Source organism: Camarhynchus parvulus, chromosome 1 (assembly GCF_901933205.1).
Source record: "Camarhynchus parvulus chromosome 1, STF_HiC, whole genome shotgun sequence".
Lineage (NCBI taxonomy): Eukaryota > Metazoa > Chordata > Aves > Passeriformes > Thraupidae > Camarhynchus > Camarhynchus parvulus.
In genome coordinates, this window is record NC_044571.1 from 86,521,838 (window position 1) to 86,646,174 (window position 124,337).

Genomic DNA, 124,337 nt, shown 5'->3' on the forward strand with positions numbered 1-124,337 from the left:
TTGCCTGTTCCTACTCTTCAGTTGTGACAGAAAAATTACTCACAGGATCAGGTAGTACACCAGATCAGGGTTAAAAATGAGGGAGGTTTTTTTGCATGGAGTTTGGTTGCAGATCAACTATTGAGTTAATTGAATTGAAAAGGGAGCTCAGAGATGGGACTTGGGGAGGAGAGAGATTTAAATCACTATGGTGACCAAATGCAAAGTATGTAACCACAACATGCACAGTGTTTCCCTCTTTTTCATGCACTGAAATCTCCACCAACTGTCAAGTCACTGCCTTCTTTCCAGGTTCCACATACTTTATTTCACCTGCTTCCAAACTAAGGGGTATTAAGCCAGTTTTCACATAGAAACATAGGGCAAAGGAATAGGGTGTTTCCAACACAGCAGGGAAGGGGAGAGCTGGAGCAATGAAGTTTTCCCTATGCAGGCAGAAAACTCATTTTGCAGAGTCAGAGCATACTAGGAGGAAACCTGCTTTGAGGCATCTGTAGAAAGAAAGGAAAGAAAATTAAAAGTGCCTGATGAATTTTTAGGGAGGTGTCTGCGGACTAAGAGACTCTTATGGTATGAGTTGCAATATCTTTTTATCATTGACATAGGCATTTCCAGTTGTACTTAGGATGTTGTGAGGACTGCATGGAAATAAAATAAAATAAAAAACCATCATTTTAACTTTACAGGGGTATACTCAAGCCTCAATGAGATTAATACCTGGGCTAGAAGCTGTGCCCACAACCAGTAAGTAGATCCCAATTCAACCTGCAGTCCAAGAAGGCTCTACATCAGGATTAAATGCAGAGCAGAGGTGGGATGCTTTGCCTGCTTACCACCAGTCCTCTGCCCTGTCCCAGCTGGAAGCGTGTTAGCACTAACCTGAACTGCAGGGGAAAGCATATTCTCTTGCCGAGCGTTCATCTGTAGAAACAAGAGGGACAGGGTGGTGAGCTGCAGGACTGCATGGCACAGTAGTGCCAAACTTCTTTCTCAGTAGCACAACCAACCCACTGCCTTAATTTTTCACTCCTCAGACTGTGAATGCAGGAACAAAGAAATGTCTCTAGTGGGTCAGGCCAGCAATCTGTCCCCAAAACATGTATCCCACACAGCTGTAAAAGATCACCTTGTGCACTGTGATGCCTTCTAATGCAAGGACATTTTTTGCAAATAAAAAACCTTTCCACAGCATGTCCTGATAGCCTGGCTTATTTAGTGATAATTAGTATTTTCATGTCAGATAACACTCTTTAAATTGTATGTACTAAGCACCAAAAATTCTTGTACAGGATGAAATAGCAAAGGGAGAGCATATTAGGTGTCAATATTTAGCTCTGTAATAGCTGGATTAAAAAGTGTCCTTTTCTTGCCACCGTGGAAAGGGGAACAAGAATGGAATTTAGTATATGACACATAGTGCTGTTTTTGAAATCTCCAGTGGCAATTTTTCCATTTTGTTCTCAAATTTTTTTTTTTAATAATTCTTAATGTTCCATCTGCTGTTTTGTCTCATACTGAGCACAGAATAATCAGAAATATTCAAAATGTAATCAAAATCTCTCTTCTCTGTGCTAATAATTCATTTAGAGCTTTAAAGGGTAACAAATTATTTTCCTATTTTCCTCTGAGGCATGGCAGGACACAATGGATGGTAGGATTATCACACTTTACATGAAATGCATACAACTAAATTCTGCCTTCTAGTGGATCAGAGTAGCACTACGTAATACTGATTTTCAATAAGTGCCTAAGTATTCCCAAGAGAGCTTAAAATTGTGAGAGAGCTCATGACAAATTGTGAGAGAAGTCTTCTAGATTGAAGCTAGATAAAAAAAACACAGTCATGGAACACATAACACCTCACATCATAATCCTAGTGCCAGGCAGCCTTGTCTCAAGAACTTTTCTAAGCCACTGGCTACCTGAATATTGAAGTTTTGTACAGAGGAAACCCAAGTTTGAAGTTGCAGGAGGACATGCACTGGAATAAGGGGGTTAAAGGGAATTAGGGTCACAGCCATAATTATGTCTGAGCGGGGGGTACAATAGTTACTTTACACCAATATCAGTGAAATCTCACCTGGCTTATAGTAGTCATAGACGTGCACTGTTGCAGCTTTCAGATTCTGCACTTCAACATCTTGTTCCACTGAGATGTTAAGCTTCAGGGAACTCTCACCCAGCTGGAGAGAAGAATGGAAGTGAGCAGAAATGCACTGATCATCTCAAAATCACCTACATACTAACTTTACTCCTTCTGCATCAGAGGGTTTTCTCTACCTTTCCAGGTTCTTCCACCCTCTTCCTTTTCTGTGAAAAGTTTAGCCTGCTTGACCAGCCTAGACATTTGTATTTCTAATCTGTAAAAGTCCCCGTGCAAAGTACTTCAGTTGCTGCTACATGAATGGGCAGTTCCCTGTGGTCTTCCTCTTACCTCCTCCAAGTAGATTGTGACTTTGTCTGGTTTTATCTCCGTCTTTTTCACGAGGAGTATCTTCTCCAGCTGTATAAGAAGGCAAGAGGTAAGCTTGGTTAACATCAGCTTATTGGCCTTCCCTGTTTCACAGCAGGTTTGGAATTTGTTAGTGAACCACTGTTGACAGAAGCACTTAGCCTAGCCTGAGGACTAGTCAGGTTTGCCTTCCTTGGCAGTGAGATTTCTGGGAGCACATCAAGCCTTAAAAATTAGTTTTCAGTTTTGGTACAAGTGTCCTTGGACCATGTTCCTACTGTCATCACTTGTAGCAAAGGGAAAACTGGTTAGTACGAGGCTATGTCAGATCTCTCTAGCTATTGTGTGGAACACTGGGGCATGTCATTGAACAACACTATGGGATTCAACACCACTTTATGGAATATCCCTAAAAATGGCACTGGTAAGTGCAAAGGGGCCCAATGCACTCCAGATGATTCTAACTAGGTGCTTTTTCATCTTCTCTATGACCTCTTCCTGTGTATGCAATCTTCACTATGTGTCACAGACATTTCTTTTATGAAAAATCCTCTCTTAGGATTTTCCTGCTGAAGCTGAGAAGTTCAGCAACCAGACATAAACAATAGGTTATCTGCTTCTGTGGAATGCAGCAGGTCAGTTCTGGATTGGCCCAGATTGAGTGTTTGGAGGTAATGGCCAATCCGGAACTGAGCTCTTTCGGACACAGTCCGAGAGAGCAAGGTTTGTTATTCATTCTTTACTTTCTATTCTTAGGTAGCTAGCAGCTTCTGGAAACTCCTCTTCTTTTTCATTTTAGTATAGTTATAATAGATGTATATATCATAACTTAATAAATCAAGCCTTCTGATCATGGAGCCCATCTCGTCTCTTCCTTCACCCCGAAAACCTTGTGACCACCGTCAACAACTGGTGAACCCCGAGTGCTTCTGAGGACATTTATCACTTCGTGAGACCCCAGAGGAGCAGAAGTGGATTCTAGGCCAGGAGCTGAAGAACCGAAGATCCAGATTTGGACAGAGTTCACAGCCAAGGCTGACCACAAAGCAAACCTTTGGAAAGACTCCAGGAAGATGCCTGAAGAGCCCTTCAGCCTCGAGCAGCAGCTGGCCAGAGCGTGCTGGACTCTCTCGGAAGGTACTGTAGGCTTTTCCCTTCCTGAAAATGCTGCCCTGTACACATGGTGGCTGGAAAACTGGACGAATTTTCCCACTGAGGCACAAGTCCATTTTTCTCCCTCAGAGGAGAGCCTTATTTCCCTCTGGGGCAGATGGGTTGAAGAGGACAATATTCCTATGGAGAAGAGACAATTATATGGGTTTTTTCGATGGGCAAAATTCTTTGGATTTTTTACTAATGTTCTATATGCATTGGATTCGTACGTATGGGAATGCATGGAATTTATTTTCCAGATTGTTTGGGACCGGAGCTGCCGTTGCCCTCGCAGCTACCAGGTCTTTCAGGCACTTTTTCCGGTTTTAAAACGAAGAGCAGCTGCCTTTCCCTGGATCGCTGAAGCGAGGGGGCAAGCACCATTCCCCCCGATTCCCGGGGCAAGACCCTTCAGAGAGGGACGAACGGCTGCTTCCCAGCCCCCCCCATCCCAGCGGGGGTGTGAAATTTCGCCCGGCGCTGAAGTTTTTTTTCCTCCGTCTTCGAAGCATGCTCAGATGGGGCCACCTTCTCCCTCCCCCCGCCGCTCTCGGAGGGGGTTTGAGTGGGCGGCAGCGCCGGCCATGGCTCTGCCCGCGGCGGCCCCGCCCCCCGCGGCCCCGGCGTTGCTTGGTGACGACGGAGACGCGGCGGCTTCCGTCCCGCCGGGGGACGGGCTCCCGCCGCCCCCAGAGTCTCCAGCGGTCACGCTTTTGCCCGCAGTGCCGAGGTCGGAGGTTGCACCTGAGAAGAGCGACCCGCCGCCCCCTCCGGCCCCTCCCGGGCCGGCCCCACCACCTTCTGCGGCTGAACCAGACCCCCCAGCAGCCCCGCCGCCTCCCGCCGACCCGGTTCCAGTCCAGGGTGATGCCGAGTGCGGCGATGGGCCCGCGGGACCGCCTTCAGAGCTGCCCGCCTCAGAGGTTCTGGCACCTTCGGAGGCCCCGTCCCCTGCACCCAGCGTGGCTCCCACCCCGAGTTTTTCGGGCTGTCCCAGGGCTGTCCCTGCGGGAGGAGCTGGGACAAGGGAAGAGGGCTTCAGCCTCCCTTTCCGTGGAGGAACTGTTGCTCGTCAGCTGAATGCTGGTGTAGCCAAGATCCCTGCCTTCAAAATTAGCGTTTTTGGGGGGTTTGGGGTCCTTCCTTGGAAATTGTCATCTCTGCCGCCCCTCGTGCGCCCCAGTGGCGAGGGGGCGGTGGGTCCCAAGGGGTCTGCCTTTGGTCTGCATCCCAAAGGGGGTGTTTGGTCGGGTTTTTCCCCTTGGGGGGCGCAGTTCTCTCTGCCACCCCTCGCTCGCTCCAGTGGCGAGCTGGGGGTGGATCTCAAAAGTTCTGCCTCCGGTCCCCAGTCCAGAGAGGATGGGGGTGATGCGAGGGGGCAGATGAGAACAACACCCTCTGCATCTGCATGGCAGGAGCAGGGGGGACAACGGAAACGTTTGGTCACCCGTGTTGCCACTCCATTGGCAGTGTGGTGCCGGGTTGTGAGAACACAGAGCCCGCCCGGCAGGCTGGGCCTGGGCCATTGGGCTCGGGTCCCTGGGCCAGGGCCGCCTCACGGCATCAGGTTGGATTTGGGGGCTTTGTTTTCCCCTTCAGGTCCTGGGCCACCGTTTTGTGGGCCAGGTCTGGGGCTCCTGATTCTCCCACATGGGCCGGGCCCCCAAGGGGCCCCTCTGCTACTTGCTGCTGCTGGTTTTTTGGGTTTTTTTTTTAATTTAAATTAAATAAAAGAGAGTTGAAATAGCTGGCAGCAGCTCAAAAAGCATCGAAGGGCAAAAATTAGCTTCAGCCCAAGTTGTTCAATAAGGGGCTGTGTCTAAGACATTTCAGAAACTTTTTTAAAAATTGTTTGAAACTGTTTTCTGCAGCAATCCTGTTTTCAGGACCAAAAGAGACTTTCACAGATGGCAAAGAAGAACATCAGGCCATGGACTTTTCCTGAAACTCAGCTGTTGGGACTTGGACTTTGTTTTGCATTGTTTTTGCATTTTCTTATATTGTAAGGTTGTTTTAGTGATATAATAGAATTTTATGTTTTATAGGTGAAGAAATTCCCTGTTCATCCCACAGAAGCACTTGATTGAGTTTGATTGGCAACAGATAACCTGTCAGGTGTTTGTTCTTTTCTCTGCATGACTCAGCAGAGAAAATTACAAACTTTTTTTTTTTTTAATTTAATTAAATAAAAAAGAGTCAGATGTCACAGACATTTCTTTTATGAAAAATCCTCTCTTAGGATTTTCCTGCTGAAGCTGAGAAGTTCAGCAACCAGACATAAACAATAGGTTATCTGCTTCTGTGGAATGCAGCAGGTCAGTTCTGGATTGGCCCAGATTGAGTGTTTGGAGGTAATGGCCAATCCGGAACTGAGCTCTCTCGGACACAGTCCGAGAGAGCAAGGTTTGTTATTCATTCTTTACTTTCTATTGTTAGGTAGCTAGCAGCTTCTGGAAACTCCTCTTCTTTTTCATTTTAGTATAGTTATAATAGATGTATATATCATAACTTAATAAATCAAGCCTTCTGATCATGGAGCCCATCTCGTCTCTTCCTTCACCCTGAAACCCTTGTGACCACCGTCAACAACTATGAACATGAAAACTGCACAACCACTTGTGCAAGTGGAAAGTTGCCTTGTGAAACAGCCTGTTATATCTGCACTTGTAATTACTGTTCTATGACACTTCTTAAATGTTTGGATACTTCTCACTGAGCTACATCTGGAAAATAGATTTTGATATCCTCAAGGAAAGCCAAAGGAAGTCTTACCTCCTTCACAGAGCTCTGAACAGGAATGAACCCTGACAGCATCTCCACCTCCACCAGGGCCATGTTACTCGTCCCACGGTCCCCTACATATCTGAAGGAGGTCAGGAGAGAAGCAGGTTAGTTGTGGAAGGCAGCACAGCATTTCTAGGAGATACAAATGGACATTTCCAAACTTTGCCCTTCTCTACAGTGATATGAAAGCTCAGCCGTATGTCTAACCGGTGGGACAAAGGGACAAAAATTGGTCCCCATCTACTCACTCAATATGGACAGTGATTGTGCAGCAAATGCATTATGGTTAATGTGGAAATAATATGGCTTCCTGTTGCCCTCTTCAACAGGTGGAAATGACCTTTGCTGTTACAGGCTGAGAGCGGAAATGTTGCTATTGTTCTCTTTCAGTAAGGACGGTAACGTATGGAGCATATGGATCAAGACTCTCACTCTAGACATATGCAGGGAAGTGAAATATGGATAGGGAATGGAGTTTCTGCTGTCTAGTTCCAGCAGTGCTTCACACTACAGGGGGATGCATCTCAGGGCTGGTTCAGCCCAGGATGCCAACATGGGAGCTTAGGTGCTGGTGCTCTGGGGACTGCTGAGCTGCCTGAGATGGTTGCTGTGGTCATGCAAGACGCTACCAGTGCACTGCCATGCTTCTCCGGGCCTTAATTCTTAGTTAACAATCTCCTTGGGATCTATAGAGAAGAAGAAGGTCATTCTGCGTCTGTGATTCTACAGACAGGAGGTTTTCATGGGGTTCTAGTCATACAAATGGGTTCATACATTTTTCCACTGAAGAAAGAGGATCTCATACCTGACAGACACATGTATGTCAGACTCTTTCCGGACACCATCACATTGTCTTGGTACTGTTTCCACATCAAGAAGAAAGACCTCTTCTGTTTTTGGTGGTGGGATGTTATAGTACCAAGTAGTCTGTTGGGGGAGAAAACAGCTCTGTGATGTGCCCCAGAGTTTCCCTGAGTGAAGCACTACCTGTGCATCCAGCTTTAATGGATTGGTAGACAGTGGCTAACACAGTTGGACTCAGATGCACTTTCTGTTCAGAGATGTGCTGTTTAGCACATTGCATCAGATACACCTCTCAAATGCAACCCAAAACTTGGAGACTGAGATATCTGTGATTCAAGACCTCATTCAGTCTCATAAAAAAAAACCTATCTGTTAAGGGTCAAGGAAGCACATTAGCTAAAACTGCCCCACAAGGAGAAAGAAGTGTTAACTGTTAACTCTTGACATGCTAATAGTCAGTAGCTCTTGGTCTCAAGGGGAAACTACTGGTAGAACAATTACAATCCCTTAAGAAAGAAGAACTAAAAATTGGAAGAAGACAGCTCAGCAGGCAGGAGGATCACAGTCATCCAAAGAGCAGCATAGGCCAATCTTCCTCCACCTGCCTGGTGATCTGACTGCCTCCCCAGCCTGTGCTCATCAGGTGTCTTGTGCTCATTGCCTGTATGCAAGTGTAGTATGGTTCTAGTTACCTCCTACATGCATTAACAATTAATAATTGGTGGGTCCCCTTGACTAGACACTGCTTGCAGATTCTCTGTGAACATCATAAGATTCTCTGTGGGCATCATCTGAACAGAAGTGACCCAGCAGAAAAGGTTTTCACAGGGAGTGAAAGCCTTTTGAAGTTTTCCTTTTTGAGTTCTTTGCTGGATGAATGGCTCACAAGTGAACAACTGTCAAAACTGCCAGAAAAATAAGATGTATCCTCCTGATGGACCAGTTGTGTCGGTGTACTGGAATAAGAAGACTGTGGTACCACATCACTCCTCATCTCTGCATATGACAAATACCCAAAGAATTTTGTGTCAGCAGTGTCCAGCTCCTGAAGCAGCGACACCAACAACACACATTCAAAATCAAAGCATCTACTCTTCTGTGTCTCATTACTCCTGACTTCAGATCTACTGGTTTCTTAATAATGACATGCCTCTGTAGGATAGGACAGCAAAGCTGAGACATTTCTGAGGAGATACCAGAGATGGTTACATGAAACCCTGTCAACAAAGTACACCTGAGTACCTTCAAGTTTGACATGATTCTGCCTAGAAGGCAAAATCCTACTCAGAACTCGAGGCTATAGTACCTGCTTAAGGCCAAACCTCCCTTCAGTAGTCAGAGGCAAAGCCTGAGAGCTCTGTTCCTCACGCGTACGCACCTGCACATAAACGCAGCCACTGCCCGTCGCTTGCACTGTGTAGCTCCCCGTGTCTGCAGGGAGAGATGCCTGATGCAGGACCAACTTGTTGTTCCTGTGCACGTGGAACTCCAGTGGAGAAGCCCCCTTTCCCTTCACTTCCACCTTGACATCTCTCATCTCCTGAGGAATCAGGGCTGCATACTGAGCGAGGGCCTGCAGGCTGACAACCGTGTCCTGGAGGGAGAGTCAGAGTCACTTTGCTGCAGGACAAGACCCAGCACAGCAGTTCAGGGACTGCAGAGAGAACTACAGTCCTCATGGCCCTGATTCACACTCTGACACAAGCAGGCTCTATCCCACTAAGTGCATAGATAGGGCCTATGCCACAGGAGCAGGATGATTTCTGTTACCTGGAACAGGCAGTTTGTGAGCTCTGGGCTTAGCAGTGCCAGAGATCCTGGGTAATCCCAATTACACTACAGAGAGAAGAGTGTCCCCATGGCACTCCCTTTCCCAAACAGGGCTCATATACGTTTGTCTGCAAAGGATGGGTCTAGAGTGACATGCATGTGAGAGATGTGCACATCACTCCAGGCACAACAACTTTTTCCCCCATGATTTTCCCTGGTTTGTTACCTGTGTGGAAGCAAATCCTCCGAAGGCATTTCTTTGTGCACTGAGCCAGTGCACAAGCTTGCTCACTGAGGCTTCATTGAATGACGAGTCTGGTTTGGAGACATGGGCCAGGACGATGTAGGCTACTGTCTCAATCATGGAAGAAGACCTTTCATCAGCAGATTGAGATGTCAGTAGCTGTGCTGATGGGGAAAGAAATATGTGGAAGAGAAGAACTGTAGATCCCTATATATTCAAAGTTATGTCTCCAAGCTCCATCATTTTTGCTGTTTCTGCATTTGCCTAGCATAGAATAACAGGATCTCCTGTGCTGAAAAGCTCTAGCACTCATCTTTCCAATCACTTGTGCCTATTGTACAAGATCTGCCCAGTCTGTGAGGGAGAATTGCTGTCAGGCTACTGGAGGAGAAAGACTACCCAACTTACTTTGCTGGCATCCTCACTATGCAGTGCATAGTGAAGGGCAATTTAAGCAAGAACTGGGCTCCCACTTCAGGTTCCAGCTCACAAGCACTGAATACATCTGAGTCCAGTGGAATATTTTGCTGCAGTCATAGTAGGAGACTAACCAAATTCAGTTAATAATTTAACTTAATTGTGCCAGGCTTAATTATGTAGGAATATTCTGCAATGGTACAAGCGTGAAAACCTGAAATGCTTTTAAATTCAAAGTCAGTTTTCAGAAAAAACCTTCACTTGCTTGCATAATACCAGCCTCAAGACTTCAGAATTTAGCTAAAGTCCTCTATGGAGGACCTTCATTATGTTTATCACAGTGGAAGGTATTTTCCTTCTTCCATGTGCATTATCACAGAGGCAGCTCTGAACAAGTACTGCACTGAATGTGTGCAATTCTACTCCTTCCTGTTCCAGCTGGCAGCTTGAGTGGCTATGCAGTGAGCACCACTCATCACTGGTAGCTGGTCAGGCTGAGAAACTCTCTCTCCCTTTGTTTTTTTAATATGTTACTTTTCAGCCCTCAGTGTAGTTCACCACACTGCCAGACAAGGAAATGTGGGGAAGAACTTACTTAAACCAACTTAGGTAATATTATCAAGTATTTAACCATAGGCTTAGGTGCTTTGAACACCTACCCCAGCATCCTCACTCAGGACAGCAGTCTATTTTTTTCCCCAAGCTAATGAGACAAAAGGAAGAACCAAGCTCAGCAGCACAGCAGTAAAGGCCCACCCACCCAGGGCCCTGAGCTGAGTAGAGCAGCAATGGGAAAGCAGTCAAAAGGTTTGAATTTTTCAAGTAAATGTCCTGACCAGCAGCTGAACAGACATGGTGAAACAAGTTTGCTCAGCAAGGTCTCTTGTACTATGTATGAATTGCTGAAGAATGACAGGAGCACCATGACACAAATAAGCATTTTAACTGCACAAATTTAGCATGGATAACCTCTGCTGCTTTTGATTGGAAATTGTTTCCTGGGTCTGAGAAAACTAGAGATTGTCATAGCTTGAATAAATTATGATTTTCTGACACAAAAGTGTATTTGTGAATAGCTAAATCTCCCAGAATACTGCAATTAAATGCTACAGATATCAGGCCTTGAACACAGTCATGATCTCTAGGACCCCAAAGCAACAACCTACCAGTTTCCTTCTGTACCATATCCAGGAGCTGCTTTCTCATCTCCATGTCCTTACTCAGTGTGAAGACATAAGCCATCAAAGCCTTGACATAAAGGCTTGTCTCATCAAGCATTACATTCTTGAGGCAATGTAAGGCATTTTCCAACATGGTGTCCTGAAAAAGGAATCCAAACCAAGTGAATTTCCTCTGACCAAACACCATGTTGTTGTGAACATCTATCCCAGACACATCCTTGATGTACTTTAGTGCTAGCATCTCTCCCAGGACTGTGAGGTGTGAGGTAGAGTGGTCAAAGCATCACTGACTGTGGGTTAAAAGCAAAGGTGTGCTGGACTTACTATTGGGATAGGGGATGGCTAATACACAGGAGAATCCAGCTGTAGGAAGTGTCTGATAACATGCTGGCTCAGAATTGTCAGAGACTCTGCTGTGGGTGTCTGATCCTGAAGGGTATGATGAACTGTACCATTAAGCCTGCAATATCAGTTCTTTTTTTCTAGAACAGTCTGCACTTGTCTGGAGGGGAGGGGGGACAGTGCATACCTGAAAAGTAGTCTTTTTTTTCTCCTTCAGCCCTGTTGATAAGTTTAACAAAAACCCTCCCTGCAAACCCTTTGTTATTTTCAGACACAATTTTTTCTCTTGAGATGAGCTGGGAAAAGCAATTGCTCTGCTTTGCTGCAAATCAGGCCATTTATATTAAGAACTCCTCACCAAGATAAAATTTTCCTGTTATTGTGTAGCAAGGTGGGAATGACAGAACCTTTCACCAGCTCACGCTGGGTAGAGCCTGAAGCCCCGAACCAGGGGAAGAATGAATGGTGGAGCATGCTCCCAAGCCCTGCAGGAGTTCAGGTGTGACTTACATTCCTCTCCAGATGGAGCTCCACCAGTGCAGCAGCAATATAGGCTGTTAGTGAGATTGTGTCATCCACACCGCCCTGCAAGCACACAGACAGTCATCAGGAAAGGACAAACCCAACCACTGCTTGCCTGTCCTTGCATAGCCCCAAAAACTGCATCTGAGAGAGCACAGCAATGTGCTTCTGGGCATTCCTGGCCAGGAAAGCCCTCCAGGCTCACTTGCTGAATATCTGCTTGCTGCAAGTTTGCTGTTGAGGGCAGTCTCAGCCATGTTGTTCAAACAGCCTAGACATCCCTTCTCATAGAAAGGCATGAAACAAACTGTAAAGCAATTTATCTCATTAAATATGTTACCACTGTACACTTGAATAAAGTTTTTATGATGCAGGATTTGCATCATAAAGAAGAATTTACGCAAGTTTACATATAAGTCATCTGGCTTTGAGAAACTACAGGTTAATATGTGTTTAACAGGCTTTCAGGAGCTGCTTTTCATCTCAGAGGGCATTCATTCTTGGGGAAGTTCTGCTTACATCCTCAGATATGAGACAAGAATACATCTAAAATGAGAGGGGGAAATTGGGCTAAGATGCTAAGAAGTGTCATTCACACTGACTAGAAGAAAATTTGTAAGTGTGAGGCAGGTGGAGATGCAGAACCTATTCCAAAAAGTCTGTTCAGATAGAAAGCTCAAGGTGGGAGGATGAACAGTCTACAGACGAGTATGAACAGTCTACATGTACACTCTGGTTTTATTTTGTACTGTATTCAAATTTTAGGAAAGAAATGTGTAACCCTTTGCTTTATGACTGTAGCAGCCTGTTTTCTTTCAGAAATTTGGCTTGTATTTAACATTGGCAATTTTGACCAGTGTGGATTATTTGTACCTTTACAAAGGCGATGAACCCAAGTATTGCCATACTGCACACGCACTGCTCAGTACCTAAGCTCTGGGGCATGTTCACCAAGAGTTTGGTGCATTTCCAGCTACACTGCAGGCATCATTTGGGGGATGACAAGCTTTAGGAGGAGCCATATTTTTAGGGCAGTGGAGGGACAACTGTGTCTTCAGACAGTCCTGTATTAGAGCACATGGAGTATTGTGCACTGTAAGGTATGAGAAGAGGGAGAATCCAGCCAGGGTATTCTAGACAAGCACTAAAATAGAAAAATATTTCTCATTTCCCTGTGCCCTTGAAGTGCCTTGGCACAATTAGCTGTGTTATCTTTTGGCTAGAGTGAAAATTAAGAAAGCCTAGCAGAGTCTAAAACCTCACACAGAGGAAATGGCTGCTGGTTTAGGCCACATTTTTCATTCAGCTCTGGGAAGATGCCTTAGCTGTGCTAGGTCATGCCTTAGCTGTGCTAGGTCATGGGGACATTGCTTTGTGCTACTGCTTGTCAGGACCCAGGACATCCCTCTGGCTGTCCTGAACAGCCAAGACCCCTGCCAGGGGGCTCAGAGACCCTGGCACAGAGCCCAAAACGCCTGTGGTTTTGATTATGACCCATGGAGCAAGTTACCAACCTTAGATGAAGATCTGCAAGCCATGACAAATTAAGTAGAATGATAGTGAATTTATCAAAAGGTGAAAAAGTCGATTTTGGGGTTTTTAGAATGGGGATTCAGGGGGGCAAGATGGAGGAATCTGGGCATGTCCAGCCCTTCTCCTTCTTCTTCTTGGCCTCCATCTTCTGCTGTGATGTTGGCACTTTTAGATTGGTTTAGAGTAGAAGCTCACTGTCTAACACAGGTGATAGGTATTGGAAAGTAATTGTAAATATTGTACACGTAGTTTTTAGTATAAAGACATAACACCACCCTAGGGGCAGGCAGTGTGCCTCTGTCTGTCCTGCTGAGGGGACCTCGGCAGGGCAGGAGAAAGAATTTTATAGCTAAGATACAATAAACAACCTTGAGACCAAGAAATTAAGAGCTCTGACTCCTTCTTCGAGAGCCAGGCTGGGAAAAGAGACTTTCTAACTTTTCTTGGGGTCACTCTGACAAGCTAAAGATCCCAACAACAGCTCACAGTGGAAAAGGCTGAGGAAGCAACCTCGTGCCTCACCATGAGTTCCTCCTGCTCCCACTCCCATGTCTGGCAGCCATACCTTCAGGTCATTGTTGAAGAGCTTCCCAACGCTCTGGAAGCAGCCACTGGGCAGCTGGTGCTTCTGCAGCCAGCGCAGAGCGCTGTGCACGTGGTCCTTGTCGATGTAAATGTGGGAGCTGGCCTGCCCAAAGGACCTGGCTACAAAAGCTGTCAGCCTGTGAGCAGAGCACAGAGAAATCCCATGTCACAGCCAGGAGATGAAGCAGCAAGGACAACGGGTTTAGCGTGACAGTAGCAGTTCTGGTCACTCACCACGTGTTGCCCTGCTCATCACCTTTCCCAAAGGCACTGTAGGAGCCATCGTCGTGTTTGTAGAGCAGCTGACGCTGGTAGCCTGTGACAACGGGACATGGCTGATTGTGAGCACCTGTAGCACCTCAAACTGTATCCCAGCCATGGGAAGATGGCTCCACAGCAAGAGGCTTCACTAGTCTTACAGTCAGAGCTGCTGAGACAAGGACACCAGCCCCAGCTCCCCCTGCACCCCACAGCATCAGCGTGACAAGAAGCAGTTGCACAGCCCTGCTGAAGTGGCCAGGAGGCTGCTCTCCATTACTGGAGCTGTTTGGAGCCAGTGCTTTGGGTTCCTGCCCTGCTGTTTGGCAGAAGGGGCGACATGCTCAGCCACCTCATAGCTCCCCATGTGCCAGGGAGCCCTCAGGGGCTTTGCTGTGAACAAAAAGGGTGGTAGGAGTGAGGAGGAAGGCTTTTCCTAGAGGGGACACAAATTAAACACTAATTACTTTTCAGCACTCCTCCTAGCCCTGCTGGGACTCAACAAAACACTTTTTTTATGGGATGTACAGGAAGCAACAAAGCCATGCCTTTGAACTTTGAGGGCAGAATGCTGTCTGCATCTGTTTGGTCTACCTCCACCCTCCTCATGGCCTGAGTGTTTACCCTTTGTCTTTCCTCTCTGCCACCACCATTCTCTTGGATAGACCCCACTCTCCTGAATACATGTACACGATCTCAGTACGTGCTTGCAGTACCAGAGAAAAAGGGGGAAAGAAAAGGAGTAAAATCCTGTCCAGACAAGGAGACTGGCAGGCTGAAATATGAGGCACATTACAACGTGAGACACGAACATAGGCACTATATTAAATTCAGATTATACTGGAGAGAATTTACATGACCCCAAAATATATTTTCTAAAACACGGGGAAACATTAAGCTACTGAACTCCTATTTACTCCCAAAGGCTACTCTTTATTCCATGTAATAGCAGCTGATGCTGTCTTTTCACAAAGTGCTTCTGTGAGCCTTGGACTGGTAAGGGAACGAACAGGCATCACATAATGATGGAAATCACTAATTACCTACACCTTTCTCAAAAAAGCAGACTTAGTACCTCAATTGCCAGCAGAGACAAGTTGTGCTTTCTTCAGAAACTTTTCTTTCCATGAGCTATTTCCCTTTTCTCTGTGATACCTTCCTTTGTCACAGCTCTGGCAGTCACTCCCACTCTTGCCCTTCAGCTCCCCACCAGATCTATGCCCCACACTCTTGATTTGTAGCAGCTTCATTTTGCAGCAGAAGGAAGAAGGACAATGCTTACCTATTGTCAGAAATGTCAGTGCTATATCCCTAATTTCTGGGTCCAGTTGTTTAGTCTTGTTCAGGTACTGGAGAATGAAGATGTTTGGTGCAAACAGGACCATGTTCTGTTCACCACAGCCAAAGGGCACATTTAGCAGCTGGTCTAAATTTTGGAGTGCTGGACCCATGATGTCACCTTACATTTGAGAGGAGAGACATGAGAAAGGAAAAGCACAGACACTGAGCAGTGTGAAGCAAAAGGACTGCTGCCTTCCCTAGGCTCTACTGGGATCCTAGAAAAGAGCCAGTCCCTGCCTGAACAGACATGATTGAGATTTCTGATGACCCTCCCTACATTAGGCCAGCACAGAAAGGAAAGCCATCATGGTTCTGGGAGGAGGAAAGGAAGCTTGAGGGAGTCTGAAGAAGGGTAAAGAGAGCTGTCATTCCTGAGTGGGTATCAAGATGGGAAAGGAATTGCAAAGACAAAGTTGGTGGAAATATGCAAGGATTGTTTTGTTTCACTTAAATATTGGAAAATATTACTTGATCGATATTTCTGAGGCCAATGTCACACCCCTTACAAATTATCTCATTAGGAGCTGGGTCAATGCATCAATAAGGCCAAAGATTTATGCAAGTTTTTTCACTGCAGACCCAAGAGCAGGAAAAGCCTTTCTCACCAATCACAGAGAACGTGACTCGGGCAGATCCCTCCAGCACTTCTGCGGGCAGAGTCAGGGAGAACTCTTCAGAGATGGTGTTATCTGAGGAAGGCAGAACCAGACATTTATCCCATGGAAGAAGCCATTCATACAAGTGAAACATCCAGGAGGTGAAGGAGACCCAGGTGAAGCATAATGTGACATCGAGTCACAGGAGACAAGACTTGCAAACACATGCCTCAACACAGAAAATTTTGCCAGGTAAAAGATTGAAAGGACAAATTATAGTGGTTGTTCTCCCAGGCAGGATGGTGCCACCAGTGCTTGCTCTCTGATTAATTCCCTCCCACCTCTGGGTATTTGCAGTAACCCTGTCCTTTCCATCCTGGTCTCATGATCAATGGCAGTCAGGAATTTTTGTCCCCTACCTGCAGGACAGAGAAAGGCATTTTGGGTCTTCTCTTGTAGGACACCTCCTGGCTGCAAATGGAGAAAGAGTAGTTCAGATAGGGAGGACAGGAAAGGAAGTCACCCTGCCTCAGCAAGTTGGTTTGATGTCCAAGAAGGGGCTAAACTTCCTGTTATCATCTTGCTGACTGCCCCAGGGGACAAACCCTGTCGCCAGGGGTTCTCCACCCTGAGATGTGACCAACCTTCACAAGCAGAGATTTTATCACTGCGTCTCTCCCTCCTTGCAAAGGTGTCACAGCAATCTTGTTAGCACACAGACTGTGTGACTCTTCTGCCACGCTGCTCACAGTGACGTTCACTCTGCCTGCAGGGAGCACAGGGACATGTTGCTGAGCACTTCCAGTAGGCAGCTGTATGTACAAGCATTAGATCCAGACATGCAGACGTGAGCAAATTCCACCCCTCCTCCCACAAGCTGCCACGCATCCCTCTGCTCAGCCTCACCCAGCTTGGTCGCTGTCACATTCCACACAAAGGTTTTTGCTTCGTTGGCACAGAGGCAGCTGGTGAACTGGCAGCCTGGACAGGCATCCACCTTCAGTTCTGGGGTCTCTGTGAGGGTGGTGTGGACCTGAGCATGGTTGGATGTACAGGCACACATTGGGTTAGTGTTAGTAACAGTCACTGCACCAAGCAGCAAATACCTGGGTGATAAAGTGTGAGGTTATGCTTTATGGCCCAGATACCATCATCAAGGGCTCCTGAGGAGCTCAGAGCTTGTCTTTGGGCTCAAGATTTTGTTCTGACAGAGGCCATGTGATTGGGGAAACTTGCTTGGAGGGACTCACCTGGATACAGTCCTTGAGGTAGTTGAAGACAGTGGCTTTTAGCTTGAAAGTCTCTCCTTGGATCACAGAGTATGGCAGTGATACATCCACAAAGAACGGCTGGAAGACCCTAAGAGAGGTCATAGGCGAGAAACCAAAGCCAATATCGGCAACGCAGAAGGTGTTGGCATTCCATTCTGTGATGGTGTCAGGTACAGCAACTTGGAGAGATGCTTGTCCGTCATCCCTGCAGCAGGAAGCAGAAGAGGAGGACATGCTTACAAGCAGTCAGAAAACTCCAGGAGTGTCCCTGGGGAAGGATGGCAGAGGCTGTTACCTACCCGACAGACACCAAATCCCAAATCCAGGTCTCTGGGAAAAGCGTCCGTGGTTTTGGTTTCTCCTTGTCGTCAGAGTGAGGTTTAGAATCAGCATGGGTAACTTGGCTGTCTGGTAGGGAGCAAGTGATACCACAGAAAACAGCATATATAATTACAGGTGAAACTAGCTCTTCATTCACAGGCAATCTAACACAAACCATAAATGTTTTGTGACACAGAATGTGAGTGGACAGGGCTGGTGTTTCAATGAGAATCTGACACAGTGTGGGTATATGTGGGGAACAGAGCTTTAGGGAGACATAGCTGGAGAGTTTAGCCCAAGGCTCAGTCTGACGGATCCAAATTTGGTCTGGATCCAGCAGGAGACACACGCTGAAATGGAGTCACACTCCTTTAAATAATCTGTGAAAGTGCTGGTAGAAAGCACACTACATTCTGTATGAAAAACAGTGAACACAGGGGCACCAAGAAAGCATGGGGATTTGAGCTTCTACCTGTGATTTGTAAATCAGGTCCATTGAAAGGGACACAAGCTTTGTTGCTGTTATACACAAACAAGAAACACAGCAGGATGGGGCTCAGTTGTCTCAGCTGCAGGCTGAGAACTGGGAGAGGTAAGACCCTTCACTCAAGAAGTTGGACATGTCTGTTCCTTACCAAGAATAGAGTGTTTTCTTAGAGATATCTTTTTATGAAATTCTGGAAGCACACAGGAAACAGGTTTCTTGATTCTAGTGTTGGTAAATATTTTCATGCGCAGTTTCTGGGAAAATAGTAGAGACAGTAAATCACTGATAAAGAAAAGGGAACAAGGAATGTTGAAATTATCTCATGATCATGGGTATCAAATGGGGGCTGGTGGCCAGTGGTGAAACATTTTTAAATGCTGCTTCTTTATATGCATAACCTTGTGGCTCAGACTCTTGACCAGTGCATGAGGAATGGAAACCAGTTTCTGAGGAATACTGGAAGCAACTATTTCTTCTCATACAAGCAGATTTCAACTAGATGTGCACTTCATATGCCCAACCCTAGCAATGACACACAGTCTAAGGAATAATCATCTAGGAGACAGCACAATAACATGCCTTTTGAAGGGAATCAGGTTCTGTATTTGTGTGGTAAAGTTCTCTCAAATTAAGAAACCCATGCAATTCAGACATTTTGGGTTGTTTTCAGTGTGTTGTTACCCTCTTCTCCTATTTTGAGGTGCTTCAACTCATATATTTTCCATATATTTCATTAAAGAGCATTCTGCCAGAAGCAGCACTCAGCACTTCTTGCATTTCAGTTAGCAGACATGTTAACACTTCTCTGGCTATCATGCTTGTTAGCATATCAGTTTATTTCGTTGTTTGTCTTGACAGTTAGCTATAAAGCCAAACTGTGAAAGACTAACTTTTATTTAAACTGCTTGAGGATAAGTAAGGAGATGCTCAATGAAACACAGAGTAAAGCAGTATGTAAATACAATAATAGCCAAGTGGTGATTGGTCAGAATATGGTGAGGTGCTCAGGTGTTACTGCTGTATTCTTGCCGTCCCCCCCCCCACTTTGTAGTTATGGGAGCCTGAAGTAAGTTTGTTCATTTTTACATTATCTTCTTCTTATCAGGTGGTTTGTACTGTACTTACTCAGCTTTCCCCATAGTCCCCAAATGAGTATGGCTACAGTGGGCAACAAGGAACAGATGACTTCTTGTAGGCATTCATGACAGCATATTGGAACTCACTAGGGGAAAGTTGGGAAAGTTTAGAGGAGGTGTAGGCACTCACCTTAAACAGGTTATAGACATCAGCCTCACTTTGGTACCATGGTGCACCCATCCTAGCCTTTTTGTGGGGTCTGGGCTGCTGGGGCAGGCAAGGGTATGCCTCAAAGTCTTCCAGGCGGTAAGGCAAGCCTCGTCCTCCAAACATGAAGGTGTTACTGAAGATTTTATAGTACAACTGCAATGGAAAAACACAGGTCTTCAAACAGAGCTGGCCAACAACCACGTGTATGGGTCAAACTTTTGGGTTGTAGCCTTCTATTCCATATTGAAGAGGTCTGCAGTTGAGGAAGTTGGCACTGACCCAGCTTACACTAAAGGACATAATATAAAGGACATATATAGGATAATATATACTAAAGGACATAATTCCAAGCAGTGGATGTAGACAAGCAGCTTTTAGGCTGCAAGACAGTTCAAGCCTTTCAACACTAGGGTGCAAAATTAGGATAAAAATGCTTCTGTTTAAATACAAGGCATTGGCACATCTGATCTACATATTTAAAGATTATTACTTTAAATACCTGTCAGCAGATGATGCAAGTGCTCTGCACTAGGACAGCATGCCTATGAAATGGACCACCAGATCACACTGTGGGCCCTATCAACTGGTGTAGTGTATCCCCCTGGATTTGGTGAGGCTTCTTTGTAACACACTGTACACTGCTATAATTTAACTTACTACTTTGCATGAGGCATGTACCTGTTTTATCTCTGGTACACATTGTGGATTTATGTTAGAATTTTCAGGTTTTGCAGTATTTTTACTCCAAGTTTTAAATTAATTCCTGGGAAACACGCAGCTGCTTTAAGGTAGGTGCCTCCAACCCCTCTGATTCTCGGAATCCACCTGGGTGCTGACAAAATACTGACCCCTTTTCACCAGCCACTGTGTGCTCTGGGTGCTCTCATCTAGCTACTGTTTTCTAAAGAACTGCTCCAAAATACTGAGCTGTTGCATGGTTTTAACTCAGCAGTGGTTGGGGCAGAGGGACAGGAGGACCCTGCCAGGGCAAAATTCCATTTTAAAGGCTTAACCTCACAGTTTGGTGGAAGATGGTAGAGCAGAGATGTGGATGTGAGGGAGGCTGCTAAGCACTCTCCCTCCAAGCAGAAAGCACCAGCATCTCCTTGAAGTGGCTCTCCCTGCCTCCCCCTGCAGTGCCAGGTAGCATCCACCACCCTTCAGGCAGAGGCTCACAGCACAGAGCTGAGGACGAGAAACACGATCACCCCATAACTGCTCAGGAGAGGCCGAAGAAGGGGCATGGCAGGGCAGCCACCCAACACTGCAGCTGTCCTGGGACGTCCTGTGGGCTTCCTGCCAGCCATGCATGGAGGCAGAAGGCAGGCAGACGTTAGGAAGTTGGACAGGGCAGGCTGCACTCACACTGTGTTCTGTTGGGATTTTGTTCCTATTCATGAGGACGCTCTTGTCGACAGCTCGCACAGAGCACAAGGACCCTGGAGCAGCCATGAGGTTCAGTCTGACTTGTGAGCCTGGGACCTCCTCCTCGTGTGAGAATTCCAGTGCCACCTGCAAAAGAAGACAAGGTCTGGGGGCTTAGCCTTGGAGAGTGAGACCCTCTGACTCTTATATGTCAGGATTGCAGAGGGAAAGACTTTGTATAAGGTAGGGAAGGGGGATGAAGTGCTGAATCAAGCCATCCTGGAAATTCATTGGGAAGGTTAAAGGGGCTGCAGTGCACAGAGCCCTAGCCAGAATTCCTCTACTACCACACATCCACCACCCTCTGATCCAGAACTACCACAGGGAGCTAAGCAGACAAGTTTCTCTTCTGTGTTAGGGAGCGTATGAGAGACAGTGTGTTGCAAAGTCACTAACAGGGAATGGGGGGAAAAAAGAGTTCAAGGGAACCTGGTTTACTCCTTGAGCAAAGCTTGCCAGTTGGTGTTGTGGAGAGCAGAACCAGGAATTCAGGGAGAAGGAGGTTATCTGTCTTGTTTCCCACCTAAAATACTTGGGCATCTGGTTTTGCATATATCCAGCTTATACCATTTGGATGAGGATAAAACAGGACCAGGAACTACAGCAGATCAGAGCACATCAGCAATGCTATCACACTCCTTGTGTGATTTCTGCTCACCTGATGGCTAAAGCACAATGCTACTACAAACTCCTCCATATCAGCCACCACCTCTCCGTCTGAGAAGATCGCATACACCAGAAGCTTGATGCCAGGCAGGAAGTCATTGCCAATAGGCAGAGTCAATGAGAAGGAGCCCTGCAGATCTGCACTAGACAGCAGCGAGGAAGAGAGGGACAACATCCAAACAAATCAACTCACTGGAGTGGGACACGCATTAAGAATCAAAAGAGGGACTTAATAATCTCTGCCTTGCAGATAAGAACACCTCACACAGACAATGTCACAAATTAGCAATAAACCAAGCATACCCGCCATTTATTTGACTCATGTCTTCTTCAAAGGTACAAGTTAGCAGCAAATTCATAAGATTGGATGTTATATCAATTAGACAAGACAGAAGGAGCAGTTGCCTAGAAAGACCCTGAATTGAGAGGAGATTGTGTTGGTCTTAGGAGAAGGATCACCATTAAGAACTCAGTTCAATATTTCCCACCTGTGGATAAGAATAACACCTGCAGACAGAGTCACTGGAGAGTGGTCAGTTTTCTGGAGTGTGTTACAAGACACTTCTCATGTTTTTACTCACTCTCATGCTGGGTAATTGGCACCTTCTTCTTTCTGCTGAAAAGGATCTTGCCTTTTGCTATCACCTGAAGAAAAAGAGAAGCACCACTCAAGAGTCTGAATTACAAGAGCAGGAGGAGAGTGTGAAAAGAACACAGGAAGAGAGAATGGCATCTGACAAATGTTTCCCCAGAAGTTCCTCTGGCAGGACATGATTTCCATTTCCATCTCTGCAGCAGAGATGCTGATGGTATAACTGCGTAGGACTTGAGAGGTGTTAGTTAGGCTATGAGAAGGTGGGGCTGCTTGCAAAGCCAGGTACTTCTGAAGCTATGGGCTATGAAGCTCTGCTCTTAAGACCCTGTGAACTCTGATCTTTGCATTACTAGTATCCAGTACTTTCTGATTGTACGAGTGAGTCCAGTCCAGTAACCAAGACAGTCATAACCTCTCAGCTAGGCTTTAGTCACACCTTTGCTTTGACTCACTTTCTTGAAAGTGGACTTCATGAAAACTCTATTGCATACCTCTGCTGTGCATCAAGGCCCTGTGCAAGGGCCTCTCAAGGTTTTCCCTGCAAAGATACAGGCGAGGGAATGTCAGCTGCCCCAGAGATTGCCTCTTAGTTCTCAGACAGATTGCCCCAGACACATATAGACATCCGGGGCTCCCCTTCTGGGCAGAGTTCGGGCTAGCCAGCCAATTCCATCCATGTGGACATTAGAGAAAGTAGGGCAAATGGCAGGCATCTATCACCCAAGCTTAAGTCAAGACATGGATAACAAAGCAATGCAGCTGGGGGCTAGGAGCAAGTCCAGGAACTGGAAAGCAGGTACAGGTTTGGGCAGAACAGAAGTCACAAGCTGGCTGTCTAGGACTAGCTTTATCTTTCCTTTGAGTATCTCTTTGCTGTGAGAAAAGGGTAAAATGCCAGTAAGCTTAACCTTGCCCTGAGAATCAGCTGTCTTCTGTGCTCACCAGGTAGTAGAAATCAACGTGGTCTTCTTCGGGGCTGAGTTTATTCTGGGAAAGGATATAATCCACCTGCACTTCCTCCTCTTGATCACAGAGCATCATGTCATCCTTGGCCTTGATCTCCAGGAAGCTGTTGCTCTCAGAGTAGAAAGGTTTCAGCCAACGGAAGTCCTCTCCTTCAATTGCACCAGAAAATGAACTGTCGTCACTTGGAGGGCGGTGGGTACCCTTCCGAGCACAGAAACACAAGGTGGCAATACAATTAGTATCAAGTGATGCAAGAGAACTTGTACACCTGCTGAAACTCTGTTATCACCTGAGCTGATGGCAGACTGCACATCTGTGTGCCTAAAAAAATTTGTTGAAACATCATTTTAAAGTCTCTTACAAGATTTCTTCTTACAAAGTTTTAGCAAAAATCCAAGCTTAGTAGATTTGACACAATCTCATTTTTCCTCTTATTTTTCATGGGACACACCCCATACCAGACAAAAGATTTTCAGTGGCTGATACTCACCCTCAGAGAAACCATCGTGCTGTTCCAACTGGTGGTATCCAGTGTGAAGTGAGCTTCCCCCATCTCATCTGTGAGGAGTGACAGCTGTGTCTCCTCATCATTGACATCAACTATTAGATGGACTGTTTCATTACTGAGGGGAGACTCTTCACTGCGGAAGATCATCTGTAGGGAAGGGGGGAAAGTTAATACCCTGTTATGCCAGACTCTGAGGCACTGACAGTGCTTAATATTAATTGCTTCTATCACTTGGTTCCCTCAGCCCTTCTAGCTTTCAGACCAGTTGGAAGGATCCAAATAAAAGTCCAATAAATACATGAAACCAACAATTTGAAGCTGTTCAGGACTGGAACAAAATAGTAATACAGGCAATGAGACACCTCTATTGGGGGAAAAGGTGAACTCTTCAGACCCTGAGGTGTTTCTTGGACAATGCTGGAGGATCTTTGATGATCAGAAAGAGATTTGTCCCCAGCAACCTAACTCTTGCTGTTCCTTGCCCTCTGTGTTGAGGTCAGTACCGGCCCAGGTGAAAGTGTTTCTAGCCCCAGGACAGCGGTCCTAGCATCACCCAGGTGACCCGAGTCAGAAATGAGTGCCAGTGAACTGATGGGCAAGGCTTTAGAGATTTCTGCCAAGTTACCATGAGTTTTCATCCCAAGGGAATGTTATGTGCCAGCTGACGCACCCCCCATCCCATATGCACAGATTAGTTTCAGGAGATGCTCCTGGGGAAGCCTCCAGAAACTGCAGCTGGCCCCAGAATTCCAGTCCAGGAAATATACTATGTTAGAATGGGGAGAAAAAAATTTTTTCTACATGAGGCTTCACTCCTAGTTTCTGAGTGCCAGCAGAGCAGCATTGACTTTCCTGGAGACTGTTCCTTTTTTCCCACAAGAGGTTTTATCTGTGATGCATTCTGAGCAGAGAAGGGATCCATGAATGTTACCTTCCCTGTGTATGGTATCCCTCGTTTGTAGAATGGATGGAGGTCGATGAACTGTACAGCTTTCTTTATCCATGCAACAGAAATTTGAGCCGTTTCCTCAGAATGGGCTCCTGGGTGGGGAAATGAAAAATCTGTTCAATCTGAAGCAGTGCTCTTAGGGAAGCAGAAGTAAAAAACGTACTTCAACGCTACCTACAACATCTACAAGCTCTAAATTTAGGAAAGAAAATACATTCTTCTAGGATATTATTCCATCAAGCTTTCTGGTCTCCCTGCTTCATGACATGATGCATAATAGGCTATAAGTATTTATTTACATGTTTATTTGTTTGTGTTTTTTGAAGATAAAGGGAAACTAGATAACTGTTTAAACAGTCTAGGACTTTGCAACTGGCTGAGGAACACCCTGGTGTCCAGGCAATCACTATGAAGTTACACATATATGAAGGGAGGTGAACGGTGGAAGGATTAGGAAATCTGGTAAAAACAGATGGAAGAGGTACTAGATAGAGTATAATAGAGACTATTGCCATAACAAAAGACATGGGAACCTTCAAGTTACTTTTTCAAAAGACATTCCACTGCCACATAAAGACCAAAGCCAAAAATGTTGCCTGTGAAGAAGAGAATGCTCCACATATTATCCAGTACCTGTTCCATTTTCCACCACTTTGCCTTTTGCAATTATGTCACTGTCAGCTTCATTTATTTCCAGAGCTTCTGTCTTTATTGTGAAAGTAGCGCAGCCATCCTTATTTGTCTGCACAGAGAGGAGAACAGAGAGAATGAGTGTGGTGTGGAGGAAGACAAACTGTTCCATAGATGCCAGGCAATCCTAAAGAAGTATTTCCAGATATTTTTGGAACAGAGGAAAGCTCCCAAAACCTAACTGCAGAAACCCATCATGGATATCTTAGGCAGAAAAGAAATCAATATGCTTGTATTAAACAATCACAAAAAAGTGGCAAAAAAAAAAAAGTACTTAAGGCAAATCACATAAGGGTTAATTATGTCACAGAGAATCTCAGGAGACTGGATTCAGCCCAAATCCTGTAGCTGAGAGAGCATGAATTTCATTATGTGAGCTAAAGGTCTCCCTGAAATGCTATGGCCCTGATGAATAAAGCCTGGCAGTGTGGCTTTCCAGACATGACCATTCCTGTGACATGGCCATATGAAACACAGGCATTCCTGCCAGGTGCAGATGGCAAGAGCTTTGCCAATCATTGAGGCAGAGCCTGGGTATAGCCAGTGTTTCTAGCCCTGCCTAAGAAGTGCTCCTCAGAACCTTTCAGGGCCTCTTACATGCCATGTGGAGCTGGCATTCAGCTGATGTTTTGCACAGCTAAGACTGCACGGCATTCCAGCTGGAGTGCATTTTAAAAGATGCAGAGATCCAGCTAGATTTTTCTATTCTGGCTCATTGCTGGCTGGTCTGACATTTAAAAATATTTCTTGTGACTTTCAGGCCAAAGCCCGTGCATCTGAAACCCGTGGGAAAAAACAAATGCGAAGCATAACCACAAAAAATAATGGACACGGATGAGAAGAAAATGTAACCAGCAATGGACATAATTTCAGACCAGACACTAGCAAGCTTTAGATGACTCATTGTGCAGGGGTAGAGCAAGAAACAGGACATCAGTCCTGGATCCACAGTCCATGTGATGCTCTGATAGCCTGATTATAGGTGGGCGTGGTCACCGGGCTGAATAGGCCCTGGTAGGCTATTGGTAGGCTATTCAGTGATCTGAATAGCCCCACGAGATGGGGTGATCTGATTGCACACTATGTGATACAGACCCTTGGAAAAGGTCCTAGGCACCACTGCTTCCCATGGCTTACACTTTCTCCCAAGGCAGGGAGTCAGGAATGCGCAGCTAGAGCAGTAATTCAAGCACAGGGTTATGGGAAGAGGAATCAGTGGTCTGATCATGTCCAGCAACTGGGAAGATACCAGACTGAACAGGTTGGTGCCCATCTGAGGTGCATTGTGGCAGGTTAAGGGGGCAGAAACACATTTCCAGACACTTTTTGATCTCCTATTTGTTCACCTACCCAGCTGTTTTGCTTCTGAATCGCTGAACTTGTAGAATTGCCTTTCCTGTCCTGGGAGCATGTCATAACAGTGATTTCTACTTTCCCTTGAACAGGCTTCCCATAAGTATACCTATGTCAAAAGAGAGAAACATTCACCAAAAGACAGTCTGCTGACTGTCAGCAGAAATATTGGTATAGGACACCTCCCATCCTCATCAGGGGAAGTGGAGCCCAGAGAGCTTTGCATTGTACCTTGTTTGCTCAGGAACTTTAGCTCATCCTTTAAAATCATTTTGCATCCCTCTCCACCCACTACACCCAGCATCTTTAGTGTCCTTCAGCCTCACTGTAAGTGACCAGGTGTGACAAGGAGCCCATTCCAGAGTGTGGTCTGTCTCCCCAAGACACAGGGTAATGCAAAAAGATCATACTGACAAGGGGAAGATCACTTCTTTTTCTTGAGCAATCTGGAGGTGACAGTGGAGTCAAAGGGCAGAGATCACAATGGTATCATGTACTCACTTGCCACAGACAACCAGCTGAAATTCCTCATCTGATGTAGTGATATGTGGAGGGTGCTCAATTTCCACCTCAAATTTTTTCAGCACTGTATGGAAGAGAGTAGGACAAGGATGGAGGAAAAACCAATGGATGGTATGGATGAGTATAGACACTGAGAGAAGCTGTAGCTGCAGTTCAGATGAGGGAAAGACAGTTACATCCCCAGCTCTTCATCACCATGCTGCAGTCAAGTTACTCCCTCCAGCCACACCACCCTGTACTTGCTGCTGCAATTGCACATGGGACTGCTTTCTACTCCAGCTCAGGCAAGGCACATGGCGCAAGGTTTTGTCTTTACCAATGCCAATTAATGGGAGCAAGGCATGATTCCACTTCCCATTACAGGAGCTGACTGGAGTGGATGACGCACCTAGCTCAGCAAAACATGCTCATTACAGGGCACAGATGCAGGTAGAATGAGATGTCAGCCCACAGCCTCTCCTTTGTACCCTGTGCAGCTGCAGAACCTCCAGCCCCATGTGAGATGTGCACACAGACCCATCCATCCTTGTGTCCATTCTGTTGTTCTCCCAAAGCAAAAGGTGGGATGGACACTCTGCTCTCTCCTCCAGCTACCCCCACTGCTTTTCCCACCCCTCTGATGTTGGAGTCTCACCATATTCCTCAACACTGAATTCTTTATAAGCCATGTTCTGCTGCACTGAGATGGTATAATTCCCAAGGGATGCTTCAGACGCCAGGGGGAAGGATAGATCCACAATGCTGTGATTTGACTTTACATTCAGCCACTCAGCAATATGGTTGTTTTCAGGATCCTGTTTGGGAAAGGACATGTAGAGCCACAAGTCACATTGGGCACATGTATCTGGCAGGTCCAGCCATACTCAGGCACAAGAAGGCACTACAAGGGCTTAAACTTGACCCAGTAGAGAGGACTCTAGATTGCCAGGAGATATACCTTTGCTTCCCTCCAGTATTATTTTAGTAAACTTAGGAATTACAGAGGCTGCCAAGAACAGCAAAGCTACTGAGAAGTGGCAGCATCATAACACTAGGGGAAGGAGAAGCAGCTGTGCTGACCACATAGAAGCTGACCACACAGAAAAACCTTCAGCCGAACCTGAACTATAACCATAACTTCATGACGTTACATTTGTGGCACAACTCTGGGAGTGAAAGATCACAGCAGAAGAGACAGATATATCCCTTTGGTCACTTCTTTGTCACTTACCAGCAGCCATATCTGGGAATACTGTAAAAACAAGAGAAACACAATCTCAGTTTTGTAAAACAGCATCCATGTGAACCAGTATAAAGAACTCTGCCTGACATGGGTCCCTGCGCAGAAATTCCTGCCCCATCCAGACCCCACAGTACATCTCCTCCTCCCTCTGTGCCAGCTTACACCTGTCTTTCTTCAAGGGACCAGTGGATGAGTGGTTTCCTTCTAAGATAATTTATTCTTATGGTTTAACAGGCATGAAAGGAGATATCTTGTTCATAAGCCTCTCACCATGTCTCATGCTGAAGCTCCACCTTCTAGAAAAGCACAAAGTGATACTCACCTCATCTTTAATGACCTTAAGGTTCTCATCAAGGTTCACAATTCTAAATTTCACTGTAGAAATAAAGAAAAACATAGTAAAGTATTCTGGCTGCAACAGGTCCTTGCACAAACTTGCTTCTCCTTTTCTATGCTCCAGTATTCATGTCTCTCTGTTTACCTCAGAGATGCTCAGGTCTTTTCCCAAACAGCCCTCCCCAGAACCTCCCACCCCAGAGGGCTTTGTCTGGGAGGCTTATACACAGCTGTGTGCTGCAGAACCCCACTGCCTTTACCTAGAGAGATTACAAATTGGGCTAAACAGTGGGATTGTCTACAGTGGAGTCTGTCTGCAGTCCATTCATATTGTGAAGACTGTGGGGACTCTGTAATTCTACAGTTTGGAACTGACACTCTAGGTTTTACTCAAACATGAACAATAGTCTTCAAGGCTGTCCAGTGTCCTGGAGAGTCCTGGTTTTCCCTTTAGGTCTCACTAGAGATATGGCACCAAAATAACACCCAGGAACAGCAGGTTGGGAATTTGGTGTAGCACACCTTGGCGGGGAGCATCCTGGCTCAAACTGTTTCTAGAAACACTGGATAATAGAGATCTGCTTCCTTCCATCTCCAAGAGCCTTAGCTTGCTGCACTTGGTGAAATCTTCCCTCCAGGTGTGGCTGCTATCTTGACCCTTCCCTCCCCATTTCAATATGCTGCCTTCTTGCCTTACCTGTTTCTCCAGGTTTGTATAAGTCCTTGTCTGTCTCTATCAGAATTATATTCTTCTGGGGCTTGACCAGAACTTTTTTGTCACCATCAAGGAGCACTTTGTCTCCACTGTGGATCAGGACATGCAGAGAAGCCACCTCCTCTGACTGTCAGGTTAAAAAAAAAACAACAAATTACCTCAGACTACAAAGAGCTTGAAAGCGAACCAGAGGCACTTGTCCTTCCAAAATCTCCAATGTCCCCCTCCTCCTTTCATCTACTCTGATTAAAGTCTCTCCTTTCCCCAGTCATAGTCTTCTTTTTTTTGTCCACCTTCTTCATTACCTTTTCTTTGCCCTTCTGCTTGTCATGTTTGCCTCTTTGCACATTTATTTTTCCTCTTTACTGTCTTTCCCACCCTGTATCTCCAACATTAACATGGCTCAGGCACAGGAGAGGCTGAAGCCCTCAAATTTGTAAGAGGAGAGGCAGACAAGAGACATGTCCTACCTCTGTCTCGGAATCATCTGTTCCCCCAGGAATTAACATGAAGTCTGGCACCTACGTTGATTGACACAAGGAAAAGCAAAAAAAATTCATCAGAAACTTTGCATCTTATCACATATATAAGACATCATCTCACTGTTAAAAAATCCCCAAACTTCAGAGTCCAAATTCTTCTGTATGACTCTGTAACCCACTTGTGACAGAGAAGCAGTCACTGCCTTGTTTATGAACTTAATAGTGAACTGACCAACATGTCCTTCTCCCACTTAACATAAATGAGAGAGTTTTATGGAACTAAGTAAACCATAGGAAAGTCAGATCCAAAGTAATGAGAGATGGGATACTGATGAGGCAAACACAGGACATCTCAGCATCAGAGAGACTGAATTCAGCAAGAGGAAGATTTTTTTTGGTGGTTTTTATTTTTTGCTAACAGCAGACTTCCTTGGCTTTCCGAACCAGGACTTGCTCTCTCCTAAGGGTTGGCACCAAACTCTTAGTTAATCATTGTCATGTTGATGTAAAGCCCAAAAGTGACTACAGCCCCTCCTTGAATTCTGCTGAGTCTGCAGGGCAATCAGGGCATAGGCACAGTGACTTTGTGCTGTGCTGAGGAAGACAGGGGCAGTTTGTAGAGCCTCAGCACCACACACATCTCCATGGCTCTCCAGAAATGTAGCTGAAGGTTCTACAGTCAGTGTGGCTCCGATAAGCTAACTACGGCAGTTAGCAATGACAGGAACTCAAGCCACTCCAGAAATATCCAGAAATATCCTTGGTGAAATTCAATTCATTGTTGGTTCAGGGCCATCACAGCTAAATTAAAGCAAGCTCAATGTCTATGCAGGCCGCAACTACATCTGGCAATGTAGGTGCAGCTTTAGAGCACAATGGTCCTCTTGGAGCTGAAGGGGCAGGCTCCTGAGGAAACAAGGATGAAAAGAAAGTATTTGCAATGCATTGACTTTTGCTCTGATATACAAGCACTTTTAGGGGCAAAACACTGATTAAACTGAAAATGAATATTTAGCACCACACTTTAAGTAGGATGAAATGTGCTGATACAGATCAAAAGAAATCTGTTCTTTTCTATAAAAATCTTTTTATACATAGAAAAGATGCCCTGCTATCTTGGACTCCAGGACACTTGTATTTTGCCTAGCACTGGTAGGGAAATATACTTATCCTGCTTGGAAGCTATGGCAAGGAAAAGGACAGTGTACCCAGAGAAGTGCCGTGCTCTTGTGTGAACATGAAAGCATCCCCTGCCAAATCAGTAGCCACAGCTACACTCACCTGGAAGGTGATGCTCTGAGAAGTGCCTGGCTTCTCCACATCCTGCTCCACCAGTGTGTGATTCTGGGTTTCTGTCTGCAAGGTGACAGCCAGGTGGACAGCCTCAGTTAGGGAGCTGAAGTGAATGTAGAGCTTCTCCTCCTGGGACTGCCGAAGGATAGCAGGGAACACCACCATATAGTGACTAGAAGAGAGCAGTACATGTTCAAAAACAGGTCAGAGGCTGAGGTGGACAGGCCAGCATCCATCTCTGCTACTTTCATGAAGAGGTAGACCAAGGGTGAGAAATGTCTGGAGGACTGCATTGAAGGAAGTTTAGCTCTTTTAAGCTCCTTTTCAAATGAGAAAGGAGGAATATGCCCAGCATAGAGAACTCCCAGTTTCTCTGTGTCACCACCCTGCCACCAGCCAGGACACAGCTGCCCAGACGACAATGCTCCAGTTGTGAGTACACAGAGCAAGGCTGTGTGAGGAAACCAAAGAAGCCAAACATTCAGTGGCTGAGGCATTAGGCTTCCATCCTCACACCAGATTTCACTCTACCAGCACAGCACAAACAGAGGCAGAACTCCTGTGGCCTCTGTAGCTTTGTGGTGTGTGCAGTGCAGCTCCTCCACAATGCCCGGGACTCTGCAGGAGCTGCTTCTGCTCAGCCCCCTGGGAGCCAGGCTCCCACCATCCAGCTCTGGGGTGCCAAAGAGTGCAGCCCCTCAGCACCACCCCTAACAACAGGCCCTTCCCCCAAGCCCCCCAAAATCAAAAGGAGAGAGTCTCACGGTTCCAGGCTTGCTGCAGCTGCAACTGGGAGTAGGGTCAGGGCTAAGAGGAGCAGTGGTGCTCCCATTGCTTGGGCTGGGACAGAAAGCTGACAAGATCCACACTGGAGGGAGAGCTGCATGTACTGATGGGTTGGAGCAACCCTAAATACCCCCTCAGATGCTCCTAGGTTCAAAGAGTAGGGGAGTTAATATATGGAGATAATATCTTTTCTAGGCTAATGACATGAGCTAATATTTACTTACTCCCACCAGCAGCAGAGTGAAGGTCACATAACACAGTTCTCCACCCACGTTTACATTCAGGTGGTATTCCAGGCTGTGGGTGCCAGGACACTGGGAAGGGATATGTGGAAATACATGTCTCTCACTCAAGCAGAAGGGGACTTGGGAGAGTCTCATCTCATCTGTGATTGGTCTGGAGCTTGGCTGTAGTATCTGATCAGAGCCAAATCTGCACATCGGCTACTGACCTCAGCTTGTAAAAAGCATCCTCAGCTTGTAAAAAGCAACATTAGTGATCTTCCCCTCATCCAGTCGTTACTCTGAGCTGGGAGTAAAATCCTTTCAAATCACCTCCATCCCATGCATCCCTGCCTCTGTCCACCCATCCATCCCAGACATATCTGATCCTCCTGGATACTCTAGAATCATTTCCAGGGCAGTTCCTGCTACCTATGCCAACGCCTCTCATAGTTCCACTGTTAGGCCTTTCCAAATAAATAAAATATGTATGAACACTTTAAGTCCACACATGTTTTATCAAATCACTACTTTACATGTGCCCAAGCTGAATGCCCAGTCTTTTGACAGATTCCCCCAGCCATAAGGTGATTCTACACTGACCACCCCCCTCCTCCAGACTCTTCCTGGGCACTGCACCCTTGTGTGTTGCAAACAACTAAACAACTGTTTAGTGCAATACAACACTCGTATTTCCATTTCCTGAGTGGCAGCAGTGAAGAGCATAGGGCTTGGATGAATTTGCCCTCTAGTTACAACCTCAATTGAAGGTGGACATCCTCATTCTGTCCTGGCCCTTGCTGTGTTTTAGCAGAGCACAACCAGAGGTACGCAAGCACAGAGAGAATTTGGCATCTGCCCGTGCCTTGCTCCCAGCTGAAGCAATCCCTGGATTTACTTTGGCACAGTCTGCATCCGTGTGCTTAGCACCCACGCTCTTAGACCACAGTCTGATGTAACAGGGGCACACCAGCCTTTAACCTAGCACTGACGCTGCAGATAAACCTCAGGTTAAAGCGCCGTATGTCACTGATCTGGGAGCACGTGTCAGTCTCCAAAATTAAAATGGGTTCAAGTCCAAAGTAGTGAGACAAAACCAGAAAAACAACCAAAAGATAATAAAATGCTAAAGTTCTTCCCTTCCTCCAGGGGGAAATGGGGACACTGGCAGAGATGCACGCGAAGCCCTGGGCTGGTCCAGCAGGAGTGAAATTTCAGTAAGAAGCAAATAATACCTAAGAAGTTCTACAGAAGAAGAACCATGGAGAAAAATCCTCCGACATCCCAAAGAATTAATTTGTATCCAAATGTTTCTGATGACATCCCAGTAAAAAATTGGGGATTTTTTTTTAATTGGGCCCCTGTACCAAATACAGTAACTAAGTACTGCTGCTGCCAGCAGCTGTGCTGCCTAAGGCAGACAATCCCTCTCCCGGGGAAACACCGACAAGCCTTACAGAGTCTGAAAGCAGCTGCCTCTGGTTTGTAGGCAGTAAACACTGTCGCCACCCCTTTCTCCCGCCCACATTCCAGCCACGAGCAGCCGATCTCCACCTTGGTTTTGAAGCCAAGGGAGGAACGGGCGTCTGGTCAGGGCAGGAGTTGCGTCCTCCTTCGGCTCTGGATGAGGGGGAGAAGGAAGACAGCAGGAGCAGGGGAGAAGGGGGTATTGAGGAGTGGCTAAGCTTTCCTTGGAGGAATTCGACGTACAATCAGCTATGTGGAGGATCATTTTCCTGTGGGGCTGCATCCTTCTCCTGCCTAGCACGGCTGGAATGCCTGCAATGCTGTAAGAACATCACTGCTTTGCAAATGTGCTCTGGTCTGTTAGGGATCCCGGTGGGGGTGGCAGTAGATGACAGAAATAGGACAGAAGTCTTAAGGCGAGGAGTGCTTTTCTGGAGAGGCATAATTTCTCACGTTCCCAAGGTTTTGCTTGATTTCCATGTGCCCTTTCCCCACATTCCTCCTGCTAACTGGTTCTTCCTTTAGTGCCTTTGATGTAGACCATGTATTTCAGCAAGGACTCAGGCAGAACGACTCTGCCAGCTTTCTGTATGTGCTTAATTCTGACCTTCCAATATCTCACATCTCCTACTGTGTTCCAGAATATGTTTCATTTGGGCTAAGCCTTTCTTCCCAGAAACATAGGTCACCATTTAATAGTTTAGCCAGCAAAGCTGAGTGTCTTTACAAAGTGAGCAAACATGAGCCCAAGTATTTGGTAGGGATGCTCTCGGTACAGCAGTGTGTTTGTTCAGGCTTGGCTGTCCATCTGCTCCCACCACGCCTTTTCTGAGACCTCTCTCAAGGACAATTCCCAGCACAGCTTCTCTTCATATACTTTGTCAGGAATGCAGCTCTTGTTCCAGCAGACACTGCTGTAATGTCCTGGCTTGTGAACTCGTTCTGGCTTTTTCTTGAAGGCGTTTGCTTCTGCAGCCATGGCACAAGTGCAAACAGAAGCATGACTGTGCTTGAGCAGTAGATGTTACAGTGAAAAATACGGCAGTGAGTTGTAGCTGGGTTCCCTCCTGCTGCACGTGGTGTGGTGTGCACAAGCCTAGTTTTAAAAACCTTCTCCAATGGGAGTACTTCCTCTAGGACATGTTCCATAGGCTGACAAGCTCCCACACAAAGGATGTGCCTTACTGCTGTCTGCTTGCCACTGTTACCCTCAGCATAAAGCTTTGCTTCAAGTGGAAATACCACTTCCTTCAATAGGTTGTCTGCTGTCCTGCCTGTATTCCAATTTTTTGGTAGATTTGTGATCCAGCTTGGATCTTGGGACCCTTGGATGACAGACCCAGAGATGTTCTTTCTTACTTTTATAGTTCAGAAGGCAAAGGCAAGGATGAAATGTTAAAGGGGTGTAAGAAAATGTTCCACAGTAAAAGATCATTAAAAGCAAGGAGGGGTATGGGAGGTTTCAAGCAGTGAATTTTTAGTGCTCATCCCATCCTTTGGCACAATCAGCAAGAGGGAGGTGCCATGAGTCAGCTCAAGTAGGAAAAACAAAATGTTGTTTTCATGTGTTTTGAGATCCTCAAGGCAGCTTGGCAGCACTTGAGTGTGACAGCAGTCAAAGGCTCCTGGCCAGCAGGACTTTGACTCCTTCTCGCCAGGGTGCTGAGCTCCAACTGAGAACTGCCAGCAGGTCATCTCCCTTCCTCCTGCTTTTCTGATCTTTCCAGGCCCTGCCCTCTGCTTCCCACAAAACATGCTGCTGGCTGAGCCTGTCCAGAGGCAGCGAGTGGGAGGAGGCAGTGATAAGAATTTTGAAATCTGCTTGAATGTTGGCTTTTTGTTGGTCCTAGATGCTACAGTACAGTAAAAGATGGAAACAAACAAACTATGAACAGCTTTCTGGTGTAATGGTCGCAGCTCAGAGTAGATGCAGGGATGGTAGAGCAAGCAGAGTGCAAAGAGGACAAGAGTGTCAGGAGCTGAAGTGAAGGTGCTCATGAGTCTCTGGGGCTGGGACATGAAGCTGGGACACTGGGTCCCTCACAGAGGGCGTTGTTTCTGAGCCCAAGAACAGCGGGAAAACCAGTCAACAAAACTCATGGTGGTAATGTAGTGTGGTTCAGTGAAAACATTGAAGACTTGGGAGACCTGCAAGAAAGCCAAGCTGGTGCTGATCCCTTGGGTGATGTGGGGAGGTCCCTTCACCTTATTTTCACTTTCAGTTTGTAAGGCAGTGACTTTATAATTTTATATGTGGACGCAGCATATAGCACTTCCTCACTGTCCATGTCTGCAGTACCCGTAGATGAGAACAGTCCCACCGGTGTCATGACAGTGGAGTAAAGAGACCAGAAGTCTGTTAGGCAGTACCTAAATACAGGTCAAAACCTGCCCTCTTAGAAAGTCAGTTTAACCTCACTTTTTTCTTTTTTCTTTTTTCTTTTTTCTTTTTTCTTTTTTCTTTTTTCTTTTTTCTTTTTTCTTTTTTCTTTTTTCTTTTTTTTTTTCTTTTTTCTTTTTTCTTTTTTCTTTTTTCTTTTTTCTTTTTAACAGAAACTATGCTGTGGCAATACCATCTCAGCTCTACTACCCCTTCTCAGAGACAGTGTGTCTCCAGCTCAGCAGAGAGCAAGCAGTCCCAATCCATGTGTCAGTCACCTTGCAAAGCAGAGCTGGGAATGAGACTCTGATCACTCAGTCCATCTCTCAGCTCCCCTTCTTCCATTGCACAAGCTTTCAGGTGAGGAAGATACTTTCAAGGGCTCTCACTAGAGTGGATATGGCATGAGTTCTGCTCTTGCTGGGCAGGAATGCAAAGAGTTGTGCCTTCCCATGAGGACATCTTAACTGGCCAGTAAATCTTCTGCTTCAGCCTGCATAGGTCTGCCAGTGGCCTTTCTGCTATGTAGCCCCACTAATATTTTACCCTCCTAGAAAACTTTTTGAAATGTTCTTCTTTCCAGACAAGAAGAACTAGAGCAATCCAAAAGTTATATCATAATTGTTTTTCCAAAAACCTCGGGATTGGTGAATGGGATCCATTCTGAATGATGGTTATAACTATACTTGCAGGTCCCTCCTCCTGTTGGAAACCCTGAGGAAGTGGCTTTTGTTGTTATCACAGTCATGGAAGCCAACTCAGAGTTCCAGAAGAAACAGAAAGTCCTAATCAAGCATGCAGACAAGAAGACTTTTATCCAGACAGACAAACCTGTGTACAAACCTGGACAGATTGGTATGGACAGAATGCCATGTCTTGTGAGAGACAGAGTGGTCCTCAGGCCACAAAATGTGGGGTACTCTCTAGTCCTCTGAGGACCTGCTCAGGAAGGGAGATGGGCCACAGGCTTCCTTCTAGGCTTAGAGGAGTTTGGGAATATCTCTCTCCTGTGTCAGCATGCCATATGCCACTGTCAACAGGGCTTGTGGGTTTTCCTTGATGCATGAGAAAAGATTTAGAAGCCACAGTGTTATACTCATGATTGCTCCAGGCAAAGTCATGACTGTCTGTCAGGGCTCTCAATCCCTCTCTTCCCCACAGACTTCCTCAGGTGAGGATTGCACACCTGCAGGTCCCACCACTGCCCTTGCACAGCTCGGATCACCACAGGGTTCAGCTGTTGGCCCCATGCCTTTCCACACTTTCCACTGGGATGGCCTTCACTGCAGGCAAGACTGAGTGGCCCACCACAGGCCCACTGTCCAGAAAAATGCTCTTTCCCACCAGCACAGCCAGCCTTCCCAGAAAGCCCCACACTGCCTCTCCTCACACTTTTTTTTCTAGCAGGCTGCCAGCTCCTAGCAGGGCTTTGGGCATAGGCCTAGGATTGGAAGGCTCTATCTGCTGCCCACACCCTCTCAGAGAAGCATGTGTACACATCTTTCTCAGCCATGTGTTCTTGTTATTTACTACTGAGAGCCTTGATTTCATTTCAGCCAGTCCCGTTTTCCTTTTGCTTTGTAGTCAAGTTGCGGATTGTGACCTTGGATCAGAACTTTATTGCCAGCAGTGAAACAGTAAGTCAAGAGGGAAGATGCCTGAAGTCTGGAAATGTTATGAGCTGCCTGCATGTCTTCTAGATCAGTGCTTGGCCCAGCCAGGAGATGTGTGTACAGCTGGTCTCAAAATTGCTTTTGGTGCTTACAAACAGTGTTGGGCACCACCTGCAAGACAGGAGCTGCTCATGGGTTATGAGCAGTTCTTGGGAATTGCTTAGAGAAAACTGATGGATGGTTGGGGAAATAAAAAATACCAGGGGGGTGGATGGTAACTTATCTGAAAGCATCCCACCAGTGACTGTTATTTCCTCCCCACAGCAGCGCCTGGTGGAACTGAAGGTAAAGCTCCTACTTTATTGTAAGTGATGAACTCTTCTCACCTTGGAGAAGACACAGGTTTGGAGATGGTGGTTGGGAAATATTGATGCAGAAAGTCAGTTACCTCAGGATGAATGGGAACAGTCCCATCAACTCCTCACAAAGCTCCTACTGGGCAGTGTGGCTGTACCTAGAGTTCTGCACCCTGCCGTCCCAGAACCAGCAGTGGGAGAGCACTGCCCTTCATGACTCGGCCTCAATGGTTCCCCTGCATGGAGTCCTGGATTCATTTCCCCATTCTTTCCTGGGGATTCAAGACATCACTCCCCAGTAGCTTGTGCCTTAGGCAGAATGGCTGCACAGTGACCTTGTGGGCTGTGCCAGTTCAGGTGACCACAGAGATCGCCAAGAAGGACCACTTCTTTCTCTTAGTGAGACAGGCAGGCAGTAAACAACAGTTTTGCAGCAGTCAGAGATGACAGTGCCATCAGGGAACAAGGATATGACAGATTTACTTTGTCAATGAGACAGGGAGGAAAGTCCTTTCATCTTTGAGCTTGGACTCACCTGAGCACTGCAGCTGTCCCATAGACCTGGGCTCTCAGGACAAGAGGGTATGTGGTCAGACCAGGCTCTGGTATCATGGACATCCTGCAAAAGAGTCTTTTTGCACTGGAAAATAACTAGTCTCTGCTCCACCTGCGCAGGACCCCAAAGGGAACCGAATTGCACAGTGGCTGGATGTTGCACCTGTGGGGGGCATTGTGGATCTGTCCTTCCCGCTGGCTGCAGGAGCACCGCTTGGAGAGTACACCATCAGAGTGCCTGGCCTCACACGCACCTTCAGGGTGGAGGAGTATGGTAAGAGTCTCAGGAAGCTGGTGGCAGCAGAGAAAGGTGTTCTGCCAGCCTCCAGCCCCACCCCCTCACACAGAGCTGGATGGGCCACGCAGCTGTGAACAGCTGTGCTGGTTGTGCTGTCTCCTGGGAAGTACAGCTGCCTGCCCACAGGTGTAATCGCTGACCTTCACCCAGGCCCACTGGCTTTCTCCTCCCCCATGTCCTGAGGATAGGACTGAGACACTGTCCCACAGCTGTGCTCTGGGGAGGAAACTCAAGCTGCCTGCTCCTGCCCCATTCTCCTAGCTGGGCTGTTGGTGTATTTCTACCAGGCCATGTGCTGGAACGAAAGGAGAATTTTTTTTTTCTGTAAACAGCCACTTTGGAAGGATTGGAGCAAATTAAGTCTTTCTATTCTCACTGAATTATCTTTCTCTTGCTTTCACACAGTGCTGCCCAAGTTCAGTGTCTCCATCCAGATGCCTCAGGTGGTCACCATCCTAGAGGAAAACTTCCCTCTCCACGTCTGCGGCATGTGAGCTGACTTATCGTGGCAGAAGGTGCATTTTTACTGGTTTGGAAAATGCACAGCCACCAATAACTGAGCTCAAAATGGTCTCTGCCAACCCTACCCCCACCCCAAGGGTTGGTATCCTGTCACCCTTTGCCAAGCAATCCTCCTGAACTCTCACCTTTCTCCATATTGTCTCTCCCTACTTTCTTTGTGAGTCTGAAAGCGACAGTGCATTCCCTCAATGCAGCATGTGCCCTACAATACAGCCCCTCTTCTGTATTTGTTAGTGACAGGGTTGTAGGAATAATGGCTGAGCTCGTGGCCAACACAGTGTGCCCCCTAGCCCTGCCTGGTGGGGCTGGTGTTGGCTTGGAGAGAACTTGCCCACCAGTGCCTTCTGCCTCAATCTGATGAGGCCATTTGTACTTCTTGGCCTCCTCTGCTGAGCCGATGACCCGTGAATATACTGCAGGCTGCTGGGCTGTATGGCTGCAAACCACAGGGTAAAGCTGACATTCCTCACTCCTGAGCCAGTGTTTCTGTGTGAGTGTAAGCCCTCTGTGCTCCCTTTGCCAGGTACAGCTATGGGAAGGCAGTGCAGGGCAGCGTGAAGGCCGTGGTGTGCCGCAAACACATCCGCTATAACCGCAGGTCCTCCAAAGCCAAGCGCAGTATCTGCAGGGACTACAGCGGCAAGGTGAGTGCGGGAGCACCCACCCCTCCTGCAAAAGGGAGGGAAGAGGGCAAAGGGACAGAACACTCTTTTTGCCTTCATGATTGGTTAACAAATACAATTTCATATTCCCAGACAAATGAGGACGGCTGCTTTTCCACTCTAGTGAATACAAAGATTTTCCACCGGAAGCATGGTGATAATTATGATTTCAATCTGGAGGCTGAGGCTTTTCTGAAAGAAAGTGGAACAGGTAGAAAAAAACTGATTCTACACTTCGTGGGAAATATTCTATTTTACACTCGTAAAATCTACTTGTCTTTGGGTTTTTATCTATAAGACAATTGAGTTCATCCAGTCTTGATGCCTGCTCTGGCAGTCATTTTGTTTTGACAGAGATGGGCAAGAGCTGCTTTCTCTTGTCTTCTCATCAAATTAAAGTGTGTACAGAGGTGGACCAGGACAGGCTCTCTTGTTTTTAAACCATATTTTAGGACAGTCAATTGGAATGTTACTCAGAGCAACTAGACATAACCGAGGCCCTGACTGTGTACTGTTATTAGCTCCTCATTAGATTTATCTCTCCATCCCAGATAGGGAGATAAGGTTTCTTATAAGGTTCCCACTCTCACAAGATTTTGCAAAGCCTTCCTTTTCTTCCTGCAAAGAAAATGTTTCACGGCCCCTTGCCAGAAGCAGTGACACACATTCACTTAGCAAACAACTGCAGTAACTTCAGATGGGCACACAGGAGGAGACATCAGGCTGAGAACTGACATGAGAAAGACAAGGAAAAATGCTCCCTTCTAGTGACTGCTGTGAGGAGGGAAGGAGAATTGAACAGGACAATTATGAGTTGGACCATCTTAAAGTGGGAAAGAGTGTTTGAGAAGTGTCTGACAGAGACCTCCAGACAGACTGCTGTCATTCTGTCATGTCAGAGTGTAGGAGGCACTACAGCTGAGTGTGTGTGTGTGTGTGTGTGTGTGTGTGTGTGTGTGTGTGTGTGTGTGTGTGAAATGACTCCTGAAGCTGCATGGAGAAACTGCAGTGCCCTATGAGTGATAGTCCATGCCTTAACTGAGTTTATCCAGTCTTGATGCCTGCTTAGATACTCTACTCACCTGCATGTGCTTCCTGTCTTTCCCAGGAGTGGAGTTCAACACCACTGAAAACTGCAAGGTCACTTTTGATATCACAACTCTCCAGTTCTGGGGGACCAGCTACTACTACCAGCAAGGAGCTCCCTACTATGGAAATGTGAGTGAAAAGGGAAGAAACATGGAAAGCCCAGTGGCTGGGCCTAAGCAGGTGGCAGGCACAGAAGTGCCCAGGGGTCCCCTTGTTCTGAGCTGCCCAATGCTGCCAGCACAATCCTCTGTCCCAGTCCCTCCTTTGACATATCTACCAAGAAGTTGTCCAAAGGTATGACTGCAGAATCTGTGGCTTTGCCAGATGACATGGCTGCTGCATAAATGGGGAAGGTTTGGAGAGGTCAAAATTCACACTGAGAGTCCCTTTGCAGAGAGGGGGACTGGGACTTCTGCTGGGAGGTGGATTTTCAATTCTGAGGCCTCCAGCTCTCTGATTGTTCTCTGCATTGTTACAGCTGGAACTCAGGAGTGCCAGTGGGACACCCCTGCAGAACAAGAAGGTGATTCTTACAGTGTCCTATGGGAGCAGGAAGCAGACCAAGACCTACCTCACGGATGATGCTGGGATGGCCTCCTTCGTCTTAGAGACATCAGCATGGGACAACAGCAGTAAAGTTATACTACAGGTTAGGAACCAGTTATTGCAAACCAGTCTGGAGCTAAGCAGATCATTAGAATTGAAATACATTATAAGGGCAGATCCATGCTAATACTTTTCCCAAATATACCAGATAGAAGCAAAGGTTTCAGTGGTTTGATCCAGGGGCTGATAAACCACTTAACATAGTCAAATGATCTGGCTTGCTCCCAGGGTAGCAGCAGCATGGCAGAATTTCAGACTTCAGCTAAAGCCCTAGCAGTGTACAGCTTGCTGCTCCTGTTCAGGCACTAGTTATCCCAGAGTGTGGGACAGCAGGCAAATGCCAAGCTCCACAGAAGAGGAGTGATTGAACTTGGTGTAGGTGGAAGTAGACACCCTATGCTGGGATAGTTCAGAGCCCCTGTTTAGTCAGCCTTGGTTTTGGTGTATGAGGAGCTGTAGGAAATCCTCAGACACTTTTTTCTGTGCCACAGGCAAAGTCCCAGCCGGAGGACATGAATGGTCGGAACGTGAAGGTTTCTCATGGCACCGCATCACTCCCACTCAGGGCCTTCTACTCCTCCAGCCGCAGCTCCGTGAGGATCCAGCCCGTGCAGGCAGTGCCAGCCTGTGGGGATGTGCAGCAGGTCACTGTGCACTACCACATACTTGCCACAGAGCTGGGCCACCAGGCTGCCAGAGCACACTTCTACCACCTGGTGAGTGCGGGCAGCACCAGCGAGCTCAGCTCTGAGCCCGGTCTGTGTCAGCACAGGGCCCTTTGCTGGCTCAGAAACGTGGAGCAGAGGCGCTCTCAACCCTTTGTTCTGTTCATTACCCTTTAGGTTATGGCCAGAGGGTCCCTTGTGCATCATGGCCAAACAACAGTGCTTCTTGATCCACCATCAGGTAAGGGCATCTAACTGCCAGGAACAGATTAAGGATCCAACGAGAAAGTCTTTCCAGCCTAGATGGAGAAGGAGACAAAAGAGATCTGACACTAACAGGAAACCATAGAGCTGGCACAAAAAAAAATACAGGAAATATGCTATCTTTTTTCAGTCTTTTAATTTCCTTCTCTTTTTTTTTTTTCTGATCAAATAATGAAACTGTCAGAGTTTATCTGCCAAGCAGGAAAATGCCAAAGTAACTTATGGAGTCTTTCTGGGCTCAAGTGGAAAGACTCATTTATCTTCCAAGTGCTCACTGTTGCCAAGGTGTGTCATGATACAAGGTCACTGCTATAAAAACCTCCATCCTAGCCTAGCTGTGGCCTCCCCAGAAGCAAGGCAGAATAGTTTTTATGCAAGAATCTGTACAGAAGTATTACAGAGGAAGAGCACATTGCTGCTGTAATCCTTGGATTGAAGACTTCCTTGCACCTTGCCATACTTTTTCAATTTTTCCTTCATCCTTCAGGTCAGTACAGTGGGTCTTTCAACATCACTCTGCCCATTGACCTCATTTCATCCATGGCTACCCTCTTTGTTTACATTGCCTTCCCTGAGGGACAAGTGGCAGCTGACACCTTCCGTCTGAAAGTCTCCAGCTGCTTCAGGAACCATGTAAGCAGTGCACAAAACACAGAGGGGCAGGTAGGCTGGAGGGTGGCTAATGATCTGCAAACTGGCAGTAGATATGCAGCAGAATCCCATAGCCACAGCTTCCCCTTTCCACCGTCTCTCAGTGTCTGCAGTCCCCCTTTCTCCTGCTGTTTCAGGTGAAGCTTGGCTTCTCAGAAGCAGTGGCTCTCCCAGGATCGACTGTCCAGGTCCATTTGCAGGCTGCACCAGGCTCCCTGTGCAGCATCCGTGCAGTTGACAAAAGTGTCCTTCTCCTGAGGCCAGAGGCTGAGCTGTCCAGGGATAGTGTGAGTCACTCCAGTGCTGACCTTTGCTGGCTAATAAGGCACGGTGAACATACCAACAACTGCTTGAATGGCGACAGGGCATGGTTTAATGAGAAAAAATGAGGGCCAACATCAAACACCAGCCAAATTTCCAGTGTCTAGAGGGTGTATTCTGTTAGAATAACCCATTGTCGTCCCCAGCTACAGCCTGAAGTCACATCCTGGTTAAGCTTACAGTGCTTTACCACAGTGGCAAGAAGAAGGCAAGAGACATCCATCTCCTGAACTGATACATGGCAGTGCTCTGAAAAAAAGTCATGTTAAAAAAAAAATGCCAAGCATGGGGTAGGCTCCATGTCTTTGTTCCAGGTCACGTGAACCAGACAGTCCTTCCATTCACAGAGTGGGCTCTAAGTGGTGTACTGGCAGTGGAAGGGCTGCTTTTCTCCTCTAGACCTTGGTTTAAGGACACCTGAATTGCCTCTTTACACTGTCTTGGTGGATCCAGGATGTGTCTTCAGTCAGACAAGAAGCTGTCCAATGTTCCTCCCATGCAGGGAAGGTGTCCTTAGTGTTTGCATTCAGTTCGCAGGTACAATTATTAAGCTAGAAGTGGCCACAGCTATGCAGCCATATCCCAGAGGGGCTCATGTTCTTCTCTGATGCTATGCATCCAAAACTTGTGGAGGCTCTCCATAAAATTCAAAACCCCTTGGAGCTGGGTTTTTGTGACAGGCAGGACCTGAGCTCAGCCTCTGAAGTCACAGGAAATCTCTGGATAGAAATGAAAATCTTCCCACCTCTCACACTGACCTGTACTGTTTTCATTCTCTCTCTACAGGTATATAATATGTTCAGCTATGCTCAGGAGCAGCTCAGCACACTCACAGATATCTACAGTGACTACTGCACCATCCACAAGAGCCCAAGAATCACTGGTGCCTCTAAGACCACCCCTTCACCAGGAATGATGTCACCGTTCCTGTACGACAGATACTCTTATGCAGTGTCCCAACCAGATGTTTATGAACTTCTGAAGGTAAATCTAATTTCCAGAAAGGCTGAAATATAAGAGCTGAGCCCTTTTGTATCCCAGGGCAGCACTGGGTAGCTTCACAGACTGTCTTTCCTGTAAATGCTGGTGACTTCACAATCTGAATTTGCCAAGTGTCTGAACTAAGAGATCAATGACACTCAGTCCTCCCAGCATATAAATTCCCATTGATCAGGCAGATTCCTAGAACCCAACTCCCCACTGGTCCTCTTTAGACTTTCTATGGATTGGAAGCAGTGTGGATTGTCAGCCTGTGTCAGAGAAAATTGGAGGTTGGAGAAGCAAAGCACCTGAGAGAAAAGGGGAGCCCAGGGAAAGGAGAGAAAGAACAGTAGAAAGGAATGTCAGTGAAGGATAGAGAAAAGTCTGGCTTAGGGTGGGCAGCAAACTGTGGTGCCAAAATTATGACTTTGTGTACAGGCATGCCCATGCAAGTGGTCATCCCCACAGTCCTTTGGCATGAGGACCAGGCTCTGGGAGCAGGACAGTTCTTCTTCCTTGTCTGATATAAATTTGCAGGTTGTGCTGAGGTGCACAACCTGCAAACAACACAGAGTAGCTGTGATATGCTGGGAGGAGGGAGAAGAGACAGACCCTCGGACACACCAACCCCTCCACAGAAATACACCTCCTTTTCTCCCCTTCTTTCCTCCAGAATGCAGGTCTAACCTTTTTAACCAGCCTTAAAATCAAGTCTCCAATTGAGTGCCGCACCCAGACCACTTTTGACTACGACTACATGTGTACATGTCCATTTTTCCTGCTTCTTTGGAGAGCACGGGTAACATATAGGCTGCACATGGGCAGCTGAACATGCAGTGTGCTTAGGAGCTGGGGATGGCTTACAGGCATGAGTGGGAGGCTGTACAGGAGCTGTGCTCCTCAGGGAGAAGGGAAAAGCCCTGCAGGAGTGTGTGTCCAGAGCACTGGAGGGGCAGAGAGGTGGCTGCAGGGTTTGAACCTGTTTGGAAGCTTCAGCTGGTAAGCAGGAAGATAATATGGTCAAGAAGGGAAATGGGGCATCTCTCTCAGGAAAGAAAATCTGTTTGTGAAACTAGGAAAGGTCTTTTTGGAAACCAGAGAATGAACCAAGATTGGCACTGGGGAGTATCTAGGCTTTTCTGCAGGGAATGAGAGCAAAACTGTGAGCAGGTAAAATGTCTCATGGGGGGGAGCACACGCATTGGAATCCCCCTGGCCTCCTGGGTAGTCTTGTGGAAGACAATAATGAGGTTGAGGGCATTTTGGAGAGGACAAGGGGCTTTGGGCTGGGAGTGGGAGGAAAGAACTGAGCTTTTCCTGGCTGGACTCTATCCTGGTTTCACAGTTGCTCTGCCTTTAAATGAATGCTTGTATTCCAACAGCTTTTGATGAGCTGGCAGACCTGGAGAGCTTGTACTCAGAAGCAGATGCTGCTGTTGAAGCTGCTGAGGCAGAGCACACCGAGCTGGGCAGCGAGTCAGCGCCAGCACGTACCTGGTTCCCAGAGACATTCATCTGGACTCTGGTTCCCATCAAGTGAGTAATTACAGGCTGTGGCTCCACAGGCATACAGACTTTCTGGTAGAAAGTAGAAGGAATAGGCAGGAGCAGAGACAGGGATTGTTGCCTTCTGTGCACAAAGTAAAACAGGGAGGTATGAAAAAGTGGTTAAGGACAATGGAGTTTTGGTTCAGTTCCTGTCTCTGCTTGAGGTTTTCCAAATGCTTCTAGGAATTTAGCATCACACACTCTTGCAAGATGTAAGAGGCCCCCAGAGATCCACAGCTCAACATTCTACACAAGGCAGGTCCTGTTAGATCAAGTTGTAGTAAAGCACTCTGTATCCCTAAGGATGGAGATTCCTCAAACTGCACTTCCATGTTTGACCACCCTCATGGTATTTTCTTATGTCAGGTCAGAATCTCTCACATTCCAGCTGTGTGTTACCTTTTGTCCTGTCAATATGCAGCTCAGAAGAGACATGTTCCATTGTCTCCACACCTTCCCAATAGGAAGTTTCACACTATATTCCATAGCACAGACTGGGTGTATAACACAGACCCCTGTGAGCCCTCTGTGCCCACACAAAAGAAGAATTTCAGGTGCAGCACTGCTCAGAATCAAATTTTGGGTTGCATTTCCCTCTCAAGTCATTCCTTGCCCACCTATTTGCTATTTTTCCCATACCTCTGTCCTACTTGCCAGGAATCCCCATTCCTTCATGTGCACTTCGATTTCATAGTCTGAATTTCTGCATTTGTCTTCCCAAGAGAAATCTATCCAGGGTGGGGACAACCTCTTCCACTCTGTGTTCTCCTCAGTGATTCAGGGACTGCTGAGCTAGCTGTCACAGTACCTGACAGTATCACAGACTGGAGAGCCATGACCTTCTGCACCTCGGAGAGCCATGGCTTGGGAATCTCGGAGACCACCAGCCTGCGGAGCTTCAAGCCCTTCTTTGTGGAACCCACTCTGCCCTATTCTGTTTTCCGGGGAGAGTCATTTCCCCTGAAAGTCAAAGTCTTCAGCTACCTGAAGCAGTGCATGGCGGTGAGTGGCTCCCTCCAGGATGCTTTGGAGCAGAGGAATGTGTGGGAACTCCTTTACTAATAGAGACCCAAACAGAGGGGCTGCCTGCTTAGGCACTCGGCAAAGGACACCAAAGAAGTTGTTCAATTTAGTTCCATCACTGACCAGTTTATCCCTCCCCAGAAGCCAAACCTTACAAATGTGTATTGCATGTCCATGGGACACTGCTGGTGTCCCACAGCTACTGCAACAGGCCATCAAAACACTCACCCCTGACTTGTGGGATTGATTGTTATTTGAATCAAGGACCTGAATGAAAAAACACAGCAGCAGCAGCTCTGTATCCTGAACTCCCCTTTTTTTCACCTCTAGCTCCAGCTTAGCCTAATGGACTCCAGGGATTTTGAGTTTCTTCATGAAAATGTCAGGTTCACTCTTTGCCTGTGCCCTGATTCAGCAAAAACATTTTCCTGGGATGTGAAGGCTACAAAATTAGGTAAGGGATCAAGGAAGGGGCAGGGGTGGGAAGCACTGGCAGAGCTGCTTGAGGAAGCCAGAGATGGGCTGGAAGGGAGACTGGCCTTCTGTGCAAAGCATGAGTGAGCAGCCCAAGGCTGAGCGAACTGAAGCGTAGGCATAGATGTGCCAACCAGCCTCCTGATGTTTTCCTTTTTAGGGAAGCTGAATTTCACTGTTACTGCTGAGGTGGTGGAGCAGGAAGATGTTTGCACAGAGCGTACAGCAGTTGTGCCAGAGTCTGGAGGGAAGGACACAGTGGTTAAACACCTGCTGGTGAAGGTCAGGCTGCACTGCAGGATTCTGGCAAGGCTCGAGCTGGGTTGGGATCAACACAGGCTGGTGGGTGGCTCTGGAAAGGAAGAGTCAGCTGGGGAGGTGGGCACATCTCTCAGGGAGACTGGTCAAGGAGCGATTGATTCTAAGGGTAGATTGGACTGGAGCTCCTGCACTGGATGGGACAGAAATGTCAGAACTGTTTGCTGGCAGGGCAGTGGGGTCAAAGGCCATGCAGCAGCTTAGAAACCTGCTTCCCAGTACAACTTCACTGTTGGCATGGATATCTCTGCTGTCTGTGTGAAGCCCTTTGCCAGGGCCCACGAGGATGGAAAAGGTGCTTGCACAAAGTGGGGGTGCTGCACAGCTGCTCTCTGATCTTATCGCTCTCCCTTCTGAGCTGACCAGCCTTTTCCCCACCAGGCAGAGGGGCAGCTGGAGGAAAAGACCCACACCTCACTCCTGTGCCCTGAAGGTAGGTGCAGAGACCCCCAAGTACTGTCTTACTGGGACTGTGCTTATGCACAGAACAAAGAGATCAAATGGAAGCAGTGTGGTGTTTGAACAACTCTAGGACTCTCTGGAGTGTGTAGGGAACAGAAAGTCAGGGATCTTGGAGCTTTTATGGGCAGGCAAAGCCATTCAGCCCTACCCAGTTCTAAAAGTTCCTGGCAACATCAAGCCACAGCCTAACCATAACACAGACCCTCATCTGTGGGTGGCTGGATCTCTGTCTGGTCCTCTCTTTTGAATGCTGATTTCACCAACTGATGAGGTGATCCCAGACCTGTTTACACCCTCTCCTGGGGGACACCTGTGACTCTGCCATCTTCCTCATGCCTGTTGTTCTGATGTTTTTGCTGTTTGCAGGAACTTCAGCTTCAGAGACAATCTCTTTCACTATGCCAGAGAACACTGTCCTTGGATCAGAGAGAGCCCACATCTCTTTCTTAGGTGGGTTTTTAGAAGAGTCTTAGGAAGTAATATTTTTCCATGCACATGTCTTCTGGTGCCACTGTGTCTTCTTTAGCAAACAAAGTAATGAAAGGGAATATGTACAGCAAGGTGTGGTACTGTCTTCCAGAGCAGTATCCTGCCTGTCCTGTACAAGTGGGACTGGATGGATGTATAATTTCACCAAGCCAGGGGAGAGACAGCCAAGTAGCAAATCACAATTCCTGCAGTCTGTAGACATCACATGAGCAGAGGTGAACTGAGATCAGTCCTAGCAGGTTACCTGGAGAATCTGTGAGACCAGAATTGTTTTACGTGCAAGAATGCATATGGCTCCCAAAGCTGTGGTTCTGTCCTACAGGTGACATTATGGGAACAGCACTGGACAACATAGATGAGCTTCTCCAGATGTCCAGTGGCTGTGGTGAGCAGAACATGGTTCATTTTGCCCCAAATGTCTTTATCACACGATACCTTGAAGAAACAGGACAGCTGACTCCAGAAATCAAACAGAAGGCCATCGGCTACCTTGAAAGCGGTGAGTGAATTCCTACTTGTTAAGCTGGTGGTGTCCACCATAGTACTTGTGTGGAAGGAGCCTCAGCAGAGGCCTGGGGCTGAGCAGGATTTGTGCAGCATCCCTTGCCTGGCATCATGGTAATTGCAGCAGTGTAAATCAGGCTAGTGCATGTCAGCAGAACGCACAGTACACAGCACCCCATTGCTAAATTCCTCAGAGATAATGCTCTCTGTAATGATCAGCAGGATTGGTGGGGCAGGTTGGCTCCTGGAGAACGGGACAGGCACACAGCATCTTCACTACCCCCAGCCTCTTCCTGCAGGATATCAGCAGCAGCTCCTGTACAAGCACACAGACGGCTCATACAGTGCCTTTGGGGAAGGAAGTGAGCCAGGAAACACTTGGTAAGCAACCATATCCAGATGTAACTGAGGAGCAACAGTTTGACCTGGTCAGGCTCAAGCTGGCTTGGTTTTTGGTCTGGGGAAACAGAGGCAGTCTGAAGGTGTGGAGTTTTGAACAGAAATTACTCCTGAGACCTTTTGGAAGGTGTAGTGGCTTAAGCCCAGATGGAAATTTACACCACACAGCTGTTCTCTCAACACCATCCTCATGCCAAATCCAAAACATGGCACTGTAACAGCTACTGAGAAGAAATTAACTTCACTCTAGCTGAAACCAGAGCAATATCCATCTCTTACTCCATAACATTTATGTCATGCCAGGTTTCACACTCCCCAATATGCCATCACTTTCCCTATTTTCCCTATTTATCTGTTTTGATAAATATACAAAATCTTCCTCTTAGTCTATGGGACACCTCTGTCAAATGTGACAATGAGCTAACCTGAAGTACCCCTCTTGGATTGTTTGTTCTTGAGCACACCAAACAAGACTGGTTCTGAAAACTTGGCAGCAAAGCCACCTTCTTTACAGGTTTTCAGAATGCTTGGTGCCCAAACAGGATTGGGAATGGGTCTGAGTGAGCTCACTAAATGTCAGCCCTCCAGGGCAACAAAGCACCCTGTTGGAATTAGCAGAGCTCTGAAGGCCTGAAGAATTGAATTTTTTCTCTCTTGCTGCACGTGGCTCTGACCTCAGGCTTCTTGAGCTCATGTGCTCTGCTTCCAGTTCTCCATCTGCACAGGGGCTGTGGCCTGCTGGTATTTCTACAGGGAGAATGTAGTCGAAGGCAGAGACTCCTGTCTCCTCTTAGAGACGTGCATCAAGTGACAATTCAGTTCTATATCCTCCTTCCTTCCTTGGCTCTAGGCTTACTGCTCTTGTCCTGAAGACCTTCAGCCAAGCCCAGGACTTCATCCACATAGATGAACAAAATATAAAGGATGCTGCCAGTGCCCTGATTAAAAGTCAGACTCCATCTGGCTGCTTCAAGAGTGTGGGGAAGCTCTTCAACAATGGTCTGATGGTATGACGTGTGTCAGTGGTGGTTCATTAGGTACCTCAGAGCTCCTTCACTCTCTGGTCCAGTTTGGGTGCCAAAAACAAATGAACTCTGTTGCAGGAGGAAGGCTCTGAAGTGCCCTTGGGTGACACTCAGGGTTGCCTAGTCACTGTGGCACTTTTTCAACTTATGAATGATGAAGGTTTGCATTTGATGATGTGCACTTGGGAACTGAAACAGTGCCTGCCCTACCTCTATCTCAAGGGCTAGGACTCCCACCTTGGAGCGGGCTTGTGGGAACATCACTTCCTCCTGGCATTGAAATCTGCTACTGAAAATCTTACATCTGGGAGGAGAAAGGGGAGTGTGCTCAGCAGGGGGAGGGAATCAGCTACCCAGAGGAGACTGGGGAGCCCCGGCAGAGAAGTGCTCTGGTAAGCAGGACCTTTAAAAGTGGATACCATTCATGTCACTTCCATAGGAGAAGGAATAGAGCCAGCACTGTCGCCTGTGCTGGCATTTGCTAGGGGACCAGAAGGCACTGGAAAACTTTCCCCTCTTCCTTCTCATAGCATCCCTCATCTGTGTTTTGTGGTGTCTGCAGGGTGCAGTGGAGGAAGGCCTGGGGCTGAGCTCTGTGATTGTGATAGCTCTCATACGCTCAGGGATGCCTCACTCCGTGAGTATCGGCAGCAGGAGTGGGATGCGTGCACAGCCTCTCACAGGCAGTGCCTGGGCTCTGCCTTTGGTTTCCATCCTCTTCTGCACACGTGAAATCTGCATTCCCTTCCCAAACACCCTGCCCGTAACGAGAGTGCTTTCAATTGTATCCTAGGACCCAGTTGTGGGGAAAGCTCTGAAGTGTATAAGGGACCTGGTCCATGCTGATACTGGCAGTCCCAACCTCTACAGCCTGGCACTGGCTGCAAACGCCTTCGCAGTGGCAGGGGACAAGGCCCTCAGGCAGAAAATCCTCAAAAGACTGGATAAGGCTGCCACAATATCAGGTACCACGGACTCTGGGGCAGGAGGGAGGGCCACTGGCAGAACTGTGTGGAAATCCCTGGGTTGAACAACCATTGGAATGGAGGGAAGGAGTAGAGGGGGGCAGGTACTGCCAGAGCTTTGTGGGGAGTCCAAGGCTTGGCTATCCAAGCCTCAGTTTGCCAAGCTGTCCCAGGTTATATCCACACTGTGAGACACATTTTCTCTATGGATAATCTCACAGTCCTGGCCTCCCAGTCACCCAAACCAGGGAAGCTTCACGGATATAGTGGAGCTCCTCCCCAGCCTGCAAGCCAAAGGTGTTGCTGGGAAAAGCAGGGTGTGGGGAGCAGACGGGGAGCTATGCACATATATCTTGTCCAACTGTATTATGTCCAATGCACATGTTTGTTTAGTACCTATATACAGGGGCTAAGTAGAACTCCAGGGTCACTAGATGCAGCTACACACTCCATTAATGTTCCCACTCCACCTCTAGATGACCAAATATTCTGGAGTCAACAGTCCAAACAGGAAGAAGATTCCCTATCTTGGTATCGGGCTCCATCTGTTGATGTGGAGTTGACATCTAGTATCCTCATGGCTCACCTTACAAAGTCAAGTTTGTCATCAGATGAAATCAAAAAGGCATCCAAGATTGTGTCTTGGCTCACCAAGCAGCAAAACCCATATGGAGGTTTTGCTTCAACCCAGGTAATCCCCTTGAGCCATCATCATTATCATCATCATCATCATCATCATCATCATCATCATCATCATCTTTGATGCTGGTTTTTTGAGAGCAATGGGTTCTAACAGCCCATAGTAAAAAAATAAAAATTAATAAATTTTAAAAGGGTGTATGGTTTTACAGATCCTGGGAGCTATGGATAATCCCATGCTAAAAGCCAAAGGGAAAAACTCAACCATTATTGTGCTATGGCTGCAGTATGAGGGAGGAAAAGGCTAAGGTCTGGGCATGCATAGGAAGCAGGAATCCCACTTTTCCTGATGTTTTTCTCTTTCCTCAGGACACAGTTGCTGCTCTGGAAGCCCTAGCCCTGTATGCAACCAACATCTTCAGCAAGGACAGTCCTGATCTTCAGGTTTCTCTCACTTCCAAGGGGTTCAGCCAAAACTTCCGAGTAGACAAAAGCAATCGCCTCCTGCTACAGACAGTGGAGCTGCCAGCCATTCCCCAAGATTATACCCTGCATGTACAGGGCCATGGGTGTCTTTTCCTGCAGGTAAGCCCAGCCAGGAAGAAAAATTCTGTCTGGTGAAAAGCCTTGAAAGCCAGAGAACATCTTACTTTGCTACTTAGCCAACCGTGAAAACAAACTGCTGTAGTAACTTGCAAGAATCTGGGCTTCAAGGCTGGCTGGGGTAACTGTGATCCAGCAGGAAGCTGGATCCCCAAATGAAATCTGGATCATGTCCATCCAGCCAGAGCAGCTCTTCTCCTCCAAGAAATCCATCAGGAGCAGTGCAGCAGAACCTCTGCTTCTGCCACATGGTTTTCTCGACACCAATACAAGACAGCTGAGTCTAGACAAGAATACTCTCCAGCAAAGAAAACCCTGCTATTCTCTGCTATCCAGCTTCTTTCTGTCCTGGCAGGCCATCCTGAGGTACCACATCCCTCCCCTGAGGAGCGAGGCCACCTTTGCCATGTCCGTGCAGACGGAGTGCACCGTGCCTGACGCCACCCGCTTCCCTGTCACCATCCGTGCTCGGTAGGAGACACTCAGCTGCCCCTTTCCTCCCCCGTGCTGAGAGGCTTCTGGCACCACACCAGTCTCTTGCTGGCAGGGTTCCCCTTCACTCCTGGGGTCCAAGTGCTGAGGTGACCCCGCTGTGCTCTCCCCAGCTGGGTGAGAGGCACAAGGCCCCAGAGGGGTGGCTCAAGCTGTAGTCCTGTCTTGTCCCCTGCCCCTCACCACAAATCCTCCCAAGGTCTGTGGGTCTCACCCCTGTCTAGGGTTAGGTCTCAAAACACTAATGATGTGAAGGTCCTGTGGGACTGCCACGTACTCCTAAGTGTTCCCTCCTCTGCTCCCGACTGTCACACCACTCTCCTCTGCTGTACTCCCGCCTGGCTTGGGACAGACCTGCCAAGAGAACAGGCATAGGATGTGATATTCTCTGCCATGCCTAAAGAAGGTAACACCATAAGGCTTCCAAGGAACTTATTCTCCTTGGCACAATTAAAAGCGAGATCAAGGGAAGCACAAAGATTTATTACAGTGCAGAAACAGGTATGCTTACAGGAAAAACACTGGAAAGAAAGGCACATTCCTCCACCTGAGTACCAAAGCTGGGCTGGAGTATCTGGAGATCATGGCTCAGAAAGTAACATTAGTGCTGTCCCCTGGGTTCCTGCTGCAGCTACACAGGGAACCGTGTGTCCACCAACATGGTCCTGATCCAAGTGGAGCTGCTGTCTGGATACAGCCCCGTGGCCGGTTCACTGGAAGAGGTGAGACCATGAATTTGTGTCCAGCTGGGATGGGAACAGTGATGGATGTCCATCATGCAGGACTGTATGCTGAAATGTGATCATTCCTGTGGGCAGAGAAACAGGTTATTTTCTTCCTAAGAAATCCTTATACTCAAAGTGTCTTCCAAGCTGCACCTTGCCTTTCCCTACCTCAACAGCTTCCCTGGCCATGTAAAATATTTGCCCATACTCTCACAAGGACAAACACCCCTGAATATTTCTGCTTTTTATTAAAGCCTTTCTGATATTTTCCCCCTATTTTCAGCTAAAGAAAATGCCTTTAGTGAAGAAAGTTGAAAGCAAAGCTGACCAAGTCGTTCTCTACCTGGAGGAAGTGAGTGTAATTTGGGCTAACATCATCATTAAAGGGGCTATGGACTGACAGCTTTTATTCTTGTTTACTGGTTTCACTACTATTTTAACTATCCAGAGCTGTTGTTCCTGCATACCAGCCACATTTGCTGATATAGAAAAGTGTTAGTTGCCAGTTGTTCATCTGTAGAGCAACTTATAGGGCTACTTAACTTGAGTGAAACATGGCAAACTCTCATGTTAAGCCTACATCTGTTGGCACTGTTAAGTGACTTTTGAAAGTCCATATATATGGTGCCTGGTTAGGACTGAGGAGTAGTAATAAGATCCATCTAGCAAATCCAAGCAAACCTGCAATCTTAGAAAGCGCTTAAGCAACCTGAATGCAGCAGAGAGCATGCAAGATTGCTCATGGATTTTGCCAAGACCATTTGAAACTAAACCAGATGGTTGTGTGAACAGAAGTGCACGTTCCACAGCCTCATGAATCAACAGATTAACAACCACTCCAGCCTTTTTTCTAGCTCCATGAATACCTAAGCAGCACCAGAAATGAGACCGGGCATGTATTTAAAACTCCAAGCATTTCTAAGGAGCATTTCTGTGATTCTTCATCCTCAGTTTCTGTCAGTAGGCTAAGCTAAGCTGGCCCCATAGGAGGTGGGTTAGTGTCACATGGATGCATTAGGCTTGCAGAGCTGCTGCTTTCATTACATCTACAGCACAGAGCAGAAAATACAGAGAAACATTTCAGCTCAAGCTGCCACGTAACACAAGGTGCACTGCAAGCAACAGCAGGTCATGTAACTACTACCCTACAGCAGATGTTGGTCCACAGCTTGTATTTGTCTGCTTAATGATGAGGGTTATGTGAGACTGGAGAATATGAACTGAAGTCACTGTGAATAAGAAAGTAGCCACTGAGGCCAGGTGCATGAAGGAGCTCAGAGTAGAGCTGGATGGGAAGGTGGGTTTGGTGGGGAACACTAGCACACCATTTAGGTAGTGCACACTGACTCCGTAGGTTTTGATGTTCCCCGTGAGCTGAGTTAAATTTGGTGACACACAATGGGAAGTAAAAGATGTTTCTGAGATGGACTAGAAAGCAGTGTTACAGTGGTGAGGTCTCCACAGAGCCTGAGTGCAAGTAGGTGAAAGGGGTTGTCTTACAGGACTTTTCTGTCCCTCTCTGTTTTTAATCCTTGCATTTTTGGTCTTAGCTGACTAGACAGCCTCAAACCTACACTTTCCTGGTGGAGCAGGACATGCAAGTGAAGGATCATAAACCAGCCAATATCAAGATCTATGATTACTATATGCCAGGTGAGCTCAGATGCTGTACTGCAAAAACCACCCAAAAGTACTTCTGGAAAGACAACTTCTAAATTTTGTTGAGTCTAAGACAATACCATCTATCACCTCGTTATCTGACTGTCCCTTAGAAGCTCTCTAGGCATGAACTTAACCTGTTGGTGTTCAAAATGGTAGGTCCTCCTCCCTCTGGTGCCAGAACTTGCAGGCCTGAAGCTGGTGTGTAGAACCACTGAGGGTCTGGCTCTCCCAACAAGAGTGGAGCAAGAAGCTGTGCTTTTGAGCACTTACTTCGTGGGAGACAGAAAAGGCAGAAGGACCATACTGGGGGGATGACTCAGAAGAGTAAGGGCCCCCTTAGAAGAATAAAACCAAAACCAACCTGTCCTCTGTTCTGTGGGGTTCCTAGTGGGAAGAAAAGCTAGAAATGTGTCAGGGATTGCTATTTGTTGAGAAAGTGTGGAACTCACAACTGTGATGGAGCTCTTTGAGACTTGCAGCCTCCTGCCTTGGGTGAATCCTGACCAGCTGCAGAGTCAGGGGCACACAAGTGGTTTCACATGTCACATGGAGGGGAGTTGTAGCCTGTAAATTGAGGGAACACCTCTCCTAGGAACAGTGGCTCAGTGCTGGATTGCTTTCATGGGTTTTTGACAATGTGTCTCACCAGTACTTTCTTTCTTGTCTTTCAGAAGAAACTGCAGTGATGAGCTACAGTGTCCCGTGCAAGTGAGGTGAGGGCCCAACACCTCTTTTGTTATCACATGGTCCTGAAGAATATGGAAGGGGAGGGAGATGCAGGCAAAGGCCCTTGCTCAAGAAACTTGTCAGACTGCAGGTCCAGGGTAGAAAGCAATTTGCAATGCCAAGTAAGGGTGAGTTCCTGTACCCCAGTGGTTAAACTGAGGGAAAGACAACTGAAGTAGAAGATTTCATGTTACAAGATCATGACAAAGCTGGAGATATGTTCCAGAAAACAAGGACTGCATATACCAATTACTAGCACCAGTCCTGGCCCTTTGCATCAAATACACTTTATTCAAGCCACCACAGTTCCCTTTCCTGGCACTTTCCCTGCAGTTTCACATCCCTCCAGCGCTGTGCACACAACGTGCCATGCTCATCTTTACTGCAGGGCCAGGCCAGGTTTCAGTGCCAAGCCTTTCTCCATCTCAGCCTGGCTTCTGATCCACACTAGGGAATGGACACCTGCCCATCCTCTTTCCAGGCTGAGCCAAGACAAAGCTTAAGCTTGACCAATGTCTGCCCCTGCTCTAAACTTTCACTTGCACCTGTGTGCTCTCCTGCCCCCAGCCCACAAGACAGGCAAAACCACCTGCTGCATGAATCACCTGTAGGGAGGCACACAGCCCTGTCCTGGGATGTCTGCCACAAGCTCCACACCCTTACCAGAGATTGTGACATAAGCTTTGTATAGATAAAGTGACAGAGAATCTTAGGTCATAAAACATTCTGAGGTGGAAGGGACCCACAAGGATCACCCAGCTCCAGTCCCTGCACAGGACAGCCCCAAGAGTCACACCACGTGCCTCACAGCATTGTCCAAATGCTTCTTGAACTCCCATCAGTTTTGGTGCTGTGACCACTTTCCAGGGAAACCCATTCCAGTGCCCAAACATCCTCTGGGTGATAAGAGCTCTGTCCTTCTTGGCCTGACAGTACCATTCAGTCACAAGGTGCAAAAAAGGCCCCTAAGTTCCCAGTGGTTAGTTTTAATACTTCATGAACTCTTTTTTTGTCCTCTATTGTCTTCACAGGAGCAGGGGTAGATCCCTCCTCTGCAGTCTCTCCCATCAGTCCTTTGTCACCCCTGCCAACGGTCACCACATGGAGATATGAAGAAAAGAGAAAATGCTTGGAATTTCCTGCTGAGCAGTTAGTTCCTGGAAGGCTCAGACTGTGTGTGGTGTCTTATTAAAAGTAGAAGACTAGAACTGTCTGATTGAATGATTATTCAGGTTTACTGTTTTTCTCCCAAGCCAGGAAAACTGCATTTAAGAGCAGCTGGGAAAAATAAATTCTCTACCTCTGCTCATGTACAAAACTCTGCCCCTCCAGGTGCAGACATGCACAGGAGACAGAGCATTAAAAAAACCTGATCCATAGACCTAGAAACAGATATTTCCTGTTTCTAGCTGGGTACATGTTCCCCACTGCTTACCGTTCCCCTTCCTGTCTTTGCTTATATTCCATGTTCCCTGCCCAAGACCCACCATTTCCTGATGCCACTGTTGGTGTCACAGAGGAACTTGCTGCCTACCTCAACTACAGACAGCACTGTATTCAGCCAAGGCTTGCTCCTCTGCAAAAGGAAATGAGGAAGGTGATTACACATGGATGCACATGGAGAAGGCTGCATGTCTCTTCCCAGCCAGAGAACCAGGAACCCACCTCCCCACCCCCAAGTAGTAGGAAATCTGCAACCCACCTGGCTGGTAGTAATCATAGATTTTGATGCTGGCTGGTTTCAGGTTCTTCACCTGAATTACTTGTTCCAGTTGCAGAGTGAAAGTCTGAGATTCATCATTGAGCTAGTGGAGATGGAAGGAAATTAGCAAGGAAGGGGAGAAAGAAGTCACAGCATCTTCATCTTCCCTGATTTACATGTTTTCCTGCACCACATTTCTCTAATCCATTAGAGATTCTGGACTTTAAAATGGAGTATTGTGTGAGGGACAGCACACAATATTGTGGTAGGAATTTTCACAATATTGTGTAGGAATATTCTAATCCAATGACAATGAAATTGGGCCAACTTCCTCTGTCCCCAATTCTACCAGTGGTCTTTTCTTACCTAGACCACCCTCAGGCTTCTCACACAGCTGACCTTTTGCTCTGACCAAATGCTTTTGTTCTCACTTACCTTCTCCAGATAAATGTAGACCACATTAGCTTTCACTTCTATTTTCTTAACAATGGTTCTGTTCTCCAGCTAGGATAGGAAACAACAACAGAATGAAATTTGTGAGCATTTTCCTTAGGGATTCCTAACCTGAGGGAGCCAGTGTATTATGGAGGGAAGGTATAGAGCTGGACTCTGTGTGGAACTGTGCATTTTTCAGTGGTTATATCTTTGCTAGTCTCTCTTGGACATCCCTTGTGTGCATCTCATGTGTGAGCCCCACTGACCCTGCCCAGGGCAGAGGAATCTCTCCCTCTGGGGACCAAAGGCTGTGTGGGTAGTACGTACGACTGATAGGTTGGTGAGCAAATGGGTGCAGGCACCAGTAGAGGTTCTTATTTCATCTCACTGAGTGTTCGACTGCTTTTAAAGACCTGCAGGAGGGCTGTGATTTAATTTATTATTTAATTGGAAAACAAAAGAATCTTTTTAGCTAGAGCTAGAGTATGTCTGAGAAATCCTGTCTTAGACTTTCTGACAAACAAATCCTGGCGTCAGCACACCCAGCAATACACTTTGTTCCTGGCCCAAGTCCAAATACTGCCAGTGGGAGAAGCTGAACCACCTCTGATCTCCGTCATGGGACTGTAGGAAAACAAGAAGTTTTGGTGCAATTGCAACAGCAAAGGTCCCCTGCAAATTTAGCTACTACCTGGCCCAAAATGAACAATTCTCAACAGGAGTAAGCAGGCAGGACCCATTTACCACAGCTGTGTTTTCTTATTCCAAAGTTCTTACCAACATTCTGGATCTGGAAGTCATGATGAATCCGGATGGCAGGGAGACCTCTATGATCACCATGTTGGATGTGACTCTGCTCCCGATGTAGCTGGAGAAGAAAAAACAGAGAGAGGGTCTGACTGTGAGGACAGTGCCCTCCCAGCCCCTCTTCCATCCACCACCACGCCCTGAGCCAGGCGTCCCATCTGGGACTGGGGGCATGGCAGCCACTGCTCCCTCTCACAGGAGTTAGCCAGCACCTTCCCCCTCCAAGCCTTCCACCTGTCCAATTCTCCCTCTGTCCTGTTCAGCTCAAGGGCCGGGTCTCTCCATCAGAGCCCTGAGACCTGCCTGGCTGCTGTGTCCAAGCTCACTCCATCTTGCTGGAGCGGGAAGCAGCCCTTGGAGTCACCTGGTGAAGATGCGGACGGTGAGGAGGCGCGGGTTTGCCTGGCTGCAGTTGTTCAGCTCTGTGCTGACACGCAGCGTGAAGGTCACGGGAGTCCGTGGGGAAAGCTCGTGGTACCTCAGCACTGTCTGCAGGATAAGGGCCAGGAGCAGAAAACACAGGCCAGGCATGGTCTCGTGCAGGAGAAAAGCGGCAGAGTCCTCCCCTCCGCACGCTTATCCCACCTGCTCACCTGAGCCAAGACGCAGCCGCTGCCGTGGGCCTGCAGCAGGAGCTGCCCCGGGACCTCCACCAGCGCCGCCCGCTGCACCAGCAGCCGCCCCTGCCGGCTCACCGGGAACGCCTTGCCAAAGGCCCTCTGGGACCGCACCCTCACCACGGCCTGCCCGGCCGTGCTGAACGCCCTCGCTGCGTATTTCGCCAAGGCTTGCAACGCTACGGCCGTGTCCTGCAGAGGGAGACACGGGCTCCTCTGAAAGCATCAGCCGTAATGGCACTGGCTTGCAACAGGAATTCTTCAAGAGGACTTGTGCTGCCAAGCTAGGCTGCAAAAGGCTCCACGGGGAGCTGCTGTTACCTGGGTGGAGGCAAAGCCCCCGTAGGCATTTTGCTGCCGGGTGAGCCACGCTGCAATGCCAGCTGCAGTTGTCATGTCACCGGCGTGCACCCGTGGCTTGGACAGGTACGCCAGGAGCACATAGGCTGTCAGCTCTACGTCCACTGACTGAGTGCCGGGCCAGAAGTCTGTGGAGGCTGGAGAGCTTGGTTTGGGGCTCCAGTGGATTTGTCCTCCTGCAGAAGGAAAAGGATTATGAAGGCTCTTTAGGGAGGGCATAATTTGGGTTTCAGAGGAAGCAAACCCCACCGTGCTTTCAGGACTCCTTCAGTACATTCCCTATACTCAAGCCAGGATTGTTTTCTTGAATTTATTCTCCAAGGCTTCACGTCATTGTAGCTGACAGATTCCTACCTCCCCCCTCAAAGGGATCTTGAATTCCTGCAGTCTGAGGAAGCTATTTCTAAATCACTCTCACAGTTTGTGAAGTATCTTACTGTATTTTCAGTCACACAATGCAGTTACTGCACAAATACAAGGAGTATCTTATATGTAAATGTATTATATATAAATACATATATCATTTTCGACTGCTGTAGCTCGGCATACATTACTCCAGCAGGCAGCACCTGATTTGATGGCCTGTTCCTCCAGTTTGTACAGCAGCTCCTGGGTTGTCTCATAGTCCCCAGCCAGGGCAAAGGCATAGGCCAGCAAGGCTTCTGTGTAGATGTTGGTGATGTTGTGAACCACCTTGTGCAGGCAGCGGAGAGTAGTCTGCATCAGCTTGCCCTGTGTTGGGAGGAGACAACGTGCCAAACTCTGAAAGGGGTGAAATAGTGGGCTGGGGAACGCATTCCAGGGAGCCACACTATGTCTTCCCAACGTAGCTCCAGAGAAACCCAATAAATTACAGACTGTCTTACAGGCAGTGCAGCCCTGATGTGCACTGGGAGCCATTCCCACCAAGCACTACTGCATCAGGCCAGTTTCACAACACTGGCTCTTTTGAGGAATTACTTCACCCATTGATCAAACATTGACTCATTCCCAGAAGTTCCCTCCCAGTTCATGGCCTGGAGAAGACCAGAATCACAAGCTGGCACACCCCCATGGTGGTGTCCAGGAGAGCAGGAGGGAGCAGAAGGGAGCAGGAGGGAGCTGAGCGTGCTCACCTGCAGGGGCAGACCCATCTCCAGCAGTGCTGCAGTGACATAGGCCCCCAGAGAGACTTCATCATCCATGCTGCCCTGTGAGGGGAACACATCTTTCACTCTTGCAGGGTGTTAGGAGGGCCCACTCCTCAGAAGGAAAAGCATTCCTCCCATGCTTTTCCCTCTTTAGGGCTTGCACAGGTTGCAGAATGACTTTCTAGGATCTTTTGGGATCCCACTATCTTCTGCTGTCAAAAATCTCTCCAGGCATTCCCCAGCACTGCTACCTGCCCTGGCCCACCATTACCTTTAGGGAGGAGTGAAAAAAGTTCCCTTTGGTGGCAAAGCAGCCACTGGGGAGCTGGTTTTGCTCTAGCCAGCGCAGGGCATCCTGGATGTTCTTGTCATCTATGTAGATGTATTTTCTGGCTTGGCCAAAATTCTTGAGTACAAAAGCTGTCAACCTAGGAAGAGGATGAGTTGTGAGAAAAAGAGGCAAACAAACAAAAAAAAAAAAGGCAAAGAGAAAGTCAGAGGTCTCCTGGTGCTTGTCCCTGAACTAGTGACATAGTGGGAGTGCAAAAAAAGAGTAATTTTCATAAAGAAAGTCAATCTAAAAGTGGAAATGGTCCACAGGACTCACCCCAGTGGCTCCTCTCCCTACCTCTGTCTCCACAGATATATTACTTGCATACTACTTAATGCTTTACCCAGTATATCACCCCTGACTCCTTCTACCTTTATGTGTTCCACTTCATCTCCTCCAAATTACTGAGACAATCTGGAATTCCCTATTTTCTTCCTCCCTTCCTTTCTCCATTCATCTTAGCCAAGCACCATAGGTGTAAGTTGTGCCAAGGCAGCTCCTCTCCACTCACTGAGGAGAGGATTTTTTATAGCTCTCACCTGATTTTTTCCAGACATGTGTACCCCTCTTGGCTGCCAGGTCACCAGTAGCAGAACCTGATGTTGTCTGTGGGCCAACAGCAGGAGTATAGAGACAAAAAAAAGACCTTTCATTCCCTGGGACCACATCTTGGCTGTTCCACTTTCCCAAAACTCTGCTGCCCTGCCTGACTGCTTTTTCTAGTGGCTCAAGTGCCTCAGACTCTCCCTGTCAGAGTTCCTTCTGTCTCCATCCCAAAGGAAATCTTGTCAGCTTCCTCAGATCCATTAGGTGCTCTAACCCAGACAGGAAAAATCAGAAGTGAGGGATGTTTGCAGTGCTTACCAAGTGTTTCCTTCTCCATCCTTCTGCCCAAAGAAGCTGTAGGAGCCATCCCTGTGCTTGTACAGAAGTTGTGTCTGATAGCCTGGGGAGATGGGAACAGTGATTAATGTGGGCAAGAGTTTCCAGTATGCTGGACAAAGGGGAAGGCAGAGGGGCAGGGTGGCTCTGTTGCACTCACCATTGTGCAGGAATCCTGCTGCCCTGTCCTTGATCTCAGGGCTCAGCTGCCTCGTCTTCTCCAGGTACTGCAGCACATAGACAACGGGGGCAAACAGCACCATGTTCTGCTCCCCACAGCCGTGGGGCAGCTGCACCAGGTGGTCCAGGTTCTGCAGCGCCAACCCCATGAGGTCACCTATCCAAGGGTACAAAAAACAAAGAAAGTGTAAATATTATTTGAGGTGCCTTTTCATCCAGGTAGGGGGTAACAGTGCTTTATCTCAGCAGGGGGAAAGCACTGGAAAAAGGAGGAAAGAGAAGTAAACAACTGAGTGCAAGATGGACAGTTGTCACTGTTTTGCCTCTTTCCAGCTTGGCATCATGACAGCTCTATGGAGTCCCTGGAGATAAGATCCCCTTATCAGCTTTTGCATTCTGAAGAGCTCCAGCTATAACAAATACTGTTTGTAAAAAGCTGTCAGCAGAGCTGCACCTGCTCAGTCTGTGTCATATAGACAAGCAAATGTAACAGCACTCAGGGAAAGGTTGAAATGCCAGGTCTTTAGCCAGGCCTGCTCTACCCAGCCATATGTCAAGCATCAATATGTGAGGAAGCCAGCAGGGGTGCTAGTCGGATGGTGTGAAGGTGTCCACACATCCTCCAGCCAGTCAGAAAAGCCTTGTGTTTTCCTCTGTTGGGGTTCTGTTGCACAGTATTCATGGCTACTTATGCCAGGCCTGGCTTCATACCAGTCTGGCCTGCAAAACAAATATATGTATTTAATGGTAGGTAGGGCCAGTCCCAGTACCCTCTCCAAAGTGTTCCTTTGCAACTTCATAATGCTGAGAAAGATTTCTTCTCTCCAGGAGCTTCTGCTGTAGCATGGTTTTGAGCTTTACTGTTTGTATCTACACAGAAATAGCCAAGGTCCAAAGTCTCTGCTCCAAGGTCCTAGCTAGAAAAAGAAGGATTATTCTCCTGTGCAGATTACTCTTCCATTAAAGCCAAAAATCTGAAAGCTTGGTGTTTGCAGGGAATAGAAACACAGTATCCTCTCTTCTGGGCAGTTTCATGTCAAGTGGATCCTCTGACACCAAGGTAAGCCTTGCTCTGACACAGACCAGCACTCTGTGAGCCCACAGTAGAAGTCACTTACCTGTGATGGAAATGGAAGCCCTGGCAGATGCCTTTACTACATTGTCAGGGAGGCGAAGGGACACGGGTTCTTCAGCCACATTTCCTGATAACAGCAGGATAAAAGGTGTAGCATGAAAAACCAAGCCAAAAGCCCCTAACTGGAGAGACAAGACTGCCCCAGCTAAGTGGGACACAGCCTACATCCTGCTCACACTGACTGTCCTGGTCATTGCACCGAGTGCATTGCCTGGAATCTTTTCAGATTAGGCCATACATGAGAGCTGCTGGTGGGGCCAAGGGCACACCAAGCTTCACTTCAGCTCAATTCACTGTGCTTCAGAAGGCTCACACAAACCCCAGCTGGACATCAAGGGAGGACATCCTGGCAAGATGTGCAGTGCTGCAGGGACGGGGTGGGAGGGTTGGAGAGCCTCTCACTGGTGGTGTGCCTCAAGCCCCAGGAACATCCAAGGGTTGCACTGTGGGAAGGAGACTACAGAGCAGGATTTTGCCGCTTATACTCAGCAGCAAATTCATGTAGGACAGTGCATGTGGGAGTAATATTTCTTATTCATTCATGGCTGATAGGAAGTGAAATTTCCTATGTGAAAAATAATTTCAAAGCATTCTGTCATGAGACCTCCCACAGTTTAGTTCTACTTTCAGGTGTGTTTATTTCAGGCTGCAGAAGGCATTGAGGCTGTGCACATACCTCGTCTGAGGCACATACCTCCTCTTGGGCACAGAAGGGAGCTGTAGGACTTCTCCACTAACACACCCTCTGGCTGCCAGGGCACAAGCATGCATGGGACAGGAGAAACAAAAATACACATAAAATTCCCAAATGACACCAACATTTCAGGGAAAATTCAAGTCTGAATTCAGAGGTCAGGGACTCCACCCTCCTCCTTTTTGGCAGGTCGGCCTGCTTCACTGCTCAAAGGATCAAGAGTTAGCCCGAGGGACAGGGCTCTCTGGCCAGTGAGCACATACAAAAGCTCAGGTACAGCATGAAAAGCAGGAAAGGTACAGGGAGAACACAGACATGGGAATGCAGCTCAAGAAAGAGTACTGTAAGAACAGGCTTGGCTAGGTCTTGGGAGAAATGAAGTGAACTAAGCCACAGCTTTGGTATACTATTACTGGCCAAAATTTGAGGTGATAAAACTATTTAGACCACCTCAGGCTGCCTTCCCCCTTGGGTAGGGATATCATAGACAGAAATGAGGCTGTTCTCGTACTGACCTGGACCAGCAAGTGTTTGGTCAATGTGTGCCTCCCCCTCACAGCAGCTGGCAAGGCCTTCCTGCCCCCACACCGTGACGTAGGGTCCAGCACCTCTGTCCTCACTGAGATGTTCAGTGTCCCTAGCAAATAAATTCAGCAGAGTCCTTTTCTTATACCTGTGGCCAAATGGAGTAAACTTTCTTTAACCCATAGTGACCTGAGATGCTTTGGGTTGTTGGGCTTCATGGCCTCGGTGGTTTGGCCAGTAAAGGTGAGCCAGCCAGTGCTGACAGCTTGTTGAGACACCCTGAGCATGAGGAAACTCAGTAACATCTCACCAGCAGTGACTTCACTGCACTGCAGTATGACTTGAACAATAGAGGGTCCAGCAGCCCTCAGAACCCAGCATGCCCTTCCCATTGCATATGAAGCACGGGACCAGCAATGCAAAATTCCCCCACCCACATCCACACAGCCTCCTCCTCCCCAGCTGGCCTCCACAGCCAGGAGTACTCCCACTCCCTTCAGGAGTTCCTGCCCTCTCTGGTGAGTCTGTCTAAGAGAGAAAGAAAGCAAACTTAATGGATTACATGTTTGCACCATTAAGGACAGACTTCAGGATTCAGAGGAGACCTGGCTCTGCCAACTTCTCTGGACCTCCCTCACTCTTTCACTTCAGTTTTAGGGTTCCCCACCACCAATCTCCTTTTGCTGCCATACCCAGTTGGACTGCTGTCACATTCCACAGGAAGGTCTTGGACTCCTCTGCACACAGACACTCTTTGTCCCTGCAAGTCTGACATGGCTCCACCTGGAAGTCTGAGGATTTAGCCAGGGCCACCTGGATCTGCGGGAATGACAGATGCAGGTGAGTGACTGAGCAACTCAGATGAGATGGCTTGGCACCACGAGCTCTGAAACTGGGGGGCAGAGTAGGCCTGTCCCACACAGTGACACACCTGCATGCACTGCTGCAGGTAGCTGAAGACAGTGGCTTTCATCAGGAAGGTCTCTCCACGGATGACGGAATACGGCAGCGTCACGTCCACAAAGAAGGGCTGAACTGTTCTGAGGCTCGTGGCTGGGGCAAGGCCAAACCCCCTCCCAGCCAAGCAGAACATCTTGACTTTCCACTTTGCAGCAGCAGCAGGTGCTGTGACTGAGACATTCCTGCTGCCATTGGAGCTGAGAGGAAGAGAGAACTTGCCTGAAGAGATTCATCTGCCATGGGAGAGGGAAGGAGGTGCAATGAGGAGTGCTCATAGCCCTGCTGATGGAGGTAACACAGTTCCTTATGCTTGGATCAACTTCTGCTGTACTGCCAATGACTTTTGCTCCAGTGGCTCACAGCAAGGCACTTCTCAGCAATTTTTTCCCTAGAGCCATCAACCCTCTTTAAATGCCATCAGTAAAGGCTTTATGTCCTTCTTCTGAGCAAGACGCTGCCCGAGCATTCCAGCTCTGTACACTCATGGTGGTTTGGTCTGGAAGTGTACTCCTGCTCCTTAAATCTGTGTACACTTCAGTTCTGCACCTCAAAGTCTACTAGTTGGACACTCTACAAATGCAGGGAAGAGCCCCATAATTTGCATGCCGAGGTCTCTTTGCACCTCTTTTACACAAACTCAAGGCAACAGCAAAGGGTCATCCTTCTGTCCATTTGTAAAGTCAGGAATAACTTACCCAACAGAGTACATATTCCAGATCCAAGTTTCAGGGAAATTGTGGTGAGATCTTCTGTGAGTTGTAAATTGGGGTTGTTCCTCATTGATTCTTTGGTCTTCTGTAGAAGGCATCCCTGAAGGAAAGAGCAAGGAGTCCCACCAGAGTGGGAGAGGTGAATCCTGCCAACCATAGACAGTCTTGCAGTGGGGCTGGAGGCAAAGCAAGCAGTAAGAGAGACACAGGAGAGTCTGGCAGAGGAAAGCACAAGGGACTGGACTGATTTCATGGGAGAGATTAGAAATGAAGGGAAAAGAGAATGATAGCAGGAGAAGCAGCTTGCAGTGAGCTGATTGCAAGGTTTCCAAGACTTGGTTAGACAAAGCCCTTTCCTGACCTGATCCAGAGATTTTGCTTAAGAGACTGAGAACCTGCAGAGAGCCATTTTAACCAACACTTCTATAATTCTGTGAGTACTAGAACTGTTTGCTTGCTGCACAAAGCTCACATTGCGCAGCAAGCAATGGCTTAAATAGAGGTAGGCACATGAGCCAGCTTAGTACAGTTATCAAGTGCAAACAGACACAGAGGAAGAACATGAGGCTGCCTCTGTGGCTACAAATGGGGACAGAAGCTGAGTCTCAGTACAGCCTGAGGAGTGGGAATAGACACTGGGAAACGGATCCTGGGTCCCACTTGGATTTGTCTGTGAGGAAAGGGAGTGTCATCCTTTAGTGTCAGGGAACATCCAGGTAGTGACATTCTTCAGAGCCCTTTTTTATGGGGACTGGGTCACGCCTACCGAGTCTGGTGGACTGTGGCAGCAGCACCCGGTACTCCTAAGAGAGACAATATCCACCACCCCAAAGATCTCATGTCCCAGGTAGGCTCAAAGTGCAGCTCACCTATGATTGGCTTCCTCTCCATCCGACGGGAGCATTGAGAGGGCTTCTTGATTACAAGGTTTGAGAAGACTTTCAGTCCCATGTTCTATTAGGAAAAGAGGGATGGCGGGGGAGGTAGAAAAGCATCTGTGAGTGGGGAAGACTAACTGCTGCTCTTCAAATTACTCTGGAAAAACAGAGACAATGCAATGCCCAGGCAGCCCAGAGCAGCACTGGCTAAAGCAGACACAGTGCTGAGGGAAGCATGAAGGAGATCTGCCCTTAAGACACCAAGAAGTCTGCCTGGGACCTGCCCAAAATAGTGGCAAAAAGCAGCTAACAACTAAGGCATGGCAACAACCCATGGTCGAATGCTTGGGATTGCTCCCTGTCTCTCTTTTCTCTAATACTGTAGACAAAGAGTACACAGCCCAGGAACTCATTCCTCATTCCCATTCAAGTAAAAAAAAATTGAGTTTGATGGTCCAGGATTTCATCACCTTGCTTTGTGCACATGTGGAGGGAAATATGGATATTCCTACTCAGCGGGGTTGCACATCTTTTGAGACAACACAGTTCAGTCGGGGCAGACAGCAGGGTCTGTCTGGAGGAGGAAAAGCCTCTCAGACTGCTTGGGGAGAAAATACCTCTGATGCTCATAATTGCACCAGCTCTGGGAAACATCATGTGGTGATTACCCGGAAGAGGTTGAAGATGTCAGGCTGAAAGGAATGTTGTGGCCTTCCTCGTAGCAGAGGCGACAAGGACTGAGGCTGCGCACAGCGATCTGAATGCTCTTCCACTTGGGCAGGGTACCCACGTTGGTAGGCAGCAGGGAACAAACCATAGACCTAGGCAAACTCACAGGCAGGGAAGGATTGGGCAAGGAGCAGATACCTCCAGATGCTTCACTCCATCCTCCCCTAGTGTGCACATCAGCTCCTGTCCTTCTTCCTAGGCAGGCTCTGCTTTCTTCTTCACACACATTCATTGGCCCCCAGCTCCCCTTGCCACAGCCCCTACCTGCCTCGCCCAGCTCATCCATCACTCCCAAGGTTTTGCCTGGTTGCACAGACACTCACCACTTGGCTGGTCAGCTCATGGTCTGGTCTGGTGGAGAACATGTTTTCATCGACTGCCTGGACTGCACACAGGGAGCCAGGCGCTGCCTGCAGCTGGAGCTGCACTGCTGACCCTGCCTGGGCTTCTTTACTTGGGAATCCTACCTTGACCTGGAGCAGCACACCAGGAAAGGAATATGAAAAAGAAAGAGGTGTGAGGAGGATGACAGACAGATGGCACAGGCAGAAAGAGGAAGACTAGCTGGAATCTCCCCTGCTCAGCCACTGCTATTGGAAGTCACTGATGAAGCTTTCCTGGTCCCTGGGCACTGTGCTGCAGATACCCCTTCCATCTCTTCTGCCCAGTTCTCTCTTGGAAGGATCTGAGGGTCTCCTTCCCTCATGCCTCCTGTCTGTTCATCAACTCTCCCCCAGCCACAGAGGTGAGTCTCACCTGGTTTTGGAAGCACAAGGCAACATCCAAGCGGATGCTGTCAGCTGTAACCCCTCCGTTGGGGAAGATGGCGTACGCCACTAAGGAAGGTGACGGGGACAAGTCGGCAGTGAAGGTCAAAGGGATGGAGAACGAGCCCTTCAGCACTGAAGAAGAAAAGGCAGAATAGTTTCCTCACAGGCCCACAGACACCTCCTTCTGCCCTTCTTCTTTTTGTGCTATATAATCTCAAAATATCAAACCAATTCATGCTGCTGCACTGTCTGCCCTCTCCCTCTATTCTCTAACCCTATGTTTTCCATCTTCCCCTACATCCTCCCAGTCTCTCTTCCCATCATTTTTTCATTTTGTCTTTTTGCCCTCTTCCAGCTGACACAATTGCTTCCTCAGCCTCCCTCTGTCCTGTTTGCTGACTGCTCCAGACCTATAGATTGAGGGAATTTGGGAGAAACTCCAGCAATTCTCATGTCCAATCTAGAAACCAACTGGGTGCAACCATTTCCACTCCTCTGCCATGACTTACTGTTCAGTTTCCCGATCTGGATATTCCTCTGGCCCCTGACAACAATTCCAGACTTGCCAGTGACCTGCAGGAGGAGGTACATGGGATGAGCAGACTGCTGTTTGCCACCAGAGTGCATCCACACTTGCCTACATGCCTCTGCTTCTCAAAAGCGAAATAAAGCCCCCAAAATTAACTGTGGGCTCAATCCAATCCCAGACTTGAGGAGATTTGCAGACATCACAGCTGGGAGGAGAGGCTTTAACACGGGAGTCTCTGGCCCAGTCTGTTCAGTGAGGACAATGTATGGGTAGTGGGTTCACTGCAGATTGGTGAGTGATAACTAAAATGTTTCTCCTCTAGTAGGCTGGCCTCCAGAACAGACCAAAATCCACTGAGCAGCTGTTTGATAGCCAGAGTGGAAAAGGGATACCCCACCAGTTTTAAAGGGAGAATAAATTTCCAGCTACAGCCTTGGCAGAGGCTAAGGGGGTGATGGGTTACAAAGACAGAAACCTTCTCCTATCCATGGAGGTGACTGGAACCCCAGCACCAGGATCACAGTGTGGCTAGGCCAAGCCCTACCAGATGTAGCATTCACTCATTCCCCTGAGAACAAGGTTTAGCTGTCATCCCTCCAGGGACAACCTAAATTATATCCTCAGCTTTCCACTGAGGTCTGGTCCTGCCAGTGCAGCCTTTCCCCCCAGGTTGTCTACTACCCTTACTCACATAATATGCAAAACTTATACGGCTGGTGTCTTCTTCCAGGTCATCCCTGCTGAGTGTGAAGGTCACCTGGACATTGTGCTTCAGCCCACAAGGCAGTGTTTCCATGGGTGGGTGTATGTCCAGGAAGCTCTTGGTTGTGACGTGGAAGGGCTGCAGGTGATGGTAAGCGTTCGTGTAAGGGAAGTCAGGCCTTCGAGGAGTGCGCATGAACTCCTCCAGTGTGAACCTCCCCTGGAAGGGCACAGAGACACACAGAAATGAGGAGTTCATGCTTCAGTGCTTCGTTAGGCTGTCATCAGCTTGGTTTGGGAAAGGCTGTTGGCGTGGTGCCTTCCAGCTGCTCTGTGCAGAGCTGTGTGTTGAGCCTAGGCCTGAGCTGGCAGGGGGGCTGCAGGGCAGGAGGGGGGAGCACAGGTCGAGCTCAGGGACTCTCACTGTCCCATATGCAGAGGTGGTGTTTACCTCCAGAGAGACTGATGAGCTGTTCCAGGCAGTAGTGTCGAGGTTGAACGATGCTATTCCACTGTCATCTGTGATGTATGTTTTGATAAACCGACGCCTCATGAACCTTATCACAAGATAAACTTTCCTGTTCTTCATACCAGTTCCATAGTGATCCTGAACCTTAATCTGGTGACAACAGGGTGAGGCAGAAAAGCCAAAGTCAGATATTTCTTCCAAAGTCATACCCAAAACCTTCCTATCTCTGACAAGCATAGACCTTCCTGTGTAGGTCGTCTACAGACTTCAGTCTGGCCCCAACAAGACAGAATTGTACAACTCCCTCATCTCTGATGTGAAGCTGAGTATGGTTCAAATCTGTCTGCTCCAAAAGGTGTGTGTGGCTAGAACAGGAGGAGTTTCTCTCCTAGCCTACAGCTGAGACATCCTTGCATCCCAGCATCCCTGCTGAGACACCACTCATTGCTCTCAGCAGACACTGGAGGTGCAAACACAAGAGGGAGCCTGAAATGCAGCAGCTGTGGCTACACTGTCAAGCAATGAGACACAGTGCAAGGTAAAATACTCTGTCTGAGGACCAGGAAATGCTTTGGGTCAGCTAGATTTACCACATGCCATATTACTTGGCAAATGAGAGGGAGCAAAAAAGCAAGGGAAGAAAATCACCTTCCCCCTGTACGGTACTCCAGGGATGTAGTATTCATTGGGTGTCTCAAATACTGCCCTTGCAGCTGTCCTGGAGATGAGGATTTGGCTGGAGGTGTTGATCTGCACCCCTGTTGGAATGCAGAGTGCAAGGGAAGCAGGATCAGTACTAGAGGTGACTACTGCACTGTAGTTTAATCTCACTTTGTTATTCCCAACCCCTCTTAGCAGTGTCTGTAACTTCCTCCCCAAAACCAGCATTCTTCAAGGTTTGGAGGCTGCTCCTGTGGCAGCTCCTTCTTTAGTTAAGCTGTCTGCAAGCCTCTTTGTATCCTCATGGACCCACACCACTCATTGAGCTCCCAGCCACTCCTCATCCTCCTGCTGCTGGCAGAGTAGCTCTCCACGTCCCATGGTGATCCCAGCAGCAGGGAAGAGGAGAGGGGGATGTGTGTCCTCTCTAATCCTCAAACCCCCAGAATGGTTCCTCTTGCCCCTGTACTTTCCCTGCTGAGCCCCTGGGTACCTGTGCCCATCTCCAGGAGAGAGGCTTCTGCATAAAGTTTGTTGTCTTCCTCACTGGGAGTCAGATTGAAGATTGATGTGCTGACAGAAGGGGTGAAACACCCATTGCTTGCTGTCTGCAATAGGGAGTGACAGGTATTATTTGGGGCTGGGGAGAAGGGAAGGGGCCAGAAGTACAAGGGATTAGTCATTCTGTCATAACTATCGACTGCAACAAATAATAATGCAGAACTCATGAAACACTGGAACACGTTCCCCAAGGAGGTGGTGGATGCTTCATTCCCGGAAACATTCAAGGTCAGACTGGAGCAGTTCAGTTCATTCAAGGTCAGACTGCTCTGAGCAGTCCATTCTGTTCACTCAGCCCTTGGCACTGCATCCTCTGTGGTGCTTCTTTAGTGCCCATATACCCTCCAGGGTTTTACTCACGGCACCACTGTATTCCCTGCAGGTGTCCCTGCTGGCATTCTGCAGCCACCTCCTCGCTTTCTGGCACAGAGCCACGTGCACGGTCCCTCGCACTGCCTTCCCAAAACTGTACCTGCAGGGAGAAGGCCAGAGGAGCTTCTGGGCAGAGGCACTGCCTGCTCTGTCCAGCACATCGCTCCACACAGGTGCCTTTGGTGACAAAGATCTTACTGCAGCGGGCAAGCAGGCAGGCACAAATTAAAATAAAGCACTTTGAGTATTTGGGAGTGCAATAGTGTGGTCTGGCATCCAACACATGCAGGAGCAAAGGAATAGATGAGGAAACAGACAGGAGCAGACCCACAGCCTCTGGAGATCTCCCACTTCTGGACACTTGCTGTCCTGGAATTGCAGACAGACACAGAGAGTGGACCTGATTTATCCACTCAGTGAAGATATTAGTTAGGGGGAAAGCAGCAGAAATGGGTGTCCCTGCAGACAGATAATTGCAGTAATAGAACCACAGAGTCACCTCAGACTTGCCTCACTATGGGCTTATCTCATGATCAGGGCTCTTGTTTCCATCATCAGACCTGCCCTGCTGATTTAGACATTTAGGTATTTCCTCTGCCTGCTTTGCTGCCTTTTCTGGCTTTGACTCGTCTCTGACTTGCCCTTTGGAGCAATGCTCCCAACAGTATCAGTAAAAACATGACATCTGTGACCCATCCTGGTGATGTAGAGTGGTGTGCACTATTTACTACTACAGCCTCATATGACCTGATTGTAACTGTCCCAATTAATGAGAAATTATGTCAGACCAATCAGGGGCAAAAGAGACATCAAAAGTCTCCGGACAATGCAGCCCCAAATACAAATGAGCTCACCAGATTTTGAGTGCTTTTGAGCTCATTGTCCTCCCTTCTTTTTGTTTATACTTTGTGTCAGAGGTTCTGCCCTCCTTCCCACCCTCATCTGCTCCCTTTTTGCTGATAACCACATAACTAGAGAAATTTATCTACTGCTTCTAAGGTAGTAAGTTCAGTAGCATGTAAGTGAGAAGGCAAGGCATAAACTCCTAAAGAAATGCCAGCTCCTGCTCCTTTACCTCCACATGTCTGTCCCATATCTGGTAAGTGCTTTTCCCACATAAGATCTTTCAATGCTGGACAGACACATCTTCCAGAGGAGGATATCTGTGGCCTAGGGCAAGTCTCCCTATAGCTGGATGTTCTCTCTCATGTGTGACTCAGGTACCTCTTCCCTAAGGAAGAACCCATTAGCTTAACTCTTGAACTATTTGGGATTCTTCTAAAGGAATGGCTCAATTTGGAGCCATTTGAAGGGTCAAAGGAATTTGACCCTTCTTGAGCCACCTCTCTTTGATGGACTGAAAAGACAGGACACATATGGAAGGAGAGACACAGTTTTGATGGAATTTTTCATTTCCCCTGAACATTCTCCTTACCTGCCACACACTTGAAGTGGGAAGGTTTTATCTGAAGCATAAATCTGAGCTGGTCCCTCGAAGAAAACATCGAACTTTTGTAACACTGGAACAAAAACCTCAGAGTTACTCCATCAAGGGCAGAAGACTACCTGGGCACAGGATCACAAAAGGAAAGAGTATGTTCCCATGAAGGAACATGTTGATGAGGTAAAAGCAAGCATTAATTAAAAACAGGGAAACCAAAGAAAGAATCCTTTTTTTTTTCCCCAACAGTCTTGCAGAGGTCTTTAGTGTATTCTCAGTCTGCCAGAAGGTACCTTCTCCAGAAATCTCCAGCACAATCTCCCTTGTGTTCATTTCTATATTGCCCATAAATTTGTGTTCAGTCATAGCTCTCAGGCAGTAAATCCTATTTTACAACATTTGGTTTACATTGTTAAACAGACAGGCAAGCAACAAACAAGCATCAAACTTCTTCCATCCCTTTCCTCATTCTCCTTACCACGTTCCTCCACCTTAAAGGTGCTGGACTGGACTGAGCTGGACTTAAAGGACTGGGCACTGATGGTGTAAGTCCCCAGGGAGAGTTCATCAGCTAACTGGAAAGAGAGATCTGCAATGCCCTGTTTTGGTCTCACGTCCAGCCACTGGCCAATGCGGTTTTTGTTCGGGTCCTGCAGTGCAAGGGAAGGAAAAAGAGGCAGTCATCAGCAATGCTGGCTGTTCTCTTCCCAAAGCCCACTGGATTCAAAGGCATGTCAGACATTTCAGAGGTTTTCACAGGCTCCTGCTGGTTTTAGCCAGATGGTGATGCTGGAGCACCAACAGAGGTGAACCTGAACCACCCAGGTTTACTTTGCTCTGCACAGCCATGGAAAAAGAAGGTATGGAAGGTTCTGACATTTAGACCCTCCAGCCTCCAGTAAAGATGGACTATAAAAATTAGCTAAAGCTGGGCCTGAATTCCTGAATGTAGAAATGGATGAAGTCAAACCATTTGTATCATCGAGTCTTGTTAACAAGAAGCATTTGGACAGAGAATGTGCATGCATAGAGATTAAGAAAAGTAATTTGAACCAGTAAGACAGCATCCTAGGTACTATCCATACTGAAATACCTTTCCTCATAACACCTGAGGAGTCTGGAACACCCACCTGGATTTCCACCATGGAGTACTGCAAAGCAAACAGACAGCACTGTCAAAAACTGGCATGACACAGCAACCTGCATATAAATTTCTTTTACCCACCCAGTCCCTGTACTACGGCAAACATTATGGTACAAGAAGCTTGATCCTACTGAAAGCAGAACAGCTGCTTTGAAATAGTAAGGAAGAGTAAAAATCTCTGCTATTCTTCAGATTTGCTTTTTGATGCCTGAATATTTAAGATGCATTTTGGTAGGTATTTGACAATGATGAAAGCTAGAATTTGCTCTAATAAAATGGGGAAGAGTAGAAAGACTCTCAAATACCATCATCCCAAGTTCACAAATGTTAAATAGCTTCAGTTTTGTAACATATATCCCAATAATTGGCAAAACTGCGTCACCTGTAGGAAGAATACTCAGAAAATCTTCCTTTAAAATCCCTGGCATAGGAGGTAAAGCTGGAAGTCATGAATTAATGCTGACTGCAGCTGACAGTAACAGGGAGGGACAAGAGAGGACACCCTTCAGCCCTTCTAGGCCCACTAATTCTCTGTACGTCCTTATATCACTGCATCTTTCATCCAGGAGGCAGTATTGGTGAAGAGTTTGGGATCACAACACATAAAGAGGCAGGAGCAGGGCTCGGGAGAGTAACCAGACTATAAACATGCAATTGAAATGTAATTCATATTATTCATCATTCTAAGCTTTCATACAAGTTATCAGAGGCACCTCTGTTTTCACTGAAATAAAAAAAAAAAAGTGCAGATTAAGCTGCTGGTGAACACCACCCATATTAACTTCAACTCATCTATTTTACAAACTAGATATTATAGCTTCAGTGCGCAGTGCACTCAAGCCTTTATAATAGCTTTGGCTAAACCCAATCTCTTTGAATTTTCATCACAGCATAATTAACAGTTACAATGTTGATTTGTTTGTACTCACACATAGACATCAAGCATTTACAGTCAAATATGTACATGAACCAATTGTAGGCATGGAAGCAAATGTATTGTTTATACTTCATTATCTTTTTAATATAAGATAGATGCCTTCCCTTTGGGGAGAAGAAAGGAGTGTTTGATCCTAGGAACTTACCAATAACCCAAGAAAGAAGAAATTAAGTCAGTAATAAAGAAGCTGGAAGGATCTCTCCCTTTATTTTAGCCTGGAAGGATTTGGTCCAACTCCCCTAATGTGTGCCCTTCAGTATTTTAATTGTCATGGCATGAATTCCTGTTGGCTCTCCCTAAATACCTTGAGGACTGAGGAGTGAAACAGCTATAGCTGCTGGCTGCAGATATAATTGCTTACTGAAGAATGGCACTAGCCTTGCAGTTTCCTGGCCACCACATATGTAAGTCTCTGGCAACTTCTCACTCCCTTGACACGGGGACAACGAGCTGCTGCCAGCAGCAAGTCAGTATAATTTGGTTATACTGTTTTCTCTCTTTTTTTTAATGATCACTTCCTGTGAATCTTTCCCCATATTAATTAATTTTTCTTAAAATGTTGCAGTTTGCTTCAGGCTCTCCTGCCACCCTCAGGTGCCGCACACTGCCCAAATCACTGAGCTTCCCAGAGCTGTGGGAGGGGATTTTTGAGTCTGGTGATGTCTGTGCACAACTTTGTCTGATAATTATGCCCATGGACAGCAACCCACAGACTGGTCCCCAGAAGCCCTGCCTGTTCTTTTGGCAAGGGCAGGTGCACTCAGGTACCTCAGCCAGCTGGGAATGCTGGCACACTCCCCAAACACCATCCAACCCTCCCATCAACCAGCAGCCATCCTATAACAGCAACAGCAGAGCCATCAGCCAACAGGAATTGCTGTTCAAATTTGGTTTACTCAAGGGGTGGCATTGACCACCCTGGGTGCTGGGACTGTCCCAGCCTCTCTGGCGTAGGATTGGTAGAGGAAGCAGAACCACCTGAAGCCTGGAGACTTCCTTGCCTCCACTTAGACAGGCTTTACCTTGCTGTTAACAGGAACAAAATCTTCAGTCAGTGTCACAATCCTGAATTTCACTGGAGGGAGAAAATGGAGTAAAGCACATTACAGACAGAGTGCACGTGGGAATGGACTTGCCCCGCTCTTGTCTCACCCCAGAACCACAGCTCCACACCCAGCCCTACTGGCAGCCCCATGCCTGCCCTGCAGCCCCTCTCACCCTTTGCTCAGCCCCACTCATCTCTGCTTGCCCCAAGCACGTGGCAGCAGCACAGCTGCTTCACAGTTTAGGGGTTTTCCCATGGGCTACAGCCAGAGTCACCCTTACATTTCCTTGTCTGCAGTGTAGGCACACCAGTCCCACCTGGTCCTGGCCAAGAAGACCATGTTCAGGTCTGCTCCCCTTTCCAAGCCAGCTCTGCTCCTAGAGCATGTCAGGCCTCCCCTCCCAGGCCCCTCCCGCTGCCAAAACATGGGATCCCTCACTGCAGCTCTGTCCCCATGGAGGCCACATTGCACAAAGTGCTCAGCGCTCCACTGACAGGAAATTGGGAACAAAGCCTGGCAGGTCAAGGCAGGGCCACTGTCAGGGTGCTCTGTGCTTTGCTCACCTGTCTGTCCTGGGTTATAGATGGGCTTATCCATCTGAATGAAGGTGCCTGTTCCAGCCCTGCGGATCAGGACTTTTTTCTCTTCACTTGCACTGAAGTAGCGGCCATTGGAGATGTGCAGGTGCACAGTGGCCACCTCCTGGCTGCCTGCAGGTCGGGGCACCTGGCACACAAAACAGGAGAGTCACAAGGTTAGCAGGCATCAGAGCAGTGCCCTTTTCACTTCAGCTGCACTGCAAGGCCAGGCTCTTTGCCATCTTACTCTGGAGGCCAGCATAGGGTGTCCCCTCAGTGGCCAAAGGGAAGCACAGGGAACAAGGCGTAGCAGCTGGGATGGATCTTGGACAAGAGAAAAAGGAGTCTATTCTGACACAGAAATTTTGTTTACTCCCTCATGGGACCACTGTTAGAATCTGCATGGAGCAAGATGGAGAAGATTTAACTCAAGGGAAGAAAAGGCCTATGGTGATGAGAATTCTGTTTTCTAGAGTGTGAGGGGCAGAAAGACTGAAATCCCATCTTATCATCAGTGTAAACTAAGAAAATAAGGACCATGAGTTTGGCAAATAAGAAAGATTTATGCTGAGCCTTTGTGTACACCCTCCCATGTCTTTCCTAGTCCTCCAGTACACTTTCAAGCCCAGAAAGAAAAGCTTGGAAAGAAGCAGACATGAGGGAAGCTGTCTGAGATGAGAGGTCTGACTCTTTCTGCATCACAGATTCACAAACAACACGCTGTGACATTGCATCCTCCTCAGGGGAGGATGAGCTGCACGACTGCCATTTGGGTGCTTCTAAGCTATCCACCCTCCTCAGACCTTTGCTCCCTGGCCAGGCAGCCTTTCCTCAGTGTGCCACTAGGATATCCCATAGGAGAAGTGCCATGCAGACAGACAAAGGCAAGGAGCAAAGCCACCAGGCTGCCACTAAACCCTCCCCGTGATTTTGCATTCACTCATTTCCATGCCCCCTTATCGTCTATCTTCCTCATTCTCTCTTTCTTTGGTGAGAGGCAAATGAGGAAGCTGTGAGCTGCCAGCGAGGGGTCCCTGCCAAGAATGCCTCTGACCTGGAATCTGGTGCACGCGAAGATCCAGTCGTTCCGGACGACCTTGCGGTAGAGGCTGAGGTTGCCAGATGGGTGCGCAAGGGTTAAGGCCACACGAATGGGCTTTTCAACCCCACGAAGGTCCAAGCATGCCCTCTGGGATGAGGGGTAGGGCAGGGCAGCTGGAATGATGATCAGGTACCTCCTGCAGTGGGGAAACAAGATATCATCATATTCCGGGAGCCCTCTTGCCCTCTCTTGGCACTCCAAGGCTGCCCTGAGGAAACAGGAGAGTTTGCCATCTCTCTGAGGCTAGGAAGTGCTGCTCTGCTGGGGAGACTGGGACAGATTGCCAGAGTGAGAACCTTGCACGGGGGGATGGAAGGAATAGAGTTCATTTCAGATAAATACAAGACAAATACTTTCAGGTGACAGAACAGAATTTGCCCTTCTTGCTTTGACGTGGCTCCTCAACTACCCTGACAGCAGGTTGGTTCCTGCTTACCTTATCCATCCCCTGCCTTGCAGCCCTTTTCATTTGCCCTTCACTTTAATCTACACCTTTCCCTTCATCCCACCTCATACTGCACTCCCTCACTCTTGTTCCCACCACCAGTGCTCACCTAGTTCTTGTACTGCAGAGATATCCGTGGGAGATGTTCCCACCTTCAGGCGGGCTCTGCATTCACAACAAGGCTCTGCACCCCACCCCATGTCCAGCCCTTCCAGGAGCTGACTCACAGGGTCACACACTCTCTCCCTGCTATCTTGGCCCCTCCCTCAGCATTCTTATCAATCACTAGATTTTTAAATGGCACTTACGGTTGTGCCACTATCCCCAGGGTGTAGAGCAGGCAGCTCAGGAGGAAGGAAGTCCACATTTTCACAGGAGAAACCCAGAGGGGTGGATTCCTTGGGAGGGATGGTCAGGAGAGAAAGCAGGGTGCCTCTCCTCTCCTTCCAAAGTCTCCAGGACACCTGCTGTTGTTGCAGTTTCTCCCAGGAAGCAGACACAAAGCCCCAAGGTTTCCTTCCCTCCACCTCTTTCCTGGATTTATAGTGCTGCAGGCACAGGGTTGTACCATCCAGGATGTTCCCCAGCCAATCCAAGTCCTTTTGGACTCTGGCCTCACTGCTCTCCTACTCCCCTGTGGATGAAGCAGCGTCATTCAGACAAATGTGCCTTTTATTTTGCCAACCACCAGTCTGTTTCCTGCTCACTGCACTGCCCCTGCTCCCTGGGCCAGTTGCAGCCCAAGTCCCATTGTTTGGTCTCCAGCTGGATTGTCCCATGACCCCTTGGCATGTGCACCCAGCTGGAGCTCACTGTGAGCCCTTGTGGTCATACTGTCCCCAGGCTTTCTGAGTCTGTAGCACCCAAGGCAGGTCTCAGTCCTGAAATGGAGATCAGGCTTTGTACAAATTCAGTATATTTGCATAGCTCACTGCTCCCTCACAGAGGAGGAGAGCACAGGGAGCAAGCAGAGCTGGACTCCTCACCTTGCCTCTGCCCTACAGACATTTCAGTTTGAAGAGAAAATTGAACAGCTGCAGCTCACCCCAGCTGTATCACATTGCTCTGTGCTACAGTTCAAGGCCAACCTACTCATACCCTCACCAGCAGAGGAAATGAGGATTAAATATTGGTCAGGCAGGTGAAAATCTGCATGGCTGAAGTCCTACAGGGTCTTGCCTAGCTACCAAAAGGCTGTGCTCGAGCCCTGGGTGATGGGAACACACACTATCTGGTTTGGGACCTTCTTTCCACATGCTGATTTTATATATGTTAGTCCACTGATTGTACTGAACTTTTCCCTGAGTACCTTACCATAATTGAAAAGAGAATTTGGTTCTTGAAATTATTCATTCTCAAAATAAGGAGTTTTTCAATTTTAGTGTCAAAGTAATTTCATATCAAAATGTACCACTAACTTATTATTCAGTACCAAACTGAGTTCTTAAACATGTAGGGCCTAGTAATATTTTCCTTTGCTTTAGTACAGACTGACCATGACAAGGAAACAGTTTTGGGGCTTTCTTTTACCCACTCATGCACACACAGGTAATGGACAGATACAACTCCTCTCTCTCCCTTCCCTCTCCGTGGGCTTTGTTCAGGTCAGAGCTGCTGGTGCCAGAAGTTGGGAAAAATGCATAAATGCACCTGGACAAACAAGCAAACAGGAACCGGAGCAAGAATGTGAATCATTCTGACACTAAGCTGCCCTTCATTTCTTTCCATGGGTCTCAAAAAGTACAGGCAGTGCCTGTTGAACAATCCCAGCTGACATTTGTTTGTTCACAGCAGATCCACAGCAGTTCCAGGGGACAGCCAGATCCCACATAGCAGCACAGGGGCTCACAATGGCAAAGGGTGTCCTGACTCCTACTGACTCCAGCAGCTGTTTTGTGAGAGCAGACATGTAAACACCTCTGAGGTTCTGGGCTTGGCACTGACTGGAAAGCTACACCTGAGCCCCCAGTCCATTCTAACTCCCAGTGAAACAGAATTAAATAAATGTAGGAACCACAAAAACAAAGTGGCAGGCTTCGTGCGTGTGATTCATCCAGCTCCGTCCTATCTCCATCTCCTACTGCCAGCACAGTGACCAGCTGCTGGTGGGCAGGAGGCACTGGGGAAGGGACCCCCTCTTAGCAGGGCTCTGCACCCCCCAGGACTTGGTGACAGGGCACACAGTACCTGGGCGCTGCTCTGTGCTGAGATTTTTCCCCACCCACAGATCCACTCATCAGCTGGCCCAGAGACAGGCAAGAGGCACATCCAGAGTGGATTTGTGTCCCTGGAAGCCAGCAGTTCCCAGTGCTCAAGCAGTGAGGTGATCACAAGCTAAATGGAAGGATGCACACCACCAAGCCCCAGCCTGAATCACCACAAGCCCTCCATTTTGTGAAGGATAAAAAAAAATTACTGGAATATTTGACATCTGCTGCTCTAAGCAGAGAAGGGGACGTTTAAGCCAGAGAGATAAATAAAAAATAGATGTGTTTTGTAGAAAGTGTTTTTTCCCCTAAATTCTCTTGGAAGACAGCCACCTCCTTCCAAATGCTCTCTAGTAGCCACACATCACAGGTATTACTGTTTAAATCTCATAAAGAACATTTTAAAGGACACAGAAGAGTTGTTAAGAAAGTGGAATAGAAATTACAATGGATATTGAGTCAAAAGTGACACTATGTATCATTTTTACCCAGAGTTTGTGTACACATAGGCACAGGAGCAGCCAGGGGTTGTGTGTGTGACCTCCTTCTGTAGTAAGGAGCTCCTGCATGAGCTACCCCTCATGGTGTCAGCAAGGGGTAGGTTGGATTCCTATGTGTGTATAACCACCACAGGAGTTGTTTTCCCAATAAACCTCTGCACTGGGGATTTTTCTCAGACTGTGCTTTGCTAAGCTCTGCAAAACAGATTGTAAGGACGTGGTGGCATTGGCAGTGGTAGGTGGAGTTCCTCCCTCTCTGCAAGACTCCAAGCTCTGGGCAGTGCGCTCTCCAAATACCAGTAACAGCTGTAGGCCTGGCTGGCTCCAGTTCTGCTTTTTGGTATCAGCAAGGACAGATTTTGCCAGCGGTAAAGGCAAGGGAGAGAGAAGACATTTGCAAAGAAAGCAGAAATATTTGCAAAGTGTTTTTTAAAAGTTTTAAAGAAAGTAATTAAAAATTCTGTTCTGCGGAGTTGAGATCTGCATTGCTCATGGACTACTAAGAAAATTGAATAAAGAGAGGAGGAAAAGCACCTGTTTAAACAAAGGTGCAACATCAGCTCAGCCACTTCTGGTGCTGCACAAGGTATTGCTACCATCCAGCTGCTGATGCTTTCATTCTAGCCCTGTTAAACTGCACATGAAGCACAGAGCAGGGTGTCAGCAGCCTGCCTTGCTGGCACATCTCCTCGGTGTGTTCACTCTCAAACAAACAAACTTGAAATGCTCATGTCTTTGTCTCACAGATAGGACTTGCTGAGTCTTCAGGATTACTCTGGAGCATCATAGTTAAAATTTAAACACGCTTTCCAAATCCCTCCCATTAAAGCACCACAAGTTCCAGACTTGCTGCAGGATAGGGAGAGCTTTCAGGGCTGTAACCGAATCTGACCCTCAACCTTTACCTGTCTTCCAGGCTTTCCACTCTTAAGCCTGCCTTTGCACTTAACCATCACACTCTTACAGCCAGCTCTAGGGAGGGTCTGTGGAGATTCACCTGTTCATACAGACTTGTCACTGTCAACCTAAAAGATCTGTGATCACCAGCACTTTAATCATGAGGTTTGATTTTAAAAAGTGGTGATAGGTGTTGAACTTTTATTTACTCTTTGCCTGTTGAATTGTCTGTCCAGCATCTTGTAAAGGGGCAAAGACCCTGCTCACTTTCCTCACTCATTAGCCAGGGCATCAGCCCCAGGGCACCACCCCTTCCTGGCAACTCATGTTTGACTTGCCCTGTGCAAGATCCAGCTCCACAGGAGGTGCAGAAACTAAAATCACTCCCTTTCTGCTTTCTATGCCAGAAGGACAGAGTGAGTCTGTGAGATACACAGCAGGGTAGATTTACACCCACATAAAGTGCACCAGCAGCCAAGACTTATGTCTCAGCTACATCTGTGTGCAGGAGGTGATGCTCAGTGGGATCAGTCTCCATGCAGGACTAGGAGTCCTCACCCCATACTGATGGCTGCACAACATGCTGGAGGGGAATCCAGTGCTGGAGGAAATGAATGCCATGACACAGCTGAGATACAGAGTTTGCCTCTGCTCACTCTTCCCAGGTAAAGGCTGTCACAGGGTCCAAACACACACAACAGTAGCCAGATTTGTGATTTGTATTTTATTTTCATTCTTTTTGCAAGCAAGAAAATCCCTGGATTAAAACAATCAGAGTTAATCAGACACGCAAAAAAAATTCACCAGGTAATGGCTGTCAGGATGAGCAGCATAACTTAGGCTGGATTTAGTCCTGAAATCCAGCCTGAGATGTGTCCCAGCACCAAAATCCCAAGCCTGAGATGTGACTTTACAGGTGTTTCATTATACCAGGAGCAATAATGCAGCAGCCCCACTGTCCTAAGGCATCTTGCATTAGTGGGATCCCTGTGAGCTGAAGCAGTGGACAGTAAGGAAGCAGTCCAAGTCCCTGGAGAAATGAGAGCAGAAGAGAGAGTAACCCAGAGAGAAAATAATATGACCCAAATTATTAATTTGGGATGCTAACAGCTAGGGAGCACAGGCTTTCACTAAGGACTCTAAAGGAAAGGGGTTTTTTGTTTGATCCACTATCTTTGTGTCACTTCAGCCCCTCCCCAGAAAGAGAAACTCTCCATATATAATATGCCCAAATATGATAAGCTGAAACCAGTACCATGAATTCTACTTAGGGAGTTTCAGATACAATCCTAGATGAAGAGAACGTGCTGAATCAGAGATACACAGGGCTCCAGCAGGACACAGAGAAGTGGATGGGGTGCACAGGAAGGTCTGTACAGGGGGCTGAGGAGGGGATTTGCACCTACCTCAGATGCAGAAGACATTATAGTCAGCCAGGGCCTGCTCCTCTGCAACAGAAGAGGAGAGATCTAAGTTATCCTTGCACAGAGCCAAGTGCAGACACCCAGGCAGCCCTGGCACCCCATGGTTCCCCACTGACCTGGGCTGTAGTAGTCATAGACCCTGACATGGCCTGGCTTCAGGTTGGTCACCTCAATCTCCTGCTCCAGATGCAGGATATATGTGTCAGAGATATGGCTCAGCTGGGGAAGAAAATAAATGACAGTTCACTTATGAGTTGTTCTTTTTATTCCTCACCTGAATTTGATCCTACTAACTGACAATAACAACTCTGTAGACTCAAACATTGGACTTCAAGATAAATCTTGAGTATACTGATCTGCTAGCCCCAGTCCTGGATTCTCCCAAAAATTCTGGCATTGCCCTCCACTCCTTCAGGTTCTCTAGCAGCACAGACATTACCTTGTCCAAGTAGATGGCAACACCTCCTTGTGTTTTCTCAGTTCTTCTCACAGAGTGTCCATGCTGCAGCTAGGACAGGAGAGAGGAGAAAGCAATTTAGTTTCATCTTTTGAAAGGAAAGTGTGAGACATCCCAACAAGGTTTATCTGAGTTGGCAGATTCTCATTCACTCGCTTCCAAATGTATTTTGGACTCCTATCTCTTCAGGCTGATCTCCCTGCAGGGCCACTCAGCTCCTGCAAACCCCAAGGACAAGAGCCTAGGGCATTTAGCTGACAGGGGAATGCTAAGCTGATTGGGTCAGAAGTATCACCATCCTCAAGGCTCACAGAAACAGCCAACAGTATGTGTTCAAGTTTGTTGTGTGGCAGAGAGGAAGGGATGGTGAGATTGCTCAAGGAAGAGACAGGCAACACCTTCCTATACAGCCTTCCCATACAGCCTTCCCCTCTCCTTGAGCATGGATGGTCCCACTGACACCACATCCACACCCTGACTCCACACATCTTACAGACATCCCAGATCCTGGAGCCAGGGCAAATCCAGTCGGTAGGGACACCTCCAGAATCACCATGTTGGAAGTGGATTTCTTCCCATTGTACCTGGGGGAGAAGATGAAAAAGAGTGTCTGGGGGAGAACATTAAAAAGAGAATATCTCCTAGCTTTCCCTTCCCTTTACCACCAGTCCTTGTGTGCGGTGCCCTGAGCCAGGCAGCCCAGCCAGGGCTGGGGACAGGCAGTCACTGCTCCCTCTCACAGGGTGCAGAGGATGGCTGCACTGCTCTGAGCATCCCCGCTCTGAGCTGACTACTGCACACCTCTCTCAGCAAGAGCCAAGGCTCTGCATCCTCCCTCCTGCTGAAACTGCCTGATGCCCCCAGTGCAGCCAAGAAGCACCCCTCAGCTGTCCAGCCATGCCCAGCTTTCCTTCCCAAGTGGGGTGAGATCTTTGGAGTCACCTGACATTGACATGGACAGTAACAGAGCGTGTATTGTCCTTGGTGCAATTGAGAGGCTCGGTTTTCACTTGCAAGGCAAAGGATGTGGAGTCTTGTGGGGAGGGTGTGTTGTACCTCAGCACCATCTGCAGGGAGAGACAAAAAGACAGACTAAAACATTGACAATTAGCTTTATATCATCTATGATACCTTTTTTTTTTCCACTGGCTACTCAACTCCTTGAGATTGGACCCCAGACAGTGAATGGATAAATGATATGCAGTAAGCACACTCGTCCCAGTACCCAAAATAAAGGTCACTCAGATTGGAAACCTTCCATGGGTTCCTTCTCAAACTTTCAGTTGAGACTGTGCAAGTCAGGCACACAGCAGTGGGATCGCTATAAAGCATTTTCATCTTCCAGTACTCTTGAGAGCCATGGAAGCATCATGGTCCTCATATTTGGGCAGGTTCTGTCTGTTTCCTCCCACACACAGGTTTATTGCATTGGCACCAGGCTGGGGTTAAAGCACCATCAATGCACATTTCCTCCCACAGAGGTGCAGCAGAGTTTTGGTTTTGACAAGATGAGGGGATGAGGGAACCTACCCGAGTAAAGACACAGCAGCTGCCGTGGGCCTGCACCAAGAACTTGCCCGGGACCTCTGTCAGTGCCGCCTCCTGCACCAGCAGCCGGTTCTGGTAGGAGACCTGGAACTTCTTCCCAAAGCCTCCATGGGACCTCACCCTCACCTCTGCATCCCCCTGTGTGCTGTGTGTCAGTGCTGCATACTTGGCCAATGCCTGCAAGGCCACCACTGTGTCCTGAAAGGAAAACACAAGTACATTTGCATCTCTGACATCCAGAGACACTTGAAACCAGCATCCTGAGGACCTCCACATACAAAGGCTCTTTTGCCCAAAGCATTTACGCTTCCATACATTGTGTACATATCTTGCAGAGGTTCTTTCTCAAGAAATATCCCCTTCCCTGGCCATGAGTTACCTGTGTTGAGGCAAAGCCTCCATAGGCATTCTGCTGCCTGGTGAGCCAGGCTACGATGCCAGAGGCCATGGTGAGGTCGGACTCTGTGACATTTGGCTTGGAGAGCAGGGCCAGGAGGACGTAGGCTGTCATCTCCACATCCACAGGCACTGGTTGTGACCAAGGGCTGGTACTGGTTCTGGGCTTGGATGAGGTCTGACTCCAATGGATCTGCCCGTCTGGGAAAGGAAGGTAGCAGAGGGAATCTTGAGGGATGTCAGGGTGCAACACCTGTGGCCTAGCCTCCTAAACACAGGGGCTTGTGTCTCCAGAGACCATTGGGTAAACACCTTTTGGTTGGGTCATCACATCACCAGGGTAGCTAAAAACCAATGTATTTTGCAATACTTAAAACTCCATATTCTAGACCAAGGTGACATGCAAAAACTAATGCACCAATAATGCACATATGTATTACTTCCCAGTTGTCCAAATTCTGTATTGCCTTGTTTGCCAGGTCCACTAACAACCTGGTACTAGCCAGCTGTCCACTGGCCAGCCCTGAGGGTCAGGGACTAACAAGACATGGGGCACTTTACTTTCCTCTCTGGCATTTTGCAGTCCTGCACAAGAATGCCCAAGTCTCCCAAACCCCAACCTCCGCTTCAGGTGCCAGAAAAGGGCAAGAGATCTGAAGGAAATCAGCACCCACACCACAGTGGTGGCAGCACACGCCATGAGCTCATTCAGTGGATGTCTAAAAGCTCTCCTTGGTGAAGGGCCTGGAGGGTGAGGCTGTGCTCCTCCCAGCTGCACCTTACCAAGGGCTCAGAAAGGTCACCTGTCCCTTCTCTGGCATTCCCCTGGCTCCGAGGCCCTCATACCTGCTCTGATTGCCTTTTGGTCAAGCACATGGAGGAGCTCTTGTGTGCGCTGGGAGTCCTTAGCCAGGGCGAAGGTGTAGGCCAGCAGGGCCTGGGTGTAAGGGCTGGCAGCCTTGGGCAGGGCAGGAGCGAGGCAGCCCAGAGCCCTGCGCACCACCGAGCTCTGCAGGCAAGAGGGACACGCTGCTGGTCACACACAAACCCCTGGGACACGAGCAGGAGCATGCACACATTTCTGTGCCAGCACAGAAAGCACCCCGTTCATGCACTCCGGTGACTCTGTGCCCAGGCCCGCACTCTCTCTATCAGCAGTAGCAGCATCTTCAGCCCTTGGTGGAAGGTGCTTGACAGACCCCCTCCTGAGCTGGTTTTGGGCTTCAGCAGTGCTCTCCCAATGAAATGAGCACCTTTCCTGAGGGAGTAACACCACCATGCCTCACTTTCTCAGGCCAAACACAGCAACAGCAAAACCACACAACTGCTAACGAGTACACACAGCCTGCTGAGCAGGGTGACTGTGTTTAATTCACCTTCACAGTGAATAACTGTACTATGGTGAAAAAGGGGTGACCTGAAGGACATCTATTGCCAGAAAGAAGATTAATTTCCATCTGTCTTCCTTTTTTTTGCCTAAACCCACTGCTTTCTGTTCCACTGAAAAGCATCGCTTTTTTAGACTTCCAGAGAGCTTCACTTCTCAATGTCTACAATTGTGTTTCTCCATGAAGTTAATTGATGGAGAAGTTTTTTATTTGCCTGTGCCACAGCCTAGTAACTAGCTACAATCCTTAGCACTGGTAAGAGCTCCTTCTTATTGTCATTACTTAACCATGCAGTTACAGCTGCCCTACAGCACTCCCTTCCCAGACTTCTGCTTTATTTGTGAAGCTAAACCCAATTAGGAATTACATTATGTCTATTTACTTGACTGTGGGAGCAGGTCCACCCACCTCACAATCAGCCTTCAGCTGGGTAGGACCAACAAGGGCATGGGAGGAGTGGGAATTAACAGCTCGTTCCTGGGAAATGGCCAACACAGTATCTAGCCATGAAGTCCAGTGGTTCCCAGTAGTTTAACCTCACCTTCTCCCTGCCAGGGATGTCGTCCTCAAAGGGAGAGATTTTCCTGAGAAGCTGTAAAATCTTCCTCACCCACTCAATTACTTTGCCCACAAGTGCCTCCAAGGTGCTCTGATGCCTGCCCCAGTGTTACCACTAAGCTCGTTAAGATTCAGATGTTAAGGCAAGAGCATGGCAAAGAACGCCAGGATTTACCTCTGGTGTTGCCCCTGCCTCCAAGTATGCAGCAGTGATGTAGGCAGCCAAGGGGACTTCCCCATCTACACCTCCCTAAAAAAAAACATAGACATCCAAACAGCTGGGAAAATTAATAGGCAAATACTGAAGCTTTTCAGGAGAGGCCTCCCTATCCCTGGATTGCTCCCTCTCAAGAAAGCACTGCAGTACAGGCAAGTGAATTTAACCAATTACCAGCACACTTGGCAAGAACTGCTTGATGATGTCCTTCAAGGTGCACTGGCTCCTACCTTCATGAATGTGTGGAAAAGTTGTCCCACATTTTTGAAGCAACCACTGGGAAGCTGGTGGAATTCCAGCCAGCTGAGAGCAGCCTGGATAATCCGGTTGTCCAGGTAAATGTATGGCTTGGCTTGGACAAAGCATTTAACCACAAATGCAGTCAGCCTGATTGAGGAGAACAGAAAAAAAAGGCATGAAAGAAGGAAGAGAGAATCAGAGACAGGTGGAGTGCATGACAGAGCAGGAAGAATGAATGGAAAGAAAGAATCTAAGCAGAAGTTGAGGGGGAAAAATGTGAGTTTGAAACTGGTGCATCTCTCTTTACCTATTGTGCTATTTCTAATGTGCTGGTTCAAGATCAGTTCATCCCCAGGACTGGGGATGCCTACCCAGTGTGGTGCCCTAGTCCACAAAGCTTCTAGAACACTTTGGATCCAATAGGACAGCAAGGGTTTCATGCTGGAAGCAGAAAGCTGCCCACCTCCTGGCTGTCAGAGAGCAGGTAGACAGCAGGGAGAGAGCCCAGGGCTTACCAAGTATTACCATACTCATCCTTGGTACCAAATTCACTGTAGGAGCCGTCAGGGTGCTGGTACTGCAGCTGTATCTGGTACCCTGGGAAGCAGGATAGGACATGAGTGCTCACAATGGTATTTGCAATGAAATTGCTGTGCAGGAATAGGGTGGTTGAGTGCTCCAGGTGGAAGGGGAGTGGGAACCTGGGACTGTCAGACACAGGGGAAGGCAGAGGGGCAGGGTGGCTCTGTTGCACTCACCGTTGCGCAGGAATCCTGCTGCCCTGTCCTTGATCTCAGGGCTCAGCTGCCTCGTCTTCTCCAGGTACTGCAGCACATAGACAACGGGGGCAAACAGCACCATGTTCTGCTCCCCACAGCCGTGGGGCAGCTGCACCAGGTGGTCCAGGTTCTGCAGTGCCAACCCCATGAGGTCCCCTGAGACAAAACATAAGCACCCTGACCACCTCCTAGGCAGCAAGATTCCTACCTGTGACCATTCCCAGCAGTGCACCAAGCAAGGCAGGCCCAGCACAGCAGTGTGGGGACACCTCTGTCCAGCCACCTTATCAGTTCCAATGTGCCCCTCATATGAGCTGTACACATTCCCATCCTGGCAGGGAAGCTCATCAACGCAACACTCTCTCCCTTGCTGCGTGTTTTAGGTTGTCAGTAATCAGGAAACACAGCCACACGCATGAGAAGAACATGGCAGTGGAGCCTTGGAAACCTCAGGAGTGGGGTGTGGGGAAATTTGGGCTTTCCTTGGGCTAAACTCAGAGATATGGGATTTGCAAGGGTACCACCATAGCTTAACTCCTTACCAGTGACTGAGACAGTGGCTCTGACTGAACCTTCAACCACATTTAGAGGCAGCACCAGGGACACAGACTCCTCTGCTGGATTCCCTGACACCAGTACGGTAAGGTGTGGGGAGAACAAAAAGAAACAGATTCTGGTGAAAAAAAGCCTTCAAAACCCCAGAAACTGTTCAGGGCTGTCCTGTGATAACTTCCCATTTTCCTGTCACAGAGGCTGTTAATCACTTCCAAAATCTATGTCCCATTCCACCCTTAATTTCCTCCATCCACCTCATGGTAACTGTGCTGTCCTAACACCCTTCTTTATAAAGAGGTTGAGAGGATTATCTCCTGGAAATCCTCAGGGGTCAAAGTCACCTATTTTTCTCTACAGAAGTTACTCCATCTCATTTAAGATTTCAGTTGCAAGACTGTCTCCTCAATGCTCCTCATGCTCTCAAAATCAGCTGATGACCCCATCATACACCATAAAATTCAAGACAGGAACAGCAATCCTAAGCCATGACCTCCAGCCTCGCCATGTTCAGTAGTGTGGTTTTATTTCCACAGGTGAAAAAGGCCTCAAGCTGTCACATTAGTGCCAGGGATGTTGATGGTTAAAGAGCAGACCTCCCCACATCCCTGGCTAGGAGAAAGCCCTAGCTGGCACTACAATTAGAGTACGCTTCTGTAGCTTCATCATGTGGACAGAGGAAATTGTTCAACAAGTTTCCACTTGTTGAACTATTCTGGGTTGAATACCCAGAAGGTGGTTAGACTGGAAGAGGGGGATGAACAGGGTGAAAGAAGAAAGCAATCCATCTACCTTTTTTGGGACACAGGATGGAGCTGTGAGCCTTTTCTACCAACACTCCCTCTGGCTGTTGGAGCACATAAAAGTAGCATTTTAATGAGCACCCAGGAGAGAAACGGGATTACAAGTGGATTAGAAGAAGGTATGTTCAGAATCCTGGTTCAGGGTGGACAGTCAGCTGGAGTACCATCGTTATCACACAAAAATACAAACTACTTTCAACCATTTTCACTTCAGATCAGAAACCAGCAGGCATTTTCAGAATATCCTAATTCTGAATATCTGTGAAAACGGTGCTGTAAGATTCAGCGGAGAACTCAGGAGACAAGGACATAAAAGAGTGTTTAAAGTTTCCAATGGTATGAAGTGAAGGACATCCCTTTACCTTCTACATCCATCAGCCCTCATGGCTGAGCCCAGCTCAGGCCCTGAGATGATAATTGCACATTTTGAATAGCATTTTGAATAGTAACTCCCAAAATTAACACACACAAAATCTGGGAATTGCACAAAGCCTACTTTGAGGCTTAGGTAACAGAACAGCTTGACTGACCCGGACTTGAATGAGTTTGGTGATCGTGTCTTTCTGTCCTTGTTTTGGGACAAATGGTATCTCCTCACCACAGAGCTCTTTGGAGGCCACAGCCTCTGCGCTGAGGGTGATGTTCATGAGCCCTGAAAATAACACACATTTAGGTGCATAAGACACTTTCTGAAGAAAGATTTCCTGTTAATGCAATAGACATCACCTGCTGACAACAAAAAATTTGATCAGAGCCCTATATGTTTCTGTACCTCCTAGCACAGGTTTGTGAGTAACCATGACCATAGGATAAGTGCAAATAAGTACTCTGGGTAGCTGAGCAAACAGCTCCTCACTCTATGTCAGCTCTTACAAAACACCCCCACCTTGGTCCCATCCCTTCCCAATTCCAGCACCCCACCTCTCTGTGCTTCTCACCCAGCTGCTCAGCTGTGACACTCCACTGAAAGGTCTTGGCTTCCCCAGCACACAAGCAGCTGCTGTAGGCACAGCCTTTGCATGGCTTCAGCTGGAAGTGTGCAGACTCCTCCAGGGTCACTTGGATCTGAAGGGGCAGAAGGGATGGCAGGTGGCAATAAATAAACATCAACAACACAAAAAGGAAGCCTACAGAGGGTAGAAGCAGGGCACAGCCTGAGAGCAATACATACAGATTGTTTGACTGGACAGGGATCAGGTTGGGAAAGCTAAAGTCCTGGCAACCTGGCCAGGGTTATCAAGGGCAATGTCTGTGTTTGTGCTTGGGATTGCCCCAGCCCACATGCAGGACCCTGCACTTGGCCTCGCTGAACTTCATGGGGTTTTCACAGGCCCAACTCTCAATCATCTCAAGGATGCTTCCTTATTTCTCTTTTTAAAAGTGGGGGTAATGTTTTGCATTTTCCAGTCAGAGGGAAAGTCACTGAATTGCCATGGCTTCTCAAAGGGGATTTGGAACTGGATGATCTTTAAAGTCCCTTCCCCTATGACTCTATGATCATAGGCCACAGGTGTCAGCCATGTCCTGCTTTCCTTGCAGAGGCTCTCAGGGCTCACCTACCCTCATGCATTGCTGCAGGTTGTTGGAGACTGTGGCCTTCAAGTTGAAGGTCTCACCCTGGACCACAGAAGATGGCAGTGGCAGCTCCACAAGAAAGGGCTTGGAAACAATCAGCCGGGAGGCTGGAGCAAACCCAAAGCCGTTCTGTCCTGTGCAGAACATTCCTGCTTTCCATTCTGTGATGGCATCAGGCACAGTGACATTGATGCTCTTGTTCCCACTGAGGCTGGGGAGAAGTGGACAGCAACAGAAGCATTTTATTGAATGATGCCATGCCAGGTGACCTGCTCTGTGTTCTTCTCTGCAGAGCACCCCATCCTCTCACCTCAGTCCAACCCCTACTGAACTTGCAGCCCTTGCAGGGTTACAAGTCCTTGTAGAAGTGGGGACCCCACCTCGGGTGCTTATACTGACAGAACTTGGGTCAATAGGGTACATGGCTGCAAGATGCCATCAATCACAGACAGCACTTCACCTTTGCACATCTAAAGATGACTTACAGATGTCAGCAGTCTTATTTTTCTCGGCCTAGAAATGGAGAACCAGAAACCAGAAACCAAGAGAGCAACAGGACGAGCAGCAGTATGGCTTAGATGAGGTTGATCCAGCCATTCTCTGTCCTGTGAGACACTGACAGCTTAAAGCCCAGCATGAGGGCAGGGCAGAGACTTGTCCTGTGCACACATCACAGCTTTTGAGAGGAGCAGACTGTTCTGCAGCTGCCACCACAGCCAACACAAAAAGCAGAGAGAGCTAAAGGTACTGGTATTATTCAGCTTATTTCACCGTGCATGTACAGGAAGGCAACACACACAACACAGAAACTTTTGGTGGCTCAGATGAGGTTGGTGAACAAGTCACAGAAGAGATATCTGCTGCCAGGGGTGAAGAGGTAGATGTATCTGTAAGGACAGTGGAGGTGGGAGAGGGCAGATGTTGATAGGAAATATACTCGGGATCTGGCCTGAGCATATTTCAGGCTTCAGAGGACACACAAGAAAATCTTCAAGTCTCATGTGAAAAATCTCCAAAAGCTCTCTCAGTGGACCCTGTGTACACACTGAGCCTTTCTCACAGGACACAATTTTCAGTCCTGTGAAAGACTTCTATGGACATCAGCTCCCCCTGGATACCGGGATACATCTGTGAGCACATTTTGGGAAATGCAAGCCCACAGGACGACAGAAAGCAGAGTATAGGCAGTAAACTAAGCTGGTTTGCTGCACCTCATGCTTTTCTATCTTCCTATGCCAGCCACCTCTCACGGATGACCAGCACTCCTAGTAGAGGAAAATGCATTTAATGAATACACCAACTCCAGCAATGAACAGCCTACAGGGATGAGCCCCATGATGTATGCCCTTAAGTGTCTTGCACAGCTGCCTGTGATCTAAACTCAGCTGCATCTGCTGCCTCTCCCAGCCACACAAAATGACCCAGACTAAACCCCCACTGCTCAGTTTACTCACCCCACGGAATACAAATCCCACAGCCAGGTTTGGTGAAAACGCTTGTGTGCTTTCTCTTCAGCTGCAGAAAAAGGTGGAAACATAGTGGGCTGATAGGTTGATATCAGATGTTCTGTTGGAAACAACAAAGACCTATAGTCACCATAGGGTCCTCAGGTCCTGGTTAAGAGCAGAGGAGCTCCAGCACAGCTCAGGCTGCAACAAATGCAGTCAGTTCTTGGGAAGCCTGGCAACAGAACAAAATGTGCTGTCCCAAATTTTAAAATCCTTTGCCTCATTTCAAATGTCAGAGGTGCTTTAGGCTTTACTTGCATGTGGAGGCACCATGGGACAGGCAACATTTCCTTCACTCCAGAGATAAAACCTGGGATCAGACATCCCACTAACAGCCCTCACACTAGCACAACAGGTTTAGGGACAGGAAACCCTCTTTCTCCTCCATTTGCACTTACAGCAAGTGCTGCCTCTTGGCTCAAATCCAGGACTGCTTTCACATGAAAGACTAAGCCTCCCATGTAAGAAGAAAAAGCTGTCAAATGCTTACTGTTATACACTTTATGGGGCTGGGCAAATGTCAACATGGGCCTGGAAATAGACATTCCTCTTCCCTGCAGCATAGTTGTCAATGGAGTGGTTGGGCATACTCTGGGTTTCTTGATATTGGTGTTGGACATAATTTTCAACCCCATTTCCTGTAGGAAAAAATTAATCACCAGAAGATTGTCCTCTCTTCTCTGCCCTCTGCCCTTGTGCCTTCCTGTCCCCTCATGCAGTGGGGCTTGGCTGTCCTCTGTATTCTCTTGCTTCATTTTAAGAAGGAATAATTCAGATCCCCCACAATGAGCAAACATGCTCTTCTAAGGTAATTCATCTGGCCTGAGTCAGCCAAATTTATGCTTTTCAAACATATGGTCATTTGGGTACTATGCCTTCTCTGCCTGCAGGGTGCAATTGCTCATGCTATGAAGATTAAACAAATTGTGTGAAATCCAATAAAAGTAATGAATAATCCTTGGCATCCTGAGTCACACAACCCAAGTGCGGCAACCACACAATGATTTTTCCTTATACATTTCAAATCATCTATTCAAATAGCAAGTGAGTTACAAGGGCTTAAACTGCACCTGTTCACTGTCCTGTCTGCAGCAGCATCCCTTGGATATTGGTAAAGTCAGAGCCCACATTTCCCTCAGTTCATGAATTATCTCAACCCACCAAATCAACCATTTTTACCCTGAATGCAGTAAACACATCAGGCTCATCAGAATTTGGGAGCCCACATGAACGATCATCTTCAGACACTTGGCGAGGATACCTGGCATTATAAACAGATGGGAACAGCCCATAGATCTGAGAAAGCAAGGGAAAAAAAATCAGTGCAAATTAAACCTGGCATTCCCTTCCTCTCCCACATCCAAGGCCTGTTTGAGTTGCTTCTGGCTACTGTACATGAACATGTGCCAGAAAGCCCAGGATCGCTGTCACTCTTCCTGGGCTCTCCTCTGATAGTGCCAGCACAGGAGCTGTTTTACCACCAAGTGATGGTCAACATCTCCCTTAATCCCTAATCCCTACCCATCCACACTGGGAGCGCTGCTGATCCCTCCAGGCCGTGATTTCAGTTTCCTGGAGTTAAATTCTGCACAGGTGCAATGACCACCCTCCCACATGGCCTCAGGAGGGAAGGGAAAATGTCAGGGCAGGCTTGCTCACCGAGTGGCTGCTCAGTTCTTTTCCTGGCTTCATCCAAAAGGCGCTTGGATCCACAGCCCAGACAGCACACGTAGAGCCAGGAGCTGCCTGCAGGCGGAGGCCAACCTGTGAGCCAGGAAGAGTCTCTGGCGTGGAGAAGCTCAGCTCCACCTGGATGGGAAGAATGCAGGCAATGCCTGAGTGACATTGCTAAGGGTGGCCACCCACCACTTCCCAAGCAGGCAAGGGACTTACATGAAGAGAGTTTCCAAGGACCTGCCTTGGATAGGCAGCCAAGGAACCTCCCAAGGACCCCCAGGAGGTATTTTAAAAAGACAACACTGAGGTTCTAACAGGAAAGATGCCAGAGGGGGAGCCATCAGTGTGCACATGGCGACATTCCCGTATCAGAGCACAGCTCTCTCTTCTTTACCTGGCAAACCAGCCAGCCATGGTCACACACCTCACAGCTGTCTTATGAAGTCCCTCCTTCTGGGCCCCCAGATCAAAAATAAGCCTAGTCCTTGTCTCCAGGCTCTTTGTGGGATTGGCCTCAGTTTCCTGAAACAACTCCTGTTCTTGATTGAATCTGACTGTCTATGGCAGACAAGCAGCTGTGGAGCTGTGCAGCAGGGGTAATGCCCTCTCAGAAATTCACCTTTGGAGTGCAAGACACAGCCAAGAAAGCAGATTCCCAAGGATGTCACAATGACCAGATGCACTCAGCCCATTCTGGATGGCCAGTAAAATCCACTTCTTCCATCATCCACTTTCAGATGCCATCCCAATACCACATACTAGCAATTCTAATTGCTGCAGCAGCAGAGCAGCCCTGAGCTCTCCTGAGAACCACACAAATGATCTGTGCTGGGCTGGATTATCTATGCTCCTACCAGGCTGCAGTTGCCCATGGAGACAGACAGCATATCTCTGCCTTTCCCAAGCATTGCAGCAGCTCCCACAATGCTGAGCACACATTTTCTCCAAACATCACAGCACACCTCACCAGTCACAAACTGCAGTTCGTGTGACAGCATCACACACAGTGTCAGCCGCACACAGCAACACAACTCTCCTTTCATTGCAGCAGACACATCCCTGCTCACACATTTAGTCACAGCCTCAGACACAAACCCTACCTTGTTTCTGAAACACGTGGAGACACTGAAGATGGCAGAATCAGCAATGATTTTTCCATTAGGGAAGATGACGTAAACAACAAGTCTTGGAGCTGGAGCATAGGTCAAGCTGAATGTAAGAGGGATGGAGAAGGAGCCTTCCAGCACTAGATGGAGAAGAGAGAAGATTGATAATGAAAATAGAGTCTGATCATCTTTGCCATTCTGCATGCACCTGTTTAAATCCTTTCCTCCTTTACTGAAGTCTTTCAAGACCAAAGAGGTTTCTGGAGACTTATGAAACAATCAGCACATCTCTGGATCTGGTATTCAAGACCAGCAAAAGACTTTTCTGTTTATTGCCCTGGGGACACAAAACAGTACTTTGGAGTTCAAGCTTGGCTCCATAAAGAGTGAGATTCTCAGATATCTTTCAAAGCCTCCTCTCACCCAACACCTCCCATCCCATCACCAACAAAGAGATGACCTTATCCCAAAATACTTATAATTCAGGAATCAAAAAGCAAGAGCTGGAGAAATAGGCAACAGTGGGTCAACAGATCAAAATTATAAAATGTGGCATCCTAAGCACCCAGATTAGTTGGAGACACTGTTGCTATGGAGAGTAAGACTGCAGGTTCGTGCTGCTCGCAGGAGCAGCAGCAAAAGGAGACTTGAAGACAACAAAGAATGAGCCTATGGACTCATGCTGAGAAAATGGGAAATGCTGAGTATTCTCTTGGTACAAAGAAGGAGGGCAAAGGGAACATGAAATCTGGAAAGACACAGGGCTCTGACACAGCACACAAGTGGTGAGCCACCCCTGCATTGCAAGGAGGCTTAACACCACTTGTCCAGATAAGAGGGGATGCCACAGACCACTGAGTGCTTGCTAGACATGACACTGGGGAATGCACTTACTTCTTGGCAGCCCAACCCAAACAGTCTGCTGACCTGCATGGACTATCCCTCTTTTCCCTGTGACCTAGAGAAGAACACAGAAAGGGATGGTCACATAGTCACATAGCCTTTGAGATCACTAAGAAACCCTAAAATTAAATTGGGAGATTAAATGGGGGTTGGGGGAGGAATATAAACTTTATTTGCTCCCTAGTAAGCTAGAAAGTAGAGCTCAGGGGTGAAGTGATGTTGGGAAGGACAGGTAAGGCAAATACCTGCCCTGCACCTGTGCAGATCCTAAAAGAAAGGTTCTGCCTTTGTTGCTATTACTGCAGTACCAGAATCAAAACCAGTTTCATGATGACTGGAAGAACTCCCTGTCCTGGCCTGAGCCAAGACTATCAAATATCATGCTTGAACTCTAAGAGATGCTGATCTTGGGCCTTCAGCTGTCACCCACTAGTGCTTCCCCAGAAACTCACAAAGTAGGAGAAAATGACACGCTTGGGCCCATGTTCCAGGTCTTCCTCATAAATTTTGAAGTCCACCTGGACAGACTGTGTGTTACCACAGGGCATTGTCTCTGGCACACGGATGATAGAGAGGAAGCTCCTGCTGGTGCTGTAGAATGGATGGATGAAATAAGAGGCTCGCTGGTAACTCAAGTCAGCTGTCCCAGGGTCTCTGTCTGAATCTTGATGCAGGACACTTGCCTGGTGACACAAAAAACCAAACCATTTAGTTTCTCTAGTTAAACAATTCAGCTGCAAATCACCTTTGTTAGACAATCTGAGCAATGCCAATGACAGGTCTCTCTGTGGAGAGCTCACGAGGAAAGCAACCAGCGCCTGGAGAATAAGCTCTCAGAGGGAGAGCCAAGATGTCAGCCAAGATCTAGAACATGCTGAGGTGTTTCAGGTTTGTGTTACTCTCCCTTGGGAAGGAGCAAGGAAGATGTTTGTGGGACAGTAAACAGCTCTGACATGCAGACATACCCCTGCCACAAGATATACCCTTCCTCACTTACCTCCAGGGAGACCAAGGTCCTGTTCCAGGCAGAGGTGTCCAGGCTAAATGAAGCTGTTCCAGAGTCCCCAGTGATGTACTTCTGCGTAAATTGCTGCTCAGCACAGTTTACTACAAGGAGGACTTCTTTGTTCTTCAGTGCTTTGCCTCGGTAATCAATTACTTTAATCTGAGAATATCATGGGGAGCAAGAGAAGTGCAGAAGAATCTAATTAGCTGACAGAATCTCTGGTGTCCCCAAGTCAGGAGCAGTGTTTCCAAAGACAGCAAGATCACTCTTTTAGTCACTAATAATTTTATCGACACTGCCACTGTTCCTGTCATATTACCACTTGTGCTACCATGTTCATTCACAGAATCACAGAATCACAGAATGGGTAAGGTTGGAAGGAATCACAGTGGGTCATCTGGTTCAGCCTCCAGTGCTCTTCACCCCTTCCCAGCAGAAGACCTCCTGGCTGCTGAAATTCCAGATGTTTGGGTTTGCACCACCCCATATTAAAGCCCATAGCTGCTCTCCCTCATGGGTTATTTGGTAAATGGGAGTCTTGGGTGTTATTCTGACACTGGACAATTCCAGAGTTTTGTTTCTGGGAGTCATTTGTGCCCTCCCAAGCCCCTGGCAAGAGATGGGGTCAGAAAAGACAGTAAGTAAAGGTTATTTACTGTGAAATATTGCTCACGCTTTCCCCTTCAAAGAACTGAAACTGGGAATTACCTTTCCTCTGTACATCTGTCCAGGGTGGTAGTAAGAATTCACATCATCAAACAAGGCCATCCCGCCAATCCTGGAGATGAGTAATTTGTGGGAAGCATTGACCTGTATCTCTGAATGAAAGCAGCAAGACAGAAACATGAGAGAGGGAACAAGAAAGCCAAGCAGTCCTCAGCAATTTCCCTGAAGAGTGACTGGTAATAGGGATGGACATGTTCAGCTGCACACACATTTCATATCCCAATGGTGATCTGCCCAAGATTCTGGGGATCTGGTCTTTCTCCCATTTAACTTCTAGCTTTTAGAGAGCCTCAGCACCTGACACCACACTCAGTGAGTGTGTGATGCCATCAAGAGCTGCTGTCTCTGTCCCCATCTGTGAGGTTACATAGCAGGCCCCAGTGGGCTCAGAAGGCTCAGATCCCTTCCTAGCCTGAAAGTCTCTGGTGCTTTTGGTCAGATTAGCACATCTTCACCTGCCTCCTCCCAGGCAGCAGAAATCCCAGAGTTACCTGTGGCATCCTCCAGCAGCGAGGCCTCTGCAGCTATGCTGTCCCGGTAGTAGCGAAAGTCTCGGCTGAAGGAGGACAGGCTCACGTTTGTGGAGAAGCAGCCTGCCTCATCCGTCTGAAAGTACAGGGAGAAGAAACAAGGTCTGAGAGAGGCACTTGCATTAGAATTTATGGAAGAGGCAGAGGAGCAGTGGCATGGAACCCCTGCTCTCAGGGTGCTTTTCCTTTTGGCATTGCAGCCCAGGATGTGGAGCAGGCACATGACGAGCCCAGTCACAATCATCAGGCACAGCTGCTGAGAGGCAGCACCAGTAGCAGTGGCCAAGCAGCCAAAACAATGTGTTAACATTGCTGTTACTTCAGCTAAAGGACCCAGCAGCCTTGTGTTACCCTGAGGCTGAGCACAAATGCCCCAGAACACAGCTCAGCTCTTCCTAAGCATCTCACCTGGTTGCTGAATTTGTAACAGAGATCGGGTTTGGAAGCACTGGGCAGGAACGGGGCTATCTTCTGACAAAGGTTCACATGAACCATCCCCTGGACGCTTTTCCCACGAGTGTATCTGTTTGGGGGAGCAGGGAGAGGAAGAGACAGTCACACACAGTGGGAGAACACACGGCTTGCTTTGCACAGCCCCAGAGACCACTCGCTGCTGGATACTCACACTCCAGCACAAGAGTGACAGTCATACAGCAGGCCCAGGAGTCCTGACCCAGCAAGCAGGATCAGGACAGGGCTGTGCAGTGACAGGAGATCAAGGGCTTTGTGATATAATTAGCACCAAACTAAATTATTTTGGGTAACTAGAGTGTTGTAACTATATATCAGCATCACCTGCAATAACCCCAGGATGTGCTGAAACCATTCATCATCTTATGACCAGAAACATGGGCGATTAATAAAGTGTCTTCTATTAAAAAATCACCTTTACATGGGGCTAACTGTAGCATCGTCCTTGGATTATACCTGGGGCAATTCCTTTTTTCCTCCCTCTAGTTTCCACTTGAGCATAATCTGGAAAAGCTTCCCATCATTTCCCATGAGTTTATTCTTCAGGGAGATGAACACCACATGTCTGTCATGTCCTGTCCCACAGTTGCTTGTCAAAGGGTAGGCTGTTCCCCCAGGTTTTGTGTGTGCAGATTTGTGAAGTGTTTTTAGACAAGAGGCATTGGGAGTATCAGAATGATAGTTACAGGAATGTTTTGTGTTGCCTCAGGGTGCAAACAGCTGCCATGGAAGGTTCTGGCTTCCTGTGACTGAAGTGTAGTAAACTTGCCCTTTAGCTCCCCATGGTTACCCACCCAGCTTGTGCACATCAGGCCAGAAATGAGCACAGGGCCATCCCTCGGGTCAGATCCTCACCTGCCACATACCCGGAGCGGGAAGGTTGCCTCTAGTGCATAAATCTGATTAGGGGCCTCAAAGATCACTTGAAATTTTGGCAGCACTGGAAGGGAAAAACAGAGAACTGTAGGAAACACAGGCCAGGGACAGCCTTCACAAAGAATTAACATAAAGGCAGACAATCATGGAATAAGGGACGGGAAATAGAGAAGGAAGGTGATGAGAAGGGAAAGGAAAGATTTTCCAGTATCTTTAACAGATTTGTGTGTAGGCCCTGGATGATTTGCTCCTTCCCAAACTAAAACCAAACATGCCCATGACCCTGGTACTTGTGGCAGCTATTTTCAATGAGAGAAGGCTGGCCTCCCAATACAGTTGATTAGGGAATGAAAATGAAGTGAAAGGCCACTGGACTTCATATTCTCTGGAAAAGTCCATCCTAAATTGCCTTGTTTTATCTGACTGTGACATCCATAGGAATCAGCTGTGTCAAAGTTCTGGAGCTATGCACAACACTCCTCCCACACGCTAAGCCAAGGTCCCGAAGCAATGTCCTCTCCTGAGCCTCAGCTCAGACTCTTTTCTGTGACAGATGCTACCACTTTTCCCATTTGCTCCTGGGATGGTTATGGAGGAATAAACACCCTGCTTCCTGGGCCAGGAGTGCAGGGTGCTGTCAGGAGCTCAGACAAAGCCCCGCGTGCTCGTACCGCGCTCCTTGACGGAGAAGCTGCCGTAGGCTCTGGCGCTGGTGACGTTGATGACATACGTTCCCAGCAGGGGCTCCTCACTCAGCTGGAAAGACAGCTCTGCAATGCCATCCTGAGGGACCACCTTCTGCCACTGCTCTATCTGGTTGTTCTTAGGGTCCTGCACCCACAAGAAAGAAGGAGTTGTTCCAGCATCTCACTGATCCACATCCCATAGAAACTGAGCTTCAGGATTTCAGTGTTGTGGACTACCAGGTTCTATAGCTAAGGAAATGAGGTTTGGTATAGACTGATCAGGAAATTTTGAAGAAATCATAATGCTCAGATTCTGCTCCCAGCATCTGAGCCTCCTTCTGCACTTATTTAAACTCTGATTTTAAGCAAAGATTCTTCGCAGTTCTAACTTTCTTTCATAAGCATCTAAGTTTTCTATTTATCCTCTTGCAAGTCTAGAACAACAGATTTCTCCTGAAGTGCCTAGGAGCATAACCTCAAAGAAGTGCATAAAAAATAAGCTGAAAGGAGTATGTTAGTTTAAACATTTAACATCCAACAACAACAAAAAAAAGAAGCTCTACTATTCCACTCAGAGGTCTGTAAAATCTACCAGAAACTGAATATGTACAGCACAGTGAAACTCCTGCCATCACCATTACTCTAACACGAGATTTCAGCATCACTTACCAGGAGAAACAGGGAAATCTGGGGAGGAAAAAATGCAAAAACATTAGAAGAGAGAAACATATGCCAGCACCACACACAAGGTACTTCAGACTCAGAACCCTCTCTGAAGGATGTGCAAGGTGATTTGGAAACTTAAGAGCATTGACAACACTACAAAATAAAACAAATGCCACCAAAAAAAAAAAAAAAAGGAGAAATACCAGGTGGGTTCATAACAGTAAGGTGTGAAGAAAAGGAAAGAAAAAACTAATCTGGAGGTCACGCAGTACTTAATAATGACTTCCTGACAGAAAAACTCAGAAGTCACTGCCCAACCAAACCTAGTTCTGGTTCAGGTGTGGTCTTAGGAGGATTACAGAGGTATAGGATCACATAATTTGGAATGACCCTCTGGAGGCCACCTACTCCAACATCCTGCTGAAACATGTCTTCCTGAGCAGATTGCTCATAGCCTTCTCCAGCTGAGTTCTGAACATCTCCAATGATGAAAATGGCTTTTCTGGACACATTTCCACATTGTTGCAATCAAAAAGTTTGTCCTAAAAATGTCTAAGCAGCACTTCCCATATTCCAGCTTGTAGGGTGCAGGATAAAAGCACCCTTCCCCACAAGAAGGAAAACCTGTTTTACAATCTGTTCACTCCCCGTGTGACACCATCACATCAGGAATCAACATGTCCCATTCTTGCAGCTGCCTGACCATTCTACCAAGATGGGCAAGAGGCATGCACACCTCTGCCATCTCCCTGGCAGCTCCTATTGCCCTCTGCATGGTCATAAAACCTGCCAGGGGTGAATGTGGAAAAGCTGGAGCTTTGGCTGCTGAGCAGGGTGGAAGGGAGGTAGGATGCATGCATGGTACAAGGCAGCCTCTCCCACAGCCCCTAGGATGCGCTTACCGAATCATTGAGTGCAAGGAATTCCTCATCCAGAGTCACAATGCGAAATTTCACTGAAGAAGGAAATCAGGGAATATATTATCAGATCTCAGTTTTTCCCTACAGACCCCTGCTCCATGTGCTTCCCCAGCTCCTGCCTCCATTCTAGACACACTTGTGGTAACGTCTGACACAAACATTCCCACATGGAAGGCACCATGGACATGGTTATCATTATCTACTGCCTCCTGCAACTCCACAGTCATCACAAACCAGACATTACAAACACTGAAAACACCATTCAGCAAGAGATGTGGTCTCAAAGCCTTCTGCTAGGGCTGTTCATGCATTGCAGGGCATCACAGTGTTTCCATATGGTGCAACCAGCAAAAAGCCTGGGACCCTCAGCTGCTCCCATTTGCATCTCACCTGTCTCCCCTGGTTCGTAGATGGGCTTGTCTGTTTGGATGATGGTGCCATTCCTGGACTCGCAGATCAGGACCTTTTTCTGCTCCTCAACATTGACCCCATCTCCTGTGATGGTCAGTTTTACAGTGGCAACCTCCTCTGTGCCATCAGCTGGAGGGGCAACCTGCACAGACAGAGAGAGGAGAGCACACAGGCCCCAGGTAATCTTCTGACAGTAAAGAGGAACAACTCACTGGTTCCCTCCCACTGTGCCAGGAGGGAGCAATCAGCAACAGCCTCTGAAACCAGATCACATCCAGATCTCACACAGTCCTACATGAACAGCAGGAGGCCCTGCATGCCATGGAATCTCTCCTTTTTCCCTCTGGTGACAAGCAAGCACCTGACAGTTTTGAGTTTTCAGACTTGTTCAGGAAGACGGGCAGATGACAGGAAGGTGAGAGATGGCAGCAGATAATCAAAAGAGAGAGATCAAGCAGTTGCACAGCCTCAAATGCTAGGCTTTCAGAGCTACCCAGCACTTACAAGCAAGAAATCCAAAGTAGAAAACACAACCAGAAAGACTCTGGATGCCAAAGACCCCAGCAGCCTCAGCACAGAATATACAGTATAACAGAAGAGGTATTGCTTAGACATGTCTGCCTTATCCCAGACCTTTGCTAAGTTCTCACCAACAATAAATAACCTCTAAGATGCTGTTTAGAAAAACAGGAATATTCATTTCCATCCAACTAGTCTTCAGTAGCTTCCAAGAGCTGAGTTGCTGCCTGATTTCAGGTACTACAGAAACTGCAGTATGTCCTGCAAGACACCATTTCCCCGAGCTTTAGCTGTGAACCTGCACAAGTCCTTCAGAAAGAGCTAAAGCTGCTTCATCTGGTCTGTAATGGAGGAGAGGGACACAGGTGGTATCCAGAATTCTGGCAGATTTTAACAAATGTAAATTTCATTTCAAAATTCGATTCAGAAAGGAAATTCAGTGCTAACCAACAGGCTGTGTTGGGCTGTGCATCCCTGGACACCACCCATTCCCTTCCTGAAAGGCTCACACCAGGACAAAGTAGACCCCAGCCATGTCACCCCTGGTTAGGGAGTAACACAAGCAATTTCCTGAATGGAAAATCAGTGATGGCATTTGCCTAGGGTGGCTCACCCAGAACTTAGTGCACAGGAAAGTCTTCTTCTTCTGGATGGTTTCTTGCATCAAGAGCTCCCGTCCTGCAGAGCGCTCCAAGGCCAGATTCACTTGAATTTTTGCTTCATGACAGGTGATGTGGAGGCAGGCAACCTGGGTGGATGGGTACCGGAGAGCTGCAGGGATCACCACCAGGTAATGTCTGTGGTGGGGGAGGACAGCAGAGGTGGTGTCAGTCTGAGGTCTCAAGAGGTGTAAGAAAACTGCCCTGCTGTGGCCCACTACTGCAGAATCCTGCAGCAATGTGCCATGGCTTCCATCAACATTCAAAAGCATCAATGAGCCCAGCAAAGCTGTTGCTTCACTGAAACTTGAGAAATAGTTTCTGCTTGATTAGCTTAAGTATAGCCCTATAATCTTTTTCAAACCCCTTATTCCAGTAATCTCCTGAACTCTCCAAAAACATCCCATGCTGTCTTCAGAAGAGGTGGTTTCATAATCTTGCAGTCTAGACACCAGTTATTTGATCTGCATTGCAACTGCAGAGCAAACATCTCTGGGCCTAAGGACTGACCTGAAAGACCCCCAAAAAGCTTGTACTGACCTGCAGGAGCCAAACTAAGGCATGGGAGGCAAGGTGTATGACTCAGCTAGTCCTTGGGGTGACCTGATAGAGCAGGAAGCATGAGAGCTGATGGCATGAGATGTGGTCCATCTAGCTAGACTGATGAAAGAGACTGAAACAGGAGTTCAGCATCACTCACAGTTGGTGAGAAGCAGCTACAGCATGGAACAGAAGGCTCAGGAGGATTGCTATCCTCATCCTGGGGGTTCTTGCTGCCCAGTCTCAAGTGGCTCTCTTCCTCTGAAATCTCTGAGGCTGTTTATATGGAGGGTAATTTCTTTCTAGCACAGCCTAAATGAAGAGGTGGGGTGTGGGGAGGAGCCAGCCTCTCCCCACCTCTCCCTGTCTCCTGAGATTCCACACAGCAGCTGTAAGGATAAGCACACTGTGCCAAGTGCCCCTTAGCCAAGAGCAGCCGCCCTGGCTGCCAGCCACCAGTTCAGAACATCCCCTCCTGCAAGGCTGCTGTGGAGACACCTGACCAAATGGACTTCTCGCAGCAAAAAACAGTGAGAACTTTGCTGACCAGTGACCCAGGCCAGGTCCTGATCACTTGTCACTTGCATCCCTTTGTTTCAGCTGGAGATGGATTGCTGCGGTGCAGCCCGCAGCGAGAGCTGCCCCCTGCACACGGCAGTGTCCTCACGGGGGACAGAGCTCAGGAGCTCTGATTAGGGCTCAGATTAGGGGGGTGTGGATCTCCTCAGCCTGTCTGGCTTGAGAATGGAGCAAATCCTTCCATGTGCATAAGGAAGCAGCACTGCCACCAGCCAGCAACCACTAATGAGCTAATGAGCTAATGACTTTTCCTTCCCTGCACAACACGAGGAAAATGGAAACAGATACTGGCCCACAGAGGTCTCCACCAGCGCCCTGCAACACCCATTAGTCATGGCATCATCTGCAAGGCGGGGAGCCTCAGGAACAGCTTCCAGTTCTTCATTATTCTGGGTCTGAAAGGTCTGGCATCCAGGGATACAACCTTTTGGTTCTGCTTTTGAACCTGAGGGTCGGGTTAAAACTCGCCAATTAAATATGTGGGACATCTTGTAAGCACTGATGGCAGCCTGTACAGTGGGTAGTCATCGTCCTGGTTAGCCAGTTTGGCCTCCAGAAAAGCACAGTCACCACATAAAGTGCCTGCTGTGAGCAGTCCACAAACTACATCTGAGTCTTATGTGACAGCCTGAGCTGAGATGTACAAGGGACTGTCCTAATAATACAGGCAGCTACAGTTCTGTGCCTGGAAATTTTTCCCAGTGCTGTTTAACAGTGCCAATGCAGCCTAAGCTTTCCATACCTGCATCCCAACACGATGTTATTCAAGCAATCAGTTGGGATCTCTTCACCTGGCAAAACCAGCTTGATGCACAGCAATGTTCAGCTAACTCGGGAGCCCTGATCCCAGGCTCTCCATAGTCCCTTCCCAGATGGAGTTGGGAAGACTGGCATCAGGGCTGCACATTATGTACAGGATGTTAGTGCTAACTAGTATTGCCTTTGTCTCAAATGAACACCTCACTGTTCAGCTGATTGAGGTAACTGGCCAGAGGCTGATAGAAGTCAACTCTGAGTGGGTCTAAATCACTGTTAGGCTCCTTGGCAAGGGAGCCTAGACACTTTTTATTTTGAAGAACACGTTCTCCCCATTCTTGTCTCTTTGTGTCCTTCTCAAAGGAAGAGGTCACATTATGGAGAGTGTCAGTCACAGAATGGGTCAGATTGGAAGGGACCACAGTGGGTCACCCCATCCAACCTCCCCGCTGAAGCTGATTCCCCCCAGAGCACATGTCATCTAGTCAGTTTTCAAATATCTCCAGTGAGAGAGACTCCACAACCTCTCTGGGCAATCTGTTCCAGTGCTCAGTCACCTGCACAGTAAGAAGTTCTTCCTCATATTTGTGTGGAATTGCCCATGCATCAGTTTCTGCCTGTTGCCTCTTTTCCTATTGCTTAGCACTTCTAAAAAACAGTCTGCCAGGCAAACTTAAATTTTTTTTTGTCTAAAACCAGATTTTCCCACAAATGGCATAGGCCAGATTGATCACAAATCACAGCCAGAGAGGTCCAGATGCTGGCAGATTTCTGGCAGGAGCTGCACTCACTGGGGCCAGCACTGAGGAGATCTTTCTGACCCTGTCCCACCATGCCCTCCTGCCGTGTTTGCCCAGGTGTGCTCTCTATTCCTTGTTTAGCTTTGGCAAACCTGGCTTTTGGTCACATGAACATACATTTGAAGGATCTGCATCAAAGGCAGTGACTGACAGCTGCACAGGTGTCACAAACTCAAAGTCTCTGCAACAGAGAAAGCAAAGCAAGGTTGTGCAGCCTTTCTAGTTCTTCATTTTCTTTCTCTAAAAGGGCTCCAAGAAGGCCTTTGTGGCTGAAGTGTTGAGCCAAGATTCCCATGGGGAGTAAGGGATCTATTCCTCCTGAAAACACACTTCAGCTGGAGCACAGGACACAGTCCATACTGGCCATGCAATGCCATATAGAAACCTCTTCTCCACAGTTAAAACCTGAATCAAAAACTGAAAAGGAAGAAGGGAAGTCTCAGGAAAGGTCATACATATGATAAATTGATAACATTGTCCAAGGTTCAGAATGAGGAAAAGGACCTTGGAAATCACTCCTGTGTTCTAATATCTTTGAAGAAAATAAAAAGGCAGTGGTCTCAATGAACTGCATGAGGAGAGTACTGGAGAAGTACCCATATCTGCAGAGCACTTTGATAGGAGACTGTGCAGAGGGGAGGAAGTCCTCACTTTCTTTGAAGAAGCACATCTGTTGGGGAGCCTGTAGTGCAGAGTAATTCATCAAAGCAACTGAATCACTCTTCATCCTCCTCTAGACACATATCACCAATGTCATACAGGCCTTGGGCCTCCTCTGTTGCCTTCTTTCCAATCACAAATTTCATGCTCCTCATCAGCGACATTTCCAACTCGCCTCTTACACACACACATGCTCACTCCATAAGTGCTGTGTAGCAAAGACAATGAGATTTGTTATCCCTGTGTTCTGATAGTGAAGTATACTTTTGCATTAAGGATATTTCATAGCTCATGTAAAGTTCATAAAAATCTGCCAGGCCTTAGTGCTTCTGCAACCTGACTAGCACCCATAACATAATGGGATCCCTTTAAAGAATCTCTCCACAATGGCAGAGTAGACTGCTGCACCCTCTTTCTGCTGCCTTGGCAGCAGATTTGTCCATTGCACCAAAACCAAGCAAGGAGCTGAGAACACACCTGGACAAACACAGCAGAAGGAGCAGGAGCTGACTGGGTCAGAAAGCTTGAAGGCAACATAGTGTAAACTGTTCTATGCCTTTCTCAATGCTTGGCCCCTATACTAAGATCACTCAAAGAGCTGCAAATATTTTTTTTCTTTCTTTCTTCCCTCCCCGCCAGCTTTTAGACTGTAGGCTTCAATTTCTTTAGTTGGAATTCAATTTGGGCAATTTCAAAATGATGCCCAAGGGATTTTGGAAACTGTCATAAGATGTGCTCAAACCACAGGCAAGGCATGGATCTCTCTCCAAAGAACACATGTGAACCCTGAGACCTGCAACTTTGCATACTTCTCACAAAAGGGAGCAGTAACTAGAGCACCAGCTAACACTCAGAAAATCCACACATGCCATTGAAAGAGTCTATTCCCTTCTGAACATCCTTGGCCCAACACCAAACCCTTGGCTCTTGCTTCACCTCTCTTACTCACCCCACCAAAAGGAGGAAATCTCAGCAGCACTCTGGGCATGGTGACTTCTCTTAACCACAACATCCTGACTTGTCTGGTCTTCAAGTAGATAAGCACTCATAGAAGTTGAAAATTGTTTACAAATTGATAAATTGGCTCAGCCAAGCCCACAACAATTTTCAGATCTTAACACGTGGCTTAGGGATCATCTCTAGTCTCAACAAAGAATCAAACCCCAAAATGGACCCTTGTGGTAAAGTCTGGGGTCCTACATAAAGCAAGTTCCACCTTGAAAAACCATGGTGAGGATTTTACTACTTGTAATGTATTTGTGGGAAGATTTGTCAGGTCTTAGGCTAGATTCTTAATTTTGACCAGGCCACTTACTTACTTTCTCAGTTAACTGGCAATTTGATTACATCCAATGAACTTCTCAGTGGAAAAACCTAAAAAAACTCATCTTCTACCAGAATAGTTCTAGCAAACCGACCTGAGACATTGCTGAGAAGAAACCAGACCCCAGGATAAAGGCCTGCAGGACTAAAAAACCAAAAAAGCATACAATTTTACAGGCTCAGGTTCAGGCCTTAGAATCAGTTTTCCATGTTAGCTTGCATTATTCACTACCCTGCTCTAGTGACACCCCTCCTGGAGTGCTCCATCCAGTTCTGGGGACACTGGTACAAGAATGACATTCACCTCCTGGTGCAAGTCCAGAGGAGGCCACCAAGCTGATCAGAGGGCTGGAGCTCCTCTCCTGTGGAGACAGGCTGAGAGAGCTGGGGTTATTCAGCCTGGAGAAGGGAAGGCTCCAGAGAGACCTTAGAGCAGCCTCCCAGTACCTAACTGGAGCTTATGAGAAAGGTGGAGAGAGACATTTAGCAGGGCCTGGAGTGACAGCACAAGGGGCAAAATTTTAAACTGAAAGAGGGTAGATTTAGTTTGGACATAAGGAATACATTATTTACCATCAGGGGGTTGAGACACTGTTTTGGTTTAGAATAGAATCAAGTAATTACAGTAAAAAAGTTAATAAAGCTCTACACGTTTCCTACAATGTCTTAAAGGCAGACTATTGAGTAAGCAAAAGTCAGTGGTGAATGCCCAGAGAAAACACTTTACAAAAGTGTTCAGCCAGTTTTTAACAAGAGAGGTCTGTTCATGCCTCCACAGAATATTTCCTTTTTTTTTTCCTGTTTATTCACCTGGTTCAAAGTACTGACTAGCTTATTCAAATTGAAAAAGCCTTTGGGGACTGCAAAGCATGGAAATTTCTTTTGCCCTCCATATCTGCAAATAGGAACTAGTTGTGAGGAGCTAAGCTCTATGATTTCTGAAACACTGAGGAACACATTGACCAGAAAAAGAGAGAGGAAAAAAATCAATCAGTTAATTATTTTTTGAGAGATAAATCTTGCCTTGTTTAAATTGAATCCATGTAAATGTCAAATATGTTTAGACAAGCTTACTTTCAGTGAATCCAAAACATCTAAGGTAGCTTTATTTAATGACAAATTTTAGGTGCTGAGGGATTTGTGCAGTAATTGAAGTCTAGATTCCATTAAGCTGTACAGGAATGAATTGTGGAATGAAAAAAAATTATATTTATCTCATTATATTCTTGTCATGAAAAACTACAAAAAGTGAATGCTCTAAAACATGAACCTAGCAGGGCTGATCAAACATGCACAGCCACAGTACACTCTTTTGGATAGCAAAAATAGGTTTAAAAGGTAACGTTGACAATATTTGTTCAGTGTGTACTGGTTACCAGCTCAAAAGAGGATGAAATTGATTAAATAAAGGCTTCTTATTTGCTCATTGAAATCTATTTAATCAAATAATTTACAGCATTTCAATTGGCATCAGTTGACCTCAGAAACATTGCAGTTGTGACTCCAGCTCTTTTCCCAGCACTGAGACCTGCTGTCTATTGGTGAGGGGCTGGGAACAGAGTCAGAGGAGGAAAGCGGAATGGAGAGAGAGAACTTCAGAGCCAGGACAAAGACAGGAGGAAGTCAGAGTCTAATCAGCCAGATCTAACACTATTCCCTCCTCCTAGAATCCTTCCCCAGCCCACCAAGACACAGCTTCCTCAGTTATACCGTCTAATTCAAAGGTGTTCCCGCATTCAAAAGGATGCAGTGCCCTTCAGAAGTAGCTTTCCATACTTCCAACATCCTTCTCAAGGTCAAGGAGTCTCTGAAGATCCACAACAAGCCTGTCATTCCTACTACCTGGAAAAGAAGTGCAGTGCATGTCCAGTTCCAAACTCCCCTCTCAGGAAATCTTTCTCATTCCTTCATCCTCTATTGATGCCATGAAAATACAATGAGATCAGACAACAAGAAGTGCAGCTGCAAAGAAATGCACCTGAGGATATCCAAACTATCTATCTTTGCACAATGAGAGCAAAGGTCACAGCTAGTTACTGTGCCTGGAAGAAGAGGAGAACCAACAGCGCGAAGGGGTGGAGAGATGCTGTGGTGTCGGAACCCAGGAAATTCCTCCGGCTGTCCTGGAGGACTCGAGCCCCTGTCCAGGGGGCTCAGAGACCTTGGCACAGAGCCCAAGACCCCTGTGCCTTTGATTTAGCCCTTGGAAAAAACAATTACCAACCTTATATGAAGAATTACAAGCCACAAAAGTTTAAGTAGAATGATAGTGAATTTATCACAGGGTGAAAAATAGATTTTTGAAGTTTTTAGAATGAGGGCTCAGGGTCCCAAGATGGAGGAATTTGGGCGTGCCTTATCCTTTTTCCTCCTTCTTCTTAGCCTCCATCTTCTGCTGTGATGTTGGCACTGTGGGATAGGAGGACAGCTGACTGCTTCCAACAACCACCTCCAGGGCTGTCTGAGCTAAGCACAGAGCACAAAAGCTGCACTCAGGACCACTTTTGCCATTGCCCACAGCATCCTGCCTTTGGCCACCACTGCCTCATGCACAAGTCCCCCTCCCACTTCTCCCAAAGAAGTGATCCACAGGGTCAGGATCACAATCCATGCAGAGCCCCTGCCCCAGCACAGGCCAGCACCCAAAGCACACCCCTGGCTTTGAGGAGTCTCCTGGGGTGCTGCACTACGGCTGCAGGTGTAAATAGCCCCTCTGACAGCGTGTGCCCAGCTCGTTCACACGATTCCTACGTGCTAACTCCTCTGGAAAAGAAAATGCAGGAAAATAAATAAAGACAGACCCCAGCTATGCAGAGAGAGCATGACTTGCTAAGCATGAGATTCATCCTGGCCATCTTTAAGCAGGTACCTCTGAACTAATTCTTTAGGCCTTCTGTGACACCATGGCAGTGACTAGCTATTCCTTGTAGGGAAAAACCCACGGCAAGCAGAATGAGAGGAGGAAGCTTTCACTATCCCTCTCCTCTGTCTCTACCCTACAAAGAACAGGAAAGAGATGGTGAAACTGGAGAGGGAAAATTGTATCTACTCAAGTAGCTCTATGAAACATTTCTCAGCACAAGACTGCTAGTCGCTTTTCAAAACCCCTGCTACAATCCCCCCAGAAAAATTATGCTAAGTCACAAAAATGTCCAGCTTCTCCCTCATTTAGGTCTTTTGGCTGTACTACCTGTGGGGGGAAAAATCTCATAACTGCTCTTTGTGGTTCCCATATCACATTATATCCAGCTATGTACACCCACTGGGCACCTACCATATCCTCAGCCCCCTAAGTGAAGAATAATACATGAACACTCAAACCAAGCTGCCAGCCTCCTTCCCTTCCTCTTCCCATGGTATTCTCCATGCCTTTACTATGCTTTTGCCATCAGACCTTTCATCCAACATTTATCCAAACCTCTAAAGCACTTGAGGTGGGAAAAAATCCTGAATATTACCAGATAGGTGCTCTCAGCAGGCCAAGTTCTGTCTAAAACTCACCAGCACAGTAGAACAACTTCTGTGCTGTGGCTGCTATTCCCAGTGAGCCTGAAGTGGCAGAAGATCACAGGTATGGGGTTTGATGGCTCATTTAGGTGAGATTTAGCAGACAGCTCGAAGGTACAGATTGCCTCACCTAGGAAACATGATTCCAAGACACACAGAGCACAGTGTCCTGGGATCTCTCGCAGATACCTTGATTTGAGGGAAATCAGATTGTCACCAGGAATCCATTCCATCTGGCCTCTCAGCTCCGACTTTTCAAGTGTGCCAGTGTGATGCTGGAGAAGCCAGGGCACAGTTTGAGGTTTTGTCACTGTTAGGCCCCGCATGGGGCAGGTGGGACAGACTGAAACCTTTCCAGATGCTAATAGCTCCCAAAGAGACAGCAAGATAACTGGGAAAGAAAAGAGTAAACAGTTAAGCAGCTGGATGAACAGCTCGTTTACCCAGAGGAAAGCAGTTGCTGGAATGAGGCTGTTCAAAGGGGAGGCTGCAAAAAGTTGAGAGAGAACAGTGGAAACAATTTTCCACTGTTCAGAATGAGCCTTTTCTGAAGATTATCTACAGATTTAAATTTCGGAGGGTCTACTGCTTGCTGAGATTCAGATAGTAAAAGTAAAATTCTCTTTTATTGATGTATGCAGGTTATTTTCTATTCATCTGCCCTCTAGTAGGTGTTACAGTAGCCTGTAAGCTCCAGGATTCCAACAAAAGTTGCTTCTATCCCTCTTTTTGCATGCTGAATGTACACATATGCCTAGACCTATGATTTCCTTTGTGGCTTTTTTTAAGCGCTCTTGCATATTTGCACAGCACTGTAACCTTGAACGACCACTACTGCAATTTTCCCGTTACAAATATTTGGAAATCAAGATGTTGTTGGAGTTTATAACAGGGAAGCTCCTCTTTCAACACACTTCAGCCACAGCTAATGAACCAAGGAACACAAGTTTCAGAAATAAGTTCTATTTCTGGGTATTGACAAGTTCATATCAGCATATTCTGATTTTTCCTGTCCTTGCATATAGGTAGAGTGATTTCTTGAAAGTATCCCAAGAACCATGGGAAGAGTTCAAGAAAGTTTTAAACCCCATTGCAAGACTGACACACACAGTCCCCCACAGTTGGATGCTGTTTGGGTTTTTTTGGGGTTGTTTTTTTTTTTTTAAAGCTTGCAAATAGATATATAAGTCTTTCTCTTAACTTTTTAGCTACTTCTGCCTGTTTCTCTCAGCTAAACAAAACTGGAGGCTCTGAAAATGGTTCTACTCTTCTCACTGGCACCCTAATTCCAAAATGTGTTTCCAGTGTGTCTCCAGGCATGTTATAAAATACCAAGAATGTCTGTCCAGCCTAAATGATCTCTTTTGTTTCAACTTGTATACAGGGACTTGGCATTCAGGCCCTTAGGACATTAGAGTTTCCATGAAGCCACATTTCACTATTTAATTTATTTTAACATGCAAGCAGCTCTGGCAGAACTCCCTGAGGATTTCTAGTTTAAAGTGAGAAACACAGATAAAAGTCAGAAAGGTCAGAGAGGGGCAGATAAAGATTATACCTTTTTACAATGCTGCTTTTTTTTTTTTTGCCTTGGTTTTACCTTCATAAAAAAAGCATGAATTTCAAGACAGGGAAGCAGAATCACAACCTAGAAACTCTATGAAAGTTGTTAAGATCAAGGCAGCAGAAAAATGTTTAGAGTAAAGCTGAATGGGCAGAGTAGGTAAAGCTGAAGGGTGATGGCAAATTCGGGCTGAATGTCAAGAAATCCTATTTAGCAATAGGATTTCCCAGCAATACTGGTAAGAGTAATAAAAGCCATTAAGAAAACTGCCCCTTCATTATTTGAGAAGGAGACTCTATCCTGAAGTTTTTTTAAAAACATTTGAGTCGAGGTGTGGTCCACTCAAAGACCCTCGTGTGTTTTATGACAGGTCCCCAAGACCACACGCCAGGAGCAATAGATGGGATGTTTTGCTCACAGAGTCTCTTTGCACATCTTTTTCCCTGAGCTGCCTTTGCTCATTCTCTAATGTTTTGTCCTTTGCCTTCTCTGCCTCCGCTTCAGATCTCCTTAGGAGACAAACCTAGCAGGCAACTGGTGGAATAAAGTTTCTGACAAACTGGGATTCCAAGAAACCTCCACTGAGCGCTTAACCTCATAGTTTAAGGCAAGAGTCCCACAGTGACTGCAAATAAACTCTGGGAACTTTATATCAATTTCCCAGGGCTTTTCCAGCATATGCAGGGAGCTGTGGCCATCTTGTCTTACATGTCCTGTCCCCAGCATCTCCAGGTGCTCTTTGCTCTGAAACTGTTCACAGTCACCATAATGGCCATAGGGGAGACTGAAAAGCGCTTCAGCTATTGGCTGTTTGCATTGAACACCTTGTCTCCACAAAGTAAGGCACCCAAAAAGGGGAGGAAAAAAGGACCCACAAACCCTTCTAAGAGAGCATTCATATACACTTTGCTGCCATCAGTCATGGGTACAAGACAGAGTTTCATTGCTGACATGGTACTTGCACATCACTGTGTCTTCCCTTGAGATGTCTCAAAGCTGCATATTCCTAAGGACAGGTAATTTCTTGAGTAGTTTTCCTTAATTCAGAGAACCTAAGTCCATTGCTTTTCATTCAAGACTTTGCCTGGAACTAACTATTGATAATTTTACAGTTTAATTTCAGTTGGGACTTAGAAACTACAAAGGCATGCTCAGAAATTGCAGACAACAGACTTGGAAGACAGACAGCTCTGAAGGCAAAGCACTTCTCTGCCTCAAAGCAAAATGAGATCAGCTGCAGACAAATAATGAGATGTTGAATCAATTAACAAGAACAAAAGATGTTTTTGAAGTCGGACAACAACATCAGATAATAAAAACCAAGGGAGCATTTTACTATAGAAATCTTTACTGGGCTTTTAGAATTCTCTTTCTCCTCGTCTATGGCCTAAGCAAAATACCTGGCACTTGGGATTTCTGCCCAGAGCTGGCTCCACTCAAATACTGAAATGTGGATAATCAGGAACTGTTGGGCAGCTTGCTCCCTAGGAAACATCTGCTTTCCGGAGTAAAGGAATGTCACTAATATAGCTGTGCCTTGCGGGCAAACATGCCCTCTTTACACAAGGGCTGAGCAGTTACTGTTCCAGAAGGGATTACCTAAGGAGATTCCATGATTGTGGCTGCAGCTTTTACTTCTGGGCAAATTTGGGGTTCATTCCATGTGTGCAACAACCACAGGTGTGTTTGCATACATGTTGACCAGGCAAAACCTGTTTCTTACACAGGCCAGAAATTACTTGAGAGTCCAGGTTAACTCTAAGCAAAACTGTAGCACCTCATTAAGGTTCCTTCTCCTCACTGTAGCCAACTCATTTCAGCTACAGTTACTGGCTCTGGGTCACGTTCTCCAGGGCTGCATTTTCCTTGCACCAAACACTTGGAAAGCTTCTGCCACAAAGTGCAGGCTTTCCCAAGTATGAAGGTAGGGAACTCTAACACTGAATTTCAACATCAAAATTTCCCAGAGATCCTTCCTTATACCTGGCTCTCATTGGAACTGCAGCTTGGAAACAAGCACAGGCTCTCTCAGAACGTGCTGGAGTTTAAAAGGTTGCTGAAGCCGCCCTGCAGTGCTGGCTAACCCACCACATGTACCAGCCCCACAGAGCAACTTGGCAAATCCCTTTTTAGCACTCCAAAAGCAAGGAGATATTTTTGCTTCAACAGCAAGAAGCAAATGCCCATGTTGGGACAGGTATTGGCCTTGTCTGCTCAAAACCTTCACTTCCTTCTCTGCATTACCACTCAGTAAGTGAAAGGCAGATGATGCTCAGGTGCAGAAGTGTCAAAAGCAGCGCCCAGAGGCACAGAAAAGGGGGTGGATGACTGCAGGACAGCCTGCAAACAGCGACTGTGAATTGCCAGACTTGGCCACAGAACTCTCTAAGAACCAGAACCAGCAGGACTGAGGCTGCAGGGAAAGCAGGGAAATAAATTATTGGGAAGTTTATGTATACAGCCAGAAGCCAAGAAAGAGAAAACCATTCAAAGGTGGGGGACAAGGAGCTCTCAGCCTAGCAACCAGTGGGAACAGGGAAACAATTGTGCTGAAGCACCTCTATGTTCAGCTACAACTCCTCAAGCACCCGCATACACACAGGCACTGCACACACAGCAACTTAGAAATATTTCTGCATCAAGGATAATGTGTACCCAACATACTTTTGTGTCCCACTCCCAAGCAACAAGGAGTAGAATAACCCTTTCTGTCTTCACTTAATGTCTTCTTTTTCTAGAATGTTAAAGTGACAGGCCAAGTACAAGAAGATGTGTCATGGGATTTTCACTTGCTGAAAACCAGTAATAGATCAGTAAGTTTTGGAATTCAAAAACAAACCATTTTTTTCTGGATCCCACTTATGGTAATGAGCTACAGCCTGGTCTTGGCAGTGCACTGAGCTGGGTGTTCACCTGAATACTACCCTCCCTACAGCTGGCAGGTAATGCTTGTAACAGCTCTGGAAACTGCTTAGGAGACCATGCAGCAGAAGATTCCACTTGTTTATGGAATAAGCTATTCCAACTGGATGTGTCTGCTGGCCTTTGATCCAAATGTTCTGTGCTGTCAAAAGAAGGTATAATCGAACAACCTGCTAAGGGATCTCATTTTGTTTGAGTCTTAGGGCTTAGAATGTCAATTCACAATGGTGTGACAGTTTTGCTTAATTTCAGAATGATTAGGCTCATTGGGAATAAACTCAATTACACAAAACAATCTTAAAAGCAAAGGCATTCCTAAGTCTTGATCATCATAAAAGTCTGGCACCAATTTTTTAGATAAATATGGGATTATGTTTCATGGTTCTGAATAGAATACTTTGGAAACTTTGATTTTGACATACAGTTTGTCTTTGCAAGCTGAAATAATAACCACTAAAAAGTCATCTTTGTTAGTAAATAATAGACTGAAGAAGAAAATAGTGGTTCAAACAATGGTTTTGTGAAGGGTTGAAAGACCTGAAGTGCTACAGGGATGAAATCTTCCTGTCTTGGTCTGACACACTGGACTTTTATTGCACTGGTAAGTAGCAGGCAGATATTGCTATTGAATGTAACTCTCTCCTACAGCAAAATAAGCTCTTACAATGACAAACACTGAAGCAACTGAATGTGAAGATTGTCTAAAGCACTTTCTTTCTCAGCTTTAAAAAATATTTCCACTTAACTGTTCTGGCACAGAAGAGCTTTGCTGTAGTATTGTCTCAGTATCTGTAAAACTATTTTGTTTTCATACACGTCCCTCAGAAATACTCCACACTATGGGCTGAGGAATTCCAGTCTTGATGGAACAGTAATTCTGAATTCTGCACCACACTATGATTTTAGGTAGCAGTAATGACTTCTGCTGATTGTGTGGACAGAGAATATAAACCCCAGAGCTCTCAGGCTTAAACTGACATTGATACCACTGAGCAGTGTCTTCTCTACTCCTTCCCTGAACCGCACTTACACTGAGAGGTGCTGTGTAACAGCTAAGGAAATCTCTGAATTACCTGCTATTGATATTGAGCTGTTCTGTTAAGAACAACAAAAGGAAGACAATCTGCATTATCTTTGGTCAGAAGGCCCACCTCGGAGGAGATAGGTATCTATGGAATACCCAGGGTACTCTAGGTGCTTCAGGATCAAAACACACCTGCAGAGATCATTCCTGTGTGGAACACAGAGGCTGTCTTGCTTAGATGGTCTGCCAACAGCTTGCCCTCCCTGTAGAGATGCATAGCCAGCGAATTTACTGGATCAATGATATTCAAATCTCAAAACACATTAGCTCTCTAACTTAAATAGTTTCATTCCCTGTGCTTCCTTAATGCTGCCAGATAGTCCAGGCTCTTACACATATTGCTTTTTTTTTTTTTCAGAGAGCCAGCTGTATTCTGGGCTGCACCAAAAGCAGTGTGGGCAGCAGATCAAGGGAGTAGATTCTCCCCCTCTACTCCACTCTCATGAAACCCCACCTGGAGTGCTGCATCCATCTCTGGTACCCCCAGCATAAGATGGATGTGGACCTGTTGTTCAGAGTCCAGAAAATGCCACAAAGCTGATCAGGAGGCTTGAGAACCTCTGCTGTGAAGACAGGCCAAGAGGGTTTGGATTGTTCAGCCTGGAGAAGAGAAGGCTCCAGTGAGGCCTTAGAGTCCCTTCCAGTACCTAGTGATGCTACAAGAGAGCTGGAGAGGAACTTTTCACAAGTGATATCATGCAGTGATAGCATGAGAGGAAATGGTTTTAAACTGAAAGAGACTCAGTTTAGATCAGATATTAGGAAAAAATTATTTAATGTGAGGGTGGTGAGACACTGGAACAGGACAAGGGTCAAAGTTTTAACCTGAAAGATGGTAGATTTAGATTGCATATAAGGAATAAAATCTTTATGATGAGGGACAAATTTAAATTCTTGGGAGTATGAGAAAGTAGCTTCAGAGGCTTGGTTTTGAGGAAAAAAAACATCAGCAGTATTAACTCCACACCAGCAGAGGGAAACACAGCCTCAAGAAAACTAACTCACCCTCTTGGGAGATGTTTTTCACCCATCACATCCACTGAAATGGACTGATTTAGCCAGGGATAAATTAAACCTGTTGTGATGCAATGGGAATGCTGTCTTGTTTCCTGTATTTACCATGTACACCAACAGAAATAAGTAAAAGAAATCTCTGCTTTAAGATGTATCTGTTAATATGTGATTCAGACATCTTGGGCTTGACTTTTTCTATGTTTGTGTTCCCTACTCTCCATTAAGTTAATGGGCCTAATGTGCACTTGGCAAAACAAGATCCAAGTCCAGCGCAGTTAGAAGTGACTTAGGGATGTTGGAATTCACCTCTTTGACCACAGAAGATGCCATTTAAACACCAGTCCTTGGTAGGTGCCTGTGACAAAACCACAGCTGGAAATAGAACACGATTGGCAGCTCTTCTGAATTGCCAGTGAGAAAAACAAACCCTGCTGGCCCACACCCTCTCCATGGAAAAGACAAGTACAGGGTTAGGATAGGTTTTATCAGGAGTTCAGTGACAGGGGAGCATTGCTGCCCTGAGGAGGTGTATCCAAAACTCTGGGAGGGTTTCCAGAACCAATGTGGAAGACAGAAATTGCAGAAAAATCTTCCAAGAGTAGCATTGCATATGAGCGTGAATTTCACCTCTCTGAAAGCACTTCACCATTCTGGGCTCACAACAGCTGCTTCCAAATCCCTCCAAGCCAGCTTGCTTCTCATCCTCACTGTTCCAGCTCCTAAGGGTTACATCTGTTAAAGGATACTTCCAGAACCACGTAATTAAAAGATGCTGAACTCCTCCAGGCAACCAAAGCAACACATTATGACCTGCTTGCCAACTCCACACAAACAAAACAATGCACCACAGTGTGTTCTGCTCCAAGGGATACTGAATGCAGTGACATTAAACACCAATCATGTGGGCTAGAGGAAAGAGAGGAAATTTAATCAAAAGTTGATGGCTATGACTAGTAATTTTGCAAGACTTGGATGCCTTAAAAACATGTTTTAAAATGGGTCTGCAGTGTCCTCAGGGCTAAATTCCTGGGGCTGCATCCTTGCTTTTGCTGCTGGCATCTTCAGCTGCACGTAGCTCACTGGGGGCTCCCTTCATGACAGAAAACTGCACCTAAGCCTGGCAGGTGGGTCCCTGCTGCCCTTCCTGTCACTGCACAGTTGCTCAAGAACATTTCTACCTGCAAACGTGGTGTGACTCTGGCAGTAATTCCCTATAGGAAGGTGAAAAACAGAATGCATGCAAAGCATAGTGGCCAGCCAAGAGACAGAATCTTGGTTGTTTTTCATCTCTTTCCAGCCAATGGACTCTACAGCATAATGGATAGCTGTCACTGCACCACAGATGAGTTACAACTCATAGCTACCGACATGCTCTCTTCCTGTGTCCTGTCACATTTGTCATCTGCTTTGGCTATTTGCCTTCCAGAGTAGGCTCATCTTTGGTACAGTCTATAGTAACACATGCTGAATGCCAGTTTCATCTCAATGAGTAACTAAACTTCCAAGGAAACACAGCTAACACGGATGGTGTAAAAACCAGCAGGGGCTCCACACCAGTGATGCAAAACTGCCTTGCCCAAAGGGACTTTAACCACAGCCCACAAAACTGAGCAGAAAAATGTAATTCTGTGCCCCAACCCCATCCTTTCAGGTGAGGTAACAGATACATAAATATCTCTAAAACAACAGCCAGTCTCAAGACCTTAATTCAGTTGCAGGAGAGAAATCTGCAACTGTTAGAAAATGTTGACCTTGGAAATTAAAGCAAAAAAGCCTTCTACCAAATCACAATGCAAAAAGGTGTCTCAGTAGAACAATGGCAGGAACAGGAATAGAGTTTAGACAGGAAAGCATCAGTAGGAACCCATCTTATCCTTTTGCTCCTACACCAAACAGTCACCTGCATCTAACCAAGGCTGGACTCCTTTAACATCTCCCACCTGAAGTGACTCCATGTGACAACTGATGGTATCAAAACCAGCAGTGTTATAACAGAAAGTTGCACACATACCCCTAACTAAATCTGGAAATTTAGATAATGAAAACACTTTCTTTCCTTCCCTCTACTGGGCCTCCTCTCCTATTTCAAGGGTTGCTTGTTCCAGAGTGAAGTCTCATAACTGGGCTGCAATTCTTCATTTCCATTCACTGCTCACAAATTCAGCTGTTTTCAAAATACATGAGCTGTTACTAAGACTGCGCTAAGACCAGAGATCCCCAATCCAAGACACAAAAGTATTCAGGCTGCAGAGAGCACTTCTTCCCTCAAGAGTCTTACCTTGCATACAGAACACCAGAAAGCTGTGCAGAGGGATGTTATAGGGAAGATCAGGCAGATATTCTTCCCTGTAACACAGCACTGTCCACAAGTCTGGAAAGAAGACACTAGAAAACTGTGGAGATTGGTTTTTTTATTTTTCCAAAAGCCCAAGTTCTCCACCCTCCCTCATCCCCACAGAAATGTGACTTCTGGTCCATTAGTGACATCACAGCTGTAAGGGATACTGTCCCTTCCTTCCCTGCTTCCTATATCAGATTGTTAGGGACAACTGTTGTAACTGCTAAGCTGCTGAACATGGATGATTACCAGGAATGCTAGAGAGCAGCCTCCCAGTCTTTTCCCTTGGAAGAACATCACTGTATCCCTGTCTTCTTCTCCTGATTCTTGGGGGCTGTAGGGAAGAAGCAGCAGGTTCTTCCCTAGAGACAGCTCTGGCAGCTGCTATATACACCCTCCAGGAAGGAAAAGATGAGCAAAACTAGAAGGAAGACTTTTGCCTTCATTAGAAATCTTCAGAAGTGTTGTTATAAAATATACAAATTATTAATGAAAATGTTGATAAAAATATGGAGGTGTACTCCATCTCTGACAGAAACTCTTCGTAATGTGTTTAACATTATTTTGGAGCCCAGTACTACTTACTCAATTCTCTTCCACCAACTGGGATAGTAGATCCAAAGCAGATGAGGGCCAACATTCAGGAGACCAAGGAGCTTGCCCAAATTTCAGCACCAGGCACATGTGCAAAGCACAGAAGAGCACAACAGCAGTGACCCAGGGATGGCTGATCTCCATGGCCGGCCCATGTCTAGGCTGAAGTGCCCAAGCCAGGAAGCAGTGTAGGGGTGAGCTTATCAGCCTGTGCTTATCAGACTGGCCTGTGCACCACCAGCTAAACTGAGAGGGTCAGTGCAGGGGAAAGAAGCACACAGCGGCAGCCTCTCTCCCAAGGATTCCACCTTTGGGGCCTTTGAGGTGACCTGGTCATTGCACTGCATGCTCTCCCTTCTCAACATTACCATCACAGCAGGGCAGCCTCCAAAGCTGTATCTGGAAAAACATTGAAGTGATGACAGCATGGAATGACAGGGTCAGAGAGATGATGATGCGATGTCTGATTCCAAACCTAGATTTTGCAGACCTCCTAGAGGTAAATGCACAGTGATAAACCAAGTTGTCTAGACAGGGAAAGAGTGATTGGAGAAGCAACAAAGGTGATAAGGCAAAATATAAGGAAAATGACCCAGAAAAATAAAAGACAGTGGTCAATACATAGCTGTCTGTTTACATCATGCACAACTGGGAATGCAGTCCAGACAAGTTACAGAGGTTTTCCAGATCTAATGCTAAACAAAATTATAACCTCTCTCAAAGTCTGGCCTCAATACAAATATACCCCACCCCAAGATCTCATCACACTAAGCAAAGATGAGTTTTACAAGTACTCCACTTCTGTAGCTGGCACAACAGCGCAATTCCAATTAATAGGAAATGCAGACATGCAAAAGGAACTGTTTACACCCTGATCATCACAGCACAGGTCAGTACTATCACTACTGAACTATTATTACTCTGTTTTCACTATGCTGTACAAGTAATATCAGAATGTATCATGAATATCCAATTACTATTTAATTGTTGATATCCAGTACTTAAATTCAAAAGAAGATAAGAAAGACAAAGGAAAGCAAAACTTTACATGACACTAACA

General features: G+C 47.2%; 4 protein-coding genes across 4 annotated transcripts; 1 reads left to right on the forward strand and 3 right to left on the reverse strand.

Annotated features, from left to right (window-relative positions):
• Positions 1–465: 465 nt before the first annotated feature.
• Positions 466–31,901, reverse strand: LOC115915128 (alpha-2-macroglobulin-like protein 1). Its single transcript, XM_030971056.1, has 37 exons — positions 31,834–31,901; positions 31,058–31,241; positions 29,765–29,815; positions 29,277–29,421; positions 28,566–28,618; positions 28,232–28,252; positions 27,656–27,815; positions 27,001–27,085; positions 26,497–26,608; positions 25,090–25,198; positions 24,439–24,548; positions 23,490–23,654; positions 22,976–23,200; positions 22,020–22,083; positions 21,431–21,576; positions 20,713–20,859; positions 19,327–19,500; positions 18,209–18,314; positions 17,552–17,660; positions 17,232–17,457; positions 16,888–17,014; positions 16,626–16,747; positions 16,401–16,452; positions 15,991–16,074; positions 15,327–15,503; positions 14,021–14,102; positions 13,767–13,923; positions 11,657–11,731; positions 10,790–10,943; positions 9,189–9,370; positions 8,571–8,786; positions 7,194–7,315; positions 6,377–6,467; positions 2,435–2,503; positions 2,081–2,183; positions 880–921; positions 466–491 (listed from the first exon to the last, which is right to left on the reverse strand). The coding sequence occupies exons 1-37, from the start codon at positions 31,899–31,901 to the stop codon at positions 466–468; spliced, it is 4,341 nt and encodes a 1,446-aa protein (XP_030826916.1).
• Positions 31,902–33,794: 1,893 nt separating this feature from the next.
• LOC115907717 (alpha-2-macroglobulin-like protein 1) lies at positions 33,795–56,546 on the forward strand. The gene is made up of 35 exons (XM_030959979.1): positions 33,795–33,865; positions 36,097–36,283; positions 36,616–36,778; positions 37,508–37,560; positions 37,861–37,881; positions 38,568–38,721; positions 39,151–39,235; positions 39,791–39,911; positions 40,023–40,140; positions 41,038–41,147; positions 41,497–41,667; positions 42,116–42,340; positions 42,467–42,530; positions 43,041–43,186; positions 43,342–43,491; positions 44,312–44,509; positions 45,180–45,267; positions 45,889–46,042; positions 46,828–47,056; positions 47,408–47,531; positions 47,712–47,833; positions 48,251–48,302; positions 48,698–48,781; positions 49,143–49,319; positions 49,624–49,705; positions 50,574–50,730; positions 51,311–51,385; positions 51,542–51,713; positions 52,190–52,404; positions 52,722–52,937; positions 53,311–53,426; positions 54,079–54,169; positions 54,456–54,524; positions 55,723–55,825; positions 56,506–56,546. The coding sequence occupies exons 1-35, from the start codon at positions 33,795–33,797 to the stop codon at positions 56,544–56,546; spliced, it is 4,404 nt and encodes a 1,467-aa protein (XP_030815839.1).
• A 1,549-nt stretch (positions 56,547–58,095) lies between these two features.
• LOC115900869 (alpha-2-macroglobulin-like protein 1) lies at positions 58,096–79,758 on the reverse strand. The gene is made up of 34 exons (XM_030943461.1): positions 79,700–79,758; positions 78,899–79,082; positions 77,830–77,992; positions 77,243–77,295; positions 75,270–75,290; positions 74,618–74,789; positions 74,134–74,218; positions 72,687–72,798; positions 72,259–72,373; positions 71,754–71,863; positions 71,088–71,255; positions 69,897–69,978; positions 69,392–69,564; positions 68,959–69,108; positions 68,575–68,727; positions 67,898–67,982; positions 67,014–67,128; positions 66,290–66,515; positions 66,051–66,177; positions 65,349–65,470; positions 64,834–64,888; positions 64,123–64,206; positions 62,985–63,161; positions 62,807–62,888; positions 61,883–62,039; positions 61,597–61,671; positions 61,051–61,213; positions 60,443–60,657; positions 60,098–60,313; positions 59,869–59,993; positions 59,475–59,565; positions 58,698–58,766; positions 58,263–58,365; positions 58,096–58,136 (listed from the first exon to the last, which is right to left on the reverse strand). The coding sequence occupies exons 1-34, from the start codon at positions 79,756–79,758 to the stop codon at positions 58,096–58,098; spliced, it is 4,128 nt and encodes a 1,375-aa protein (XP_030799321.1).
• Positions 79,759–84,402: 4,644 nt separating this feature from the next.
• On the reverse strand, positions 84,403–109,095 carry LOC115903131 (alpha-2-macroglobulin-like protein 1). Its single transcript, XM_030947386.1, has 34 exons — positions 108,992–109,095; positions 105,551–105,734; positions 104,398–104,560; positions 103,985–104,042; positions 102,407–102,579; positions 101,715–101,799; positions 100,797–100,911; positions 100,350–100,464; positions 99,841–99,950; positions 99,124–99,291; positions 98,579–98,809; positions 98,118–98,181; positions 97,218–97,363; positions 96,100–96,249; positions 95,620–95,736; positions 94,915–95,078; positions 94,387–94,488; positions 92,918–93,143; positions 92,296–92,422; positions 91,888–92,009; positions 91,347–91,401; positions 90,545–90,628; positions 89,982–90,158; positions 89,739–89,820; positions 89,214–89,370; positions 88,942–89,016; positions 87,667–87,829; positions 86,804–87,021; positions 86,407–86,622; positions 85,819–85,943; positions 85,370–85,460; positions 84,859–84,927; positions 84,536–84,638; positions 84,403–84,443 (listed from the first exon to the last, which is right to left on the reverse strand). The coding sequence occupies exons 1-34, from the start codon at positions 109,093–109,095 to the stop codon at positions 84,403–84,405; spliced, it is 4,380 nt and encodes a 1,459-aa protein (XP_030803246.1).
• Positions 109,096–124,337: the final 15,242 nt, after the last annotated feature.

Excerpts from the sequence above, each read along its gene's own strand:
- LOC115915128 (XM_030971056.1), bottom strand. The coding sequence starts at position 31,901 with ATGGGAGCACCACTGCTCCTCTTAGCCCTGACCCTACTCCCAGTTGCA. Across the intron at positions 9,371-10,789 it reads TATGGTACAGAAGGAAACTG|CACAGCTACTGACATCTCAA; the intron begins GTAGGTTGTTGC and ends TTTCCCCATCAG. Across the intron at positions 8,787-9,188 it reads GAGGATTTGCTTCCACACAG|GACACGGTTGTCAGCCTGCA; the intron begins GTAACAAACCAG and ends CTCTCCCTCCAG.
- LOC115907717 (XM_030959979.1), top strand. The coding sequence starts at position 33,795 with ATGTGGAGGATCATTTTCCTGTGGGGCTGCATCCTTCTCCTGCCTAGC. Across the intron at positions 41,148-41,496 it reads GAGCTCCCTACTATGGAAAT|CTGGAACTCAGGAGTGCCAG; the intron begins GTGAGTGAAAAG and ends GCATTGTTACAG. Across the intron at positions 44,510-45,179 it reads ATGTTTATGAACTTCTGAAG|AATGCAGGTCTAACCTTTTT; the intron begins GTAAATCTAATT and ends TCTTTCCTCCAG.
- LOC115900869 (XM_030943461.1), bottom strand. The coding sequence starts at position 79,758 with ATGTGGACTTCCTTCCTCCTGAGCTGCCTGCTCTACACCCTGGGGATA. Across the intron at positions 66,516-67,013 it reads TGGAATATGTACTCTGTTGG|CTCCAATGGCAGCAGGAATG; the intron begins GTAAGTTATTCC and ends TCTTCCTCTCAG. Across the intron at positions 65,471-66,050 it reads TGTGACAGCAGTCCAACTGG|GGACACTGAACATCTCAGTG; the intron begins GTATGGCAGCAA and ends TTTATTTGCTAG.
- LOC115903131 (XM_030947386.1), bottom strand. The coding sequence starts at position 109,095 with ATGTCGCTGATGAGGAGCATGAAATTTGTGATTGGAAAGAAGGCAACA. Across the intron at positions 104,561-105,550 it reads TCCTGTGCACTAAGTTCTGG|GTTGCCCCTCCAGCTGATGG; the intron begins GTGAGCCACCCT and ends CTGTCTGTGCAG. Across the intron at positions 95,737-96,099 it reads AAGAACTGAGCAGCCACTCG|ATCTATGGGCTGTTCCCATC; the intron begins GTGAGCAAGCCT and ends TTGCTTTCTCAG.